The 144179-nt window shown below is 41.4% G+C and overlaps 1 protein-coding gene and 1 long non-coding RNA gene across 7 annotated transcripts; one reads left to right on the forward strand and one right to left on the reverse strand.

The window, feature by feature from the left end:
- Positions 1-21286: 21286 nt before the first annotated feature.
- Positions 21287-86509, reverse strand: LOC132019618 (uncharacterized). Of its 5 annotated transcripts, XR_009404822.1 has the most exons (6): positions 84690-84989; positions 79211-79293; positions 40431-40505; positions 37858-38005; positions 36672-36743; positions 21287-23857 (listed from the first exon to the last, which is right to left on the reverse strand). It is a non-coding gene; the product is annotated as an uncharacterized LOC132019618 (long non-coding RNA). The 5 variants fall into 5 exon arrangements; XR_009404819.1 differs by lacking the exons at positions 21287-23857; positions 36672-36743; positions 37858-38005; positions 40431-40505 and adding exons at positions 75315-75479; positions 86058-86509 and having other exon boundaries at positions 84690-84969; XR_009404821.1 differs by lacking the exons at positions 21287-23857; positions 36672-36743; positions 37858-38005; positions 40431-40505 and adding exons at positions 75315-75479; positions 85456-85532 and having other exon boundaries at positions 84690-84969.
- PCED1B (PC-esterase domain containing 1B) lies at positions 54811-94259 on the forward strand. Of its 2 annotated transcripts, XM_059402970.1 has the most exons (4): positions 54811-54878; positions 55789-55859; positions 81373-81574; positions 92653-94259. In XM_059402970.1, exon 4 carries the CDS (start codon positions 92686-92688, stop codon positions 93982-93984), a length of 1299 nt encoding a protein of 432 aa, XP_059258953.1. In that variant the 5' UTR covers positions 54811-54878; positions 55789-55859; positions 81373-81574; positions 92653-92685; the 3' UTR covers positions 93985-94259. The 2 variants fall into 2 exon arrangements, with proteins under 2 accessions (XP_059258953.1, XP_059258952.1); XM_059402969.1 differs by lacking the exons at positions 54811-54878; positions 55789-55859; positions 81373-81574 and adding an exon at positions 85672-85808.
- The last annotated feature ends 49920 nt before the right edge of the window (positions 94260-144179 follow it).

The following is a 144179-nucleotide window of genomic DNA, read 5'->3' on the forward strand; positions in this document are numbered from 1 at the left end:
TTTCTCCAGTGAAGCTAGGGAAATTATCATATGGCTTCACTTATTTGTGGAGCATAACAAATATCATGGAGGACAAGGGATGTTAGAGAGGAGAAGGGAGTTGGGGTAAATTGGAAGGGGAGGTGAATCACGAGAGACTATGGACTCTGAAAAACAATCTGAGGGGTTTGAAGTGGTGAGGGGGGTGGGAGGTTGGGGTACCAGGTGGTGGGTATTATAGAGGGCACGGATTGCATGGAGCACTGGGTGTGGTGAAAAAATAATGAATACTGTTTTTCTGAAAATAAATAAATTGAAAAAAAAAAAAAAAGATAGGGAAATGGCCAATAGGCATATGAAGAGATGCTCAACATTTTAAGTCAGTCATGAGGGAAGTGCAAATCAAAACCACAATGAGATACTACTTCACATCACTAGCATGGCTAGAGTAAATATGTCAGATAAAAAAATGTTAGCAAGGACTTGGAGAAATAAAAGCCCTCTCATACTTTTAATGGCAATTTGTAACAATACAACCACTTTTGAAAACGGTCTGGCAATTCCTCAAGCATTTACACATAGAGTTACCATATGGCCCAGTAATTTTACCCCTGGGTGGGTACCCAAGAAGAATAAAAACATATGTCCACATAAAAACTTGCACAATGTTTTGTTTCTAGCAGCATTATTCCTAATAGCCCAAAGGTGGAAACAATCCAAGTGTTTATCAGCTGATGAGTAGACCAACAAAAGGTGGTGTATATGAATGGAGCCCTGGTACATGCTACAACATGGATGAATCTTGCAAACATTATGCTACATGAAAAACAACATGTTTTATGATTCCATTTATATGAAATATTCATATTGGGCAAACCTACAAAGACAGAAAATAGATGAATAGTCCCTTAGGGCTGGGGAAAATGGGAACACGGTTTCTTTTTGAAGCTAAAGAATTCAAGGTTTCTTTTTGAGGTAATGAAATGTTCTGAGACAGTGGTGATGTAAAATACTGAATCCATTGAACTATATATTTTAAATGGATAAGTTGTATGTTTTGTACCTCATAGCTCAAAATAGCTAAGCGAAAAGTCAATGAAAAGCTTATTCTTTATACACTGGGAAAGAATCCACTGTGCTGGTGCATTGTGGGGGATGGTTTATAGATGAGGCTTTGGCCAAAGGCAGAGGCCTCTACGTGCTTTACATGGGTTTCCCCAGTTTTCTTTCATAGCTACAAATTTATGTCACTAATGAGAAGGGGTGCTCATTGCCCTATAAGAAAAAACCTGCTCTATCTAAAACCACTGACTCTTTAGGAACAAAACCACTTCCAAATTTTATAAAATTTAAAGTAAATTGAACCCATAGTAAACAGAGTTTTTTAATTACTAAAAAACATTGGAAGTGGTTTTGTTTTGTTTTGTTTTTTAAGGAAAACGTCCTTTGTAATTTTTCCGCAGTATGTATGCAAGAATAAGAATGCCTGTTTGAGATGTGATAATACGCTTTCTAATAAAACAATAATTTAACCTAATTAAATAGCCAAAGAGAATATTTGGATGGGTAGGCTAACCTGTTCAAGGAAGGGCTGGGGGCAGTAGAGAAGTGGTTCAAAGCACCATGGACTTCGGCTCCTGTCCTGGCTCTATCAAAGCAACCTGTAAAAAGGTGTTGTCAATTTCCGTTTTTTGACCTCTAAAATGGGTATATAATTACGGTTTGGTCTTCACAAAACTGTAAACACATTAAGCAGTATAATAAAATGAATATGGTTTATATATAGTATTCTCACTATAGGCTTTTTGTCATTATTATTTTCAATTAGGCCTTCAGCCCTTGGCCAGAAAGTATTCTATTGGAGGAATATATAGAATCCATTATTCATTCTGGCCCTCTTTTTTTTGTAAGCATCATGGCGGATTTGCCACTGACTTCAGTATTTATAACCACAGAAAATGTGCTTCACTTGTAATTGGAGTCAACATGATGTTTCCCTGAAGATGGGCAGGACGCCAATCACACACACTCAGATCCAGAACTTGGAATTCCACTTTGTCAGGGTGTGAGTTACGTCGTAATCGCTCAAACCGTATTTTGTTAAGTCCTCAGTAATAGGAAGTCATTATACATCTTGAAGCTGCTTGATCTTTTTGTCAAGATCTAGAGTATGGACAACTAGACTGATGGTGTCTCTCTCCTTCCAACCTCTGCTCTCAATATCTACCATCCTTCTTTAGAAAATGAACATTTGGGGGCACCTGGGTGGCTCAGTGGGTTAAGCCGCTGCCTTCGGCTCAGGTCATGGTCTCAGGGTCCTGGGATCGAGTCCCACATCGGGCTCTCTGCTCAGCGGGGAGCCTGCTTCCCCCTCTCTCTCTGCCTGCCTCTCTGCCTGCTTGTGATCTCTACCTGTCAAATAAATAAAATTAAAAAAAAAAAAATGAACATTTTCCTCAAGGCATTGAGCAGCTTCACTGTAGGCTGTAGTTAAGTTCCTCAATTCCGGAAGATGAGGGATTAGAGATGGGGACACACTCCGTGGTACTTGGATGATAAGTGATTTATAAGTTGATCTTGCTTTTACTTGTAGAGCTTGGCTGCACGGTGCAAATCTTGTCAAAAACCTGTTCGATGATTAAAGATTTATTAAGGGCAACACAATGTCCTGTGCATTTTTGAGAAGTCACAAAAGAATTACTGACCTTGTGGAGATTATAACTCCCTAAATCAAGACCAAATATCACATGTCCATTTTCTCATTAAAGTGGGGAACACCTGAGCTTCATGGTAAGCATACCATAATATGTGAAGCAGAATGCAGAAAAGAAGCTTATAAGATTGATTGAATAAATGAAGAATTTAACATCTGCTGATTGGGAAATCCTACTTCCTAGGATAATTGCACAGTTATACCATAGCCTAGCTTGTTTGACCAAATATGCGGCTTCTTGGTTTTTCACAAAATCAGGTGTTCCCTTTGATAGCAGTCCCATTAAAGAAATCCATATTCAGTGACAATTAGTGGTCAAAAGAAAACCTTTGCCCACAACTTCTACTAGGTAAAAAAGATGTTTCACGTTTCTGAACACTAAAAATTTTTGTGTAAGGTATAACAGCATTCCTTGAGTTCTGGAATGGCCCCTTCTAAACAGTGTATAAACACAGCTTCATATATATCCAGGTCTGCCCAAGCAGAGAGAGGTGATTAATTTTTCATGACATCAGTTATCTGTGGAGAAGAGAAATTGCAAAAACATAGCCTTTTAAAGATCCTATTTGATCTATGCTGAAGATACATGCTTTCATTAAAATCAACAAAGCGATGTACCAAAATTCTATTATGTTTACCAGGATATAAAAAAAGTTTTAGTAGCAGTTTCTTTTCTCCTTCCTTAATATATTTTATATTCAAGTCAGAGATGCATGGATCTAAGATCCAAACCAAAGTTGAATATAGATGTTAAGATGCCTGTTCTTGTGAAGCAGCCAGGTCAACGCAGATGTGCAAGTGACATTTTTCTTCCTGCTTTGTTTCTCTTTTCTTTTAATTTATAAAATCAGACCATTCTAATCTAGAATTTTGAATTTTCTCTATTCTTAATGTTTGTATTGTGATGTGAACTTTTCTCCATGTTGTTAAACATCCTCTGACCATATTTTAGGGGCTGCATGATAATTATATTTTATGTAGGCCTCATTATTTAATTAACCATTTCCCTACAATTGGACATTTTGTGGTCTCCATTTTGCATTACTGTAAATAATAACTCAATGAACATCTTTATGCATAGATATTTTAACAATATTATGGATGTATAATTGATGTGCAGTAAACTGTATGAAAGTATAGACCCTAGTAGGTTTTCACATGTGTATAGACTCATAAACTATCACTACAATTGAAAAGCTTTCTCATGTTCTTTAATCTCTCTTTAACTGCTCTTTACCCCCTACCCTCAGAAAATCATTCATCTGCTCTCTGCCACTATATATTAGTTGGTATTTTCTAGAATTCTGTAGAAGGGAATGATAAAGTATGTACTTCTTTTGTCTCGCTTTTTTCACTCGACCTAATTATTTTGAGATTGATGTGTGTTGTTTTATGTTTTGAGAGTTCATTCTTTTTATTGCTTTGTAATGTTCCATTGTATGGATATATCTCAATGTGTTTATCCACTTACCTGTTGATGAATATATGGGTTTTTTCCATATATTTTTCCATTTATGTACATATCCTTGTGTAGACATATGCTTTTATTTCTGTTGAGTAGAAAACTGGAAATGGAATGGCTGGGTCTTGGGGTAGGTGTCCATTTACCTTTTTCAGAATTCCAACAATTGGGTGTGATGACAATTCCAGTTATTTCAATGTTTACTGATTCTTAATATAGCAAGTCTTTCATTTCAGATATTCTGAATAGGGTGGGATACTAGATATTCTAGATAGATATTTTAATAGGGAATGGTGACATTCCACTGTAATTTTAATTTGCATTTTGCTAATGGTTAAGGATGTTAAGCCACTTTTTAAAAAAGATTTTATTTATTTATTTGACAGAGAGAGATCACAAGTAGGCAGAAAGGCAGGCAGGGCGGGGGGTGGGGGGAGAAGCAGGCTCCCTGCTGAGCAGAGAGCCCGATGTGGGGCTCGATTCCAGGACCCTGAGATCACAACCTGAGCCGAAGGCAGCAGTTGAACCCACTGAGCCACCCAGGCGCCCCATTAAGCCACTTTTTACATCCTAATTTGCTATCTGTGTAACATCTTTGGTGATATGTCTGTCCAAATCTTTTTGCCATTTTTTATTGCATTATTTGTTTTCTAATTATTAAGTTTTGACTGTTCTTTATATATTCAGTCCTTTATCAGATGGACCATTTGCAAACATTTTTCTCCCAGTCTACGGTTTGACTTCTCAATCAAACAAAACAAAGCAGTGTCTTTCAAATAGCAGGTATTCTTGGTTTTGGTAAAGACTCACTAAGGTTTTATTGTATGGATCTCATTTCTGGTGTTATACTTGAGAACACTTTGCCTAACTCAAAGTCACAAAAAAATTTCTTCTATGTATCCAAGTTTTATAATTTAGATCTTAAACTTAGATCAATGATCCATTTTGTTATTTTTTTATACACTGTGCAAAGTATGGAATGAAGAAGAGTTTTTTGTTCTTTTTCTTTGATTCTGGATTATAAATTTTTTTGTTTCCATTTTTTGAAAAGACTATCCTTCCTCTAGTAAATTGACCTTTGTACTTTTGCCAGAAGTCAATTGTCAATATGTGTGTAGGTCTGGACTTTCTGGACTAGTTATTCTGTTCCATTGATTTATATATCTATTATGATGACAACATCATGCTGTTTTAATTACTGTAGCTTTCTAATATGTCTTAATATCAGGTAGTATTAGCCCTCCACTTTTATTCCTTTTCCAAGTTGTGTCAGCTCTTCTAGGTCCTTTTCATTTTCTTGTGAAGTCTAGAGTCAACTTGTCAATTTTGGCCCCAAAAATCCTGCTTGGATTCAGATTGGGATTATGTTGACTCTATAGATGAATTTGAGGTTGATTTACCTCTTACTAATACTGAGTCTTCTGATCCATGAATATAATATATCTCTTCATTTATTTAGGTCTTTAATTTTTCTCAGCAGTGTTTTTCCTTTTATTTTTCCATATTGCATTAGTTGAATCTCCAGTTCAATGATGAATGAAAGTGGACATCCTTGCCTTGTTTTCAATAATATAAGGAAAACATTCAGTCAGTTTCTCATCATTAGGTATGATGTTAGCTGTAAACTTTTTTTGTAAAAATTGTTTTTTATGTTGAGAATTTTCCTTTCTATTCCTAGTTTACTATGAGTTCTTAAGAGAAATACATGTTGGGTTTGGCAAAAGGGCAAATACAAGTGGACTTTGCCAAATGTATCTACTGAGATGATCAGTTTTTCACTTTAATCTCTTAATAGGGATAGATTATATTACTGCTTTCCTAATGTTAAAGCAACCTTGTTTTCCTGGGACAAATCCTATTCACCATGATGTATTATCCTATTTATGTAATGTTGGATTAAATTCACTGGGTAGCTCAGTCAGTTAAGCTCTCACTCTTGGTTTTGGCTTGGGTCCTGATCTCAGGATGCTGAGAACCAGCCCTGCGTCAGGCTCTGTTGCTAAGTATGGAGTCTGCTTGAGATTCTCTCCTTCTCCCTCTGCCCCTACCCACCCCCCCCCCAAAAAAAAAAAATAAACCCCAAAAAAAAAAAAAAACTTTTGCACTGTTTGATGAAGGACATTTGTGTATAGATTTTTAATCTTATAATGTCTTTTGTTATTGGGACAGTGCTCACGTGCTTGACTGAATTGGGAAGTATTTGTTTTTCTGTAATTCTCTTGAAGAATTTTTGTAAAGTTGGCATTATTTCTTCCTTAAATATCTGGTAAGAATCACCAGAGAAGTCTTCTGAGTCTGAAGTTTCTTTGGGGGAGAGCTTTAATTTCAAATTCAATTTCTTTAATAGATATTGAATTATTAAGGTTATTTATTTTTTGTAAAATGGGCTTTCATAGTTTATGCCTTTCAGAGAATTTCATGTAAGTTGTCAAATTTATTGGCATAAATTTTTTAAAAGTAATATTCTTTTATTATCCTTTTTATTATCTGTTGAGTTTGTCATGTTATTACCTCTCTCATTCCTGATGTTTATTGTTTTATGTGTTTATTTTTCTCCTGCTCTCTTTCTCTCCCTTTTTTGCCTGAGCAGTCTGGCTGGAGTTTTGAGGGTTTTTTGTTTTTTAATTAATTGTATTGATTTTCCCAAAGAACTGTTTTTTTGTTTTGTTCATTTTGTGTTGCTCTTCTGCTTTCTCTTTCACTGGTTCTCACTCTGATCCTAATTATTTCATTTCTTCTGTTTACTTTGGATTCTATTTGCTCTTTATTTCCTAATATTTAAAGTGGAAGCTGAAGTCAATGATTTCAGAAACTTCTTTTTGAATATAGGCATCTTTGTGTTAGAAACTACCCTTTAATAACTGTCAGCTGAATCCCACTGTATCCCACATATTTTGATATGTTTTTATTGCATTTGCATTCAGCACAAAGTATTTTCTCATTTCCTTTAATTTACTTTATTACTGAGGGGTTATTTAGAAATGCGTTACTTAGTTTCCAGATATTTGATGACTTTCTAGTTATCTTTCTGTTATTGATTTCTAATTTAATTCTGCTGTGGCAAGAGAACATACTTTGCATGACTTAAATCCTTTTAAACTTATTTAATCATATTTTATGGCTCAGAATATTGTCCGTCTTGGTAAATGTTTCATTTGCACCTGAAAAGAAATATATATTCTGCTGCTTGGTGAAGTGTTCTGTACATTAACCATTAGATCAAATGGGCTGATGATGATGTCCAAGTCACTGATGTATGAGAGAGTATTTCATTAATTAAAAAAAAAAATCTGAAAGCAGCACTTAGAAATGTTGTTCTGCCAATTTAGATCTGGAAATGAGAAGTTTAAATAGTTGGCTGATTATGCCACTAGATGGTTTCAGTCAGATAAGTCTATGAAATGTTATGGTGTCACAAACATGGGTGCCTGATATAATAATTCAGTGATTTGGGGGGAAAGGGTGTTTAGTTGCAGAGACCTTTCCACAAACAAAATTTTACCAAGAATTTCAATATATATATATCAGCTATTCAACTTTTATGTGGACTTTGATTACTCAGCCTCACTCTGAGCCTTACTCTCCTTCCCCCAGAGGCAACTCCTGAGGTATCCCAGCTGAAGCTTTCAGATACTATAGGATGTATTGCAAACCATAGATCCACCTGAATACTCTACTAAATAAGAAAAGAAAAATAGTTCCATGTAAAACATCTACTGAAGTAAGGTAAATAGGCTTCAACTCTTGCATCAATAATATTGATTGATAAACTGCATAGTGGACTCCTTGAAAAAGTTTTGGAGGGGCGCCTGCGTGGCTCAGTGGGTTAGAGCTCTGCCTTCGGCTCAGGTCATGATCTTAGGGTCCTGGGATCGAGCCTTACATTGGGTCTGCTCAATGGGGAGCCTGCTTCCCCTCTCTCTCTGCCTGCCTCTCTGCCTACTTGTGATCTCTCTCTGTGTGTCAAATAAATAAATAAAATCTTTTTTTTTTTTAAGTTTCTGAAATTGATTCCTGTCCCAACAGTAAAATAAAGGGTCATGTTCAATCACTGATGCCTGCCAGGGGGTCCAGGTGTGGAACTAGAAGAGCACATGCCTTGCATTTGATGTTCTGGGTCCTGAGATATAGACACATCTGGTGTCTAAACCATGTTGCACATGTGATCTCCTCAGTTGAATTATAGGTTTGTTAAAGTAGGAAGACTACCCAATGGCGTTAGTCAGGCTTTGTCTAATTGAAATCCACAGGGTGTGCTTAGGTAAGCTTGTATGACAGATATTTCTATAAGGATCCCCAGAAAAGTAAGGAATTGTGGGAAGCCATCCCAGAATTTTCTTCGTGGCAGGCCAGTGGTCCCAACCATCTGGTAAGGGAACTGAAGAAGGAATGGCCGCTTCCTTACCCAGGGCTCTGCCTCATTATGACCTACCCGCCATCTTCTTTTGTTCCACTTGTCCTGCCATAACTAACTCCATTTCATGTTGTCTCAAGTCTTCTACTTTCTGTCTTCTTTCTGTATATCTCCCTACTACATTCCTCCCTGTACCCAAGTTCAAATTTCCCATAGATAGTGACAAGTTAATGAGGGACCCTCCAGAATGCAGTGCTCCTTTGGGCAGAATTCTCATACCAGGTTACCTAAGTGTCACTAGGAATCTTATACATAACTGTCCCAACATCAGGTGCCCATCCCTAGTCCAGTCACCTGTGGCTGAGGTCAGAGAAACACAAGGTACAAAGGATGGAGAAGGGACCTTGTATCTAGCAGGAACTCTGAAGAATCCCAGCAGAGGGCAGCATACCTGGGAGGCACAGAACAGGACCTATCCCTAACAGCCCACTCAGCAGGTTAGTGTACACAGACTGACTTGTCTGGTACTGGATGAAGAACACATTTCCTTATTATGGGCTGCGGCAGTGGTTTTCAGACTATACGAGGCTGGAAGTCTTGAGTTCTGCCCACAGTTCCATAAGCTGCTCAGTAGATAGGATCCTGAGCTCCCTCTGCCCATTTTCAACCAGAGTGTTTTCATATGATTCACTATTACATATTCAATTTTCAAATTAAACTTCATTTGAAGATAAGATTCTACTACTCACAAATAATGGATGGAGAGCCATCAAGCTATAGAAGCAGAAAGACTTTTGTTTGGATAATTTTTTGTTTAAAGTAGTGAAACTTTCATTTTTAAAGAACAGCATTAATTAGATATACACTGAAATACAAGATATCACTTAAAGTATGTTCTCAGTTTGCTGTAAAATGCTTTTGGGAAGGGAAAACAGAAAAACAGAGTAAGGTTACTTAACGTTATATTTCTTATCCCAATTGTTTTTATGTTTTGGGTGTTATGGGAATTGCTTAGTCATAAGTGTAAGTATATACTAGAGTGGGATAAAAATGTTGATGGCAATAAGCAGACTGCACGTTCAAAGAGTTAAAATAACATATTTACAAGTGCTTTGTTTGATTGGGTTTACAGATATGGAACTGCCACATTAGGGTAAAAGCTTATGTTAATTGTTAGTTACATTGGAAGTTAACTATAATGAACTTGGATATAACACAGCAACCATACATATTACTTATATGTCAGATCAAGGCATATATTATATTTTATTATAGCAATCATATTTGTTATGTTCAGTCTTTAGAATACAATGATCATCTGCTAAGAGCATTTTTTAAAACCTGAAGACATCCTCGTGGTATTTATAAATATGAATTACTTTTCTAATTGAGGAACCATGTTCTCATTCTAAGACTGGGGACATCCCAGCACTTGTCACATACTTAAAAGATGACTCAGCCAGTAAAACTCTCAAGCCACTGTGACTTATTGACAAGGCACATAGAAGTATCTGAAACTCTCGTCCAAGCATTCCACTTCTTAGGTTGAGCCAAACTATCCCCGATAGACACTTCTCTCCAGAAAGCTCCCCCAGAGCCTTCTCCAAAAAGCACAAGGGAACAGCCTTCCTCTGCCTCCTCTCAGACTCCTAGTGTCTGATTTAAGCAGAAAAGTATTCAACTAGTCATCTTTGCTCGAACACTTGTTCGAGTAAACATGTAAAACGTTGCAGCTCCTCATCTGGGAGAACGCTCAGAGGTGCGCCCTGCTGTTCTATGCCGCCCCCTGTCCTGGCAGGAATCCTACAGCAGATTCTTGCTCTTGGTACAACTGAGAGCAGAGGCAAAGGGAAGGGCGTTTGGGGACGGGGGGGTTATTTCCAGTTGGGGGGCTTTTTTTTTTTTTTAAAGATTTTATTTATTTATTTTACAGAGAGAAATCACAAGTAGATGGAGAGGCAGGCAGAGAGAGAGAGAGGGAAGCAGGCTCCCTGCTGAGCAGAGAGCCCGATGCGGGGCTCGATCCCAGGACCCTGAGATCATGACCTGAGCCGAAGGCAGCGGCTTAACCCACTGAGCCACCCAGGCGTCCCTTGGGGGGCTTTTTTTTGAGATTTATGTATTTATTTGACAAAAAGAGAGAAAGCACAAGCAGGGGAAGTGGCAGGGAGAGGGAGAAGCAGGCTCCCACTGAGCAAAGATCCCAACATGGGGCTTGATCTCAAGACTCCAGGATTAGTACCTGAGCCCTTAAGGCTCAACCAACTGAGCCACCCAGGTGCCCCTCGTTTCCAGTTTTATTCAACATCTGTGCTGACTCTGTTGTTGGGTTTTGCTTCATGTTTCCATAAAAAATTAGGAAGTCAGGGTGAAAGCAGGTGTCTTGGACTTTGCATGAAAAGTCATTTGCATCAAGGACAGCGAACAACAGTGAAAAGATTGCAATTTTTCCAATGCCTTTGGTTTTTTAAAAAAGCAATAACCAGCTGCCAGTACTCATAATAATAAATAGTAAATCGCCCCTTCCCGTTTCGTGAACTCTCTTCTTTGCCAGTGACCTTCTTCTAAATAAGTCAGTTAAGACAGAGCCTTGATGTATTTAAGTGGCTATGCATAAACACAGTATTGGGGCAAAAAATAACCATGCCATAAACACACTGCACTGATTAATTTTTATTCTTGTGTGCACTTAATCCTGTAGTGTGGACCTTTGATACAGTTCATTCAGAATAAAAATAAGGCCCTAATATAATCTTTTTAAAAATTTATTTATTTATCTGAATTTTTTTCATTAACATATAATGTATAATTTGTTTCACGGGTACAGGTCTGTGATTCATCAGGCCCTAATATAATCTTAGTAAGACATTTTCCTCTGAAATAAATGTCCCTGTATAAAATGTCCTAAAGCTATGGAGGAATTAAATGGCTTACAGTTGGATTTAGAGTCCAAACTTGAATGTCTTCTTTCTATTATCAAGGAAACAATACATCCCACCCAGCAAGGCCTATGAAATCGTGAGGCAAAGGGGTGGGCTTCTGAGATCAAGCAAGCCATTGTACTCTACTGAGTCAATTTTCAGATGGCCCTAACTACACCCTTAACCCTACCCAAGACCTAAGAAATGGTGCTGTCAGTTAGAAGGGAGACTGAAGGGGACATGACACACAACTCAACCCAGATGCATTACTGTTCCTGGAATAAACCCCAAACCATGACCTTCTGAGGCTGGCAAGTACCACCTTCTTCGTGCTGAAGAGTAGGCATCCCTACCAAAGGAGAACCACGCCCAGCTGGGACACAAGCAACATCTTCAGAATTGAGAAGTTAGCCCTTTTTGAGAGAGAAAGGCAAACCCCAGGAGACTGTTACCGATAGAACACAAACTGAAGGTTAATGGGGGGAGGTGAGTGGGGGATGGGCTGCATGGGGGACAAGGATGAGGAGGCAGTTGTGATGAGCACTAGGTGTGATATGGAAATGATAAATCAGTGACTTCTACTCCTGAAACCAATATTCCACTATACGTCAACCAAGCAGAATGCGAAGAAAAACTTAAAATAATAAAAATAAATAAATAAATAAATAGCGGAGATTAAGGAGGGCACTCGTTGTTACAGGCACTGGGTGATGTATGGAAGTGTTGAATCACTATATTGTATACCTGAAACTAACACTGTATGTCAACTAAACAGAATTTCAATACACACACACACACACAAAGTTAGCTCTTTTTCATAAAGATTATCATTAGAAATAGAGTATATACAGGGGGAAATAATAAAAGAAATAGGACATGATGGTCATCCATAATACTGATGGGTAGAGTCTGGTGTGATATACTCTTCTACTTTTATAGATGTTTAAAAGGTTTCCTATTTGTAGCTTAAAAATACAGGTTGAGAAGTAACTTCACCCTCTTTCCAATAAAGGAGACTCTAGAGAATATTGTCTTTACATGTAGTCCCATAATATAATACTAAAGTTAATTTAAATCACTTTATTTGCTGGCTGTTTTTGCATGTTTATATATCTGCACAAGTTTTAGAATTTAACCCTTGAAAAACCAAATCAAATAAGGCAGCATGACATCTGCACATTTTGTGATTTCAGTAGCAGAGGTGTACTGAGAGAAGAAAGAAGACTCTATCCTGGGGTGCCTGGGTGGCTCAGTTGCTTAAGAGTCTGCCTTCAGCTTGGGTCGTGATTTCAGTGTCCCTGCTCAGCGGGGAGTCTGCTTCTCCCTCCCCTTCTGCTCCTCAACCCTGTTCGGTGTGTGCTCTCTCTTGCTCTGTCTCTCTCTCTCAAATAAACAAATCATTAAAAAAAAGAAAAGAAAAGAAAAAGACTCTATCGTGGTCCTAAAAAGATTTGCTCTGTTGGATGCCCTGATGTGACACCCCTCCTATGGGGCCCTAAGAGAAGAGAAATGAAGTGGGTAGATAATTGGACCAAAAGCAGTTATGTGATTTCCAATTTGATAATAATGGCCTCGGTTGAATTATGGATGTGGACTGGTTGGGGTGGGGTACCTCATGCGGGTGAGATCTGGAAGATTGTTGTGGAGTTTCTGGGGTCCAGACCCAATCACCTGATAGCCACTGAGACTGGTTGTTAAAGATAAGCAAAGCCAGGCAGGAGTTAAAGCTGGGAGGGCAGATTTTATGCATTCGCAGACTATTACAGCAGGAAAGAGAGTCCAGCCTGAACTGGACTCCACACAGCCAAGAAGCAGAAGTCTTTGTAAAGGCCAGAGTGTATTAAGGAAAAGTCCCTGAGGGTGTTAAGGGGCTTTGGTCCATGTGACTAGATCATCTGGATTTGCTGATTAGTGCTTAGCTGGAAGAGAAGCAAATGTCTCACATCTTTATGACCCACAGGAGGCGGCCGTGCAGGTTACAGCAAGATGGCCCCCAACTTAGTCCCTGGCCCTCCCCAGAGGTCTACAGCAGTCATCTCCCTGAGTGTCCGCATTCCAGAGACTCTTGGGTCCCTGAGGAAACAGTTTGGTGGTAGAATTTTATCTCAAAGGGCAGAGGAAAAAATTGCAATTGCAAGCTTTCTAAAGAATCTGCTTGAAGATGGAGTTCAGGGGCTGATCTGCTGTTACCAGGTTGTGGCCTGGAGCAAATAGTAAATTCTCTGGGAAGCATTGAGCTTTTTCAGGCAGGTCCTTTAAGAGAGGCTGGAGTAAACCTAGGAGAGCAGCCTTGAGCTGTTAGAAACTGTGCTAGAGTTGATTCAAGCAGATGGGAATGGACGAAATCATTTGTGCTGAGATTCTGCACTTTCTAGAGGCTGAAGTTGAGATCAAGCTGAGAAGAGGGTTCAGAGGAGCCTGACTCCAGCTTAGCCAAGGAGAGAGGCTTTGTCATGGCCCAGACTTGGCACTAATATGATCCTGTTGCATATTAAATACATCCCCACTCCTTGAAGGTCAATATCATGATACAAGCATAAGATGACTCACAGCAGGCATATTACATGTCGAGGGCAAGTGAAAGAAAGGAAGTCCTAGTGGTGACTTTTAAGATATAATTTGCAGGGGGCACCTGGGTGGCTCAGTTGGTTAAGCCTCTGCCTTCAAGATTAGGTCACGATCCCAGGGTCTTGGGATCAAGCCCCATGTCAGGCTTCCTGCTCAGTGGGGAGTCTGCTTCTCCCCCAACCCTGCCCCTGCTCCTGTACTCCCCCTTCTTCTCTTGCATGCACTCTAATAAAAATAAATAAAATCTTTTTTTAAAAAAGATACAATTTCCAGTGACCAGGATCCCTGATTGCTTCCTGATGTGAATTGTCAATCAAGATGTCAGGGCATCTGCAGATGCTCAAGGATGTAATCCAGGACAAGAGGGGTCTATATTATGCCACAGGGGAGAATCAGGAGGGGATTTAGAAAATGAAAGGCCTTTATTTGATTAGGATAGGAGATAACTGTGAATTTGCTTTGTGGATCGGACTGTTGATGTGTTTATTTTCCTTATCAACACAAAACCCCTTTCTTTGTCCTTTTCTTCCTTTTTATTCCACACTACCCCCCTTCAATGAAATGGAGAGAAGACATTCCTTATTAACACTTAAACAGAAAATGATACATGTATCTAGTTAGAAAATAGAAAATTCAAACAAGGCAAACACACAAAATGAAATCACAAGCCACGTCCCCTCTCCCGAGTTGACTCCTTCTTGTCCAGAATTTCACATAAGAGGTAATTGCTACCCAGTAGTGTTTTGTGATTCACTCACAACACAGAGGGACTTGTACAAGCATCTGTGCTTGTTCATGCGTTCATGTGTATTTTTCTATTTATTTTTCTTCTTTTTTAATCTGTGGAATAGGGTATCATACTATACATCTCTTTACTTTTTTTAAAAATCTTATTACCAAATACTGAAAAACATGCCACATACAGATCTATGTTATCTTTTATGTACCAGCATTTGTACCTATGGACTTATCTTTCTTTTATTTTGCCAGTTTCCTACTGATAGGAATTGATTACTTATAGTTTTTTTTTCCCATTACAGATAGTCATGTAATTAATGAAATTTGATGTCCATAGAATCTAGGTGAACTTCCATCAATACATCTATATAGTAAGATCCATGCAGTGGGGTTATTCCTTCAAAGGATACATGCAGTTAAAATTTTATAGATCATAACAAATTGCCCTCCAGAAGGGGATTCAAATTTACACTTCCATCAACAGGATACAAGAGATTTCATTCCCCCAAACCTTCACGGGGAGTAAGTACCATCCAACTTCCCCCCATACCTCTGCCCCATTTAATAGGCATTTCATTGATTTGCTATTCATTCCTTTTATTATAAGCATTTCTCATATATTTATTGGCCATTTGTATTTCTGTACTATAAGGTTCATGATATTTTATACCCATTTTTCTGTTGGCTTGCCCACCTTTTAATTTATTTGAATGAGTTCTTTGTAAACCAAGAAAACTTGCCTGTCCATCTGTCAAAAGCTTCTAATGGTAAAAATAAATTGTCTTCCTTCAACTTAGCAGATGGAATTATTAAGCCTTCTTATAAAAAGAATTTCAGCTTGATCTGATTTAAAAATGAGATATTGGAGACGACAAAAGCCAAACTATCACTTACTTTAAAGGATAAGTGAACAGTACGAAGGCAGCCTGATGTACTCAAGGGAAATATGACCAGGAAGAGTCAGGAAAGCAACCAAATATTCATGTCTTTAGAATCTGCAGAAAACTTGCACACCAGGACTTCAAAAAGCTGATTCTTCCCTGTAGTTCTTCACTATCTTTCAGAATCCTGAATCTTTCCATTTTAAGTGTTGCCTCTGACAAATGTTAAGTTCTTTTCTGAACAGCTCAGCCTCACTGCAAAATAATGGTAAGCAAATCGTTAAACTAAAATGATATTAACTTGGGGCACCTGGGTGGCTCAGTTGTTAAGCCTCTGCCTTCGGCTTGGGTCATGATCCCAGGGTTCTGGGATCAAGCCCTGCATCGGGCTCCCTGTTTGGTGGAGGGTCTGCTTCTCCCACTCCCTCTGCTGATCCCCTGATTGTGTTCCCTCCCTCACTGTCTCTCTCTATATATCTATCAAATAAATAAATAAAATCTTTAAAAATACATAAACAGATAAACAAATAAATAAAATGATACCAACTTATATTAGAAGACAAGACATGGTACAGCAAGAGAACTATGTTGTCAAGAGGCCATTATGAGTAGGGTCTGGGGAATTTTCTGTCACTTTCTTGTCTTGTAACCTTAGGTATGTCCCTCTGGTTCTCTGTGTCTTAATTTTCTCATCTATAACATTATAATAAAATAATTTTTCTACCTATCAGATAGTTGTTTTGCAAATTAAAAGATCTCATGGCAAAACATTTTTTGCAAGCCACATAGCACTCTCAATTACTTTAATTGTTGGAAAGGAAGGAATATATCTATAAATCACATTCGGCAATGTCTCATTGGCTTCTTGATTGTTCTCTAGCTTGTGGAAGATTGTGGTACTGATCACAAAACCTAATATAAAACTTTCCCACAATGTATAAGCAGAGCCTTGGTTTTATTTTATATCCTTCATATTTAAACAATGGTATATTTTGATTAAATATGCACATTATAACTTCTCATTTGATCATTTTTGATGTCTTCAAATACAGGAATGATTAGAATCAGAATCAGCAACAAATCCAAAGTAGTCCCTGGCAAAGATGATTAATCTATTACAGGAAATAAAATATTTAAGGTATATAAAGTAAAACTCAGAAGAACATTATTAGAAAGATTTCTATGTAAGAAGTATTTCTAAAATGTTTCTATTCTAATTTCTAAACATTTTGGGAAAGCATTTATTGTCTTTCAAAAAAGAGATCTTTTTTTAATTAATTAATTTATTTTCAGCATAACAGTATTCATTATTTTTTCACCACACCCATTGCTCCATGCAACCCGTCCCCTCTATAATACCCACCACCTGGTACCCCGACCGACCTCCCACCCCCTGCCCCTTTAAAACCCTCAGATTGTTTTTCAGAGCCCATAGTCTCTCATGATTCACCTCAGCTTCCAATTTCCCTCAACTCTCTTCTCCTCTCTATCTCCCCATGTCCTCCATGCTATTTGTTATGCTCCACAAATAAGTGAAACCATATAATAATTGACTCTCTCTGCTTGACTTATTTCACTTAGCATAATCTCTTCGAGTCCAGTCCATGTTGCTACAAAAGTTGGGTATTCATCCTTTCTGATGGAGGCATAATACTCCATAGTGTATATGGACCACATCTTCCTTATCAATTCGTTCATTGAAGGGCATCTTGGTTCTTTCCATAATTTGGCGACCGTGGCCAATGCTGCTATAAACATTGGGGTACAGATGGCCCTTCTTTTCATGACATCTGTATCTTTGGGGTAAATACCCAGGAGTGCAATTGCAGGGTCATAAGGAAGTTCTATTTTTAATTTCTTGAGGAATCTCCACACTGTTCTCCAAAGAGGCTGCACCAACTTGCATTCCCACCAGCAGTGTAAGAGGATTCCCCTTTCTCCACATCCCCTCCAACACATGTTGTTTTCTGTCTTGTTAATTTTGGCCATTCTAACTGGTGTAAGGTGATATCTCAGTGTGGATGTGAATCTCCCTGAGGGCTAGTGATGATGAACATTTTTTCATGTGTCTGATAGCCATTTGTATGTCTTCATTGGAGAAGTCTCTGTTCATATCTTCTGCCCATTTTTTGATATGATTGCCTGTTTTGTGTGTGTTGAGTTTGAGGAGTCCATTATAGATCCTGGATATCAACCTTTTGTCTGTACTGTCATTTGCAAATATCTTCTCCGATTCCATGGGTTGCCCCTTTTTTTTTTTTTTTTGGACTGTTTCCTTTGCTGTACAGAAGCTTTTGATTTTGATGAAGTCCCAAAAGTTTATTTTCGCTTTTGTTTCCTTTGCCTTTGGAGACATATGTTGAAAGAAGTTGCTGTGGCTGATATCTAAGAGATTACTGCCTATGTTCTCCTCTAGGATTGTGATGGATTCCTGTCTCACGTTGAGGTCTTTTATCCATTTTGAGTTTATATTTACTATAGCACCAAGAACCATAAGATATCTGGGAATAAACCTAACCAAAGAGGTAAAGGATCTGTACTTGAGGATCTACAGAACACTCATGAAGGAAATTGAAGAAGACACAAAAAGATGGAAGACCATTCCATGCTCTTGGATCAGAAGAAAAACATTGTTAAAATGTCTATTCTGCCTAGAGCAATCTATACTTTTAATGCCATTCCGATCAAAATTCCACCAGTATTCTTCAAAGAGCCGGAGCAAATAATCCAAAAATTTGTATGGAATCAGAAGAGACCCCGAATCGCTAAGGAAATGTTGAAAAACAAAAATAAAACTGGGGGCATCACGTTACCTGATTTCAAGCTTTATTACAAAGCTGTGATCACCAAGACAGCATGGTACTGGAATAAAAACAGACACATAGACCAGTGGAACAGAGTAGAGAGCCCAGATATGGACCCTCAACTCTATGGTCAATTAATCTTCGACAAAACTGGAAAAAATATACAGTGGAAAAAAGACAGTCTCTTCAATAAATGGTGCTGGAAAAACTGGACAGCTATATGTAGAAGAATGAAACTCGACCATTCTCTTACACCATACACAAAGATAAACTCAAAAACAAGAGATCTTTTTAATGCTTAAAATTATGAGGATTGTGTAGTCCTAAAGTCTACATTATACCCAGAGATGCTAATATTGAAGCTGAGGGGTTTGAGCCACTTTAGATACTTGAAACTTTATTCAGAAACACTCAACCTTGTCATTGAAGAGGGCCTTATTATTTAAGTGGAAATGGCCTATTTTGTGGAAATTGCCAATGAACAGTTGTGATAATCTGAGAAGCAGCCCTCATTCTGGAAGTTTGAGCAGAAAAGCCCAGGCTACATTCACAAGAGAATTCTTTGCTTAAAATATGATAAGTTGAGTTAATTGTACCAGACAAGGCAGACAGGACATTTTATTAACATGTAGGGACTCCTCCCCAAGTATGCCTGCTCTCTCACCACACAAACACACACACACACACACACACACACACACACACGCATGTGCCCGCACACTCAGATGTTCCCATCTGAAGGAGGAAGGTGCCCCCTTCCTAGACAGAACCTCAAGCATGGGGAGACAAAAGGAGTCTCTGAGCTACAGGCAGGTCATTCTCTTAGGTACCATTGCTTCTTGATCTCTTTGTTCAGATATTTGTTTGTTTTGTTAAGAACAAAGATCTCTCTTTGTTCTTAGCCTTTGTATTACTGGGTCTCATCTCATGATGGCACCAGTAGACCATTATGGGTCCAAAATGGGTCTAGACTGGGCCATTCCTAATGAGAAGTCCGATTTTGCTGTTGCTCTGTGCGTGACCACGTTTGAGATCTGAATCCTCAGCTTTCGGGAGCCTGGCTCCCACTTTCTGATGGTTGATTATTTTCTTAGAAGATTCCGTGTGTTCCCCGGTTTCAAGCAGTCTAGTCACTATTGGTAACCGACACTAATCGGTTACCAATGTAAACTCTGTGATGGTTCATTATGCACAGTGTTTTGAATGGATTCTGTCCAGATTTCACCATTATCTTAGCTGCAATTATTGCTACAGTGAAAGTCCTTATGCCATCTAAGGGTGTTTTACACTTGCCAAGGTTAGAGGCAGAAATTATGCCTCCTTTTAAAGTTCAAAGGAACCCCTTGCCAAACCTTCAGCACTCAAGTTAGCCTGCCACCTGGCTACCTCTTCAATGAACAGATGTTTTAACATCTGGAGAACTTCCAACGGACTCTATCTCCATGTGCCTTTGGGATGTTTCTCAACTATTCCTGGCTATTTCTTACTTCTGGTCTCCGCCCCCCCCCCCCACTTTTTGTTTTGCTTAGTTTTATTTTTTAAGCATGAATCACTCCTTAACATTGACTATACATTTACTTGCTTATTACCTGTCTCCCTGAATAGAATGTAAGTTTTCTTGCCTTTTATGTACCCCTCCAACATCTCCTACTGAGCCCCCATCTGGCACATAGGAGCTACTAAACATTTGCTGAATGAATGAATGAATGATCTGTGTAACCTTGGACAACTTATTTCTCTCAAGTTTTCACATTGTTTTCTGCAAAATGAGACCATCAGACTAGATTAGATGATTTCTAAGAACCACTTGCAACTTGCAGTTGGGACTGCAAATAAAAGACCTAAAACACATTTGAAAAGTAATGGGAAGGGACAGACACACAGACAGTGAGGGATCTGTGTGCCTCCCTGGGGTAGAGGGGTCAGGGAAGGAAGCCAAGTCATGTGCAGATCCAAGATAGAGGGGACTGCAGATGCAAAGACTGGAGTGTGTTTGGAATGTTCGAGAGTCAGGTCAGAGGTGGCAATATCTGAAGTATAGTAAATGATGGAGAGAAGGCTGGAATTTAGGTGAGAAGGTAGTTAGTGGCCAGATCATGTTGGGGTGAGTGGGGAAGGGGCTATATTGTGCTTGGTGTGAGAGGGCACGTGCACGGGGTATAGTGTGCAAGGTGTGTGGGGGAAATCTTGTGTGATGTGTGTGTGTGGTATGCATGTATGTGTCATGTGGTGTGATGTCTGTACACGTATGTGTGTTTGATGTAAGAAGTGTGTGTGTGTGCGTGCACACACGTGAGACAGTGTGTGGCATACAGTGATGCGCGTGTGCAGTGGATTGATTTGTGCTTGGCAGACAGGAAATGTGTGTGTGTGATATAGTACGTGGGGTGAGTGTGTGATACATTATGTGTGGCATGTGTGTGTACGCAGTGTAGTGCCTGTAGGGTGTGATGTACATACTGTGTATAGCGTGCAGGTGTGTTTGGTATGAGAGGGGAGCTGTGGGGTGGCGGGTGTGTATGTGTGTATTGAAATTACTATCAGAGTTACAACAAAATCTTGTCAAAACTCGTGCTGCCGGCGTGTTTTAAAACCTTAGCTGGAAAAAAAGACAACTATCTCATTTCTGAGTGTTGCCTTCTGCATAAACTCACAGGGTTAGAGACCACCTTGCGTATGTTACTGCATACTAATAAGGAATCTTGCTTAACAGATAATCCAGATTTTCAATAATACACTGATGCTTTCTGAGAAAGAACAGAGTTTTGCTTCTGCTATGTCATGATCATTGAAATCTAATACCAGTGTAAATATACACTGCAGCAAAGCACATATTCCAAAACAAATCCATAACACATCTCAAGAAAGTACAGAGTCTTAAGATTCATTTGTTTGTAATTCTGTTTGAAATGTGAGTTTCAGAGCCCAAGGATCCTTGACCTATATTATCCAGTCTCTTATACCCCTGGCATCTTGGGCTGCCAAGAAATGTGTATTGAAGTGTCAGGGACAGCAAAATATGTTGTCACTTTCAACTCTGTTTTATGTATGAATTTCTGTACCCAAAACCTCTTTCCTCTTTTAATCAGTGAAATGAAATAATATACTGTTTCCATCTTGACCCACATAGAAAACACAACCAAGACTGAGGTACTAAAGATGTGTTTCACAACCAAGCTTTCAGTTATCCCAGAAGACAGTGGAAAATGCTTCACACACTTGACAGGTGACTTAACAGACTTCTCCCCTCATCATGAGACATAACAAACTTCTCCTCTCATCATGACTGTGGCAGCTGTAGGTCAACAGGAAAATCTATCCAAAATACAACTGGGTAAACAGAGAAAGGGAGCAAGAGCAGTCAAGCCCCCCTCCTCTTGTTAGCTGGGTCAACTGATTCCCTGGAAAGAGCCCCTGGAAAGAGCTGTTAACTAACTAACCTCCAGTTAGTTGTTGGATGGTGTGTCTGTAAGTGTCCCAAGATGGGTTTACTTGTTGAGTATCCTGACCCAGAAGGAAGGAAAATTGTCTTAGGTAAGACAAGTGTATTTTCTCTAGTAACCTCGGTCTAGGGATCATTTCTAGGTTGTTACTGGTATTTTACATCTCTAAGGTGTTTTACATTTAAGAGACTGAATTCACTGGAGGCACTTGAAAGAACAGAACTGCATTGTAAAATGGGTGATTGCTTGGGCTCTTCAACCAGAGGCCTATGGTTTGAGTTCTAGTTTTGCTCTTTACTAGTTATAGAACTGTGGAAAGTTTATTTTATTTCCTCCTCATGAAGCTTCTATTGAAGATATAACGTGAGGTTGATTCCAGAGTGGGGATTAAATGAGCCTGTATGTGTTAAAGTTCCTGGCACAAATTCAGCACTCAGTGTTAGCCACTAAATATTCCACCTCTGTGTCAAGTGTTTAAAGTATATGCAACATCTAATCATTAAAAATCCATACATTTTTCAAAACGTTGTCACGTGCATTATCTGATGTGCTCCCCACAATGACCCATTATAGGAGACAGAGCAGATATTGCCCTACTTGGCCAAAGAGGACAGATTAGAGATCTGTGACTTCCCCAAGGCCCCGTCAATGCCATGTCATGGAACCAGAAGAGGATTCCAAGTCTTGGGTGTCCCCGGGCTCTTTCCAGAGGATCAGTTGACCCAGTAAAATACTGAGTTGATATGTGACTCTAGGAAGAATATAAGAGATTCCAACAGAAGTTTTAGGTTTCTGTGTAGTGGAGTGTCAGGGATCCCCAAAACCACCCTCAGGCTCAATGATTCTCTAGAAGGACTCACAGAACTCAGAAAATCTGGTAAATGTATGTTCTTTGCAGCAAAGAATACAGATTGAAATCAGTAAAGGCGAAGATGCACAGAGCAGGAGAAACCAGGCATAAGCTTCCTTCCATTGGTCTACCCCCAGAGGAACTGTACAGGCTGTGCTTAATGCTTCCAACAACATGTGATGGTCACATACAAAGTCTTATTGCCAGCCAGGGCACCCACCTGAGCCTGCGTGTCCAGAGTTCTTACTGGGGGTCACTCACATAGGCAAGGAGCACCTGAGTGACTGACTAACCTTAACTACTCAGTCTCCAGGTCTCCAAGAGTCAAAGAGATATAGTGTGGCCCAACGCCCCAGGCAGATGAAACAGATGTTCCCCATAAATCACATCATTAGCATAGATGATCTGGGTTGGATCAAAGAATCAATTATATGAAGATACTCTCATTAGGAAGGATATTCCCAGGGCCTAGAGGGTATCTGCTAGAATTAGTTAAGGCCAGGCCTTTCCTTAGAATGTGCAAGTTTTGAGCATTTTGAGTCTCCTGAGCTAATCCTATAAAGGATTACACAGCAGACAGATAGTATCTAGGCGTCCTGAAAACACCAGAGCACAGCAGGTTACTCAGAGCCAGATCCAGACCAAAGGTGAGCCTAAGAACCAATTTCTAAGTTGGGTCCATGCATCAATCCTCCAAGCCAATGGGCATTTTTGGCTACTGCAGTGGGCTACCAAAACCTAGAAAAGCTGCCTTTGAATCTAGCTATGATGGGAGCCCGTGTCTCTCTTTGGGGCCCACTGGCATTCTAGGAGTATCCCACTCTGCACTCTGCGAGACCTCTCACACAGTGACAGGGAGAGAGGCCTTACTCTTATTCCATAACCGGCCCCTAAGTAAGGGTTTTGTTGCAGGCACATTCAAAGTTTCATAAGAAGAGTAAGAAAATGAAACAGGAGCAGCTCGGGAAACAGCTCAACTCAAGACAGCTGAAACAGCAAAGGGATTTCTTAGCTCACACAACAAGGAGTCCTGAGGTAGTACGTCTTTGGGATTATTCCACTCAGCACCATGACAACGTCATCAAAAGCCCAAGTTCTATCTTCTGCTCTTCCATTCCCATCATGTTGGTTAGCTTCCTTGTGGCTAAAAAAAAAAAAAAAAAAAAAAAAAAAGCTGTAGTGGTCCAGGTATCACATCTTAGCAGTCCATTATCCAAACTCAAAAAATGGGACTTCTCCTTGTGTCTCTTTTAAGGAGCTACAAAATGCTTCACAGAAGCCCCAACCACCAGCTTCCCCGACGTCCCCCTGGACAAAATGGCCTCTTCCTAAGCCAGTCACTGTCAGGGAAAGAAATTTTCTCCATTGGTTTAGTGTAATCAATCATCCACACCTGGGACTGGGAATGGAACCAGCATTCTCTAAAGCCCATGGTTCCCTGGCAAAGGGTGGGATACTAGAAGAAAAAACTCAGGGTCTGTTGGAAGAGAGCGAGTTGGGGATTGCTATTGGACAGGCAACCAAAGTTGTCTCCTGATGCAAACTGCTGGGTAGATCAGCATGGCAGAGTCGATTCTGAAATTGGTCATCCTCATGGGGGAATCCCAGGGATTGTTTGTGTTGCCTCAGTTTCCTAGAGTTAAAGGGTAATTGTTGAGCTGGTTCTTAGGAAACTTGACAAAGGGAGACAGAAGTGAGAAGAAAAAGGAATTGAGCTCTAATAGAGGGTCAGGGTGTTGCTGTCTTCTCCTGCATTTAAACACAATAAGGCGGGTGGGAGGATAGCTCTGGAGGGGGAAGCACTTAAGATAAGTGAACTGTATTATCAGCTCTAGGATACAGTGTTTGGAAGCCAGAAAATTCTGAAGGCCTAAAGAGCCATGTTTGATGCTCACATAAGCTTTATCTTCCCACTTTTTGTCCAGGTGTTCTCTGTGAAGGAGAGCTCTTGACTTTAGGAAGGAAACATACCCTTCATCTCACCAATGTCTTCATCATTAACTCAGATTCGTTCACCCTTCTGGCCCTGATGCTGTTCCTCCTTACTAGAGTCCATTAAATCTCAGACAGCTATCCATCACCAGAGGGACAACAGAGGTCTTCAACATTTGTCAACCTTCAGAGTCTTTCCCTTATCCCATGAGATTTTATAAAATTAAGACTTCCTGTCCTCTCTCTCTTTTCCCCTTGTGCATTTCATTTACCATCACCCCCATACCCTCAGGTCTGGTAACATCCCATCAGGAAACAGGATGGCTGAGAACCTTCCCCAGTGAAACTTGGTGTGGGATTCCATTAATCTAGCAATCCCTTTGGCTAGTCCCAGGCTTTTCAATGTACAGAAATAAATCTGCGCTCTCAACTGGTGGAAACAACTTTCCAGCTATTATTTCTCAGTTGAAAAACCATTCAATTGCTTTCATAATTTGATGTTTTGTATCTGGCTTCCAAACACTGTATCCTAGAGCTGATAATACAGTTCACTTATCTTAAGTGCTTCCCCCTCCTGAGCTATCCTCCCACCCGCCTTATTGTGTTTAAATGCAGGAGAAGACAGCAACACCCTGACCCTCTATTAGAGCTCAATTCCTTTTTCTTCTCACTTCTGTCTCCCTTTGTCAAGTTCCCTAAGAACCAGCTCAACAATTACCTTGCACTTTTGGTGATCTCTTATTGTTTCCTTTTCCTGCCTCTTCCATTAAATGATTTGGGAGAACTGTCTTGTTATAGGCTGCTTTACTCAATTGTAGATGGCCTGTCCGTTGGTGAAAATATGCTCCACAGTCCTTTTTCTCAGAGAGCTGGCTTAAAAGTTGATTCTGGAGCCTGTCAAAAGGAAAGATTCCCCAGGAGGATGAGGAGCGAGGGAGGGTATCCCAATAATCACCAATAATCCTTTGATGGGAGCTCACACTTGAACAGATAAGCTTGTAGGCATAGCTATTGCTGCTGCTTCTGATTATAAAAGTAATATGCATTCACTGTTGGGAATTTAGGAGAAAAAAAACATTTCCTTTCTACGGACAGACAGCTATCAGAAGAGATGAGGATGAGTGAATATACTCGTCATGCAAACGCTCTAATGAATAAGACTGGAATCACATACTGTACTTGCACAGTTACTGTAATGTGCATTTAAGACAGAAATACAGATTGTTGGTCCTTACGCTGGCAGTTTATTAGCAAATTAACACTCATCACTGACATCTAAAACATCTAAGACATTTTCTTAAAGAAATACGAAGCAGGTTAATTCAGCAACATTCAACAACAAATATATTTCAGTTCCTACAAGTTCCAGGTACTGTCCTAGATTGGGGAGCGTGGCAGCGAGCAGAACAAAACATTCATGGAACTTACATTTTTATAAGTAAGACAGATAAAGAAATAAATATATGAAGTTCTTCTTCCACAGAAGCCTGAAGGAAGTGAGGGCCTCACCTAAGTTGAGCCAAAAGTAATTACGGAAGCATGTGTGGGATGCTGTGGGAACAACAAGGAGGCCAGGGTGTCTGGACAGGGGTGAGCAAGGGGCTATGTGGTGGGAAGATGAGCTCAGAAAGGCATAGGAGGCTGGATCATGGGGCACTTAAAACAGAAAAGTACTTTCGTGTGTGTCTTATATTAGTCACCATACAGTACTTCATTATTTTTTGTTGTAGCATTCCATGATTCATTGTTTGTGTATAACACCCAGTGCTCATTGCAATACATGCTCTCCTCAATACCCATCACCAGGCCCACCCATTCCCTCACGCTCTTCCCTTCTAAAACCCTCAGTTTGTTTCCCGGAGTCCATAGTCTCTCGTTCTTTGTCTCCCACTCTGATTTTTCTCCTTTGGTTTTTTCCTTCTCCAAATGTACTCCATACCATTCCTTATGTTCTACAATTAAGTGAAACCATATGATAATTGACTTTCCCTTTTTTACTTATTTCACTTAGCAAAATCTCCTCCAGTCCCATCCATGCTGATGTAAAAGTTGGGTATTCATCCTTTCTGATGGCTGAGTAATATTCCCTTATTTATATGGACCACATCTTCTTTATCCATTCGTCTGCTGAAGGGCATCTTGGCTCTTTCCACAGTTTGGCTATTGTGGACATTGCTGCTATGAAAATTGGGGTGCATATGACCCTTCTTTACCCCAAAGATACACTTGTATCTTTGGGATAAATACCCAGTAGTGCAATTGCAGGGTCATAGGGTAGCTCTATTTTTAATTTTTTAAGGAACTTCCACACTGTTTTCCAAAGTGGCTGCACTATTTTGCATTCCCACCAACAGGTAAGAAGGTTCCTCTTTCTCCACAACTTCTCCAACATTTGTTGTTTCTTGTCTTGTCAATTTTTACCATTCTAACTGGTGTAAGCTGGTATCTCAATGTGGTTTTGATTTGATTTTCCCTGATGCCTAATGATGAATACTTTCTCATGTGTATATTAGCCATTTGTATGTTTTCTTTGGAGAAGTGTCTGGTCATGACTTCTGCCCATTTTTTTACTTGATTATGTTTTTGTGTGTTGAGTCTGAGAAGTTCTTTATAGATCTTGGATATCAACCCTTTGTCTGTAGTGTCATTTGCAAATATCTTCTCCCATTCTGTGGGTTGCCTCTTTGTTTTGTTGACTGTTTCCTTTGCTGTACAGAACTTTTTATCTTGATGAAGTCCCAAAAGTTCATTTTCACTTTTGTTTCCCTTGCCTTTGGAGATGTGTCTTAAAAGAAATTGCTGTGACCAATGTCAAAGAGATTACTGCTTATGTTCTCCTCTAGTATTTTGACTGATTCCTGTCTCACATTGAGGTCTTTCATCCATTTAGAGTTGATCTTTGTGTATGGTGCAAGAGAATAGTCCAGTTTCATTCTTCTGTATATAGCTGTCCAATTTTCCCATCATTGTTTATTGAAAAAACTGTCTTTCTTCCATTGGATATTTTTTCCTGCTTTGCCAAAGTTGACCATAGCATTGAGAGTCACAGAAATACTTCTAATTTGACTTAGACTAAGATGGGAAGTCCTAGAAGGTTTTGTGCAGATATGACCTGACTTAATTTTTTAAAGGAATATAAATGGTACCAACTTACAAATGAACATGACTATGGCAAAGAGAATACCAAATAAAAGCCTTAACCTAAGTAATTTTAGAAAATAATATTTTGATTATATATTGTGTATTAGTAGTCCATGTTCTCCAGAGAAACAGAAGCAGGAGGAGATGGATACAGATATAGATATAAATATAGGTATAGATAGATAGGTGATAAATAGGTAGATGATAGATAAATACCATGTGGTCTATATCATATCTCATTATGATTTATTTTAAAGAAATAGGCTCACACACAGTTCTGAGAGAGCCCTAGGATCTGCAGTTCACAAGTTGGAGACTCCAGAGAGCCAATGATTCAAATCTGAATATGAAGGTGGGCCTAAGGATTAGGAGAGCTAGTGGTGTAAGTTCTAGTTTGAGTCTAACTCCAATGCCCCTGCTGGAAGATAAGCAGAGAGAAAACAATTATTTCTTGCCACCTTTTTATTCTGAATATTCAGCCCTTCAAGAGACTGCATCTGACCTCCACCTGCAGAAGACCATCCACTTTACTCAGTTTACTGATTCACATATTAATCTAATTCAGAAACACCCTCATGACACATCTAGAAATAATGGTCATTGGAATATCTGGGCACCCCATGACCCAGTCAAGTTAAAACATAAAATTAATCACTACATACTGCAATGTAATGTCATGTAAGGCTAAAAACAAAATGAACTTACAGAAATATTTGGTTATTGAATCAGTAAATTTGTTTTTCACAGAGGTATGGGTTAGCAACTCTGAAACTACTTTATGTGCATTATAGGCTTGTGCAAATAAGTAAACAAATTGTGAATAAGAACCAAGTATCTTAATAGAAGAGAAAGAAATTATAAATAAGGACAAAAGGGAGACTACAAGCAACCTTGCGGTGTTGGATTGGAATCGGAGATATGAATGGGAGTCATGGTTTTAAATAGAGAGACAGAGATGTGTATGTATGTATGTGTGTGTGCATACAGATGTTTCCTAGCTCTTTCATTGAAAGGGACTGACAATGACACCCCAGTAATGATGAGCACACCGGTACTCATCACATCTTGGTTTCTAAACATCTTTCTTCAGTCAGAGGAACCAGGGCTTCCTGGAGAAATGGCTGATCCCAGGACTAGAAAGTGAAAGTCCAAGGAAAAGCCTGGACTCAGTAGAATTCCAATTAATGAATGCTGAAGGAATGACAGAAAAATGATTCTTTCGTAAACATCACAGTAGAATTGTCACAGGATAGCAAGATTGCTAAAATTCATGGACAAACTATGATGAAAAATGGGATATTTGCATAATCTCAAAGTATCTCTCCACAAGATACTTATTAGTTACAATGAGAAAAAAACATAAATTTACAGTGAAAAGTCCTCGTAGACACCACCATGACCAAATGATCAAAATCAGCATCACTAATAAGGAGACCTACTGACTTCGAGTACCCCCTGATAGGCTGCCGTGAGAAGGGTTCAATATCACTTCTTTAATCTCCTTGCCAAAAATGCATAAGCTCTGCATAATCATGAGAAAATGTCACACCAATTCAAAGAGTAAGGCATGGAAAATAAGGAACTGTTTCAGATTGCAGAGATTTTAAAAACTTGAAAATTACATGCAGTGGGGGACCTGACTGAATTTTGGACCAGAAAGAACAACTGACAAAAATTGAATAAGGTACAAGTTAGCTACCTTTTAGTATATATAGGCAAAATAGCATGAGGCTACCAGTTATCAAAGTTATTAAGAAAATGACTATTCCACAGAACACAATAATCACATGTATTCATTTTGGAAAAAGGGGAAAAAATGCTTAGAATTTAGAAATCAGAGTTACAGCTGAATTACTCATGTTAAGGTTATGTGAAATGTTCCAATCAGTTTGATACAGAAATTCAAAATGATTCAAGTTCCATTCATCTCAAATCTGGCAACTTTCTCTCCCAATTCAAGTCCTTTGAGTACGAGGACAAGGCACCGTTAGATCCAACCCAAAGAAAAGAAAAGCCATCTATGCTGAAAGAGGAACAAAATTAGCACTCTATAATGGAATTTTGAACCCTTGGATTGCCTTTAGGCTAAAATTTTTCCAACTACTTTTAAGCACCCAATTTTACCCTTTCCTCTGAATGATGAAATGCATGATATAATCATCTCTGAATAAGAAGGAAAAAAACTATTGTTTCCTTTGTCCTGTTTCCTTCTCTATGAATTGACCTTTTTATTCAAGTTCATTCCCAGGAGAATATGAACTCTTCTTTGCTCTAGGCAAGAGCTGGACCATATGAACTTCCTACACAGTCTAATAATCTGCTCTTGACATTGATATTCTTTTGGTATATGTTTCAATATACTGTTCAATAAGTTTGTTTAGTGGGGTGGGCATACTATACTGTATTCCACTAGGTCCCATTAAGAGGCTGTTGCTGGGAAACAATTCTCCAAGGTTTCTGGCATTTCCACACCTCTTGTAGGAAAGGTGGTAACTGTCTTGCCTCCAGACTATCTGACCCAGAAACGTGTCCCCTCCTAGTACCCAAACAAACAGTGGCAGACTGTAAGCATGCTTACAAGCACACCCTTGTAAGCATGCAAGGGAGCAAAATCTCACATCCTTGACAGTTTTTGACGGTCGTTTGAACTTGCTAACCACCAGTACTAGTTTCAGGCATGAGCGTTTAGGATCGGTGGTCAGTCTGGGAACCACACTAGATGACTTGCCAACAAGCACCCCAAACATAAGTTGAGCACCTGGAGGGAGTTGTGTTTCCTTTGTTAATTTGTGTTGTTTTTAACTATTTCTCCTAGAAGTCAGTGTCTCATTGAGCGGAAACAGTACCCACCTGTGTTTCTTTCAGCCCGTCACCAGGCAGAGAAAGCTGCTTTCGAAAACCGGAGCTAGCTGGTATCATGGTTCTAGTTCATGCCAATGACATTTTAGCCCCCTGATAGGTTGGACCCCCAAACAAGTGCCTCCCAACTTGCTCCATAATCTGGTTCTGTTTCCTGAAAGAGTCAGTGCTCTCGTGTGTGCGTGCACGTGTGTGTGTGTGTGTATTTGCGTGAACATCTTCCTACTTTCCTCCCCAGCAGTAAGCCTTGCCGCTGGGATCAACGCGTTCCTACAAGCCCAGAAAATTACGTTCATTACATTTCCGGTTCCATTTTAGAAAGGGCACTGAAAATCTCGAAGTCTCTTCTGTTTTGTTTCCACTTACAGCAGCGCGTGCAGTGGGGAGGACCATGGAGGAGACAGGGAAAGGGGGCAGCAGATGGTATGGACCACATAGGAGACTGAATACACGGATGACTCCGATGTGTCTTTTCTAAGGAACAGATGTGTTGCCAGGCTGCGACCAGCTCAGGAAGATGAGATGAGGACTTGTCATGAATCTTATCTTTGCTGTCAGAGATTTACCGAATAGGCGTAGGGTTTGGCTCTTTCTTTTATCTGTTGGCCGGTAACCAAACAAAAATGCTCCATATGCTGGAAGGGACTAGCCCATTTCGTTTAATGTTAAGATTTCGCCCACTGTGAGATGCTCCATTATTTTCTGATCCGGTAGGAAAGAAAAACCACTGCCAATTAACTCTGACACATTTTCTATTATAAGACACATCCCAATTTCGGAGATGTTACAACAGGAAAACCTGCGTGTGGCTCAGGATGAGTGGCCCAGGGTACCAGGGCTGCGTACTGTTTGCCTAGGCCACTGCAGGGTCTCCTGGTCTGGCTCAGCCTGAGAGCTCGTGGCCCTGAATCAAGAATATCAGCTAAGAATCTTTAAACACCAACCGCGTGCCTGTCCCAGTTACATTCACTCTCTAGACTGGAGGGGCATGAGTCCCATTTTACAAAGCAGGGAAACTGAGCTCCTGGAGGTTAGGTGAGGTGTGAAGGGGAAGCCGCTGGGAAAAGGCGGGGGATCCAAATTCCAACCCAGCCCAGGCTCCTCTCCCCACGAGAAGCGTCCCGTTCCTCTGAAGAACTGTCACTTTGAAGAAGCTGAGTGACTGGGGAGCAGCTTTGAGAAGGGTACGGAATCTAAATATTTGTGGGTTTGTTTTAGAAACAAGTCCCACCCGCCATGCAGCTGTCACGGCAATAATTGTGAGACTGCGCTCCTCTCTTTAAGCTCGAGTTAAGAGTGAAAGGAGGGGCGAGGGGGTGGCGTTCGCCCCACAGCAACCATTACTGGCGACATAATGGGGCTGATGCTTCTGGAAGCTACAGAGTGCAGTGTCATTGTTTACCTCCTGTCAAGTCTTTATTCCAACCGAGAAAGCCCTTTCAGAACTCTGCCTCCATCCGGCTTCTGACCTTTTCAAGGGGCTGATAGGTTAAAGCCTCTGAATTCTTAAAGCATATGCATAAAGTATTTCTAGTACATTATTTAAAATATCCCTCCCTCCCCCTCTCTCTTTCTCTCTCTCAGCTATGATTTGAAGAAGTCTTCACCACACAGAATTTTAACTGATGGCAAAAATATAAAGCCTTGAGGTAATGTTTTATCACTGTTTATTATTGTATCCAAAGAAGAGGCCTTGACAAGTGTTGGCTGCTGCTGGGTTGCCATGGCACTCATCAGTCAAGCAGGGATGGGATTTTTAAAGCCTGCTTAACCCTTTTTCTTACCCATGTGCACAACCCTGAAAGACTCATTCTGTGCAGTATTCTTGGGTGAAGCCTCAGGCTTGCTGCCTGGGTCATCATGCCTCCTGGCCCCCTGGCCCCACCCATACACACTGCCCCCTCCTCACAGGCCACCATCCCTTGGGCCTCTCCGCGCAGACACCCATGGCCTCCCCTGCCTGGAACAGGCTTCTGCACCTGTCCCAGCCCCAGCTCCCATTCAGGTTCTATTCTGTGAAGGTAGCGCCTCCTCCAGGGAGCCTTCCCCATCCTTTTCACCCCTCACTCTGGATTAAAAACACATTCTAGGTGCTCCAAGAACACTCTGCATTTACCTCCCTTTTGGCACACATCACCTTGAGTATAATTGTTTGAGACAGTTTTGGTGAAAGGCGTCTAGAGCTGGTGTGGCTGTGCTCGAAGTTCCCCTCTGCTACATACAAGTTTGTGATCTTGGCCAAGTCACTTGACCTCTCTAAGCCTCAGCCTCCCTCTATGTGAAGGAAGAATAATATGAATATTTGCTTCACAGAATAATTGTAGGGGTTCAATGAGGTCCTCTAAACAAAACACCTAGCACAAGGGAAAATTCAATAAGCAGTAGAGTAAAAACTTGTCTCCTCCATGTAAGCTCCATGAAGATAGCGACTGTGTCTTTTATTTTTGATTATGCAGGACCTAACATAGTGGGTGTTTCCTAAAAGTCTAACACAGGATGGGTTTATCAGGGCATGGGTTTCTCCACATAAACGAATTTTTGAGATAGCTACAGCTTACCCCTGAATGCACACAAAGAAAATCCTTTCTTATTTCTGCTTATTAAATTAATTCACATATAGAGGTGAAAATTGTGAAAATACAGCACGTCAAGAAACAAAATGAAAACCATCTGTGATCCTTCCATCCACTGTTAATATGTTAGTTACATCCTTTCATACACACATGCATTCTTTTTAATGTACATGTATACATTTATATTACACTGAAACATTCTAATTTAATTTTCAAACCATTTGTTGACTATTTCTTTACTGGTGAACAGTGTTTCATAGTGTTAATACTGGAGTGAACATCCTTGTGTCTTATGTCTTCACAAACCCATGGCTTTGTTCTTAAAATGTTTTTCTTGAACTCTTTGTGCTTTCCAGAAGTTCATAAGCATATCCATATCCCTGTGCCCTTACTGGCACGGGCCAATTTGATAGATGAAAAATAGTATCTCATTTTCCCCTTCCTTCTATAAATTTATCACACAGCTCCTCATTTAAACCTTCTAATGACTCAGCATGATCATTTTGAGTATCAAATACTCATCCCTCTGAATATCCTTGCAATTCCCAGGGGCTAATGAGGTGTGTGAAGCTCTTTGTCCATACATTGAATGACCCCAGATGGCTGGGCTTTTCTTCTTTGATTTTAGCTTCTTCCTACACTGTAACCACCATATGTGACTTCTTGCCACTTCCAACAGAACATTGACTCTTCTAATTCTCTATTATTGATCCATTGTGTTGAACAAGCATTCATTGGATGACTACAGGCTATGAGGTTTTTGGAAAGATTCTGAAGGAGAAAGGAATACAAATAGTAACAGAGTACATGAAGGACCTACCCTGAAAGAAGAAACAGAGTCGTAAACAATTACACAATGGAGTCAACAGAACACAGACAGAGTCCTAAAATTAGGACTGAGGACAAAAGGCAACAAGATTCCAAATGGGGTCCGGTATTTCTTAAAGCATGCTTTCAAATTCTACCCCTAGGAAACTAGCACTGAGTAAAACTCCTCTAACCTTTGGCATAGAAACTAGGTTAAAGTATTTAAATTCTGTGCTAAATGAGATCATGTAAACCTGATTTGGGGCTCTGGGTGTTTGTTCAGCCATAGGGGAACATGCCAGCTCTGGCTACAGGAATTTCAGCTGGCTCTAGAGAGAACATTTTTGCTTCTTTCTTTGGTCTCAGCTGTTTTGTTGGGGAGGGAGGGGAGATTTGGTGCCAGGATATTCCAATTAAATGCTTCTGGATAATAGTGAGAAATAGTGAGAAAGGATGATATTAATAATGTGGCTTCTCTGTAACTGAACAATTTGAGATTCTTTCCTTTTATTCTCTCTTTGTAAAAGATGCTTATACAGGAGTGATTCAACTGCTTGAAATGTAAATATTACTCAATATCTAAGATATTTTATTTACATGTGGCCAAAATACACATTTTGAAAACTTCACCTACTATGTATTTCCTGATGTCTACTGTGTGCCAGGCACTAAATTTTGGACTATTGGTTTGTAAATTCCTAACTAGAATTGTTTTGTTCAATTTTCACCCAGATCTATTGGCATCACCTAAGCCTAAATGTGATCTATAATAAGATGACTTTTTCTTTTTTTTCCTGTAGGACCTTCAGCATACATATAGAACCGACCTTACCAGGGGAATATTTGATTTAGTGAAACATTTACTCCATTTCCCTATAGCATATTATCCTATATAATTCTTCTTGTGATTGCAAAGATAAAACAATTTTACAATCCATAATGAATGAACGATGGGCAATTTTTTCTAGAATTACTTTTTATCTTTGTCAGCTTTATGAAAGCTGTCACATTTTCACATATATATTTCCAAATAGTGTATATGTATTGGGAAAATGCTCTGATAACTAATCTGACACAGCTTCTTTTAACAACTCCAGAGAGAACATAGATCATTTATTGCTAGTTGTTTCAATAATTTTTCCACAATAAAAGGATTCATGAGGTTAAAAAGTTCCATCCTGTATGTACTTGTTCAAGTGCCTATTTATAAGCTTTTATGACTAACTCCTTGATTTTCTAGCATCACTTAAAGTTGGTGGGCAAAAGCTGACTTATCTGAGTTATGCCCCCATAAAAACTTCTTTTAAAAAAAAAGAAAGGAAGGAAGGAAGAAAGAAAATAAAAAGGAAAAGTTGTTCCAGATAGCTGACTCGGGGTTATCCTTTGGAGTTGGTTATATACATGTTATGCTGCTACTTTGCAATGTCTTCAGAGGCTACTGAGGCATAGTATTTGATGCGGCCTCTACTCAATTAAAAAGCGCAATGTGTAGTATTTATTTGACCTATTATGAGTAAACAAAATTATAAATTCAGTGACAAAGAGAAATCCTATGGTAACAGCTGTATGTATTAAGATCACTGTTGTAGCCCAATTTATTTAGGTTACACCTGAAAACTGTCCTTTATTCTCGTTGCAAACGATTTCTCCCAGCCTTCCCCCCACCACACACACACACATGGACACACACAGCTCTTAAGCAAACACTAACAAGGCTTCTAATAGGTCAAAGCCACATCTGTGAGACAACCCAGCCCCATTAATTTCCTTCCTGGGAAAACTCAAGGTTGACAGTATAATTTACTGCTTCTTCCAGCTAACGCCTGAAGATAGGACCCCTATTCCCCAGTCTCCGTGGGCCAACAGAAACCCTGCTTCCTAACAGCCAGTTAACAAACCCCGATGGCCTAATCACATTGACCTACCCCCTCACCTGCTTTTTATAATTTTCCACTTCTCTGACTCCTGCTCCGCCTCCACACATCTATGCAGGTGAGCTCTCCACACCTCAGCATTCAGCTCAGTTCTACATTCAAGCTTTTTCTCTACTGCAGTTGTTAACTCAAGAAAGTCTGTGTTTACTGGCTTTCACTAGTGTCCAACTTTTTTTTTAAACACATCCCACTGAAAACTCAAACTAAACCAATTAAAATATGGATACATAGAAACTTTCAGGTCATTTCCAAAACATGTCAATAGCGTTGGTGGTATAGTGGTGAGCATAGCTGCCTTCCAAAACATGTCAATAGCAGTAGTCTACGAATTAACCACAGGCCAGAGTTATGACAACAGGTGATTTACAATCCATTCTAGGAAAAGGATCTAAAATAACGTTATTCTATCCTCTCCCATCTTCTCCTCTCAATTTTTCCTCCCATAAGATGAAAGAATCCAAGGGGGAAGTCTTTTGACAAACAAGTAACAAGTCAGCATAGACTATAGTCAAACTTCAGAACATCACCCTCATCCAAAGGGTTAATTTTTCTGTTGGTGACGAGTGTTACTTCTGGTGGGCATTTCTGGGGTGTTCATGCTGGATCTCCTCACTGACCAACTGGGGACATGAGGTGGAATTCAGTGGACATTGTCCCTGGTTTCTAACAGTCACTCCTCAGATGATTCGTCAAAGCCAACCACGCCACTCACCTGTGATTGGGCTGAGATGTCAGGTGAGGTTTGCTGGAGTCGTCTGGGGAAAGAGCCAGTTGTCTTTCCATCCTGCGCATGGACAAGGATGAAGTTAGTGAGATAAATAGAGGGCAGAAATAGAAGGGAGCTGGATTGCAGATAATATTGTTGAGCCCCTGAATCAACCACCTCTACAGCCTGCATCGACTTAGAGTTATATAAGAGAAGGCACTTATTGTTTATGACATTTGGGGTTCGTATTCTCTTACTGGAAGACAGAGACATCTTCACTGAGACAAGAATCTGCAAGGTGTTTTATAAGGTTTTCTCTCCACCAGCAGTAACAGAGCCCACAGGAGGGAGGCAGTGCTCTCCAAGGAAGACAGAGGGGCCTTCCAGCTCAAGGGAGACCCCCAGGGGTAAAACAGTCTGTTTGATCTGAGCAGGGGAAGTTGGGTCTTCTAAAACTCAGCCTGACCAGCCGCCAGGGGATGCAGAATTTCTGATGAGGGAAGGGGGCTAGAGAGGGGGCAAGGAGAAATAATTTTGAAGTCAGCAATTCTGTGAAGGCAGCTAAATGTGTATGTGTGTTGGGGTTGGGGGAATGAGGCAGCTTTGGGTGATCTAGAGGGGAAGATGAACATTAAAGAGAGGAAAGATAATGAAGACAATAATGTGAGGACACTAAAGGTTTCTTTTTCTCTCTCTTTTTTTTTTTTTCTGGAAAAGTATGTTACATTTGGATCACCTTGTTTATTTGTTTATTTTTAAAGATTAGCTAGAACTTAGTTCTGAATCCATCTGGTTCTGGTGACTTTTTCAAATAATAAGTCTTTTAAACAGAGTACCAAAAGGAAGCTATTTCTATCCTGATGGTGTCCTTGGCTGGAAATGCCACTGGCCTTTCAGCCCGGGGATGGAACAGACTCAACTCATGTATTCAGCTCTCCTGAAAAACCAAGGAGACCAGCAGACGTCCCAGGAACACCTACCTGTGCTAGTGCCATGTCCCTCCCTTCAAAGGTCCTCCGAATCAGTTGATACTAGTCCCTGGGCTCTTCGCAGCACTCTCCAAGCTCTGATTCAGTTTAGAGACAGAAGTCCTATGCCAGCTGCCAGATTTCTCCATCCAGTGCAGCTCAGACCAAGGCCATGCTCCTATCTTCCAGGTTCAACTTGCCTACAAGCTGTAGAACCCACTCACCTCCAGAGGAAAAGCAGGTGGATGCTTTTCAAAAGACAAAGAACATCAACTTCCAAACTCATCAAATGTTTAGGAGGAGAAAAACTGGAGCTGGAGGAATCAGAAGAATCCTTTGGAAGATAAACATAGCCTTGAAGAATGTGCAAACCTAGGACGGGAGAAGGGAAATGTATTCTAGGCCAAAACATACATCCTACCTTAAGGAAGGCCATATGGTAGTTAGCTTGGATGAAATTTGGGGCTAATATAAAACTGGTTGGATAAAATTGGATCCTGATCAAGAAAATCTATGCGTGCTAGACTGAGTTTGATCCTAGATGTGGTAGACAGCAAGATGACATAGTGGAACAGAGTGAACTTTGTGGTCAGGAAGACTCAGGTATCAATCTCTGTTCTTCATTTTCTGGCTTCGTGAACTTGGGAAAATTGCTTAAATTCTCTGGCCCTCATGGAGATAACAATACCTTCTTCCAGAGCTCTTGCTAGAAGATCATGTCTCTAAAAGATGAGGACTGACATATCATAAATTCTCTTTCCTCTTCTGGTGGTATTGAGGAAGGAAGATGTGGTCTCCAGAGACCCCAGAGGAAACTGAAATGTTGCTGGAGGGAATGAGGTTGAGGAGGTAGAAAGAGGAAATCAGTCTGAAACAGAAGAAGCTGGGAAGGTCCCCAACTGTACTTGTGTGTTTGTGTTTGTTGGGGCAGTTTTTTGGGAGATGAACTGTTGAAAGAGCTAGTGGGGAAGACAAAACAATAGATGAAGAAGAAGAACTAAGAAAGTGAAGTAAAAGGACTTTAAAATTTTGTGTGTGTGTGTGTGACTCCAGGTCAGCCACATAGAAGACAGCAAATGACAGAGATTGACAAATCAAGCATTAAATTGGATGATTTAAATTACAGCAAATCATAGAAGAAAGAAAGGAGCCATCTGAAGAGTTGTAAACAAAGTTCCCCCAAAGCTAATATATAACTTACAGTACCCTTTGGAAAGTTCGGAATTATATATTATTTTTTTAGCTTTTTACACAAACACATTTTTTTTTCCTCTTGAACATGGGATGGGGGAGGGGAGGACATAATGTCTGTGATTGAGCCATCCTGCCAAAGAAGATTCTCTAATTTTACTAATTTTAGGATGCATGTGATTCATCTCTGAGATATTAGAAGAAAAATATAATTCCCAAATAAGAGATGCTATTTATTATCAGCTGTTTAAATGTTATTCATCTAAAAGGAAAGAATCCAGATCTTAGAAAAATGATCATAAGAACCTTACAAATACTTCCCAGGTTTTTCATATGTTTTGAAACACTGAGGAAACCATCTGCAGGAAATGTGGCAGATGCATTAAAGGATATTCTTATTGAAACAAATTAAAATAAATATATGTGCGAAAGTGTCTAGCATGATGTCCAGCAAACAAGACAAACTCAGTTAATGTTAGGGGAATCCAATTAAGTTCTTTAATCCAAATTTAATCCAAAATACTATCAGACAGCCCTTTGCATTAGAACAGATTTGGGTACAAAAATGTGGCTGGAGTAAATCTCAAGGCTAACAACTGCTAATTCAAAGCTCCCAGAGACAGGCTGAGGATTAGTTGAAATTCACTCCATTTTTCAATATTTAATTTAGTGGGTTACAAAGAGAATATATCTTTTTTTTTTAAGATTTTATTTATTTATTTGACAGAGATCACAAGTAGGCAGAAAGACAGGCAGAGAGAGAGGAGGAAGCAGGATCCCTGCTGAACAAAGAGACCGTCATGGGGCTCCATCCAGGATCCTGGGATCATGACCTGGGCCAAAGGCAGAGGCTTTAACCCACTGAGACACCCATGTGCCACTAGGGAGAATATTTCTATTGCACCTTTAAAACACCCGTGATTACCGCAAGGCATGGTTGATCAGAAGGCCGTTGGAATTGAAATGGTATTTCTGGTCATAGAAGAGTGCAGTGATCCACAAAAGCCAGGGTTTCCCACACTTCTTTTCCCTGAAGTCTTGGCTGGCTATAAGATGTGTTAACTAGAGATCATTTTGTGTGTGTGTGGACACATTCCCATCATTGAGATCTCATTATATCCCACATACTTGCAGACATTTTCTCATTTGATTCTCATAACCACCTCCTGAAATAGGTATTATTATCATCTTCATTTTGTGTTTGGGAGAACACAGTCTGGGGGTAAAACCAGCGCTGGGTGGATAGGTCAGTGGAATTTGGAATTAGATGGACCTCAATTTAAATCTCAGCCCATGACTTTGGCATTTCCTACCCATTATGGGCCTCCATTTGCAAATTCTAGCTTTGGTAGAATAATTCTTAGAAGACTAGAATTAGAAGTTGAGGTTATAATTACCCAACAAGTATTTTTTAATAACTGCTAACAGCAAAATGTGGATATCAAATGCCCAACATGCAATGTTTGGGAATAACTGGCTGAAATTGTTTTATTCGTCAGGTTGTTTAGCATTAGGAAGACCCAGTTTGAATTTACTCTGCACCATGGCATCACGCCAGAACTAAATTTTCAGGACCTAGGAATCCCTAATTGATTTGGTGACTTACTCTGTTTCTTAACAGATCCTCTCTCACCACCACCCGCTCCATAATGTAGGTGTTCTGTATTCGACCCGCCTCCACCTGAAGATATATGAAGGGAAAACTGAATAAACACACACAATTATATTATATTTACCATCTCCAATGGAAATGCATTTTCATTCCATTTCCAATGGTTTCCTTCCTGAATATCCGGATTCCCATCTGGTAGCATTTCTTAGTGCAGGTCTTCTGGCAATGAATTCCCTTAATTTCCATTTATCTGAAAATGCTGGGGTTTTTTTCTTCACCTTCATTTTTCAAGTGCTTTTTTAAAAAAAAAAAATTTTAAGGTTTCATTTATTTATTTGACACAGAGAGAGATCACTAGCAGGCAGAGAGGCAGGCAGAGAAAGAGGGGGAAGCAGGCTCCCCGCTGAGCAGAGAGCCTGATGCAGGGCTTGATCCCAGGACCCTGAGATCATGACCTGAGCCTAAGGCAGAGACTTAACCTACTGAGCTGAACCAGGCTCCCCTCAAGTGCTTTAATGGAGAAACAGTTCACCTTCTGTTAAATGCCCAAATTTCAATGTTCAGCTTGATGAATTTTTATGTAGTTATATACCCATGTAACAACCATTCCAATAAAGATATAAACATTTCTGCCACCCCAAAACTTCCTCTGTGTCTCCTTGTAGTCAATTTCCTCCCTCTACCCCAGACTTTCTAATCATTAATCTGTTGTCAGTCACTGTAGCTATGCCTTTTCCAAAATATCGTATAAATAGCCTCATATAATACATACCCTTTTCAGTATGGCTTTTTTCACTTGGCACAATGCATTTGAGATTCATCCAAGTCATTGGATGAAATTTCTTTCCATTGCTGAGTAGTATTCCATCATATGGATGGACCACAGTTTGTTTATCCATCCATCTCTAAGGACACCTGGGTTGTTTTCAGTTTCTGGCAATTTTGGATAGAGCTGCCATAACATTAGGAAACACATTTTTGTGTGACTATGATTTTCAATGACCTGAATTAAATGGATAGAGGAATGCTGAGTCAAAAGGGTATGTTTAATGTTATAAGAAACTGTCAAACTGTTTTTCAAAGTACTGTACCATTTTATATTTCTACTCAAAGTGTATGAATTTTGGTTTCTTGGGGCATGGTATTACCAGTTTCATTATGTTTTACTCATTCTCATTATGGTTTTAATTTGCATTTCCTTAATCACTCACAATGCTGAGCATCTTTTCATGTGATCACTTACTATCTATACATCACCTTCAGCAAAGGGTCTTCAAATCTTTTTTTTCCTGGATTGTTTGTTTCCTTACTGCTGAACTTTCAAAGTTTTTTTGTACTTTAACTACCAGTCTTTGATTAGACATGTGTTCTACAAACATTTTCTCTCAGTCTGCAGTTAGTATTTATTTTCTTAACAGTGGCTTTCAAAGAGAAGCTTCCAGATGTGATAAAGTCTAATTTATTACTGTCTGTTTTATGGTTTGTGCTTTTGTGCCATATCTAGGAAATCTTTGACTAACCCAAGGTGACAAAGAATTTTTCCTATGTTTTATTCTAGAACTTTTACAGCTTTACATTATACATTTAGTTCTCTGTGACATCTTGAGTTCCTTCTTATAAACAGTTCAGGGTACCATCGGTGTTCTCTCTCTCTTTTTCTTTTTTGCATATAAATGTCCAACTGTTCCAACATCATTTTTTCACTTCTTGAGTCCATTGGCTCCATTGATTCTCTGTTACCAGTTATTGAGTCTGTATTCTGTCTTTCAAGAGTCTTATCTCACACTCACTTTGGCTAAGAACTGAGTTTTGAGCTTTTGTAATAAAACATTTGAAGGATTTAGGAAGGAAGAATGAGAGGGAGGGAAAGAAAGAAAGAAAGAAAGAGCAAGACAAACAGACTGTCCATTGACAATCTTTGGGCTGCCTGCCCTGGCGTGCCTCGCTGAGAGAGCACGAACCTTTAGCACAGCCCAGGCTCAGGGAGAGGTCTGAGTCAGGGGTCCTGCCCGGAGAAGGCATTCACAGGCGCCTGCCTCAGGAACAGGGCCCGTGACAACCCCCGCTGCATAAGGCTCTCCTAGGACAAAGGGCATCAAGAGAGAAGAGAAGGCTCTGAATGGGAGCTAGACGCTATGAAAGAATCTTTTCAGTTCTACCCAGTTATACCTGGGTTTGAATCATTGTTTTCAGTGTCAAATACCAAGAACCCCCACACCTGAGTAGGTAATCTCTTGTTCTTGCTAAGACTCTGATTAGTAAATGTGAACCAGGCACACGAAGGTCAATCTGGCAACCTAGTAAAAACCATAGATAGGCAGGAAGGTTTTCTCCTCCTCCTCTCTCCCCTTCTCCCTCTAGGGGGAAGGCAACAGAAAGGAATAACTAGTCAGCCATCCAAATAATTATTTAATGGCAGAGTTACCAAAAACTCTGCCATTGGACATGGTGGCTGGCTACAAAATGCAGAGATGTGGTACATCTGAACTATTATTGAGATGGTCAAATGCTTAGTGGACACTTGGCCATTATTACGCTCATCCTTGCAGAGGGAGATCCCTTTTATCCCCAATGTTTCCTACTTAACTTTGCATTCTAGAAGATCAGCACATGAGGTGATTTCATCTTATGCATAAGTGCATAAGATGCACTTTCTCTCACATTGCTGTCATCTTAAAGTCACAGAAAGTGATGGTAGATTGAGATATTTGTATATTTCTAATGTCTGGGTCCTGGCCATCAATGTTCTTAATGAAGTTGAATTCACACATTCTGCTGCAATTTGCCCTTGTGGTACAAAGTCCTGAGTCAATCAGTTGGTCTAGTTGCTCAAGGCAGACCTAGCTTCAGGCTGAACTTATGCCTCGCCAACCACTTGGAAATTTGGAAACAAAGATGTAGTGAACATTTCATATATAAGAAACCGAAATGACTGCTAAAGCAATTCAGTGAATTGCTGAAATTTCTATGCTTTCATAAGACTTGACTCTTACAGTAACCCACTTGTCCATATTCATGCCCGTTTCCCCCATGCGCCACCAGCCCCTTGCAGACCACATCTAGTTTATCATAAATACCTCTCAATCATCCTTGCATCTAAAAGAGTGACTGATTCAATATGTGTTCGATAAATATTTGTTGGGGTACCTGTGTAGCACAGTGGGTTAAGCCTCTGCCTTCAGCTCATGTCATGATCTCAGGGTCCTGGGATCAAGCCCTGCATGGGGCTCTCTGCTCGGTGGGGAGCCTGTTTCCCCCTCCCCGTCTGTCTGCCTCTCTGCCTACTTGTGATCTTTCTCTCTGTCAAATAAATAATCTTTTAAAAAAAAAAAAAACAGGCCAGCTGACTTAGCCAGCATTTTTAAATAAGTACATACATACATACATACATATTTGTTGACTTTGGTCGAAAATTGTTGGATTTACTGAAGACACACAAAGCAGTTTACCTTATCCGCGGGTATCGCGGAGCATGAAGAGTTTGGCACCGCAGGTGCCAATGACATAATCAGCTGGCTGGAATTCAACCTTATCTCAGCAATTTGGAATGTTAAGCCGCTGAAACCACAAAGAAATTAATAGGAATACAGGCAAAGACCCACGTAAAATGTGTTTGTAACTGGGTTTTCATAAGTCTAGGACGGATATCTGGTTTGATAGCTGCTAAGTGAAAAAGATCTAGCAGTTTTCAATGCCTCACACTCAGAACAGGTGGGATGTGGCAGTTTGCAATAGTAAGGCAATTTAAATGACAAGTACCCTGAGCTTGAGGTGCTGTTCAGGGAAGGAGCACGCTCACTGTACACTGCTGGCCAAGCCTCAGGTGGGATGACACGAGTCTCCCGCACTACATTCTAAGGGGAGAATTGGCAATTAGAGCGTGTTCTGCAAGGCAGGAACGGATGAGGCTTAACGCATGGTATGCATGGCTCAGGATAATGTGTGACTCACTGAGTTCAGAAAGCGAGAGGGGCCCTGTAATTTACAATGTAGCTAGGAAAATGTTTTCTTTCTGGGCTCAGATGGAACTGTCTCTGCGAGCTGATGTTTGCCCTTGGGAGACAAGAGGGCATAATCTAGTGGAGCTCTGTAGAGAGCAGGAATATCTGGGAGTCCAGGAAGAAACGCGCTACTCCGGGTACTTCATCTACCTGGTGTTTCCCATAGCAGGCTTCAGTCTTGCCTACAGAGGCTGTGGCTCATCTTCATGCTTCGGGCTGAGACCCTCTGTTCCCACTCTGATGCCAGCAGCCTAGACTGATTCTGCTGGGATCGGCTACTGACGTGGGGACCCTTAGAAAATGTGGGTGCAGGGCCAGGAGCAGCCACCAGCAGGCTTCCCTGGCCCAAGCTTCTGCTTTGGATGCTTCTTGTGTCCTCTCATCTCCTGAAACCCCCACCCTCCCCAGATCTTGTATGTGACCTGGAGCAGCATCTTTCTCCCCGCTTCTCCCTCTTGCACTGATTCCTATGTCCCTCAGACTTCCGCTTCCTCTGTGTTCTGATAAGTTGCTCATCGGGATCCTCCGCCCACTCGTCTTGCCGTCCATCAGACCCCATTACTCTCAACTCCTCCTCTTTTCCTGCATTTGCTTTATCAGAGCCTTCACTAATTTGTATGAACGTAATAATTTTGTAAGGAGATAGAAAAATAATGTATAGGGGCACCTGAGTGGCTCCCTCGGTTAAGCGTCTGCTGTCAGCTCAGATCATGATCCCAGGGTCCTAGGATTGAGCCCCATGTCGGGCTCCTTGCTCAGCAGGGAGCCTGCTTCTCCCTCTCCCTTTTCTCCTCTCTCCCTACTCCTGTTCTGTCTCACTTGCTCTGCTCTCTCTCTCTCAAATAAAGTAATCTTTAAAAAAAAAGAAAAAGAATTTATATATTTTGCACACCTGAGATTTAATGCCCCCCCACCTTTTTCAAGTGGCTTCCTGTCCTGCCTGTCTCATAGCATATCTCATAGCATATAGTAAGCTATATGCATAATCTCTGGGGTCAGACATGTGCAGGTTCAAATCCTGGGCCTGCCACTAACTTGCACATTGTTAAGTTGGGCAAGTTATTCAGTATTGCTGAGCATTAATTTCCTCATTTGTAAAATGGGAATTACAACTACCTAATGCATAAATCAAATGAGATACTGTAAGTAAGTTCTGGAAGAGTAATCTGGTAGCTAGTAAGCTTAAAGACACATTACTTATAACACTTCTAATTATATACATTTTTATACCTTATTTATAAAACTGTATAATTTTATATAACTGGATACTATAACACAATTATTTTAAAATATCCCTTTAACATCCCTGCTCAAATTTCTCCTATTCTGTATTTTCATGTTTAGTAGAGGGTATTGAGTCACAAATTATGGAAAAATTGAATTGCTAGTTGAGTAGAATATTTACAGTTACCATATGGTACTGGCTTTACTTCAGAAAACTGATCTTAGAAATTTAATTTTCCTTTTCTTTCTTTCTTTTTTCTTTTTAAAAATTTTTTTTAACATTACATTATCCTCAAGGCAAATTGGCCAAGTGCCTGTAATACCTGGGCAACAAAACCAAGTTCAATGTAAAAGTATTTATTCATTCTGAGGCCCTCATATTATTTGAGTTGGTAAATCAATATGAACTTGCACGGTATCCTCATATCCATGAATTAAATTAGTTCACGGCTTTTTTCCAAAGGAGCCAAACCTCATAATTAATTTTATTTGGTCATTATCCAGACTATTGTAATAATTTCTAAATGTCAGGTCAGACATTTCTAATGTATAGAAACCCCATTTGGGGATTCAGAAACTTATCTGTCTGCTCCTTTTAATACTGGTGTGTCCTGGCTGATGGTTCTTTAAACAATATTATTGCTCAGTACTTTTTCTTCTTAAAAAGTACCTGAGTTTTAAACTAGCTAAAATCAGGAAAACTTAAGGAAAAGAAGTCATAACTTCTCTTGCTATTTGGAGAGCCAGAAGATATAGTTAATGCCGAGTAGAGAAGGAAATGGTGGAGAGAAGAGAAATAAGACACCAACCCCTGCGCACAGGCTTAGCGGTCCCATATGGAACATCAGGGATGAACTCAGAGAGGCCTCCGAGCAGGAGGGAGAGGCTTACACCGCATGTTCTTCATGGCACTGGAGAAGAGGAAAAGGCCTGCTGTTGGTTCCAAGATACCTAACAAAAACAAATACTCATCTGGAAGCCTGTGAGGAGACTCTGTGTCCCTAAGAAAAATTTCCACAGAGGTCCTTTATATTCAACAAAGGGATGACTAAGCCCTAGACAGAGGCAGTGCCCACCCGAATGATGCTCTGAAGGAAATTACATGGTGTGCAAGAATTTGTTTCATCACCGCAGAAACAGGAGGAAAAATCTCCTTCTGTAGGTAGCCCACTGACTGCTCGTGGGCACACTCACCTGGTCTCCTCCAGAATTCCCATCATGGTCCCTCAGAATTCCCACAGAATTCCCTCACGTTCAATTCTCCTATGAATGTGGAGCTTCTGCTTGTGTCTGAGTCTGGTTGGAGCCGGAGTGCCAAAGGTGAGGGCAGAAATGAGGACTAAGGCATCTTTGCCCCCAAATGATGCCTTAGCCCAGCCTCAGGGGGGTGTGGAGGTGGCAACTGGGAGCTTAGGGAATGTTTCCAAGAGAATGTTTGAGACTCTGGCTGAGGAATGAGTCCCAGAATCTGAAAGATTTATTTCTGTGAGAGGATTGGTAAGATTCTGAGTGAGGGTAAAGAAAAGAAGCAGAAGGAATATGAAGAGGACCCTGAATGCAGTCAGGTCTGCTTAAGGACCCACGTAAGCCAGCATAGCAGGGAATTGGAGAAAGGGCCTTTCTCCCTTCCTCTGCACTAAAGTCAGCACCACATATGACACCTCTGGAATGAACAACCTTACCTCAGACAGTGGTGGTTGGCCGTGGTAGGTTTAGTCAAATGTGAGCCAGCAGAAGAACATGGTGGATGCCATGTAGTAACTCTCTGACAGACAGGTCTGTGAGCAAATGTAAATCACCTCTTTGGGTAAGCCCCAAAATAAATAGGAATGACTTGGTGGAGGGGTGGGCAGAAATACTGTTACCATTTGAGAAAATGGAGTGTTGCTACAGGAAACTTCCTAGGCTGGTGAGGCCTGATAATGCTGGGTTTACACATGCAAATATTGGAAAGGCAACAGTCAAATATCCCAGTATAGCTTCTGCTATCACCTCAAAAAATAAAGAGAGGAAAAACACATTAAAAAGAGAGAAGTTGGGGTGCGTGGGTGGCTCAGTGGGTTAGGGCCTCTGCCTTCCGCTCAGGTCATGATCCTGGGCTCCTAAGATCATGCCCCGCGTCCGGCTCTCTGTTCGGCAGGGAGCCTGCTTCCCTGTCTCTCTCTGCCTGCCTCTCTGCCTACTTGTGATCTCTGTCTGTCAAATAAGTAAATAAACTCTTTAAGAAAAAAAAAAAAGAGAGAGAGAGAGAAGTTACCTCAGATCTACCAGTGCCATAAATTTGGCATAAGATTAAATCTTTTCATGCTAAATGACACAAAAATGCATTACCTTTTTCACAAAATGTTTACAAAAGCCTGCAAAGCAATTGCCTATCATTTTTAATTTTGAAAAGTAAAGAAGGATTAATGAGCCAAATTTATAACTAGATGATACAAATCGCAAATGGCAGCACTGCTGTAATTTGCTTATGAAGTGCCCACAAGCACAGTTTAGACCTTAATAACGAATCTCCATCTTCCCCTCTCTGATTCTGATCTTCTTCATCTCCGAAAGCCTCACACAGGACCTTCTGTGCCAATGTTACTTAGTCTCAGTTAAGAGGAAGAAAATTAATATGGAGTTTAAATTGGGGTGACCTCTTCTCAGAGATGAAATAAGGGACCATCAAAGTTCACCAGAACATTTGGCAACACTAGCTGAGGGAGAAAGTCCCATAAGGCTTTATTATCAAAGGCAAGGTTTGTACTGATTGCAATAATTCATAACCTCGGAGTCAGCACTTCTATTCTTAAAGCCTCAGTTCATTGAAATTGGTGGACCATTCCAATGAAAGAATATTTCTGGTTCATCAATCTTTTTTTTTTTTTTAAGTCAGTACTTTGTCAGCATCTTCCTAAATACTTGAAAAGTCAACTGTTCTGCTTTAAGAGGTCCAATTCCTTTCCATATAACTGATATTGTGCTGAGGATTACAAACCTTATAATGCCTCTGCTCCATAATTCTGAACTCTCACTTCTCATTTTTCTAGTACCATTCATTCATTCACCAGTTCATTTGCCAAGTATTTACTGAATGCCTGCTATGTGACAAGTACTCTTCTAGAGGCTGAGGACATACCAGAGAACAAAACAGACAAAAATCACTTTCATGAAGAATAACTTCTAGTACAATGTTCTATGGATAAGGAATAAGAGGCTGGGCTGACTTAAGCTATACCAAGACATATCCTTGTACTTGATTTTTGATTAATCACGGATGTCTATTAGCCTGATGTTATATATATGATGCTTTCTCCTGAAATATATATTTCTAATCTATTTAAATGTAGTTTCAGGGATCTGGGTCCTGGTTAGTGAAAGTATTCTCCATCGTTTTTCTCTTAATTATGGACTATGAGAAAGAAAAAGGCATGTATAGTAGAAAGAACGCTGAATCTCTGAATCCTTTTAAATCTAGACCTATTTTTACCCCCTCAGCCTAAGCTATCTCCTCTACTGGGGGGAAAATTGTTTTAAGTAAAACAACTCCATTTTTCTCAGTGCTGAACCGAGGACAGAACATCATTACCAGCCATCACAACCCTTCTGCAATCTTAGTCCTGTCAAGGAACATCCTGTAATTTCCCCCACTTCAAAATCAGAACCAAGTCCAAGATCAGTGCAGAACTGGGGGCTAATAATAGTCCACTCCCACTGATAACAGAAAGGCTGAGGTCTTCACAAACCTTTTCAAAGAACAGTTTGATGTAACTTTAAAGTCACAAATGGTTCTATGTCTCTAAGCCAACATTTTGCAGAGGGCTGAGCTCAGTTAGAAATCCAAAAACTGAAGAGAGCCAGTGAAGCTGGAAGCTGGTTCATAAAAGAGCAGAGCAGCTGAAATGGCTGGCCGAAAGCTTGGGAGGCGCTCCTGATGAGGAGAAGCTAGAACCAAATATATTGGTCTGAGTTGCCCAGGTATCAGAGAGCACCTGGAGGAATTCAAGGGGACTTGGCAGAGAGGCACTGCAAGCAATAGACCTAAATGTTGAGAGAGCTAAACTGAAAATGATACTATGTCGAGTGCTTGACATTATCCTTCTGAAGCCATCCAATAACTCAAGGGACAGAGATCATTGATACCATTCCCATTGCATGGTTGAGGAAAACCAAGACTTTCCTAACTTGCACAAGGCCACACAGCTAATCATGGAAGAACTAGGATGGGAAACCAAGTTGCTCCAAAGCCTCCAGATCCTAGTTGCTACACCATACAGATTTAAGAGCAGAAACAGCAAACTGTCCACAAGATAAAAATAAATGAGGACATATAAACAAACAAGAATTCAATTCTCATCACCCCCAAGATTGTAAATGGAATAGAATGTCTTCTTGAGATGGATGGGGTTCAGGTCTGGCTGAAAGCTAAAAGCTATATTTAAACTTTGTTGGGGGGTTTCTCCTTTTTCCTGGTAATGATTGAAAGATAGTTTTTACTCATGATACCATTTGGAAAACACAAGCAACATAAGGAAAATTAACATTTTGATTAAATAACATATATGATATGTTAAATACCCAATGTTAAATACCCAATTAGAGAGTGAACTTTTGTCAATTAGGGAAAGCCAAAGTATCTACAATTCAGGTACTCTAACATTATGACATCAGGTCAGTGTTCATGTCTTGGTGATGCTATATGACTAAAGAGATGGGCAGAATCCACATAGAAAATTTCTGAACTATCTCAGCTCTGTCTGAGGTGGGAATTCCTAAATGTATTTTGCCTTAATGCCTTAGAGAAAAGAACCTTAAAGAAATTGGCATAAATCTTTCAAGGAATCTAAGACAACAATGTGCTTGTGTTTCCTGTGATAACAGTTAACTTTTATGTTGGGGGCCCACACAATGGAGGCCACCATAGTGGCCCAGCTCACATCACAGATCTAAATCTGTCAGCCTGCACTTACAAGAAACACCTGTCAAGGGAACTGAACACACATCAATTACACTCCTCCAATCTAGGTTTTGATAGCTTACTTACCCTAGAAAATAGGACCTGCTAGCTTTCCAGAGAAATCCCCAACCTCTGCCTAGAAACATAACCATCTGCTCCCACAAGCCACTACCCAGAGGATCTAGCACGTCATTGCTTCTAGGGCTTCAAGGCAAGTTCAGCCAACATTCTTCTCGTCATAGACGTTAGGATTTCACAAGTAAAAATAAAAATTTTTGAGGAAGAATAACCTAAAATCTCTTCCTCTTCTTCTCTCTCTCTCCCTCCCTCCATCTTTCTCTCCTTTGTCGAGGGCTAGGAAAAAAAAAATGACTATCTATAATCACCGTGATTTCATAGAAGAAAGGCTATTTCAATAACAAAAAAGTGAAAACAACATAATTTTAGAATAAAGAATAGCCCTTTAAATTTAATGAATCTAGATCGGTGAAAATGTTATTTCCTTATTTTTCTTACTTTGCTATTATTAACTAGTGGAATTTTGGTCTATCCATTAGGATCTTTTTGGCTACAAATCACACACACACACACACACACACACACACAACCAACAACAACAACAAAGAAAAAATCTGCAGTAGCTCAAATAGCTTGGGTCATTTTCTTACATCTCAAGAGGTCTAATGGTTAGTGGTTGCCAGTAGCAGTTCAGCTGGACTGTGCTATCAGAAACCTCCCCTTACCCCAGTTCTTCTTTCCACCGTCTTCCTTTTCTCGTGCTTGTAACTTCATAGTCATTCGATGGCCTCTGTACTTTCAGGAAGACAAAAGGAAAAGTGCAAAAGGCCTTGATGGAGGTTGAATTTTGTCCCCCAGAAAGGGATGATGAAGTCCTAACCCCAGGTACCTATAAATGTGACTATATTTGGAAATCATCTTTGCAAATGCAGGAGGTCAGACCAACTTCTGGGTGGGCTCTAATCCAATAACTGGTATACTTCTAAGAAGAGAAAAACAGACAAATACAGAGAATAGACCACCAGGAGAAGACACAGATAGACACGGGGGTAAGATGGCCAGTGAAGACAGAGGCAGAAACTGGAGCAATATATCAGACAAGGCAAGGAACATCAAGGACTGCTGGTAACCATCAGAGCCAAAGAAAAGGCAAAGGATTTTTCATTAGAGCCTTTGAAGAAAGCAACACCTTGATGTCAGACATATAACCTCCAGAACCATGAGGGAATCATGTATCTTGTTTTAGGGCCCCCAGTTTGTGGCATTCTGTTATGTCAATCCTAGGAAACTAGCGTATCACCCATCAGAAAACTTTCTCTTGAGAAGTCCCCAGACTTCCCTTTGTAGCCCACTGGGGAGAACTAAGTCAGATAACCTAAACTTGAAGGATCGATGGCCAAGGGGAAGAGATTTCCATGACGTATTCTGATTCATCCTTGAGCCTGGGTAGGATCTATTCTCCCTGGGATCAAGGAGTCTCTCTCCACCATCTGAACACATTGGAAGAAGGGGAAATGGCTTTGAGGAAGCAATGGGCAGTGACTGTCATATATGAAGATGGACTGCTTCACTGCTTTGTGGGTGACACATTAGAAATGCTGCCCTAGGGGTGTCTGGGTGGCTCAGTGGTTAAAGCCTCTGCCTTCAGCTCAGGTCATGATCCTAGAGTCCTGGGATTGAGCACCACATCGGGCTCTCTGCTCCGCGGGGAGCCTGCTTCCTCCTCTCTCTCTGCCTGCCTCTCTGCCTACTTGTGATCTGTGTCTGTCAAATAAATAAATAAAATCTTAAAAAAAAAAAAAAAAAGAAAGAAAGAAAGAAATGCTGCCCTGTTGAACAGTGCTTGAGGTTTGCCCCCAAACAGATCTTCATATTCTCTAGAAGCACTCTGAGAGGTCATGTTCATGGGGAGAAACCATGTGATCCCATCTAAAACCGAGAGAGAAATTATGGAAGCTGCCAGTGCCCATTGATAGATGAGTGGATAAAGAAGATGTGATATGTATGTACAATGGAATATTACTCAGCTATCAAAAAGGAAGGAATCTTGCCATTTGCAACAACATGGGTGGAGCTAGAGAGAATTGTGCTAAGTGCAATAAGTCAGTCAGAGAAAGACAAATACCATATGATCTCACTTGTATGTGGAATTTAAGAAACAAAACAAATGATCTTATGGGGGAAAAATGAGAGACAAACCAAGAAACAGACTCTGAAGTATAGAGAACAAATTGCTCGTCACCAGAGGGGAGGTGGGTGGGGGCTGGGAAATAGGTGATGGGGATGAAGGAGGGCACTTGCCATGAGCACTGGGTGAAGTATAAAATTGTTGAACCACTATATTGTATACCTGAAATGAATATAACACTGTCTGTTAACTCTCCTGGAATTTAAATGAAAAACTTAATTTAAAAAAGTTTTACTGAGCTAATAATAGCTAAAGTATCTTTTCAAATTAAGTACCAACCCTTTGAAAGAATACTAAAATGGAGGTGGGGGGATATCAAACTATACATTCAGTGTGATCTGACATTCCTTAGCTAAAAATACTGGGAAGGAAATAGCAAAATTTGAATAATGATTAGCCCCAGGTAGTGGGATGTCTTTTAGATCATTATAGTTTTCTCTTTTATTCTTGTGTCTTTTTCAGATTTTCTACAATAAGCATGGACAATAATGATGCTATTTAACAGTTATAAAATAAACATGTGCTAAGAAATTTACCTGGATTTTTTTTTTCATTTAGCTTTCACAATGCTCTGCAGTAGGCACTATTGTTATCCCGTTTGCACAGATGAGAAGGCTGAGGTACAGAGACATCACTAAAGAAAACAAAAGCTAGTGAGAGAGAACACCGAGAGAGATGATAATGTAATTTAGAGGAAATGTGGTGTCAAGAAACTAGAAATCACAGGCTGGTGAAATGATCTGGTGCTCATGAAAATTCCCCATCCTTACTCCAAGGGAATTTTCACTCCAGTTTAACTGTAGGCAGCAACATAGAGTAAGACATGCATTTTTAATCTTCACTCCATAACAGGCTTAAACAGTTAAACCCAGCACCAAACAGTAAATGCATCAGTGCTGTTAAAACCATTTTTCTCATAGTGAAGACAGAGATTAAACGTGCTCATGAATTTAGCTCCATGGACCAGCGGTGATAGGGGAGTAGTTGCCCAAGCATCTCATCTGTGAGGCAGCTCCCAGCTTCAAGCATTCTGGAATTTCCCTCAAACATTAAATTCGTTGAATGCATATCTGGGAACTATAGACATTGTCTGGAGGTCAAGTCTTATAAAGACTCTTAAACTTCCATTGGTATCTTCTTAGATGCGCCAGCCAAGCCCGGTTCTGCCACATACTCTACTTGGACCTGTCCTTCATCCCACCTGCTCCAAGTATAGCACTTTAACTAGCCACGTGATCTGCCCTCTTCTTCCTGACTGCACGGGTTCTTTGACCATGGCTGCTTTATTCCCACAGTTTCCTCTGCCTGGGACACCCCCTCCTCCTCCTTGGTGTCCCCTCTGCTTCCCAGACATACATCTGTCACAGCACCGAGACCTACTGTGGCATTTATTACGCGTCTGTCTCACCTTACTAAGGACTTCAGAGGTGGTAGTGATCTTGGTATTCCCAGCATCTAACACAGTTGAGGGGCTATTTAATATTAGATGAATAAATAATTGAAGGCCAATCCCAAGGGAAGCAGGTCATGTAATACATTCCTCACCCAGAGCTCACAGGGCTCCGTGATGTGCCACACGCAAGCCTGACAGGGACAAGAGTCCAGGAAGGGGGACTGGCCCCATGTCTTCCTATCTGTGGAGAAGCCTGAGCTACACCTGAGCCCTGGGGCAAACATCCTTTGAAGTAGTCTGATGGATTTCTGCAAAATTCAGTGCTAGGTGTTGTGATCTGTTTTTAATGTGCAAATTCTGCTTTCTTGAGAAATTGAAAGGAACTTGAGCAGTTTCATAGGTAGTTTACAGTGCAAAGGACTTTTCCGGGTAAAGGACTTTCTTTTTTGAACGTGCACGTGAACAGGTAGCAGTCAGAAGGGGGCGCCTTGCAGCTGTGAGCAGTGGTGTGGAAACTCCTCCTCCACGTGGAGATCTGGACCGTGAGCAGGGGCCACGTGACTCCCCGGCAGTGGCGGGCTGGGCGGAGCACCACTGGGGTCTGGGTGAAAGTGAGGTCCAGAGACTGTTGGAAACATATTTATTTTACATGTTCTGCCTACAAATGGGCTTGTTGCTGGTAAGTGAACTTCTTCCAGCGCGAGTTAGGCAATTGCAGGATTTAGATGCCAGACTCTTGTTGCTTCTTCCTGCGAAATGCACCCTCCGCCCCACGTCGCATTTTGCCCTGTTTCCCTTTCTACCATTGATGGGCTCACTGTGAACTTTCTCTCTGCCTTTCCGCACGCCACAAGTGTACAGGGGGACGCCGCCCCCCGGGCTTCAGACCTCCTACAGCTCCTCATGATTCACCTCACAGGGCTTTTTCACTTCTTATACCTTATATTTTGATCATGTTTATCTTCTGTTTCCTTCCGCCTTATCGCCCCATCATTTGTTTCCTACCTGCATCTGGAAGTGGCTTTAAGAAGCCATCTAAGCAGAAGAGAGGTGTTGTGTTTTCAGACCTTGAGAGGACCGCCACGGCTCGGTGGGGTGCCTTTTGTGAACTGGAAAAAGGCATTCCTCCTGGGCAGACGCAGCCCCACGCCAGGGCACAGGGTTAGTGAACAGAGAGCAGAGTGACTTCAAGACCAATTCCAGTGTGCACTCCTGTGCCATGAACAACCTGCCCATCCGGAAGGTAGTGTCAGGTTCGGAAAAGAAAAAAAAAAAGAGCCCATAATCTTGCTTAAATAAATGGTTATCATTTTTCTCATAATAAAAATACTCTTCTTTAAAGTCCATTTAATAGATGCATAGCCTTGAATACACATTTATTACTTCGATCTTCAGTAATTTACAGGTCCTTAAACACCATTCAGGGCTAACCAGTGGCTTTCTCCGGCCATAACATTAAATGCCAACACAGCGCAGCATCTGCTCAGCCGTCTGTTCTGAGTGCTATAGCGCCATCTCATAGATTGTCTTCATTTCAGCAAACTACTGAGGAGCAGTACTTTTAAATCCTATCTTTTGTTTCCCTCCAGCTTGGCATTTTCACTTCAACTAGCCTGATGGGTGTCCTTGAAATTTCCAGACAGAACTCCTGAAGTGTTTGGTAAGCTCTCAGCATAAGTCTCTGCTCCTCTGGGTCTGGGAGCCACAGAACAGAGCTCTGGGGTTGGCCTCTCCAGTCCCCTGTGCCACTTGTCTTGGTCCCTCCCCACCATCCTCCCAACGCACGTACCCGCTTCAAGATCAAGGCAGTATGCTTGGAAACCTGCTTGAAGTGCACAGACTAGTTCAGTATCATTTGAGGGACTCTCTAGTTATAAACTCCCCATGGAAAAACTGATAAGACTGTATCCACACGCTCCTTTGTTATTTAGAAAATATTTTCCTATGCGTTAGGTTCATGTAATCTTGAGTTGGAATTATCATCCAAAAAGCAGCAATGGAATTATCTTTCAAGCTGTCCATCCAAGCCCGCCCTTTTCTGTGGTTCAGGTTGGTTCATAGGTGACAGCTCCGTGCCATTTGGCCCCATTTTCTGGGTCTCAGTTTCTGAAATGGGTGCAGATCTCATCCCAGTTCTGTTTCTTCTCACCCACTTTTTCTGGCCCTGAACGCTGAGCCTCTGGCCTCCACACCTTCACTCTGACTCCCTTTCTTCCTTCCAGCTCCCTGCAGGCAGGCTAAGGGTGAAAATTCTTTCTCTCAACTCCCTTTGGACTAAAAGAAACCTTTTAAGTCTATACCAATTTCCAAGGGAAACCTTCCTTCCCTGCAACCACATAAATCCTGAGTCTGGGACACATGACTCATTGGTACAGAACCTTTATCTTTTTGAAACGACAGTAGTATTAACTAATGCTTGTTCCTGTCTGTGCGATAGGCATGGTGCTCTGTGCTTTATGCCTTTTCTCCCATTTTATCCTCACAGCAAACAGGGACAGGGGCTACTAAGAATATGCCCATTTACAAAGGAGGAAGCTGAGGCTGAATTTAAGCCACTTTCATCCAAAGGACCTAGCTGGCCTCACAGCCCTTTGCTGTCTGTTTTCAGATTTGTTTCCCCTCTTAATCTCCTGACAGCTTCATGATTCCACATATTTCATTAAACCCACCTTCAGAGACACTGAGTTTTTGCTTAAAATCCCCAGGTTCCTCCCAGATTCCACACCCCAGCATTACCATTCAGCAATCTACCAGATCTCAGAGGGTCACTTGCCCCAAATCCTCAGGTCGAGCTTCCTCCCACAAACTAGCACTGCTCACAGCCCAAGGCATTCAGTGAATGATAATTCCAAGTAAATTGAATACTTTACTCTTATCCCAGGCAAAGTGGAGGAAGCCACATTTTCATTACAACCCAGAAGAAGAAATATTCATCCCCAGGCCTGCAGCTCTCCACACAAGACTTAGAAATCTGCATCATCTAATCTTTGCCCTAAGGCCATGGTATTCAGCCCTGGGTGCATGTTAGAATCACAGGAGCTCTCCCAAAGCGGAATGCCTGGGCTCCCAGCCTCAGGGCAACCCCTCCCAGCCTCAGGGCAACCTCAGGATTTCTCGGGGGTGCAAGTGGTTTTCTACTTTGTTTGTTCCTAGTTCCAGGTGATTCTAATGAGAACCCCTACCTGCCCTTCTGTTTGCCAGGCCATATCAATTGTCATTTTCCACAGCTGACTCAGAACCTTCCAGATGCTATTTGGAGCACCTGGCACTTGCTGAAGGGATGATTGTTCCTTCTCCATACTTCCTCATTAGCTCCTGACTGACAGAACATCAATTTACGTTGTCTCCTCTGTGTAACTACTTCCACTCTACCCCCAAATCACTGCGGAGCATCTATACCTTGTTCTAGAAATACTGTTTTCTCCTTGCCTATCGATTTGCTTTACTTAAACCAACTGGTTAACTATCTTCAAGATGCAGGCTATGCTTTATCATCTTTCCTCTTTCCATTGTGCCGCAAATAGCTTCTAAACTGCCATGGATGTCGACTATAAGAAGACCTATTCTTCCTGCTTTCGTAATGGTAAATGGATGTTGACTATAAGAAGACCTATTCTTCCTGCTTTCGTTTCCCTTTGGTATGAAAGGCCATATGAAATAGGTTGCAGAGAGCAGGGTGTTTGGAGGCTGAAATAAGAGAAATATGCAGCCTGGAATAAAACCTGAAGATGTCCAGTAAGCAAAAGGGAATCTATAAATACTGCAGACCAATTACCTGTCAAAGTGGGTAATGCTTTTAGCTACGAACTCATTGAAATATTAAATGTTCACATCAAGACTTCCCCTCGGGAAAAGTTACTGGAGTCCCCACCTTATACCAAAGGCTCCAATACTCTCTTTAGAATCTTCTGTAGAGGGGCACCTGGGTGGCTCAGTGGGTTAAAGCCTCTATTTTCAGCTCAGGTCATGATCCCAGGGTTCTGGGATCGAGCCCTGCATCAGCCTCTCTGCTCAGCGGGGAGCCTGCTTCCCCTTCTCTCTCTGCCTGTCTCTCTGCCTACTTGTGATCTCTGTCTGTCAAATAAATAAATAAAATCTTTATTAAAAAAAAAAAGAATCTTCTGTAGAAGAATTAGAATTAGATGAGTCCAGAGCTCTACTTTTATGGATCCTAGTCTAGGTTCTACTACTAACTAGCTCTGACCTTGATAGGACATTGAGGCCACACAGACTCCCAGGGTCTCTATAGTAATGTTAATACAAATAGTTAACATTGACAGAGTACTTGCTGTGACCAGGTCCTGTGCTGAGCATTTTTCATGCATTATTTTACTCAGTCCTCACAACCACTCCCAGAGATGGGTACTATCATTATCCTGAACTGGAGAAACTGAGGCTCACAGAGATTGTGTCCAAGGGGAAATGTGCATCTTTCTGCATATGTTGCATAATTCTGATGTGTTCCATGGGGAAATGCATTTTGGTGAAACCATATTCACTCAACCCTAGTTCAAATGCCCATCCCTCTTTCCCCACATCTCCAAGAGAGTGCATGATTCTGGGCTCCTTGGACACTTCCCATGCCATGATATTTCAGTGCTTCTCCCCCTTCCGTGTGTGTTCGTTGTTTTTGTAGGTCTCCCCCAGACCCTGAGAGTACTTCAAGTTCTGGGCTTGGCAATTAGACACACTCAATACAGGTGGCCAGGTCAGTGGTACAGACTCTTTCTGAGTCCTGACAACATCTCTGTAAGTAGAAATCTCGCTTTTACAGATAAAGACTCAGAGATGCTAAGTAATTGACTCAAGCTGGCACAGGAAGTAAAAAGTGGAGTCAGGTGTTGTATCCAAGCAACAGAATATCCCCATGCTGTACTGGCATCACTGTCCATTCAGTTGTCCAAGCCAATCCAGAAACCCCTGTGAAATTAGCCAAAGTAGGAGGCCATTAAGTTGAAATAGCTCTAACGCCATGGCAACCTCTGTGAGCAAACCAAAATCTAAGCCCGGATTACAAAATGGAAACCTAAGGATAGCCAATTGCAAGCAGTCCAGTAGGCTTTAAGCAAGCGCCAATCAATGACATCCTTGCTTTGCCTCTACTTTTTCTCTATAAGGTAAGTCTCTCTGGGAACTCCGGTTGGTGGGGATCCCCTGTTTATGCTTTGGCATGGCCCCCTAGGGCAGATTTTTTGCTCAAATAAACTCTTAAAATTTTGAATATACCTCAGTTTATCTTTTAACACCAGGGAACCATTCTCTGCAATACTTCCCTGGAGGTGATTCTTTTTTTTTTCCCCCCAATATGAAACACTTCATGAATTTTCGTGATTTTTTTTTTTAAGATTTTATTTATTTATTTGACAGAGACACATAGCGAGAAAGGGAATACAAGCAGGGGGAGTGGGTGGAGGAAGAAGAAGCAGGCTCCCCCCCACCAAGCAGGGAGACAGAAGCAGGGCTCCCTCCCAGGACCCCCAGGGACCACAACCTGAGCAGAAGGCAGACGCTTAAAGACTAAGCCACCCAGCTGTCCCTTGCGTGTCATTCTTCCATCCTCCTCCACTCCACTCACCATTTGGTTGGTTACTTTGTCCCCTCCCCTTGATTGCCTCCATAATTCAAATTACTGCCTTCACACACCCAGATTCCCATGATAGCTAGAAGGCAAGATCTGGAACACTGGCCCAACTCCAACACAAAAAGGTTAAAAATTGTGAATGACTTGTATAAACTACAAGCATTTCCTCTCGTCTCTTTTAGAGACAAAGACACTTCCGCACACTTAGTCCTGACTCGCCTACATCATATTTCTCTGGGAAGTTAGCATTGTATTTTCACCCCGACATCAATTTTGGTCTGAGGATCAGCACACTGCTCTAGTCCTGTAAATCGTAGGAGGCAACCAGATAGTCTCCAAGATTCTAATCTTGTTTGCTGATCGCATTTCACTGGTTTTTTCATTGTCTCCCATTGAGGACCTAATTGTGATAACTGCACTTGTTTTCCAGACTTGTTGCTTTTAACCCATTTCATTCCTCAGTTTCTCTGGGTCTGGGGCCTTGTGTTGCTCTTGAACTTACTAACCATCAGAATTCCAATGTCCTGCCTACCTGTCATTGAATGGGCATCACGCGCTGGGATACTGAGTTGCTTTTGCTGTGTTTGGTGGGGCGGCGGAGTGGACGTCTGGCCATGCTGCCTTAAGACCTCCCTGCAGTACTGACTGCTTGCTCTTGGCGGCCAGCAGCCTTCATAGCCTTTCTCCTATGCCCTTGAAACAAATCTGTTTCCCACCGCCTGCCTCATCTCCGAGTTGGGTCTCCTTACAAGCATGAGAACAAGCTCAGACCCATAAATGTCCCTTTGTTATCTGTTGATGGTGAACACAAGAGAAACTTCTTCAGAGCAAAAAGAGTCGGTCATTTTTGGCAGACTGCTCAGACTGTTTCGACAATGAAGGTTCTCTGAATCTTACGTTCTCCTGCTCTTCTGGGAACCATGGAACAAAGTACTTTAGTTAATATTCTCAGATGACCTGCCAAGAAGGAAGGGCACACTGGTAGGAGTTCCATATGGTATTTAAAGAACAGACATTCCTTCGAAGGGAAATCAGCAATATATGGCCGGGGTTTAATGAGGCAGGGAGAGGTGCGATGTGGCAAAAGGAGATGGTGAATGAAATTGTTCTCTTCAGAAATAACACTGGCCATTTATTCTGTTTTGCCCTTCCATTTAAACTTCCTGTTTTCATTTTGAGTACTGTGAATTATTTATTAGCATTATATATTTAACTCGTTAAATGAAGAAATGTGTTCTTGTATGAGAGAAAAAGAAACCTGCTTGAGTCTTGTGGAGGTTAGCCTTTAGGAATATTTTTAAAAGTTGGAGCTGTCTCCAGGGAGAAAAGGAGGGTCATGAGAAACATAATATTCATTATGTTTACATTTCAATTCTGTCTAATGATTGATGGCTGTAAGCTGTTCCCTTTCGCTCTACCGTCCTTTCTTCCTCTCTGATCAGAATCCTCGGATTCCTCCCTGATTGCCTGTCTAAATTCGTTGAGAGGTAGCAAATCCCAAAAAACTACCTGATGGTAGATAGAGAAGGGGTGGGCATTATACTCTAGAAGGTGTAGTTCTTGTTAAGGAATGTGCTGCAGTGAGAGTCGGACACAATATTGTTCAGAGCAGCCCAGTCCTGTTTAGTATCAGACACGGGGCAAGTCAGGAAGATCTAAGAAAATCCTACCTGAGTCCACCAGAGTCATCTGCGCCATGTCTTCTACTCTTCACTTCCTCACCTTCCATTCGATTTTATGTGTGTGTATTTAAATATTTATTTTTCACTTTATTACACCCATGCAAATAGCATTCATAACTTAATATTGAGTGCACAATGATTATTATTAAATTTTCTTGCCATTTGCTTTTGTCCTATAGGTAATAATTGCCTTAAAAAAAATTGCTTAGCTTCCTTCCTCTCCTTAACAATTCTTCCCATACCTTCCAATATTCTAATACACCGGTTTTCCACAAGATCCGTCAAACTAGGAAATGTATCAATTCTGATTCCAAATAAATAAATTCTTTCAAGGGCACTGGGATGGTTCAGTCGGTTAAGTGTCAGACTCCTGGTTTCGGTTCGGAGCTGTGATCTCAGGGTTGTGAGATGGAGCTGCATGGCAGACCCCATGCTTGAGGTTCTCTCCCTCTGCTCTTCTCCCGATATTTCCACACACACTCTCTCTCTCTCTCTCTCAAATAAATAAATAAGTATTTTTAAAAATAAAATAAATTCTTTCAAATTTGTGAGGGCTATGACATACAGCTCTATTATGAAATTTGAAAACCTTGCCACTTTTGAAATAGAGTATTTTTAAGTGTCCTTTTTAAAAAATATGCAAACCATAAAAAAATATAGGTAAACCATACCATCTTTAAGTGGGAGCACTTTACTGGGACTCAGTAGAGGGCAGGGACTAAGTTTCTGTCATTAGAGTACCTGTCTTCAAACCCTGACTCTGCTCACCTGAAACAAGATGCTCACCTCTTTGTGCCTCAGTTTTCTCATTCATAAAATGGTGATAATTGTACTTACCACAAGGACTATTTGAAGTTGAACTTAAATAAGACATGTAAATCACTTTATAAAATGCCTGACACATAGTACATTATCAGCAAATGTGAGGTATTGTTTAGCAGAATAACAAAGGAAGAAATAGTCAAAAAAATAAAAGACTTTATGTAAAGCTTATGTATGAAAAAATATGAACACAAAATTAAATGGGAAATAACAAACTGGGGGTTGCCTGGGTGGCTCAATCGGTTAAGCACCTGACTGAGCCCTGCATCAGGGTTCCTCCTCACTGGGGAGTCTGCTTCTCCCTCTGCCCCTCACCGTGCTTGTGCTCTTTTCTCTCTCTCAAATAAATTAATTAATTAAATCTTTTTTAAAAAGGAAAACAATAAACTAGGATAAAAACATTTACAGCATGTATGACAGAATAAAAGGTTAACATTTAATATATCATAAGTCTGAGATAAAATAGAAGAACAAGCAAAGTACATGAATTGATAGTTTACTAAATGGATAAAACTGGCCATAGGGAAGCATATCTGCCCTCACCTGTAATAGAATATGTGGTTACATATTAAAATATGCAAATATACAAAAAAATTGAGAGAAGACACCAATGACTAATATCAGAAATGAAGGAAGTTGGGCCATCGCTACAGATCCCACGGATTTTAAAAGAATAGTAAAGGAAAATTAGGAATAAGTGTGTGCACAAATATAATAATTCAGGTGAAAGAGACCATTTCTTTGAAAACCACAATGTATGAAAACTCATACCAAGAAGAAATAGACAATCTGAGTAACTTATATCTATTAAAGAAATTGAATCAGTAACTAATAATTTTTCAAAACAGAAAGTACCAGGCCTGCATGGGTTCACTGGTGAATTTTATTAGACATTTAAGAAAGAAATGATATCAGTTCTCTACAACCTCTTCCAAAAATAGAAGCTGAGGAAATACCTCCTAACTCATTCTAGGAGTTCATTGTTATTCTAATAGCAAAACCAGACAAAAATATTCAAGGAAGGAAAACTACAGACCTATGTCCCTCATTAACATAGACGTAAAATGCCTCAACAGAATATTAACAAATCAAATTTAACAACATGTAGAATGAATTACGCACCATACAAAATGGGTTTTATTCCAGGTATGTGAGGCAGGTTCAACGTTTGAAAGCCAATTAATGTAATTCATCACATCAACAGCCAATAAAAAGAAATCATATAATCCTATCAATAAATGTAGAAAAACATTTGAAAATAATCCAACACCAATTCATGGTATAAAACAAACAAACTTAACAAACTAGGAATAGAGGTAAATAGTGAACTTCCTCAACTTGATAAAGAATATATACAAAACATACAAAAAGATGCTCAACATCACCACTCATCACGGAAATGCAAATCACAACTACAATGATATATCACCTCACACTTGTCAGAATCAAAACGAATCAAAACCACAAGAAACAAGTGTTGGTAAGGATGTGGAGAAAAAGGAATCTTCCCACACAGAGGTGGGAACACAAACTGGTGCGGCCACTCTGGAAAACAGTATGGAGGTTCCTCAAAAAGTTAAAAATGGAACTGCCACACGATTCAGTAATTCCACTACTGGATATTTACCCAAAGAATACAAATGCACTAATTTGAAAAGATACATGCACCCTATGTTTATTGCAACATTATTTATGATAGCCAGATTATAGATGCAGACTAAATGTCCCTTGATAGATGAATGGATAAAGAAGATGTGATAAATATTATTTATATATACATATATATGTGTGTGTGTGTGTGTGTGTGTGTGTGTATATAAATAATGGAATATTGGCCATTAAAAAGAATGAAATTTGCCATTTGCAACAACATGGATGGATCTAGAGGGTACTTTGTGAAATGAAATAATTCAGTCAGAGAAAGACAAATACCATACAATTTCACTCACATGTGCTATTTAAGAAACAAAACAAATGAACAAAGAAAAAAGAGACAAATCAAAAAACAGACTCTTAACTATAAAAGACAAACAGATGGTCACCTTACCCGAGGTGGGGCTGGAAGGGAGGATGGGGAATAGGTGAAGGGGAGTACGAGTACCCTGACCATGATGAGCACTGAGTGATGGATAGAATTGTTGAATCACTACATTGTACATCTGAAACTAATATAATACTGTGTGTGGATTATACTGGAATTTAAGTAAAGAAATAAGTAAGTAAATAACTACAAAATATCTGCACCTAACATCCTACTTACTGGAAATTTGATGCTTTCTCCCTAAGATCAGAAATAAGGCAAGGATGTCCCATCTCACCACTCCTTTCAATAATGTACCGGAAGTCCTAAGTAATACAGTAAGATTTTTTTTATAAAGGAAATGAAAGGTATACAGACTGGGAAGGAAGAAATAACCTGTCTTTGCTTACAAATAACATGACTCTTTCTGTGGGAAATCCCAAAGTATCACAACAAGAGCAAAAAAAAAAAAAAATCCTGTGGTTATAGCAAGTGATGATAGTAAGTTGCAAGATACAAGTGAATACACTAAAGTAATTGCTTTCTATATCCAAGCAATGGACAGGTGGAGTTTGAAATTTAAAACACAATGCCATTTAAAAAAAAAATGCCATTTATATTAGCAACGAAAAGAAAAACCCAATTATAAATTTTAAAAACAGATGTACAGGATCTATATGATGAAAACTATAAAACTCTGATGAAAAAATCAAAGACCTAAATAAACGGAGCGGTATTCCATGCATAAGAAGTCTCAATATTGTCAAAATACTTCTTTCCAATTTGATCAGCTGATTCAACTCTATACTAATAAAATTCTCCACCAGCTATTTTTTTTTTTATATTGACAAATTGATTCTAAGGTTTATATGGAGAGGAAAAACACCCAAAGTAGCCCAGTTAATATTTTTTAAAAAGAACAAATTCAGAGATCTAACGCTATCTGACTTTAAATCTTTCTATAAAGCTGTAGTGGTGTGGTATTGGTGGAAAAAAATAGAAAAATAGATGGATGGCATAAAATAAAGAGCCCATAATTAGACCTACATAAATATAAAATATTATATTTATATTAATTATATTAATTATTAATATTAAATATAATCAACTCATCTTTGACAGAGGAGCAAAGGCAATTTAGTAAAGTAAGGATAGTATTTTTAATAAATGTTGCTAGAAAATGGTATATCTACATGCAAAAAAAGAAAAAAAATCAACACAGAACTTACTCCTTTCACAAAAATTAACTCAAAATGGATCATAGACCTAAATGCAAAGTATGAAACTATAAAACTCTTAGAAGATAAAATAGGAGAAAATCTATGTGATCTTGTGTTTGGCAACGAGTTTTTAGACTCAACATCAAAAGCAAATCCATGAAGGAAAAAAATCAATAAATGGGACTTCATTAAAATTAAAAGCTTTTGCTCTACAAGAGACACTGATAAGAGAAGGAAAAAACAAGCCACAGACAAGGAGAAAAAATATTTTTAAAAGATTTTACTGATTGACTGATTGATTTGAGAGAGAGAGCTTGTGCATGTGGGGAGGAGCAGAAGGGGGAGGGAGATGCATAGGGATAGAGATCTTAAACAGACTCCCTTTAGAGCCTAGAGCCTGCCCTGGGGCTGGATCTCATGACCCTGAGATCATGACCTCAACCCAAACCAACAGTTAGTGGTCCTTAGGAGAAAATATTTATGAAACACAGGAGTGATTAAGAATTTATGTACAAAAGGTACAAAGAACTCTCAAAACTCAATAATAAGAAAACAACCTAATTTTTAAAGTGGGCAAAAGATCTGAACCTTGCCAAAGAAGATATAGATGGGCAAATAAGCACACAAAAAGATTCTCAACATCCTGTATCATTAGGGAATTGCAAACTAAAACAAAAATGACACATGGATTAGATGGCCCAAATCCAAAACAATGAGGGCACCATTATACTGGTGAGGATTTGGATCAACAGGAATTCTTCAGAACTGGTGGGAATGCAAAATAGTACAGACACTTCAGAGGACAGTTTGGCAGCTAAGATTTCTACCAATCTCTATTTTGTCTTTTGTTTTTGAACTTTAAATACATATTGCTAAGTGAAAGAAGCCAGTAAGAAAAGGCTACATATTGTATGACTCCAACTATATGACATCCTGGAAAAAAACTATAGAAACCATAGAAAAATCAGTGGTCACCAAGGTGTTTCCAGGGGAAGGCAGGATGAGTAGGTGAAGGACACAGGGTTTTTAGGGCAGCAAAACGGTTCTGTATTTTGCTCTCATGGTGGATACATGATACAGGGATACATGATGATATATGAAACCAGGAAACATGCCGGATACAAATATACATTTGTCCAAGCCCATAAAATGTACAGCAGAGTGTACCGTAATGTAAACTAAAATGATATATCAACATTGGTTCATCATTTGGAATAAATGTATCACACTAATGCAAAATTTAATAGGGGATACTTTGGAGGTTGGGGGAGGGGAAGTATATATGGGAATTTTTACTTTCTACTCAATTTTTCTATAAACCTACAACTTCACTAAAAATAGTCTATTATAACATGTATTTTATATATCACTGTATATAATGATACAACATATTTTGGGACATTTCAAAATTATTTTTATATTGCAATATCCACTGTCAGAATGAACTCTACTCTCCACTCAAATATATTATACATTTATACTTATACATTTACATATAAATTTGTGTTATGTCTCTATTTTCTTAAAGATTTTATTTATTTATTTTGAGAGCATGAGTGCACAAGTCAGGGGGAGGGGCAGAGCAAGAGGGAGAGAGAAACTTAAGCAGACTCCACGCTGAGTGTGGAACTTAACACCGGGCTCAATATCACAACCCATGAGATCATGACCTGAGCCAAAACCAAAAGTCATATGCTTGAGTGACTGAGTCACCCAGGCACTCCTGTGTGTATCTACTTTAAAACCTCTATTTGCTTCTCAGTGCTCTTTACAAAAAAAAGCCATATTCACTCTTAGGCTTGTAGAACCTACTGCAGTGCCTAGTCCATAGCAGATACCCAATAAATATTTGCTAAGTCAATGTTTGTTGACAGATATGTCAAATATTGAATGTAGATGACTAACTATGAATGCACCAAAATGTGCTCTCACGTAACAGACATAATTCTCCATCTTATTTATAAGGTTCTAATGACAGGCATTTCTAAACACCTTGCTGATATCAGGACACAAGGTGCCTTTAGCATTCTCCTGATATGTCAGACCAAGCACTCTGATCTCAGTTCAGCTTGTTAGAGTAGGTAGAAAATAATAAAGACAGTTAAACAGTAAGGGATACACCAGATGCAGATTAAAAGGCACAGTTGCTTATTTAAATTCTATTTCCCCAGGTTCTTGATAACAAAATAGAGAATTGCTGGAAGCTATTTAGAAGGCTTTTTAAAATTCTCAGTAGTGTGGTTATTAATACTGCCCTAACAGTATTATTATTATTATTCCTTAAAAAGAAAACACGTATTTTTCAGTTCATCTTTGAGTAAACCTGAGCTTCTATTTGAAAACAGACCATTGAGCTCTGCCCGACTGTTAAGAGATATTAAAAGCCATTTGGATCAACTACAATATCGATATATTGGGGTTGCAAATATCCAATTATCTATATTCATTGTAAGCACCACAAATAAAACAAAAACAATACCTAAAAGATGGCTACGAGGGATTTGGGCTTTAAGAAGCTGATTTCAACGAACTGCAAAGACAGAGAAATAGAATTCGTTAAAAACTCTGTACTTAATAGAGGGTTAAAATTTACCAGGACAGGGACATGCCACTCAAGAGTATCATCTCAGCTTCCTTTCTTGGGTTTGTAAGACTCCAAAATTGTGTCCAAATTTGCCTATCAGGAAATGTCACTGCATTGCTGAAACATGTGGATTTCCAGCCAGGGCCAGACTGAATGTTGCCTAGGAAACCATGACTGGTTTCTGCTACAGCTAAAAGGGAAAATGTCTGTTCCTGAGGCAAGAAAGGCGTCAGAATTCTGTCTCTGGCCCTTCATTGGTTTCTGCAATCCTCCCTGCTTACCTGCCTTCTATCCACAGCTCCCATTTTACCCAATTCTGTGCGGCTCCTGATTCCCAGATGTTCAAATTTGACTCCTTCACTTCCTATACAGAAAGGAAAAAAACCCCTAATGACTGCAAAGTTGTTTGGTTTTATCTACATAATATTTTTATTTACTTATTTTCACCCATGTTTAAAAATCAGAATCTGTCTCATTAAAACCTTTACAACTTTCCTTTGTGAAAAATTGGAATATCTGTCAATGATTAAAACCATCGTCCTTCCTGGAGCAAGCTTCTGGGACAGAATGTCTCATGCCTACTTAAATGATACATGTTCTCTAGTTTGCCACAATCCCCACTATTCCCTATTAATCCAACAGTGAGGCTGAGTATTGGGTTTTCATTTAGCACTCTACTCTCACTTTTGTTTTTCTTCGTGGTGCAGAGGTATTTTTCTCTTCCTATGTATTTATAAGAAGTAGCAAAATGAGATAGGAGAGGTTTAAGAATTTCTGGGGAAAAAAATACATTCTTTGGAGGAAACAAAGACTATTTCTTTATGTTTATTATGGAAAATGAATATACATACAAAGAACAGACGCAGCCCATCTACTCTCTTATATCTCATGTCTAATAGCTATAGCCACTGGAGTTTGTGGCTACTGCCTTAGTTCTCAGATATCTGGGTTTTCTTGGAGGGGATACTGTGCTCTGGATTTGTCACCAGTCCTAGCTTGCTATCCCATTTCCTTAATCTGTCCCCACCTACAGACCAAGGCAATCATACATCTAATAGTAAAGGTTCTGGAGGGCTCTAAGTAGCTCCTCCTCATTATCTACAAATAAGCTGATTTCCACAGATGGGCCATAACAATTCCTTCTAATTTAGCAATAAATGCTAGATAGTCCCTGATTCTTAGTATAAAAGAATCCAGATATCCTAGCTCACTTACCTCCCTAATCATTTAATTTTCTTTGTAATTGTGGTTGTATGTAGATTATGCCATAAACATCAACTAATTTAGCCAACAGTTTGGTTTTGTTGGTTTGCTTATGAAAGGGAAGGACAGGAGGGAGATGATAGGGAAAGGAACACAAATACCACTTGGCGAACTGTAAATTATCATTAGTTGGCCTCCGTCCTGGTGGGTAGGGCTCTACTTCCTCTACCCCTGGGTAATAGGCTCCTGGAGACAAGGCAAAAGTTCACTTCCATTTTCTGCACTCTGTTTAATGAATTAATCCTTCAAAAAAATCCTAGTTTTTTTTTAAGGAGCTCGTATTTTAGAAAGGAAAGCCAGGCAACAGTCCTGTATGCAGTCCTGCGACGTTAGCCAAGGCTCAGATGTACCAAAATCTCATTAGGAGAAGGTGCAGACCAAGGTTACCCTGATGGTCTCAGACCAAGGGCCTTCAGAGAAAAGTTTTCCAGGTCCTAGGTGGCCTCCTATGGCTAAAGCATCAAGTGAGTAAAGGGCCTTGGCCTAAAGGGGACAGACTGAAGGCTAAATGGGTTTAAGTCTTTGCCCCCCAAATGTAAAAGGATTAGGATAGCCGGCTGCATTGGGTTTGAATAAGCATGCTGGATGGGTGGAGATGAGGCAGGGAGCGAGCAGCTGCGCTCCTCTGATAGCACAGAGAAGAGTCAAAACTAGAGGTAAAGGGTGTGGTCCAAGATGAAGCCCTGAGCCACTTCCCCAGGGTGGTGTGAAGACACTGGGGCCATGCCCTCCAGCTGGCTGCCGCTGCTATCTCCACCCAAGCCTGCTAACTGGAGGGCTGTTTCTCTCCAGATAGATGACGATGACCCCACACAGCAGCAAGTGGCCAAGGGGAGCTCCCAGCTCCCTTTTTTTCACAGGTGACAGTGTGGCATCCCCCTGACTGCTCTTCCTTCCTCCTCTGGACCAAGCAATGAAAGGATAGGACAATAAGAAATTCCTCCTTGCATTAGCTGGGAAGAGTGCCTCCTTCATCAGACACACCCACAACCTAAAGAATCTGTCTCAGCCCTGCGAGCTGGGTCCTAGTCCCTGGCCATTAACCCTGTCACCTATTCTTAAGTCATCCACTGAGAACTCACCCAGACAACACATTTTAGCATCTCCCCCACACCCTTTGGGACTTTCCCATTTGAAGAAATAATAAGCTCGCTCTCCAGTTTTCTTTAACAAACTAAGCATGTGACAGACAAGGTCTCAGATGTTTTCTTTGCCTATTTCCTCCTAAAATTGAAGTCTGTGGTTAAGTAAGCTCTTCGAGACCGTTTCTGCTTCAGACCGTGGGCTCACATAGCTCTCTGTATAACACCCTACATTTTGTTGTTTGTTTTTCCTGCGGAGCGTAAAAAATCAGAATAAAATTGTATATAAATGAGGTGTAAGAAATCTTCCCGGGGTCCTGCACCTGCACCTGCACCCAAGGTCAAGGGCTTCTGAACCTGCTGTTACCAAATGTACTCCTGAAACCAAAGCAGTGACATGTTAGGTGGTAAATTTGGTGCTGTGTGCTCTGCGACAGCCTCTGTTCCTGTACAGGACATAATTACACAGTCTGCTCACCTTGGCCACAATATTCTAATTCTCCTGTATGTCACTATTCCCTCCATGGCCCCCTGTAGCCATGGAAGCAGCCCCCACCGGGAGGTGTGAAGTGCCCAACTTGGGGGGAGGGCAGAGGTTAGGGGTAGGCTGAGGAGGGCTGGAACTACAAATTGACACATCGTAGCTAACCAGCCTGGGCGGACACCCTGCAGGGCTGTTTAAAAAGTAACAACTAATGGACATGCATGTGTGGAATGTAAAGGAGACGCCCAGTAGTTGACCTGAGTAATTATGGTTGCTGATTCCATAAAATGAGTTAATACAAATTATTAACATTCTGAGTACTCAGTTGATGATCTACTCGGTATGTGTTAAGAATGATACACTCAGGGGGGTACCTGGGTGGCTCAGTGGGTTAAGCTGCTGCCTTCAGCTCGGGTTATGATCTCAGGGTCCTAGGATCGAGTCCCACATCGGGCTCTCTGCTCAGCAGGGAGCCTGCTTCCCTCTCTCTCTCTGCCTGCCTCTCCATCTACTTGTGATTTCTCTCTGTCAAATAAATAAATAAAATCTTAAAAAAAAAAAAAAAAAAGAATGATACACTCAGGATGTATCTGTGGTTTCTCTTTGTGATCTAAGGGAACCCAGATGCCTTGTCAGTTGGGATCTTCAGACCTCACTGAGGGAATGCTCTGTAGGTCTTTGACGAATACACCTGATTAGGAAAGACAGGAGTCTAAGTATTTTCAGAAAAAGCCTGACATGATGTAGTAGGTTGAATTCAGCTTCTGAAAGGGAAATGAAATGGTAAGATATGCATCTTAGAAAGAGCAAAGACTGCAGGTTAGAGAATGGGACAGAGGAAGAAAAGAACACATGTGGGAAGATAAATTAGGAAGCCACAGCCAGATTTCAGATTTGAACTAAGGCAGCGGCTGTAGGGGGAGAAGTGGACTGGTGACAGAGTGGTCTAGAGAGGAGAATCTCCTTTACTCCTGATGGATGAAGGCAAGGAAGGAATCCCAGATGATCTTGCAATTTCTATTATGGAGCAATTAGGTAAATACTGACTTCACTTACTAAGAGGAGGCACAAGCTTGAGGAGTAATATAATCAGTTTAGAATTTACTTTAAATTGGATCTTTACATCGTCACCGAGTTTATTCATCCGCGAACAAAGAGGCATTTCTTTCTTCTTAGCTATTTTTGTCATGCATTTTAAAACTGCCCCATGATTTAACTACCATGCATCACCAAGAGTAAATGCATATATAAAAAATAAAGTCTTTTGTTCTCATACAAATATATAAGGTGACTGAGTCTACAGTTAAGCAACACCCAGAAATCATGACTAAGAAAATAGGATATTGACATAGGGCTCGAAGATTTACAGTCAGGAGTCAGTGAAACTGGTAAACATCAGATTCGGAGAAGTGAGTGATTGATAGTTCTCCATTTTTTAAAGATTGATTTATTTATTTTAGAGAGCATGTGAGAGAGAGCATGAGCAGTAGGAGGGGCAGAGGGAAAGGAATAAGGAAGATCCTTGAGCAGGTTCCATGCTGAGCAGGAGCTGGATGTGGGGCTTGATGCCCCGGACCCTGAGATCATGACCTGAGCCAAAATCAACAGTCAGACACTTAACAGACTGAGCCACCCAGGTACCCCTTTATTCTCCATTTTTATTTGTTTGAATATATTTCAGAGATCCAACTATAAAATATTAAGAAAGGGCACCTGGGTGGCTCAGTGGGCTAAGCCTATGCCTTCAGCTCAGGTCATGATCTCGGGGTCCTGGAATCGAGTCCCACATTGTGCTCTCTGCTCAGCTGAGAGCCTGCTTCCCCCTCTCTCTCTGCTTGCCTCTCTGCCTACTTGTGATTTTTCTGTGTGTCAAATAAATAAAAATCTTTAAAAAAAAAAGAATGTCCTAAAGGAGAAAGAGAGGAGGGTAACAAGACATCAGTGGTGACATTGGCTTTGTAAATGGTAACTTGGAAAACTATTTAAAAGGTCTGCTCTTTTATTGGTAGAATGGAATAGTGATATACAACTGATATAAAACAATTTGGAATAATCATTGTAATTCTAAAGCAAAAATACTCGTTTGTAAAGAGTTTGATCAGAAGTCCTTTTCCCAGTGCTATTTTCAGTCATTTTAATATTTTCAGTAAAATTTTTATTTATTTATTTATTTTTAAAGATTTTATTTATTTATTTGACAAAGATCGCAAATAGGCAGAGAGGCAGGCGGGGGTGGGGGGGAGGGCGGGAAGTAGGGTCCCTGCTGAGCAGAGAGCCCAATGCAGTACAGGACCCTGAGATCACGACCTGAGCAGAAGGCAGAAGCTTTAACCTACTAAGCCACCCAGGAGCCCCCAAATTTTTATTTTTTTTTTAAAGATTTTATTTATTTATTTGAGAAAGTGAAAGAGAGAACACAAGAGAGGGGAGGGAGAGGGAGAAGCGGCTCCCCACTGAGCAAGGAGCCCAACAGGGTGCTGGATCCAGGATCATGACTTGAGCTGAAGGCAGACAGACACTTAACCAACTGAGCCACCCAGGCATCCCTTTAGTGACATTTTTAAAAACCCTTTTCAGTAACAGAAGTGATACCCTCACATAAGGCCATAATTGCATTTCCAGCAATGAATTATAATCATCAGCTTCCGTTTTTTCCTCACTTAACTGTGACCTCCTGAACACAGAGACCATGTCTTGCTTGACCAAGCACTGTGCCTGGCCCCGCTCTTCCTTCCTCCTCTGGACCAAGCAATGAAACTCTGAAATGAAACTCTGGCCCTCAGCCAGAGTTTATCCAGTGAGGGAAGAAAGGAAAATTAGCATGCATCAAAAACATGAAGCAATGTCTGCCTTCCTGGATAAAGAAACCTCATGTTCAGCAATCTAGCAGTTAATATCTCTGAAAATATCGGAACTTTTTCTTTATTAATGTAGCATGCCCAAATTTCAGATAGCTTTGAAAATAAAGAAAATTACTGCATCCACAATCCCACCATGCAGATACAGAAGCATTTTGAATACAAGTTAGCATTTTGATTCAGGGAAGAGTAGTATAAGCACTGTTAGAATTAATTTATAATGTACTTAAAAGCATGCATTTTCTGAAATACCCAGATTTTTTTTTAATTGACAGTATTGTGGATAGCCCCCTCCATTATGACAACTTGAAGGAAAAGACATTTTAAAGATAACGTGTTTTTTTTTTTTTTTTTTTTTTTGACAGAGAGGCAGAGAGGCAGGTAGAAGGAGAGGGAGAGAGAGGGGGAAGCAGGCTCCCTGCTGAGCAGAGAGCCCAATTCGGGGTTCGATCCCAGGACCCTGAGATCATGACCTGAGCTGAAGGCAGAAGTTTAACCCACTGTGTCACCCAGGCACCTCTTAAAGATAACTTTTTAAAAATTCTCCTAGGATATTAAATCATTCTACCTTTTTTTGTACCTTCCTTGTCCCCCACCGAAATTTATGAACTGTGGCTCTGGGATGAGGAGCCTGAGACTCAGGAGGCCTGATCCTTAGTCCAAGCTCAGTGGCTAGCCTAGCTGGGATCCGGGCAGTTGCTAGACCTCCTGGAACCTCTCTTGGCCCAAGACCCTGTCATCTGACCCACTTGCCAAGTCTGTTCTGGCAGGGACAGGGCCACATTGGTCCACAGAGCTGCGCCAGCAAATGGGATCCTTGTCAGGTTTACATTTTATTCAGTAAAGCCTATTTTTATGTAACTGAAGCATGGACATATGTATACTAATTTCTAGAATAAACTGAACATTTACTAAGTGCCAACCACTCTGCTTAGCACTTTACATATTCAGAATCTGCCCTGCAGGATTTGGGCCAGAGAAGTTAAGTAACTTTCCCAAAACCACACAGCTTGCACATTTCAGACTTGAACTCACATTTTCTGCCTGCAAAGGCCATGCTCTGAACCACTAAGCTATAGTGTTTATAGAGCAGAAGAGAGAAACTGCATAAAACACACGAATTCTAAGAAAGTCTATAGAAAATTTTAAAAAGTCCTGACATAATGGGCTCTTCTATAAATTCACCTCTCATTCCATCCATCCCCGTGAAACCACTAATTTGGCTCTTCTCAACCTCCAGCTTTCCAAACTCTTTAAGTCCAGCCTCACTCCTCAACAACACCGAAGTGTGCATGTACGGATTCTGTGCAGAACTGAATTCAGCCACTAAATTGAACTCACGACAGGTTTTAATCCAGTCTCAAGATTCTTAGTTTACTATCAGAGAAGACTTCGTACCTCAATAGAAACAAATTATTCATGTGTGTTTGAAAAGGCTAAAAGCAAGTGCTTTGAAGGGAAATTATCAAGAATGTGCAGACTGTTTCAAGTAATACAAAGGAAACACACACTGTTTTGTGATTTGCCAAGTTTGATGCTTTTTTAAGGTAGCCACTCATAGATTTGAACATAAACACATAGCAGTTTGCTGAAATGAGTATATTCTAAGTACATTTTTCGTAGGTTGATTTCTGGCCTGCTTGAAGCACTCCATTCCAAGGAGATAAGAAAAATAACAATGTTCCTGGAAATAGAAAATACGAATTAAGTGATAGCAGCTCATATAAAGATCAGCCTAAACTAATCTGTGGCTGGAACTACTAAAAGAGCTGTTACTATTAAAGGAATATCATTTTTATCCTGATACTTGTAGTATTTTTTAATGTCTAAAATATTTGTCTTTTATGGGTTTGCTTTTAAATAATCATAGTTTAAAATACATTATAAATTTGTAAGGGCATATTAACATACATTAATGGGCAACAAAAGGCAAAAGCGTAGGCCTGACTAAATGCAATTTTGCCTACTCTGCTATGGGCATCCCATGGGGTTAAAACAGATCAGAGAAAACCAGTCCATGTCGAACACTCCCAGTCCGAACAGGGGCTCCCAGCCTGCAGTGGGCCTCCATGGTGCTCTGTTGTTACAGCCTCCTTCATCTCCCAGATGATGATTTCATACCTTTTTCTCGATCATCAAACCTCTAGTTACCTCTAGGAACACCTGCCTCAGGTTCACTTTCAGCTGGTGACCTTGACTTTGCACCTATTTCATTGGGAACATAGCAGTCTGGAAAAACTCTGCAAGCTCACACCTACTCAGACAGCAGCCTCAGGCCCCGGTACCCAGCCTTTTCCCCCCTGTGTGCTCCTAGCCAAGGCCAACCCCTCCTCTTGGGCACTAGATCCCAACCCTTTCACCAGCATTGCTTCTGCATCACCTGGTTTTCCCAATTACTTACTTACTTCCCCAATTACTTACTTATTCCTTTAAGCCTACCAACATACTATTCTTGTTCCCATCTTAAAAGAAAATAAAATTCTATTAACCTCCCTTCCCCCTTGTGGAGGAAGAAAAAGTGTCCTCTGTCCTTCAAGAGTCTTCTGGGTGATATGAGAATTAAATTAACATGAAACAGATTAACAGGGCAAAAAAAAAAAAAAATTCATATGCACAGAGGTCTCCTAGATATGGGACCTAAGAAGTACCAAGGTGGGCAGCTTTTATACTGTCTAGACAAAGGAACATAAGTTTAGGAGGAACTGGGAGGACAAAGAAAACTTAGGTTGGGACCATCAATTAGCAAGGAATCTAAACAGAATTTGGGCTGGGGTGGTAAATTAGCAAAAGTAACAAGGTTTGTTTATGGAGGCTTCTTCGGCCCTGAATTCCCTGCCTCTGATGATAAGGTCGTCTCCCTCCCTCCCGGTGTCGGGAGGGTACCTTTCACATGGGAGATTTATAACCTCCTTTCTAGAGACCTTGGGCGGTCAGACTGTTTTTGTTATACAGGCTGTTTCTTACACAACGTTCATTAAAAATAATCCTTATACCATTGTGGCATATTTTGGGGCATCCTGCCCTGGGCTCCCACACTTTCTGGCTAACTTCTTATTTTCTACTTCCCTTTATTTACAATGAAACCCCTTCTCTGATTCCCCTCTCAGTCTTTCTTAAGCGCTCAAAGCAGCCTTTGTCCCTACCACTCAGCCAAGGTCACCAGTGTTCTTCACAACCAATCATTGAATATCTTATTTGACTTAGCAACTATCTCAGACACAATGTGTCTTGAGTCCTCCCTTGAAACTCTCTTCCCCCTCGGCTTCCAGAACCTCCCACTCTCCTCCTTTTCTTCCTGCTTCACTGACTCTTCCTTCTCAGGCTCCTGTATGAGTTCTTCCTCTACTGTAGGTTTCAGTTTTCAAACCCCTTTTCCTCCCTAGCTTCACCTTCTCCACCGGTGACAGTATCCAAGCCAAACGGATACCTCCAGCCTGGCCCACTCCCTCCAACTCCAGACCCGTATATCGAAATCCCCATTCAACATCTCAGTGTAGATGTATACAAGGAATCTCAAATGTAACAAGCCCCAAATCAAACTCTTGTCTTCCACCTCCCAAACCTGTTTCTCCTAAATGTTCTCCATCTGAGTAAATGGCAACTTCATCCTTCCTGTTGTTCAGGCCCAAAACTACAGAGCTAGACTTGCCTTCCCTCCTTTTTCTCATACCCCCTCTTCTCTCCACAGAGAAATTCTACCACCTCTATTTTCAAAATGGGCCCAGAAAACTGACAGCTTCTCATTTCTCAGCTGCGTCACTCTGGTTCAAGCCTCAACCCTTGTACTATACACTAACCTCCGAAATAGTCTCTTGGCTTTCACTCCTGCTCCACACAGTCTGTAGTAGATGGTGGGAATTTTCTGCCCAAACCCCTCACAATGACTCCCAGAGTAAAAGCCCAAGTCTTTTCAATGTCCCCGACCTACTTCCCTTTCTTCTCTGACTCCATCTCCTGTGTCTGCCTCTCTTGTTCACTCTACGCTAGTCATACTCATCTCTTCATTGTTCTCTCTGTTCAGAGCTTCCTTCCCCCAGATTCCTATATGGTACTTCCACCTCCTCCCTCTGGATTTTGCTCAAATGGCAAAGGGACTTTTATCCCTTCGAGGTTCTCAGCTGGGTCTCTGTAACAAAAGACAGATTGACTACAGAAAAGCATACATATTAGCCAGAAGAGGGATGCCTGGGTGGCTTAGTCGGTTAAGCATCTGACTCTTAATTTCAGCTCAGGTCATGATCTCAGGGTCATGAGATCAAGCCCCACACCAGGCTTGATCTGTGGGGCTCTGTGGGGAAGTTGCTTCTCTCTCCCTCTCTCCCCTGTGTCTCGTTTTCTTGCTCTCTCTCTCTCTCTCAAATAAATAAATAAATCTTAGGAAGGAAGGAAACAGAAATGAAGACACAAAGCAAGGTTAAGCCTGAGTGTTTTTCACTCTGGGTTTGATGAAGACCGGTAAGACAGATGGTACCAGCTAAGGGTTATAAACTGGGGGAACTTAACAAAGCCTGTTTGTTTGGATTCCTCTCTGAGTCCTGGTGTCTTTGGAGATAAGGACACCGCCACTTTCTTCAGGGTTAGAGGAGGGCCTTGTGACCTGCCTCAGGAGAGGCCCCAGGGTCATTCTAGCACCTGCCATTTCAGAAGCCCCTTTGGCTTAAAATATTGGGCATGCTGTGGTGCTGTATTCTGGGGTAGTGGGTCTCAAACCCCGTCACTACCCCATTTAAAATTCCAACCCACAGCCCCTGCATCCTCCCCATCCAACAATCATGTTCCTCTTCTACCTAACATTTTCTTTTACTTATTTATTTATTTATTTTTCAGTTGTCTGACTTCCCCAACCAAATGTCAACTCCTTAGGGCTAAGGCTTTTTGTTTTGTTTTATTTTGTTTTAAATATGTTATTCACAGCTGTATCTCTAGCACCTAGAACAGCGTCTACCACAAATACTTACTTACTGAATGAAAGAACTAGTGGATGGGCCAGATAGTGATCTGGACATATATTATCATACATTACTATATACCTGGCACTCTGGGTCTATCTTCTCATTTAACCCTTGCATCTAGGTAGTGATTGTTCCCGTCATTATTTTGCCGACGAGAAAAATCAAGCCACAAAACTGGTGACTACCAACATCATGCAGCCATTAACCACAAAATTCGTTACCAAACCCAAGTCTGTGTGGCCCCAAAGCTCCTGTATTCACAGCTTCATAGCTCTGGCTTCAATTCACACCATCAACAGATAAGCAGTCACCGTATCTCAAATCCATATCAAGGTTTAAGCAATCCCCAGACAGTTCTGAGGGCCATGCCCCTAGGCATGAACTTCACCTAACCCCTTTGCACAGCCTGTCATGAGCCACGTGTTTTCTGTAACGTTTCAAACATCTGGATATTTGGACCAACCTGGACGACCCGTTTACCCAAGACTTTCTGCAGGTTAACATCTGTTCCAAGCGGCGTTCGTATTCTTCTTTCCAGACATCTGCCTGCAATAAAAAGGGAAGTTGACTCCTTAAGAAGAAAGGAAGAACAAAATACTCCCGAGAGCTACAGGTGATCGATAGAACAGACGAGAAGCCCATGACCGCATCACCTCTGGAAGGACAAATGAGGGTGGGAACAAATAAAGAGAAAGGACCTGTCACTCATACGACCTGTACCTTTTGAAGTTCTGTGCCATAAGGATTAAGGACCTTCTGAAAATAAGCAAAATAACAATGGCAGTGTGCCCCAGAGGGCAGTGAAGCGGACACACCCGACGGTCCTACCCCACTGTCCCACCCCACAGCCCTAAGTGTACCCAGGCCCTGAGCACTCAGTCAAGGCAAAGTCATTTGGGTTTGCTCCGGGCCTCAGTTCCACCATCTGCAATGGGAAAGATTAATGATTAGGGCTTGCCTGACTTGATAAGCGGGGTCTCTTGTGAGATTCTAAGTGTAAAACCTTCTACAAACATTTGTATTCCTTATCATTTAGGGGACGACCTTAGGTGGCAAAGGAAGCAAGCCAGCTCACGGAGCGACGGAACACGAAATGGGACCCGAAGAGTAGCAGAGTGTACTGTCTCCACATACCGTAATAAGTTCCTAGAAGTAAGAAAATCGGTGGAAAATCTGCTGTTTGGTCTCAGACAATTTTATTTTAAATGCAAAGAGGATAAGCAAGATTATCATCTGCATCATTCCAGATCCTCTGTTCTTTGGTCTTAGAATTACACCAATTCTGATTATCTTCCCCTAAGACCTCACAAGGCCCTTCACTCTCACGATGCGCAGACGAGCTGGAACCTGGAGAACTGCAGAGATTTGAAACTTCATTTCTAGAATCAAATAATGGCCAATTTTCAGTTTTGTAATACACGGCTCTGAATTTTAAAATGCTGAAGTCACCTAATGAAGTCATTAGGTTCTAGATGCAGCCTTGCCTTGAGACACGTAACGAGTGTATGAAAAACCATGGGAAAAAAATGCAAAATAACCTGATTTATGGTTATTGGTGAGAGAATAAAAACAATGTGTGATGGGTGGAATTCGTGAGCCACACACTAAGTATTCAACAAAATAATGTGAAACGACATTTCTCAAGAAGGGGCAGCTGGGCTGCTTTTATAGGCCGGTTGACCCAAACAGCACAGTATTAAAAAACAAACAAATAAACAAACAAAAACTAAGTGCAGAGGGCGTGAATTTCTGAACTGTTTTGGAGCTTATTACTTGGTGAGGAAATGCTCAGTCCTAAAGTGTTGAAAACACCATAGACGGTTCACAGTTTGGGGAAAAACTTTTTTTAGAGCTTCATTTCTTCCTTTTTCCTTTCTTCTGATTCTTTCCCTCCTTCGCTTTCATCGTGGTATTTGTAGGAAGGGGGTATTTTTTGGCCTCCAAATCATGTCCTTTCAGACCCCAGAAAACAAAGCCAGGCGCTTATCTTAACCCAGGGGAAGACCCCGCCCCCGCCCCCCCCAGGCCTCTCCAGTTCCCTGGGGGTTTCCCCAAACCCCTGTGGAAGGGGGGGGGGGGGGATCAGCAGGTCCTTGTGTGTCTGCCAGGTTATGAGCTCACTGGGTCCTGTCATCCTCTGTGGTCGTTGCCTGGGCTGCTCCTCCACATGGCCTTGGAGGGTCAAGGGAAAGGATTTGAAAGCGCCCATGTAAACCAATGCAGCACACAAAAGTGCAGGATTATTACTATGAAAAATTAATTAGAAAAGGGGGCGATCTTCTCATCATTTCCCTTTTCTCATTTCCTCTTTCTCTGCCCTCCCCGCCCATCTTTCTCTCCTTCCCCACTCTGCTTTCTCAAGGGGGAACACACACAAGGTAGGAAGAGCCCAGGGTCTTGAATTGTTAAGACAGAACGAAGTTTAAGAGTCCATATAAACTACGCCCAAATTACTGAGAAATGTGAAATGAAAACCAGCTCAGCCCCAGATTCCAGGAAAATGCTACATTTGGGGTTTACTTGACACTTTGTGTTTTCACATGGGTCATATCTTCAAGCTTTGGTCATTAGTCTTCCGCTTCCTAATGCAAAGAAGTAAATGCTGACTCGTGTCATTTGCCTCAGATACCACCGGAAATGGCATCTTCTCCCCAGCCGCTGGCTTGCGAAACTAGCAGCACGCAGAGGTGAACCTATCTGCCTAGCAGCCGGGGCTCTGGGCTCTCCAAACCTGGCCCTCGGATCGACAGCGGACAAAGGAATCTGTCCAGGGAAGAGATCTAGAGTCAACGGAGAGGTACACTTTTATCACCAGTTACTTTAATGAGTAAGTACTTTGCAGTTTTCCCATTTGATTTTAAGCATTAATTTCATATTTCTGAGCAGCCTTTCTTAGGCTCCTCCCTTTTTGGGCACTTATTCTAGAGCGGAATCTCCAACCTAACCCCTTCACCCTACCCCCACTTAACTGGACAGCCGGAACAAGACTAGTGTTGTTTTGTAAGGAGAAGGATTCGTGATTGATAAACTACTCTATCTCTGAAAACGTACAGTAAAGAGAGACAGACAGTTGTGAACAAGAGAAAGGACAAGAAGCATCTGTTGTCTGTGCAATCTTGTAGGTTGTGGTTGACCACAGAGGCTTGGCGTCAGTCTTGACTTCCAGCTCTGCTTTTTATAAAACAGATGACCTTGGGCGGATGATTCAATCTTCCAAACAATTTTTTGGGTGTGTAAAAAGGAGAAAAAGATAATACCGATGTCACAGGGTTCTTAGGAGGAGTGAAGAGATCATTGAAACATGGAGCACACAGGGTGATGTGGATACTAAACATTACAGAATAACAGGTGAAATTAGCGTTTCTAAATAATAAACTAAGGCCTCCATTCAACCGGAAAGCTCTCTTAACTAGTGAAACCCATCCCTCCGACATGCTAAGGTGGCTCAGAATAACAATGATTAACATTTATAAAGTTTACAGAGCATCTCATCTGATTTCCACAATGAACCCTAAGGTAGGCAGTTCCAGGCTGCTGACCTGATTTTGTTAGAAGGGACAGGGGAGAAGTTGAGAGCACGGCTGAATGTGACAGTAGGAAAAGCAGCTCAGGGGTCCAAACTTCTGCTGAAGGGAAGAAAACATGACTGGGGAAAAGCCAGTGTCAGACTGAGTGCAGACATTCCTTTCTCCAACTGAATTTCTCACCCCTTGGACCTTGCCCCTCTTCTGGTTCCAAGCCATAGCGTTCGGAACGGGCAAAATCCTCAGTCCTGCTGCCAGCACCCAGAGCAGTGGGAACTCAGTCAGGCCTTCCAAGAACTTTCTACAACATAGTATGACGAGGGAGAAGGCAGACAGAGACTGACTCTTAGAATTCCCTTTTCAAATTCAAACCCTTTTTTTCTCATAGAAGCACTATTGCATTCAGATACTACATTGTTAACAAGAATAACAGCAATAATAAAAGAATCTCCATTTTAAGAGCTTTTGCTCTTAAAGCATTGGATAAGCACTGGAGGCCATTTCTCCCGTTTAAAAGCTGAAGTGAGCATCTCTCACAGAGATAAAGCGAGCTCTGGACATAGCGAACCCCCAGCCTGCCGACTCGGCCTCACGTTCACATCCCCCCTTCAGTTGGCTTTTGTGGCCATTCCTGGAGACAGAATTTTCAGAATCCAACCTGTCCATCAGTTGAAAGCAACTTCGTCATCACTGGCTCCCCCTCCCCCTTCCTTTCAAACCGTGGGAACTTTCTGTTCAACCACCGGTTAGGATCTGGAGTAGTCTGCCTAAGTCTAAAAAACCTGAGGCACAAAGAGAGCTTTAGCGCAGCACTGACTTTTCCTTGGACTCACAAGGAGGAACAGTTAACCATCAGTGATCCGAGCGCACCTAAAGTTAACTTCATCCCCGCTCTGTCTCCTCAAAGGAAAAACTTAAAGCTGTGTACAAAAACATGGCTTTGTTTTTCAACAGAGAATGAAAAGGAAAACGAGATGCAAATATTTTTTTTCTAGATAAGACTATTTTTTCCTCTCCATCTCCACTAATATTTACGGCTGGGGTTAAAAGCCCAGGCTATTTCCTCCTAAAGAAACAAAACAATATCTGAAGCTGATCTCATCCATCAGAAGATTCGTTGGCAACGACAGACCAGTTCTGTCATTCGCTGGCTGGACAGCCCTGGGTGATGTACATAACCTCTCCAAGCCTCAGTTTCCTTCTCCATACAATGGAGAATATAAGACTTTCTACCTCACCAGGTTGTGGGCAGAGAGAAGACTTGAACATAGTAACTGCTCAGTGAATACTAACCAGTATGCGGAAGGCATTGGGCCGCAAGGGATAGCAGGATGGGTGAGACCCACCTCTGCCATCCAGGACTAGGCTATACCGGGTTCGGAGGACACATGGATGGTTAATCATAGTACAAACTAGAACCAAGTGCTCTCTAAAGTGGGTCACCATTAGAACCAGATTTCTCTAGGGGAAAAAGACTTTCAGACAGACCTGCATTCAAGCTGGATCTTAAGGCAGAAACAGAATTTCAGTAGAGGAAGGGGCTAGGGGACACGGACGCTAAGCCACAGAGCAAAGACGAAGAGATGAGAAAAAGCTCTCTGGGGGTGCACGGGCTCCAAAGCTCATCCACAGGGGTCGGGGAGCTGCAAAGGACGAAGGGTCATCTACTAGTTTAAAAAACAAAGTTTCTCATTACAAAATGCTGGGAGTTAGGCTAGCATACCAAATGAAAGTGAAGGCAGTAAAGTCAAAACCCTAGATGATCACCTTTTAGGTAAGCAAACACAACCTAACAGACCATTTTAGAAGTCTTTAAAAGTGAAGACACACTTCTTTAAGAATTAAGAGGAATTAATGGAAAGTTTAAAAAAAAAAAAGTTCATCATAAAATCTAAGAAAACAGAGGTGAAATTGGTCACTGGGCTCAGCTTCCCAAAATAGATTGCAACATCCTCCTCCCTAAAGCTTATCCTCAAGAATTACATCTCATTTTTTTAATGCCAGGAAATAGCTGAACTGTTCTCCATCCAGGCTCTCATTCAAGGATTTTGAGATTTTTCAGGAATAGTGGAAGCAGCCGCGGTCATGAACCATAAAAAATCCCTTGATACAAGCATTTCAGAAACAGAGGTTATTTCCACCTGGTTCTCCCCAACCACTGTTGCCCCATAAATGATAACAGCAGCTCTCGGAAAACGGGAAGCAAGAATACGCCGCCGCCATTCCCACAGATGATCGGTTCTTACCTTTAGGAAGATTGTCCAAAGGTCACAAGAGAATTATCTCAGGAATTCACCCACAGTTTGATGGTAGGATAAATGGGCGTCTAGAGAATTTGAAAGTGATAAGAGGCCCACACAGACGGTTCCTTCTTGCCCCCTCTCCCTCCCCGCCCCCTGGGAACTTTATTCTACTCACCTGAATAGGTCTGGAACTCAGGAGAAAAGTTTGGGCTGGCTAAATGCGTTGAGCACTTAAAAATGCGGCAGACCTCACGCTAATGGCTTTGTTCAAGTAACCCTCAATTCATAATATTGTTCTCGTTTTGTTGATGAGGGCTCTGAAGTGCAAAAAAATTTTACTTAAGCTGCCTGGGGTCGCAGAGGCGAGCAAGCAGTGCAACCGGATGTAAATCCAGGGGGCTGACTCCGGAGGCCCCCCTCCGAGCCGCTGGGCTTTGCCACAATTCAGGAGTCATCTGCATACAAATGGTGATTGATAAGGAGACCGAATAATTTGTTTCCATCCGAAGTGGGACTTTTTTTGGTCGGGGGAGGGGTGCCCTTAAGAACTGTGCAGGGTGAACGGGGCAGGGGGCTGGTAAGCCAGAACCGTGTAGGGCAAATTGAGAAGTGAGAAGTGTGATCACCGTGTTGACGGATGCCGTGAGACTGGACGGACTTACTGAGGGAAAGAAGGTTGAAGAAAAGAAGAAAGGAGACGATTAGTGGGTCCCGAGAGAGACCAACAGTTGGGGAATTGTCCGAGAAAGAGAAACTGACAAGAGGATCCTGGGGGAGGTGAGCCGGAAGACAAGGGTGTCAGTCTCGGGCAGTTATCCAAAGGGAGTCACCCTGGGGGACCCTGGCCCCCTGAGGAGCTGGGAATGGGGGGGGGGGGGATAGGGAGGGGGGGGGGGGGGCATTGACAGGGGCGGTGGGGAAGTCACTGGTCATTTACTGACCACCATTTCTGCGGGTTGGTGGAGTTAAAAAGCAGCATTAAAGTAAGAGGAGGAGTGAGTGGGAGGTGAGGACCCAGCCACAGGCAGTGCAAACAACTCTTTTTGAAAGTGGCCTTGAAGGGGAAGTAAAAGATAGGACTGTCTGGAGGTGGAGTCAAAGAAGTTTCCTTTCTTTTCTAAAGCAAGAAACCAGAATGTGTTTAGTGCTTAAGGGAAGGGATCAGCCGAAGGAGAGGGGAGAAAAAGTAGAATGCGTAATTATCCACTCTCCAGGGGACATTCTGGAGCAGAGTTCCTGAGAAGGTGGAAGGGCGAGCCACCTGAGCTGAGGAACTACCTTTACACCTGAGGAGGTAAAGCTCTGCCCCTGTGGGAGGGAGGAGATGGGGAGTGTGGGCTGGAAGGGTTCCACGGAGGGAACAGGGAGCGAGGTGCTGTCTGCAGGCTTGGGGTTTTTTCCGGGGTCCCTGAGGGGAGAGGTGGTTGTGCCCAAGGTTTAAAGGTGCCTAAGGCAAGGCAGGCACCGTACTAGGCCCTTCAAAGACATTGATGTGATCTCTTTTCCCTCTTCACTGTTCAGTGCGGTAGGCGATCTTACTTACCCTTGTTTGACACCAGAGGAAACGGTGGCTCAGCACTGTGGGCAGTCAGCCCAAGAGCTCACAGCTGTTTGGGGCCAGAGTCCACGTCTATCTTCATTGTCTGCTGGAAGGGAAAGCCCACTCCCTGCCTTTCCGTTATCTTGCAGTCTCGGGGAGTAATGGGAAGGGAGTTAGCGGATGTCGTTTAAATAATGGTTTGAGACCAGAATGTGGAAGTTCGTCAAAGACTGTACAGGATAGAAATCCTATTTTTGTTTATAAGAACTGCTTTGGTTTTTTAAAATTTTTTCAAGATTTTATTTATTATTTATTTGACAGGCAGAGATCACAAGTAGGCAGAAGCAGGCAGAGAGAGAGGAAGGGAAGCAGGCTCGCTGCCGAGCAGAGAACCGGATGTGGGGTTCGATCCCAGGACCCTGGGATCATGACCTGAGCCGAAGGCAGAGGTTTTAACCCACTGAGCCACCCAGTTTAAAATATTTTTTAACTCTAAATATTTAAAATATTAAAAATTTAAAATACTTTCAAACTTTAGGAGATCCTTTCGTAAAACAAGAGCTGTTACTGGTGTTGCTTTTTAGAATATGTGCTACCGAAGCGAGCACTTCGTGTTGCTTTTTAATGGGTCTCTTTGAATAAAGGCTCCATAAGTTTATCTTTCTTTTTTTTTTTGGAGAGGTTACCTGCTATGCACCCCCACTTCATTCATAAAGGATGTTACCTATGTTTCTTTTTAAAGTCCATGGGAACATTTTCTGTTAACCTATCACTATGGGAAAAAAATATGCTCCCTTATGGGTTTTTAAAAATTTTTTCAAAGATCTTATTTATTTATTTGTCAGAGAGAAAGAGCAAGTGAGCACAAGCAGGGAGAGCAGCAGGCAGAGGGAGAAGCAGACTCCCTGCTGAGTTGGGAGCCCGCTGTGGGACTGGATCCTAGGACCCTGAGATCATAACTTGAGTCCAAGGCAGACGCTTAACTTAGCCACCCAGGCATCACCCTCCCCCCCTTACAGATTTTTAAACTTGGTAACTTTCAGACTCTTAAAGCATGTGAAATTCTTCTGTGGGTATTTTGTTGCGAAAGAATCACAGATTTTAGGTGGTGGCTCTGGAGGGATGGTGATGATACTGGAATAGGCCTGCAGGGATTCTTGCCTTCACAAGGAAAACTTGTAGTTATGTGGAACCCACTTTGAAGTTTCAGATTTCCATTTACATCACGTGTGTTTGAGAGGTTAGACGTGGTGAGGACTCCCTGAATAGGCAAGGTAGAAATATGGGCCATATGGTAGGGTTGGGTGATACCGGGATGGGGTAGAGGAAACCTGACAGTAGTTAGTGGGGGAGGGAGATGAGTCAAATTTGCAGAATGACAGCTGTCAGGGCCCCATATAGACCCAGGTGTACTCTAAATTTTTGCTGAAATAATTAATTGGACTGCCCAGCTGAGAGCCCTCTTTTAGGGAAGAGGTTATTTGGAGTGGGGGGATTAGAATTGGACTTGCTCCTGGCTGTTAAGTTGCAAATGATTTGCCATTATTTACCATAGCACCTCACAATACTTTGTGCTTTTTATTTTATGTGTTTTTTTTTTTTAATTTACTCCTAAAACCACTTTTTAAAAATAGTAGGCCTGCATTATTTCCCCCTTTTTTGCATTCTATAGAAGAGTATGTGTTAGCTGACTTGGCCCAGAGCAAAAGATGAATTTCTTGAGCAATCAGCAAACCTCAGGCCATTCGTTAAGCTTTCCCAAAGAGAAGTTTGAATTGTTTTTCTTCTTTGAAAACTTTATATGGCATGCAATTTAATTTTTGACAAGTTGAAAGCCTACTTAGAAAAAACTAAACAGATGCCAACACATTAAGGCGAATTCCTGAAAAATTACTGTATTTGTACCATCTATTCCATTAAAATGTAAGGGAATCTTGGAAAGTTCAGAACATTGATTTGATTACCAAAAATGCAGTTAGAAGGAAGTGAACTATTTATAGTCCCAGGATAATGTTGCCTTAAGATGGTTAGTCTTCTGCAAGAAACTTTTTAAACTAGTTACAGGTACTTCCTACAACTAATCAAGACAACATCCTAATCGTTAGGGATTACCTCTGATTTAAGACTTCATTGCAGGGTCTCTAGGGCCACTGACCTATTTCTGTGTCTGTTTTCCTGTAACTAAAGATCAGTAAGAAAAGAAAAAAAAATTAACCTAATTTCTGCAACAATTGATTAATGAGAAGCAAATGTTACATGTTTGGTATGTGATAGTTATACAGCAATAGTCAGTGATTTATAAGTCGTGGCTTATGACGCTATTAAAAAATTAATTACCCCCAAAGAAATCTAAGAAACATGCTTGAAAGTCATTTATTATAGTAGTAGCCATTATTAATGTATGTTTCTGTCAGAGCTTTAGTCAAAGTCCAAATAGAACCCATGGAACCAGCTTAAAAATATGATTTCAGGAATCACCACGAAACTCTTTAAAAAAAACAAAAAGGTGTTAATTTGAGGTTGGAATCGCAGATTGCAAGGCTCACGGGCCCATCCCCCCCCCTTTGACTCCTCCAGCAGGCTTCCCCTCTTCATTTGCATTCATCCTTTGTAGCTGCTAGCACCTTCCATATTTGCCTCTTATGTATCCCTTCCCTTGCTTCTGCTCTTAAAAGAAGAGACTGGCTTTTCACACATAGTCCTTCTACCTGGTACAGTATCGGGTTCACAATGATCTTTATTGAATGAATGAGTGAGCGAGTCACTCTTATTTATAAAATCGCGACCCAAACTAATAAGTGAGTTCAGCAAATTTGAAGCGAAGAAGCAAGCCTAGGCTTGAAAGACCAGTAATCTGTTTTCAAATCCCTCTTTTGTTTCAGTTTTTTGGAAATAAAAAGAGCTCTGAAAATGAAACTTACCAACCTTTGTTTTTAGAGTTAGCTCTGATTTATTCTTCATTCACCAACCCCGACCCCCAAGCACTTTGGTTTTGTTGGTTTTTTGTTGTTGTTGTTGTTAATGCTATTTTTTTTTTAAGATTTTATTTATTTATTTGTCAGAGAGAGAGAGAACGCGCATGTGAGCCAGCAGAGGCAGAGAGAGAAGCAGGCTCCCTGCCGAGCACGGAGCTTGATGTGGGACCCTGGGATCACGACCTGAGTGGAAGGCAGCCGCTTAACCAACTGTGCCACCCAGGCCTCCCTTGTCGGGTTTTGTTATGTAGTGCTTGGTATCTTTTAGTTAATCCTGTTACAGTCAGTGGTGCTCTTGATCAAGAATTTCATGAATTTCCTTTTCAGTGTAACTTCTAACTAGAGTGCTCTTTCCAGTCATTTCCTCCTCCCTTCTTTTCCACAGTCTGTTCTGCTTGCCTGTGCCACCGCAGAAGAACAATGAGAAATTCCTAGGGAGACCTTTTTGCCCAGTTTTGACTCCGAGCTCTTAGCACATTATCTGGGTGGGTTAAGTTCCCTGGTGGGGACACAGGGCAGCCAGGTTTCCTCACACACTCAGAAGGCCTAGGAGTCTGCAGAATTGTGTTTTGGTTATTCTAAAATCCAGGTCACTTATTTTGACATGTCTCTTGGTAGAGATTAAGGTAGGGGATGAAATATGTATACTCTTACTCATAGTCCTCTCCCCCCACCTCCCCTGTGCACATAAACCACCTCTCCTGGGCAGGCAGAGGAAATGGTTGCCTGCCTGTGCCTTGAAGACACACCAAAGCACTCTTCTGTCTTGTCTTCAAACACCTCCGTAACAGGAGCCAAGCTTTTCCATTCAGACCAGCCTACTAGGCATTCTGCTATAAAGGAGCGCTCCCAACAGAGACCGACTTTGGTGTCGGTGGTTTTAAATTTTAGCTCCATCACATCGATGTCCTTCCCTATAGATTGGAAATGATAAAAATTATCTCGTAAATAGAATTACATTTGTAAAGCAGCTGGCCTCCGGTAGCCATTCAACAAACCTTCATTTTACTTTATTTTGAAATCTTTCCCTTGGATTATCTCATTGGCTCAGCACAGAACCCTGCTAGACAAACAGGACAAACCCTGTAAATCCGCCCCCCACCCTTAATAGTTGATTAACTCGGTATTTTGAAACTTGCTCCATAATTATAACTAACTAACCCTTATCCATGCTTACTACTGGTCAGGGATTGTTCTAACCATTTTATATTGGGTCCTCCCGTGAAATCTGAAGCGGACACTCCAAAAGTCCTATTTTGCAGATGAGGAAAATTGAGGCAGAGAAAGACTAAGTAAGTGCCCAAGGATGAAATAGTAAATGGTAAATAGTTGGGATTCACACCCAAGTTGCTCCCAAAGCAGTGCTCTTCACCAGTATACTTCAGTTTCTCTGTTTCCCACAGCATCTGAGTGGTGGATTGGACTCCCGCCTATGAGTCCCAGTCTAGAGGGCCACCAGGTTATCAGAGCTGCCCACTCACCGCAGGGAGAGTACTCCAATGGAAAGGGATGGTGTTCAGTATCTTAGGGGATGAGGCCCAGGTTGGGAGCAGAGTGCCAGCCCAGAGAGAACACACGAGTGGCACCATGAGAACCCCAGGGAAATTCTGGGAGGAGGTTTCCCCCTTCCCGTTGCACCTTGGAGACTGGAGTCTGGGGCAGGAGAGTACTTTTGTTCACAAAGCCCCTGAAAGTCCTCAGCACCTGTTTTCTGTGTTCATGGCCCTTAGCACTTTGTGTCATAGTTACCACTGACTGTTTCTGATATGCTCCTGAAGGGAGCAGGTTGTACTCATTTTTATACCCCCTCTGGGGAGCGCCAAGTAGACCCCTAACAAGTATGAGAAATCATTCCAAAGGAACATGCCTGAGCCCCAGAGGGATCTGGAGTTCGCTTAAGGTGTTATTTTGTTGTACTGCAATGAGCTCTATCCTCTTTTTAAGCTTTTTTTTTTTTTCTTTTTTCTGATAACAAAAACATTGGAATGAAGATTCTTTGGGGGAAAAATAAGCCAGTATTTTCAACTGTTCTCTTAGGGCAACTCTTAGAGACCACCCATGTTCATGTTTTTATTTTTGTACTTGTACCCATTTAAAACCACAAATAATATAGCTTTGATAAACTGTAATTTAATAATAGCTATCCATCCACCCCTCTTAAAATGCCTACTGATATCTAAAAGCCTACGAATATCAAACCACAGTGGATTTTATTGGCTTCTGTGTAAGTGTGAGTGGATGCCGTATTCTTCCCCATGTGAGATCTGTTGGTGATACTGAAGTGTGTTTTTACCTTTTATTCATTAATGGATATGGTTATAAATGACAACTTTAAAATAAAGTTTTGAAGATGAGTTTCACAACTCTTAATGTTTTATGCAAAGTGCTCAGGAGGAAAAACTCTTCTTCTACCCTGTTAGGTTCTGTGTCTGGAGCCCTGTCAACTAAAGACAAGTTAAAAGGAGAAATAGCACACGATTTTTACCAATATTTATGTGCACAGGACTTCACACAGTAGAAATACAAAGAAGCCGATTCAGGGGCTTACATATCATTTTAACAAAGGGAAAACCGGTTTGGGTTTCTTGGGATGATGAATTGTGAAAACTCAGAAATATATAGCGGAACTAATAGATAATCGGGGTTATTTTAGTAAAGTCAGCTTATGCAAACTCATCTTGGTGTCGACAGCTCCCTGTCTTCCTTGACTCTTCTCCTCCTGGTGGGGAAGGAGCACCTGCCTCAAAGGGAAATTTATACACTGCATTAAGGCGGAGAACTTTTCATGTGTCTGCTGATTCTTAGTTGCTTTCAGCTCAAAATAATCCTTATTTTAAAACGTCATTATTTGGGGATGGCATATTCTGATCGTCTTCCTATGGAAAGCAAAGAATATTACAGCTGTAACGTGTGAATTATTTCCAGTGTTAATGCCCTTTTTTACAAGTCAGACTCTCTGCCGAGCAGGGAGCTCAACATGGGGCTTGATCCCAGGACCCGGGATCATGACCCAAATTGAAGGCGGACATTCAACCAACTGAGCCACCCAGGCGCCCCATACTTTTCCTTTCTGCTGTTTGTTGCATTTCATTGAATTCTTTTGAAGTTATTAAAAGAAACATACAATTATATAAAGTATATTTACAGAAAAGGAGGGAAGGCAAGTCACCCGTTATCCTACTTTTCTCTTAAAAGCTCTGTTTTTGCATATTTTCTCTCAATGATACGTTTCCTATAGTTCCAGCAACACAGACCTCACATGTGACATGTGGCATGTAACCTCTTCAGTTTAACGTATCACAGCGTTCCCACATCCTTTCTCACTCACCATCTTCATTGTGAAGTAGCTGCAAAGTCTACCTCCCCATTCTCCAGGGGTCAGACGCGGGAGCTGCCTTCCCAGAGGCAGTTTCCCCTCTAGCCAGGGGAGGGCCTGGGGTTTGGCCGCTTCAGACCTGGTGGAACTCCGGCCTCCCAAGAGCCACAGGGCAGGGGTTCACAGGTCAAGGTGAGGTGTGGCCAAGCAGGGCTCCCTTCTTGCTGTCTTCCCACTCCCAGGCCAACCCTCCATCCCCTTCCTCGAGAACCCTCCCCGCCCAGCCACTCTCTTCCTTCTGTCCTAGCGATCTGAAGACCTGCTGCATGCCCTGGGCGCCATGGTCCACCTGTATGCCTCCGAAGTGCAGCAGCTGCTCCACAACAAGTTCGTGGTCATCCTGGGAGACTCAGTCCAAAGGGCGGTGTACAAAGACCTGGTGCTCCTGCTGCAGAAGGACTGCCTGCTCACTACCACCCAGCTCAAGGCCAAGGGAGAGGAGACCTTTGAAAAGGACAAGCTGGTGGACGGAGGCCAGATGGGCCCCATGCACAATGGCATCCAGTACCGGGAGGTCCGCCAGTTCTGTGACAACCACCACCTGGTGCGCTTCTACTTCCTCACGCGCGTCTACTCCAGCTACCTGGAGGACGTCCTGCAGGAGCTGCAGTCCAGCGAGCACGGCCACCCGGATGTGATCATCATGAACTCGTGCCTCTGGGACCTATCCAGGTATGGCCCGGACTCCTGGCAGAGCTACCTGAAGAACCTGGAGAGCCTGTTCGGGCTCCTGGGCCAGGTGCTGCCCAAGTCGTGCCTGCTGGTGTGGAACACGGCCATGCCCGTGGGCGAGCAGATCACGGCGGGCTTCCTGCCGCCCGAGCACCAGCCTGGGGATGACTCCCTGAGGGTCCAAGTCATTGAAGCCAACTTCTACAGCTCTACCGAGGCGAAGAAGCACGGCTTCGACGTGCTGGACTTGCACTTCCACTTCCGCCACGCCGAGCAGCACCTGCAGCGCGACGGTGTGCACTGGAACGAGCGCGCACACCGCCACCTCTCCCAGCTGCTGCTGGCGCACGTGGCCGACGCCTGGGGCGTGGAGCTGCCGCAGCGCGACAGTGTGAGTGCGTGGATCCCGTTGGACCCGGCGATGGGGGGACGCGGCCGGGGCGTTCAGAGGAGGAGGCAGGCTGGCAGGGCTCCACGGGCCTTCCCGCCCTCAAGGTGCGGCCCCCTACTCCCGAGTCCCCTTCTGCCTCTGCCCCAGCCTCCCCGCCTGCCCTTGCCCCCACAGCCTCATCCCTTTACTTTCCACCCGGTGATGCCGCGGTTCCTCTTTTGTCCCCAAGATACGAATTTTGCCTCAGACGAGCCTTTCCAGGCGGATCAGAACTCAAACTATTTCCATTCAGATGCCCTCTCACCGACCCAGACAGGATTATCCTCTGAAGATGACTTCATGATCTATCCTCAGCCCCCGGTGCCCCCTGGCCCCGTACCCTATCTGCAGCGATTTCCTGTGGTTCATAGGGGCTTCCCCCGCTTTGTGTCTCGTGGCCCCTATACGCCCTGGGGTCGGCGGCCGAGATCTTCCAGGAGACGGGCCCATTCCCGCCCACAGCCAAGGCCTCAGTAAACCCTCCTCATGTTGGTGGACTGGACAGATCATCTGACTCTCCCCGAGACGGACCTTGTTAACTTAAGCCTTTGGTCCGTGCTCGGACTTTAGTTCAGTCATTGCTTTCACCGGTAATGGCAGGGAAGGGCAGTCTTCTCCATTTTTGTTGACTATGGCCTCTTCCTCTATTCTCTGGGGGTGACCAAGCATTATTCCCACCTCCCCCACTCCCTATTCTGTTTCTCTTTTTTGTAAACAGAAAATGGAAATAAAAAAGTTGTTTCATGAAAGTAGTGGGTTTCGGGTGTGTCTATATTTAAATAGTGCCTCTCCCTTCCATTAAGAATTAGCTTCGTAAAAAGCAAGGACAGTATCTGCTGACTGTTTATGGCATCTACTTTACGATAAACTACTCAAAGTGGAATTTGTCTAAAATCGTTCGGAAGGTTTCCGTAAGTTGGACCTGATTCCTTACCAATCAACAAAAGAACTTGAACTTTTTATGGTATTTTCCAGAGTTTCTCAAAGAGTGATTGAATTGTAAAACCGGGAAAGCTAAATAAATGATATTTAACTGACACAAACAAGGAAACAAGCTAAGAGAGGTGAGTGACTTGTCCTAGGTCACAAAAAAATCCCTCTTCCACAAGTCTTTTCTAGTCTATACGAATTTCTGACTGACATGAACTTTCAGACCATGGGGACTGATTGCTACCGCAGTAATGTCACACTAAGAGGGACAGTTAACCAAACATTGTCTTTCTATGAAAATGATGGTGAAAACCCCTATGCTTCCATAGTTCCAGAAGCTTACTGATTAGTTATGCAATGTGTGTAGAATGCATGGCATGCTCAGGACGGTGATTTCTTTGAAGAGTCTCATGCTTGGGACTTGAGAAAATTAGAAAAAAGTTAAGTTGCACTCGATGACAACATCTATCACTGTTACAGAATAAAACTACTGGTTGGAAGGGGCCACCAGTGCACAACTCTGACAGGCGGCCGTGGCCATCTCTTTACTGTTTTGTGGAAATGTTAACATCATGAAGACTTAATATGCTAGGGCCTTTATCATCCTAGACTCGTGAAATGTTAATACTTGTATGAGATAGTCAAAACAGGACATGACTAACATTGTCTGAGTCATAGATTATTTCATTGAATTGATTCCACTGGTTTGTAAGTCCTCAATTGGACCATTCCTGAAGTTGACAGTGTCAGGAAATGTTACCCTGGAAAAATTGAAATTTGAAATCACAAAAAATAGACGAGATCAGTTCTCTATAGGAGAAATACACAGCAACTGTTAATCTAAAAAAAACCCATAAAATTTGTGAAGGATAAGACTTTCATCTCACTCACCTTTGTCTCAAATCCTGGTACAAGTATAGCATATAGTACTGAATAATGTTTCTTGAGTGAATCCATGAGGGAATGAGGAGGTGGCATACAGGTGTTCTTGGTGACACCGTGACCCAGGTCCCTGAGGAGGTGCTGTCCGTGGAATCATTGTAGCACATCGAAGGAATATTCCTGAAATGGCTGGATAACAACCATCAAGGACTCAAGAAAGGTGGTACCAGCAAATCAGAATTTGCCAGAACATCCCAGCAAAGTCCAGAGAGAGAGCGCCTATCTAGCCAATGTCAATGTTCTAATCCCAGGGAGGAGGTGAATGCACAAGGCTGTGAGATTTGCTAACATCAGCCCTCAAGATAAACACGTCGGCTCATTCTTACTTTACGTTTCCCAGGCAAGACAGAGCAGGGCTTAGGGGCTGATCTGAGTAAATTCTATTTTCGTGAATAAATCAATAAATCAGTGGTGTGATTTATATCTCTTATGAGTTAGGCTAGTGTGTATTCCTTCTTAATCTGATCATGCCAGATGAGACAAGAAGACTGAGTTCTTAGGGACACAGTACTGAGGACTAGACATTGAATCAATGAGGAATCCACTATCTTATCTTACGGATTAAATTGCACCAATCACTGAACAGTCCTGTTTCTCTCCGATGGGGAGGGGTGCAGGTAGACTCTGGGACAATCTTTTCCTGCCCAGGTGTATTAATGTCCTAGGGCTGCTATAATGATTACCACAAACTTGGTGACCTAAAACAACACACATTTCTTCTCCCAGCAGTTCTGGAGCTCAAAAGTCCAAAATCCGCTACCCCCAAACAAAATCTATACGGGGTCTCCTGCTGTCCTACATGATCAGGCCTCTGCAATGTTGTCTTCTGGAACTCTCTTTATTGACCTTTATGCTCTCAGCCACACTGGGCTTCTTTCTGTTCGTATACAACCTGCGAAGCCCTTTCATAACTTGGGTCGTTGTGCTTGCTGTTCTCTTTACCTGGAATATTCCGTATCCCCTACTTCCTGTTTGTTTGGATATCCAACTCTTCATCCTGCCATCCCCACTTTTTAAGTCCCCTCCTAAAATGCCTTTCAGGACCATTTCAGCTACAAGTACCATTAGGATCAATCATGGCACCCATTCTTTCCTTGTATTGCTTACCCCCTTCATTCGAGGCTTCAGTAGTTGCTCATTAGCCCCTTCCTCCAGGAAGTAAGCTCTGTAAGTCTTGTTCACTGCTGAACTCCCAATGTCTCACAGCATAGCGCTCGGCAAGGAAGGTGTCCAAGTATATTTACTTCAGATAAACGTTCAAGAACATAATTCATGTTGTGTACTCACAAAAACAATTTATATTAGAATTGAGCTGTATTTGATCATTTTAGAAAAAATGTCTCTAGAATTCTCTGATAACTTGATCTAAGTCATCCTGGGTAGCTATCACACCCTGAACCTCTTCATCCTCATAGGATTAGCCTGAGAACCTCCTCAGTGCTAATTTCATACCTCTCCTGGCCTTTCTGTTCCAGCCCTGAGCTTTCTTTGCCCATGTTTACTATTGCTACCTTGCTCCTTAAATCAAGAAATCTAGCAATGCAGTCAACCTCTTGTTCTGGTAAAAAAAAAAAAAAAAAAAAGAGCCTAACTTATTCAACAGTTATGAGAGAAATTATTGCTTTATTGTTCAGACTTACAATGCAAGGTTCATTCGGCTTCTCTGGCCTCAAGAACTGACAGCGCTCAAAGTTTTTTTCGCTTGACTCTTGTATTCTGGAAAAAGAAGATAAAGTAAAATTAATGATTAAATTAGCATTATCTAAGCAGCATATGATTCTCACCTTATTCTAGAATAAGGTATACTGTGAGGTCGAAGGCCAAAACTTCAAGCTATAACTGTTTTTTCCTAAGCACAAACAAAGCAAGTCCCAGCCTTTGAAAACAGATGGAATCATCTATCCTACCATAGGGTGGGGAGCAGCCCCCTCCCCGCTGGCTAGCCGCAAAGCTCTTGTTTGCTGGGCCCCTGCCTTGCATGATACTTGGACCCATCATAACATTGATGTTATTTCCTGGAGTTGTTCGCAGAGACAGATTTATGTTCATGAATTCTGCAAAGGTAAGTTATTTTGAAAGCTTGGAACTTCAAGGCTCCTGTCAAAAGGATTTGCCATGATTTTAAACAATTGTATGCTTGCTCTTAAAACTCTAGAAAACATCTCCTTCCTATCATGTCAAAAAAGTCCTCTTATCACTGCTTCCTTAATTCGTAGAAATAGTTTTTCCACAAGATTTTACCCATTAAACTTTAAGGAAAGATTTCCTAAACCATGTCTCTCTGAACCGTCATCTATTCATGCATTCGACAGGCAAGGATGCCTGGATTTGTTCTCTAACTGCCCCATGTGAAAACTCACAATGGCTCTTAATGGATCAGAGGCTCTGAGTTCTGCATGAAATGAACTTATTTAAACACGTGTAGCCTAGTATTTTTCAGATTTCTTGAGCCACAGACCATTTTCATATGCATTTTCTCTTGAAAACATGTTTGGGGCGAGGGGTGCCTAGGTGGCTCAGTGTGTTAGTCCTCTGCCTTTGTCTCAGGACATGATCGCAGGGTCCCTGAGTCGGGCTCTCTGCTCAGCGGGGAGCCTGCTTCCTCCTCTCTGCTTGCCTCTCTGCCTACTTGTGGTCTCTCTCTCTCTGTCAAATAAATAAATAAAATCTTAAAAACAAAAAAAAACATGTTTGGAGAAAGATCGTTCTAGAGAATGCCACATAAAATAGTTGGTGTAAGTGAAAAGAAGGCTTGTTAGTGACTTTTTAAATAAGAAGCCCTTTTTCAGTGGAGCATTATAATCTGTGCCCAAGTGTGAGCTAATATTTATTAGGTAAGCCTGTGACAGGTCTGAGATTGGTTAATTAGCTGAAGTAGGATGAAAAGGACCAGGAATGATGGCCCTCTTCCTGCTCTCAGGTAGGTGGCTGGGCCAGGAAGAGAATGGGACTGTGTGGCCAGTCCAGCCAGCAGAGTAAGGCGTGCAGGGGAGGTGAGAGTCATTCAACACAGAACCTTCTGTCAGCACTTAACGACACTCTTAGGAGCCGGTCCCAAATCTCTAAGCAGGGGCCTGTCCTGGAAGAATGATAGCACCCACAATGGAAGCTGCTGTGGTAGACCCAGAACCCCCGATGAGGAAGAGACACCACCAGGCCATGTGGTCTATGATGTCTAGTCTGGCCTTGGAGCAGGTCCCCTCCATCAAGCTGCAGTGATGGCTCTCAGACCTGGGGGGTACCTGGCTTCTTATCTTCACTTCCAACTTCCCTGTCCACATCACATGGACTCATTTTTGATATGATACTTCATCTCAGTAATTCCACCACACTGCCCAACGGATCCTTTTCCTAGCATCCATTACTTCCCACCCCACCATGCCCCAAGGCACTGAGGTTCTCAAACTTTATTTGGAGTCTGTCAGAATATCCTGGAAGGCCTGTGAAATTATCACTGCTGCTATCTCCCTGGCCAACTTTCTGACTCAGTAGGTCCAGAGTGTGGACCTAGAATCTGCCTTTCTAGAAGCTTCCACACAAAAATGTAGAAAGAAGCATATAGTCCCACTTATGTAGCCATAAATCAAATGTATAACCATTGTCAAGATTTTGCCAAAGTTTCTTTATCCTTGTTCTGAAGTGTTTTAAAGGAAATCACTTCATGATATTTCATCCCTAAATATTTTGTATGTGGGAAAGAAGGACATGTTCCTATATAACCATAAGTGTTATATCTAACGAAACTGACGATAACTTGCTGATATCCTGTGATACTGTTATGGACTGAATGTGTCCCCCTCCCCCCAAATTCATATGTTGAACCCTATCCCCCAGGGTGATGGTATTAGAAGGTGGCGCCTTTGGGAGATAATTAGGATGAGATGAGGTCATGAGGTTGGAATCTTCATGAATGGGATTAAGGCCATCATAAGGATCACAAAGGAGCTTGCTTCCTTTCTGCTCTTGGCCACATGTGAATACAATGAAAGGTTTTTAAAAAAAAAAAAAAAAAGAGGGTTCTCACCAGAATCCAACCATGTGGGCACCTTGATCTCGAACATCTAGAGAAATTTGTTTATCAATTTCTAAATTTCTATCTATAAACGTATACATTTCCATTGTTCATAAATTTCATAATTTATTTTATTGTTGTAATAAATTTATATTGTTTATAAGCCCCTGGTTTATATACCAAAGTCCCTGTGGTTCTTCGTTATACCAGCCTGAACTAAGACAGATGCCCATTCCCAAAAATGTTTTCTATAGCTATTCAAACTGGGATCCACTAAAGAATCACACATTTCGTGGGTTGTTATATCTCTTGAATCTCTCTTAGTCTGGAAGAGAACCCAAACCCATGCTTTTCTTTTTTTTTCATGACATTGACTCATTGAAAAGACATGTCCTGTAGAATGTTCCACTTGGAGTTTGTCTGATTTCTGCATGGTGTCATTTAATCTTTACTTTATCCTCTGTACTTCCTATAAAGTGAATGTTAGCTTTAAAGATTTGATTCGATGCAAGTCAAACATTTTTGTAAGAATACTTAATAGGCAAGACAATGTATTTCACATTGTACCACAGCAAGAAGCACGTAAGCTGGTTTCCTAGTAGTCAACATAGATTGATCACCAAATAAAAGGTGACAGCTTAAGCCTTCATTTTCAAAGTTATATTTTTCTACTTGCAGTCAGCAAGTGTCCTGTGGGTACCATGTCAGTACTCCTGTTCCTCATCAATCTTTCACTTAATGGTGCTAGCAACTGTTGATGATTTTTGCTTGAAATGGCAATTTCATTAGGGATGAAAAAGTGGTCATTTTCCAGTTTCATCATTCCTTGTACAATTCTTGGCAAACATTCTTTTATAAAAGAGAAATTTTTTCATTAGAAACTATGGATTGTTTTGTTGGTTTAACTCCCCAGATTACTATACTGTGCCACTAGAGTTAGGAATTACTGGACTAGATGATTGCTACATTTTCTTCTGGCCAATAATCTTGACACTGACATTGGGAAATAAGCTCAGACCTAGACAGGCAACAAGGAGCTAGACTAGCTGGGGATGACTGCAGATAGAACACAAGTGGTCTTGGTTTTGTACATGGGGAGGAGGCAAAGTCTCTTAGAAAATCCTATAAAAAGACTCCAGAAAACCATCCCAACAGGCTAGTTAATAAATGAATGTTAAAAGTGGAAAAATTTCCTTTGCATGTGAATCATCTTCAATTGGGGATTGTATCTTTCCTAATTGACCAATAAATGAATTATTGCATATCAGAGTGAGGATATATATGTATCTATGTCAATTGACAAATGAAAGACTAGTCTCTTATTAGTTTATTGGCAAATACATATTTGTTCACAAAAAATGTTTATTTTGTATTAGGTAATACATTCAATTTGCATGTTTAGAGCTAAAATTTAAATAAGAAAGCCATATTATATAATATTCTTCAAGAAAATTGCTACTTGGGTGGATTAACTTAAGAATGCTTTCCTGAATAGTTCCTTAATACCAAATTCTCAAATTTTTCCATTGAAATACCTCTAATGATGGAGGGGATTGAACCTCTACTCAGAGGAAGTTTGCATGTAGCAGCTGACCCCAAAATCAAATTTATTTTACACCTTCTATTAAAATATTAACTGAGGGGCACCTGGGTGGCTCAGTTGGTTAAGCATCTGACTTCAGTTCAGGTCATGATCGCAGGGTCTTGGGACTGAATCCTGGTCTGGCTCTGCACTTAGCGGGGAGTCTGCTTGTCCCTGTTCCTCGCCCTTTGCCCCTCCCCCAGCTCGTCTGCTCTCTCTCTCAAATAAATAAAATCTTTTAAAAAATATTAACTGAAATTCTGGGCATAACTCCGTACAGTATCGTTATTTGTTATATTAAAAAATAGTAATACTGCCCTTCAAAACATTGAGTAGAAGCAACACTACAGAAATAATGAGGGATTCAGGGTCCTAATCCATAAAACTGGAGGAGGAGGACAAGTATCTCATGGGTTTATTACAGATATCAACTGAGATAGTATTTATAAAGTCCTTCCCAGTTTTTTTTTTTTAAGATTTTATTTATTTATTTGACAGACAGAGATCACAAGTAGGCAGAGAGGCAGGCAGAGAGAGAGGGAGGAAGCAGACTCCCTGCTGAGCAGAGAGCCCAATGTGGGGCTCGATCCCAGGACCCTGAGATCATGACCTGAGCTGAAGGCAGAGGCTTTAACCCACTGAGCCACCCAGGCGCCCCAAGTCCTTTCCACTTTGATTGGCACATAGTTGGCACTATAAAAGTATCTGTTAAAAAAAAACTGAAGATTTTTTCCCAAGCTCATCTTACTGTTTTACCTACCAACATAACTCCCAGAGTCTTAGTAACCCAGTTTGAGTGTGATTTTAATATTTAAGGCTGTAATTATGGTCGGAGTAAGAGAAGAAGCAAAATGTGATTGTTCATTTGGGCTGAGTTAGAAAAGGAATCAAAGAACGCAGGGAAAAGGACACAAAGCTGGGGCAGTGGCTGAGAGTGGTGGCGTCCAGCCAGGCTGGCGGTGTGGTTTTGAGGAAATGTTTCAGAGTCCTGGCCCCATGGTGCATGCCAGGCACCGAGGACGATGGGAAACTACCAACAGCTGTTGAGATGCTCTGATTGCAGTGTTTCTCAGACCACTTTCATCAGAATTACCTAAGGTGTTCATTAAAAGTAAAATGTATGTGGCCCCAGCCTGGATGTCCACAATCTGAATCAATGTGGGGGAGGGGGTACACTTGGGACATCAGGAGTTTTAAACACCAATTCCTTATGTAACTAGAATGTGAAAACCTTTGTTGTCAGGGATATCGCTCAAGGATACTGCCCTTTTCTCCTTACAAATATTAACTTTATAAAGAACTTTAAAAAATACAATTTGTGCACCTTATCTGAATAGTCAGAATTGTTGGCTGGAAGAAAATGTAGCAATCATCTAGTCCAGTAATTCCTAACTCTAGCGGCACAGTATAGTAACCTAGGGAGTTAAACCAGCAAAACAATCCACAGGCCCCATCCCCAAACAAGTAATTATCAGAAATTCTGGAGCAAAAACCTGGACATAAGTGAACTTAAAAGCCCTCTAAATATTTGCAATGTGCAGCCAGGATTAAGACTCAGTAATCTGGTCCGACCTCATCTTGCACATGTGGACACAGGACTCCGAAAGTACAAGACTTGCCCAAGATGGCAGATCTTTCTTCAAAAGGTAATTGTGTAAGACTAGCTATGTTCTAGTGCAGTGTTTTTTCAAAATAAAGGTAATGACCCATCAGGGAATTGTGAAAACAACCTAGTGCATCCTGACAAGAATTTTCAAAAAAATTTAATAGAATAGACTAAAAGACATCAGAATACATAGCAAGAAGTGATGGTATTATTTCATGGTGTGTGTTCAGTGATACGATGTTAAACGTGATCCTCATTTTAGGTTGTTGTCCAAGAAGTTGGAAAGTCCAGCTCTGGCATTTCCTTATAATTCTAGTATCTAAGGACTGAAGCTGATATCTGTGTACAAGAGGGTTACCAGCAAGTAGCCCATGGGGAGGGCCTGCATGTCACTGAGGTCAAGAACACAGGCTTGGGCAATGCAAATACCTCCAGGAAAGTTGAGTCTGTGCCCCTTATTGGTGACAATAGCCTGTGAAAGAAATTAAACACGCTACATCTTGACTACCCACACGGTAAAGTGAAACTTACCCCAAGGAAATTGTTGGTTTTATTTTTTTTAAAGATTTTATTTATTTATTTGACAGACAGAGATCACAAGTAGGCAGAGAGACAGGCAGAGAGAGAGGCGGGGGGGGGGGGGGATAGATTCTCTACTGAGCATAGAGTCTGATGTGGGGCTCCATCCCAGATCCCTGGGATCATGACCTGAGCCGAAGGCAGAGGCTTTAACCTACTGAGCCACCCAGGCATCCCTGTTGGTTTTAAATAGCACAATTTCTATAAAGCACTTAGCATAGTGTGTGGCATATGGTAAACAGTCAATAAACCCAAATAAGTAAAAAGGCCTTCATGAGTTCTCATTTCCCAACTCTCAGAAGACATGAACAAAAAATGTACCGGGACGGGGACAGTCTTCAGAGGGACGCGTGCTCTTGGGTCTGATGTTTCTTTCAGAAGAGCAGAAGTTTAAAAAATAGCTAAAGTCATTGCCCCAAAAGGCAAAATATTAACAAGAGCAATTTTCTGTTTTCAACAAAACTGGAAGTTATGATATCACAAAGATACCTGCTTATCCTGGAGACAAAACATTCCAATTTTTTTTTTTTTAATTTTTATTTATTTATTTATTTTTTTAAGAATGCCCTATCCTACAGATGTACAAGCCAAGTGTGTCACCAGGCACCTGACATCATAACTTGTTTCGTTTCGTTCCTAGTTTCTTTCTTTCTAGGAAGATATTATTCAATGTTGTCAGGAAAAAAAAAAAAATGTTTTGCATTCTTTTCTGGTAGCTGAATCCCGAATAAAAGGAAAATTAAGCTATTGGCCCCAAACCTCCCTACAGCTGCTTAAGGAGCTCCCATTCCTCTTTTGCTCAGATACTTTGCATGAGCAAAGACATGTCTCAGGTATAGCTCTCCACTTTTTAATATGCATCTCCTCAATCGAAAAATAAACTCCCCCCACACTCACTCCTGCCTCAGCCTCCAAATTATAAAGATACAAGAGCTCATCTGGTCCTAAAATATAGACATGCCTGGGATATTAACATTTGTATGGGTGCTAGTAAAAAACCCAAGTGTTCTTTTTCCACTGATTCCTCTGAAGGCATATGAATGTTCTATAATGTCACTTGCATATATATATGTGTGTGTATATATGTATATATATATATATATGCATGTATGTACATTTTTTAAAAGATTTTATTTATTTATTTGACAGATCACAAGTAGGTAGAGAGGCAGGCAGAGAGAGAGGAGGAAGCAGGCTCCTCGCTGAGCAGAGAGCCTGATGCAGTGCTCGATCCCAGAACCTGGGATCATGACTGAGCCAAAGGCAGAGGCTTTAACCCACTGAGTCACCTAGGCGCCCCTCATGTATGTACATTTATACACATAAATAGGACAGCAATTGTATAATTCGGTAGGCCATAAATGTAGTGGGCTAGGCATTGTAGAGGATTTAGAATTGTGTAAAAACCAGCCCTGTCATCAAGGAGCTTAAAATCCAGTAGAGAAGATAGAACATGTGCACAAATAAGTCTAGTCCAGGAGAAAAATGTAGTGAGCCCCTGAAGAGAGCTCCAGCGCTGTGGGAGCTCAAGGGAAGAGATTCCGTGCGTCTGGCAGGTGCAGGGGCCTAGAGCAGAGGAGGCCTCCGGGGTACGTATCCGGAAAGATGGACAGGACTGGCCTCTGCCATGTGAGGTGGTATGTCATCCTAATGAGGGAAACCATAAAGGAGGATCCAAAAGTAGGCAGGAAGGGATGCCCGGGGAGGGACTGAGGAAGTCACTTTGGTCAGAGCACAGGGCACATAAGAGAAACAGAGGTCACGAGTTTGGGGAAAGAGGTTATGTGGTAGTTTTCCCTGCCACAAACTGGTGGACTGAGGTAACAAATATATTATCTCACAATTCGGGAGGAAAGAGGTCCAAAATGGGTCTCACTGGGCTTAAAAGAAAGCGTCTGCAGGACTGTATCCCTTTCTGGAGGCTCTAAAGAAGGATCCATTCTGTTGTCTTTTCCAGTGGAAAGCGGCCCCCATTCCTTGGCTCCTGGCTCTGCCCAGCTTCAAAACCGGCGATGGCTGGTTGAGCTTTCTTGCATCACTTTCTGTCACATTATTCTGACACTGCCTCTTCCCGCCCCCTGCTTCCACATTTAAGGATCCTTTTTTTTTTTTTTTAACTAATTTTTTAAAAAGATTTTATTTATTTATTTGTCAGAGAGAGAGCACAAGCAGGGTTATCGGCGGGCAGAGGGAGAAGCAGACTCCCCGCTGATCAAGGAGCCTGATGTGGGGCTCGATCGCAGGACCTGAGCCAAAGGCAGATGCTTCACCGATCAAGTTTCCCAGGCGTCCCACATTTAAGAATCCTTGTGATGACACCAGGCCTATCCAGATGATCCAAGACAACCTCGCCATCTCCAAATCAGCAATTAGCAACCTTCATTCCCCTTTGCCATGAAACCTAATCTGTTCCTAGGTTCTGGGAAAATAGAACATGGACATCTTTGCGGGGCCCTTATTCTGCCTGCCATAAACTGGGACCACAGATTAAAGGGTACTGAATGTCAAGATTGTCATCCCCATTTCTCATGCTGGGGTAGAAAACACAATGTCTGTTTTCAGGTAAAAGATGGTTTCTTTAAAGCGAGTATTTTCTTGCTTTTAGCTGGAATTACAGCAAGTCAGTCTAGTAACCCAGGCTGTCTCGTTCTGATTGAATGTTCCAGGTGGCAGTTATAGATGGCTTTGATGAATAAAATATGGGGAAATAAATTAAATATTGATAAATGCAGGTTGGTATGTTCAGTTTTTCCAAACACACAGCCCACAGGGAGAGGAAATCATAAAGGAGGATCTCAGTCCTCGGTCCTGGAAATATTAGGAACTACTGCCTTAACAAAATGGCTTCCGATTTTTCCAGTCGGTCCTACCTGTAGTATATAGCATTCTTCCTCTGCTATTGGCATATCTCTAGAATCACAGGATGAAAAGTTTGGGAAAGATTTTTAAAAATAGATTTCGCAAATGCATTTCATCTTCTAACTTGTTTCTGGTGATCAATAATTCATCCCTCAGCATCTGTCTCTTAAAGACGATATTGTCTGTTGTTTTTATGGATGACAAATTAGGGTATTAAAAAACCAAATACCTTGTTTTTAAAGCACAGAGCATCTCAAATGAAATGCCCCAAATATACAGTGTGTAGATAACAAAAACAAATGACTTAAAGCCATACAACAGGAAGACGGAAGAACTATCTGATATAGCAGGAAGCACAAAGGTAACAGAAAATTCATCTGGGTTTGGATGCGGAGCTGTTCAAATGGACTTTATTTATTTGCTTAGCCAATCTGAAGTTTCTCCCTTTTAAAATATCATTGCGGTTAAAATGCCCTAACCATGCACGGAGGGTAAGATTACATAGCCGGCCATTGCACTGAGACCTGATTCCTTTCTATTCTAGCTGTTGGTATAGAATATATTTTCCCCAAATTCCTAGAGCTTGCCTTTTTCGTCTGAATACAGACATGGTGAAAAGGCAGCACCAACTAGTTCTGTGGAAAGACACAGCGAGGCAGGGAGAGAGGGATGTCAGTTGGGCACATGGACCGTGGTGCAGTTTTTGGACAAATCACGGGGAACCCTATGGAGCACTTACTATGCACCAGGCGTCATGGAATTATCGATCCTTATAGCCTCTCTGTGTACCCTGCACTAGTACTAATCTTATTCCTATACTACTAGTAACCTTCTAAATTTGCTTGCCACTGCTAGTGACCGAGGGGGCAAGGAGGCAATCCCTGGGCTTTTTTTTTTTTTAATTTGACAGACAGAGCTCACAAGTAGGCAGAGAGGCAGGCAGAGAGAGAGAGGAGGAATCAGGCTCCCCACTGAGCAGGGAGCCCGATGCTGGGCTCAATCCCAGGACCCTGAGATCATGACCCGGTCCTAAGGCAGAGGCCTCAACCCACTGAACCACCCAAGCGCCCCTCTGGGCTACCTTTTTTTAAACCACAAATGCAGTTATTTCAGTCCCCTGCTTTGTAAACATTACCTCTTTAAAATTCACAATCCTGTGGTTCTCCATGTTGGCTCAGCATTAGAATACCTTGGGGACCACTGACCAAATACCACTGCCTGGATTCCACTCTGGACCACTTAAACACATGTAACACCCAGGATGGCAAATATTTATATTGGGCTCACAACGTGCCAAACATTTTCCTGAGGGCTACGAATATTTTCATTTAATCCTCCAAACAAGTCTGCAATGAAGACATCATTAAGTACCCCCAATTTATACGTGAGGAAGGTGAGGCTCCAAAGGATTAACTGCTTAGCTCAAAGTCATGTGAGAAGGGGGTTCTGATCCCAGGCAGTCTGGTCTCAGCGTCTATACTCAGAAAACAAAAATAAAGCAAATGAAGAAACCACAATGGAAATCCTCACTGGTAACCTTTGGGAGATGCTAGAGAACCAATCCGCTATTTTTTTTAAATGGCAAATACACACATAGAAGCGGGCATTTATTCTGCCTTTGTGTGTATAAACTGTACCTTAGGAAAGCTAGTGACCTCTCTTTTTAAAAGAAGTTTGACTAACAAGTGAATGAGTAATAAAATTAGAATATTATCATTTTGCAGTCCTCAACAAAGTAATGAATCCAAGCCATGATCATCAATGGATGCCAACTTCTCAAGAAGAGATGTCCAGATTCTTCTTTATAAGTACACATCACCTCTTATAATGTGATCTTACTAGAAAAATCGTCTCTCCAAGCTTCTATTACCAAATACCATTTTGGACTAAAACAACAGTCCAAAGGAACACGTTACGTGCATGACCTTGTGGGGCACCATCAGCAAAATCTAGACTGTGGGGAACTCAACAGACAAAACACTGGATTTCCTCCACGTAGATGTTGGGAGAGAGAAAGAGAGTGGGAGATGGCAGCTATGGATTAAAAGATTCATATAAACTAATTGCAACATACAAATGTATCATGTTTGGATCCCAGTTTGATCAAACGCCTGTAAAAAATAAAATCTGGGAACATTTGAACATTGACTAGATATTTGATGCTCTTAAAATAATTACTCATTTCTTCTTAGTGTGAGAATTGTATTGTAGTTATGTTTTTAGAGAGAGACCATACCATTCATAGACACTGAAATATTTATGAGTACGATGGGAAATGGAGAGCAATACTTATTATTTAAATAGATACTTAAAGATGAGTATTTCGAGCAGAACTGATTTAACTCCTGGCTCTTTGCAGCACTTTTATTAACTTTCTCGATGACTTAATTAAAATCATAATTCCCATCGTCATCATTTCTTAAAATACCCTGTGTGTGGCAGGTTTTCAGTTAGTGTTCTTTTTAAATCAATGATAGCAATAATAGATTATGTGGGATTAGAGCACAACACAAAATCCTTCTCCAGAGCCCCCTGACCGAGAGAGTGCTACTCAGATAACCGTCACGTTCAGACAAACTTCTGGAGAGTTGTCCTCACGGCTCAACCATTCTTGAATTGTCCTCTCATTGGCTTCTCTATTGACAGTCTATTCTCAGTGACTATGCCGTCTTCCTTGCATTTTTTTTTTTAAGATTTTATTTGTTTATTTGTCAGAGAGAGAGAGAATGAGAACACAAGCAGGCAGAGCAGCAGGCAGAGGGAAAGGCAGGCTCCAGGGGGAGCCCGATGTGGGACTTGATCCCAAGATCCTGGGATCATGATCTGAGCCAAGGGCAGACGCTTAACAGACTGAGCCACCCAGGCACCCCCAGTCTTCCCTACTTTTTATAATCTTTCACATCTCTCAAGACATAATTTTGATTTGTAAATATTCCTTATTTTCTCCCCTGTACCCTTTAAAAATCTCTGGACTATTTTATGTTTTCATTCATTTACTCATTCATCCATTCTTTTAAAAATGTTTAGTGAGCTCCTATTTTGTGTGGAGAACAGGTGTGAGGATACAGCGGTGGACAGGGGCACGGTTCCTTCCCCGTGGATAGGCAGACACCATTTGAACATCTCTTGCTATGCTTACCATCCTTCCCTCCTCTCTTCCTTTCGAAGACCAGTGGCTCCCCTCTTCCCTAGAAGCTCGGAAAATCTAGCCAGGTAGAAGATAAAAACATGAAAACAAAAAACCCCAAAGGCTTAAGAGTTGAAACAGATCTGGGCTCAAATCACGATTCTACCACTTAGTAGTGATACGACTTTGAGCAAAGACCCTCTCTCAGCTTCTGTCCTGACCTGCGGAATAAGAATAAGAATACCTAAGTCATGGTGCTGTGGGAAGATGAGGGAAATCTGGCCCAAAGCTGAGTAAAACCTGTGACGCGTGGCAGACACTTGCCGAGAGCATTGCCACCATCACCGTCACACCATCAATCTTCCCCACCCTGACATATGCCTTGAATTTTCCTTTCTCAGTGGCTTTTTCTCCTCTCTCTGCAGAAGGATGAGGCCACAACACAAGACACTGCCAAGATCATGGGGGCCCCATGGGGACTTTTCTTCCCAGCTCCCAGGTAATCCCCACTTCCATTAGAGAAAAGGTGTTGCCTTCCTGATCCCATCATCAGAACTGCACCTTTTCCCATCTCTGTTTCTCTCATGGAAATGTTTTTCCTCACCTCTCATTCAAAAGAGGAGATGTTGATGACAAAGGCCTATTCAGGGAACTCTGAGAAAGACGCTTTCCTTTAACTGGTTCTCACTGGTCTCGGTTGTGCACACCTGGCCCTTTTTGGTTACATGGGAAGCAATGATCAGCACATAAACTACAGGGCCTTTTTTCCTTCTTAACACTTCTCGATAAAGCATTTTCTTTTCTTTTTTTTTAGATTTTCTTTATTAATTTGAGAGAGGGCGCTGGAGGTGGGGTGGGGGGGAAGGGAGAGGAAGAGAGATCTCAAGCAGATTCCATGCTGAGCGTGGAGCCCAGTGTGGAATTTGATCTCAAGACCCTGAGATCGTGACCTGAGCTGAAACCGAGAGTCCAGCACTGAACTGATTGAGCCACCCAGGGGCTCCTCAACAAAGTGTTTTCAATTGTCCTTTCATCTTCCACTCACATTCCACCAGGAGATTCACAGAACTGCTCTTACTAATCTCACTTAGGGCTGAGAACTTGAGGACCCTGTTGGCTAAGCAACTTGCACAACGACAGCGGGATGGTGGAGGTGGAAAGGGTTACGCCACTCTTTCTGGAGTCTGTTCGCCAGGAGGCAATTCCCTCTTCTCCAGTCATATCACCTAACAAGGAGTTTGGTGCCATAGAAAAGAGTCTAAAGGGAGAATGAAGTAAACTAAGAGGACAGAGATTAAAGCAGGTGGAAGAAAAATCAGGGTTTGAGAAGCAAAAGGAAAAGGCTAAATCAGCATTGTTTAAAAAAAGATTTAATTTATTAATTTGACAGAGAAACACACAGCGAGAGAGGGAGCACAAGCAGGAGGAGGGAGAAAGGGAGAAGAAGCAGGCTTCCCACCAAGCAGGGAGCCTGATGTAGGGTTCGATCCCAGGACCCGGGGATCATGACCTTAGCCGAAGGCAGATGCTTAACGACAGAACCACCCAGCTGCCCCCTAAATCAGCATTTTGAGCAGCTTCCCTGGGGTTACTCTGGAAGGCTGGGCTGTCCTCTCTACCAGAGTGTTCTGATTTGTCTGCAGATCCTATATAACATCACTCATGCATTCATCTTGGATTGCTCAGCTACCGAATGCCCCCTACGCTGGAGCTGGGCTAACAGGCACCCAAGAAAGCCAGAGTCCTCTCTCCAAATCATTCTCTGTGACTGCAGTCTTGTGATAAATACCAGAAGTTTCAGAAGCCCGCAGGGCTTCTCCATGCTGGGATCACCGATGACCTCACCCATCCCGCTGGGGCCAAGGGCCATCCTCTGCCTGTGGAGTTCTAATCTGTGTCTCAGGCAAGCTACCTCCTATCCTGGAATCCTGACCTTCTCGTGGGATTCAGATAGAATTGCGAAGAAATACGCTCTTTTGTAAGATATTTTTATCTGACTTCACCCCAAGAGCTCCAGTGGTCTCCACCACATTCACGTGACTTGACCAGAGACGATGGAGGTTGGAAAGGTAGCCCAGGTGTTCTCTAGAAGGCAAGACTCTTTCACCTTGGGCTTGGCTTTTAAAATAGGCACTGGCACAAGGTCATATTGGCAGAGGCTCAGATGCTTCTGGAGAAAGTTTGGTACGTATATTGAAGCCTTGACTTACATGGTTGCTGAGGAGCCTCCTAGGAAAAAGACTTGAGTCACATGTATCCGAGGGGATGAGACACACACATGCATGCCTCTGTGTGTGTGTGTGTTTGTGTGTGTGTTCAAGCATGCCAATGGTTCCAAAGTAGCAGGATTACAAGCAGAATGATGGGGACCCCTGAGGGAAAACACTCCATGAGGAAGGAAGTTCCCTGCCTTGGGAGTTCAGGGCACTGGTGATTCTAGGAATCATGAGGAGCCTTATGCTTCTTAGAAGTCAGTGTTACTGAAACCCAAGTACAGCAAGACTTTGTTTTTAACAGCAAAAACATGTGATGGGATTCCAAACTCAGAGGCAGACATTAATGTTGGTCATGTCAACTGGCATTAGGAACAACATTCTAGTTCTGCGGCATCACTGTACCTAGCAGGTGAGAGACTGAGAAATTAGGAAGTCAGCCATGAGCAGGGCTGATCCACGGACACGTGTGAGCCCAGCTGGAGAGTTCCAGAAATTGCTGAGAATAATAATACTGTCTGATCAGCTAAACACAGATGCCCCTGCCTTTAGCCTTTCTCAGCTATTTTAGCAGCCAAAGATAAAACAAAACAAACAAACAAAAACCATAAATCCAGTTCTCAAAAGAATGGGGAACATTATTAAGATTTTGAAGGGGCCTCCATAAACCCCACCTGGGTTCTGAGCAAGTTGAGGAAATGGAACATAGGTAGAGCAAATGCGGGTCCACTTTGTTGTTGCTAAAGACCAGGCTGGAAGAGTAGGCTTTAGGACTGGTGGTCACGTGGGCTGAAATTAGGCAGACTTTCCCAAAGGCTGACAATTACTGTACCCGGCAGGCCCAGGCAAGACAGACGGTACAGAGAGATATTGTACTCTCCTGGAAGGTTCACTCCAAAAAAGAAGAAGCAGAGCTAAACCAAGAGGCCCAGCAATTCTTCCAAAATTTTGATCAGATTACTCACTCCAGTGCCCCCAGGGGTGGAAGGAGTAAATGGGTCAAGAGAGACAAGACCTGTGTTGAGGGCAATCCTCATTATAGAATCTGGGAGAGGAGAAGGTGCAAATCCATGCCAGGGTTATTACATAGAGGGTTATGAAACACAGGCAATTGGTTAAAAGGTGTCAGAGTTGCTGAAAAAATATACTGGGTTAGAGGAAGCATCCCAAAGGCCAATGACTGGGGTGCTGCTACCCGTCTTTAGGGCCAGAGGGACAAATGAAGAAACTGGTATTTCCTGAGCCCAGGAGCTGGGGCCACTTGGAAGACCCTGAGCATCATAAAGGGGCCTAGTTGGGCATGAGCTGGAGACACACCAGAGTTGTGGCTGCTGCTGGGCAGGCCTCAGGAAGCACAGGAAAAGGGCGAGAAACACCTATGGCTCCTCCTTTCCTCCCAAACTCCAATCTCCAGCAGTGCCTCTCATTGGCAAACCTTGTCTCGAGCCGGCGGTCAAGGTCAAGGGAACCCAAGAAGCAGAGCTTGGGACAGAAGGACAGAGCCCAGGCAGGGGATGGATCTGAGAGCAAAGAGGCAACCAGCCAGCACAACCTTTACCAAGGAAGAGTTTCATGAACATTTTTATCGGTAGATTAAAGAGGAATTCCCATACCTATCACACAACGAAACCATTCCAGATTCTCTTTATTTCTTCAGATGTCTCGTCCACAGCAGCTGCCATATCTCTCCCCATCTCTCCTCTCTGCTGAGCTCTCTCTCTCTATCCCCGTGGCTGTCTTCGGCTCCCCCATCCCTCTCTCGGAATCCTTTCTACAAGATCCTGTCCAAAAGTCACTGAGACTTCAGCTGACCCCTACCTCACCATGCTTATCAAAGACGGCTCTCCTTGGGGCTCTCTCGGTGGGCGCTCAGGGGGCTTTGAGATTGGGCACAGGGTATGTCCCAGTGTAGCCCAGGCAAGCAAATTACCCAGCAGAGGAGGGAGTACTCATCTGCTCAAAAGAAGGTCATCAGCAGGAGCCCTGCTGTTTCCCTTTCCTCTTTCTGTTTAGAGCAGTTGACAACTTGGTTACCAGGGTTAATGCCCAAGTCAAAATTCAGCCCATGTAGCCCCACCTGGCCTTACAGGGGTGTCTGCTTTGGATTGAGCAGAACGGAGAGGACCTCTTTCTGTTTCATTTTCTTGGAACCACAGAATTTAGGTATCTTTGGTTTAGCTCACAGGCTCACAGTTGGAGAGTGGTAATCACTGCGATTTCAAGGTGGATGAAAGAGTAGTGCCAGGGACATAATAGGAATTTGAAAACTGTGTGTTGATAACACACAGCAAGATTCTATGATTGCATTCACTTTGCGAGGGCTGCCATAACCGAGTACCACATCCTGGGTGGCTTAAACAACAGGAATTTACTTTCTCACGATTCTGGAGGCTAGAAGTCTGAGATCAAAACTTTTTTTTGGGCGGGGGGGGGGGGGGGGTGCCAGCGTTAGTTTCTTCTGGAGCCTTTGTTCTGAGGCCTTTGTCATGTGGATGGCTATCTTCTCCAGATGTCTTCACAGTTTCTCCCCTCTGTAAATCTATGTCCTGCTGTCCTATAGGGGCATGACTCAGATTGGATTACGGCTCATCCTGATATCTCCTATGTCCAAATAAGGTCACATTCTGGGGTGTAGGAGTTAAGATGTCAACATCTGAAGTTTGTGGGAGGGACATAATTCAACCCATTACAATGATTTACTCAAAGCCATACCACATTTCATGCAATAGATTGTTATCATTATTATTTTGTTATCTGAACTACAGAGGACAACACAGATACTTACATGGTTAACTTTATTGTTGGTAGTGGCAGGATCAGGATTAGACTATGGATTTCCTGGCACCCTAATCTGTCCCCGCTGGCTCTGTTAGGCTGTCTTTTCATTATGCTGGGATTACAGCATAGTTGTTAGACAATCAGGCTCTGTAGATCTACCCAGGGATCTAAATCCCAGCTCTGTCACCTATTAGCTGCTTGGTCTTGGACCAGCTCCTTAACATCTCTTGACGGAGTATCATGTAATGGGATAACAGCAGTCCCTTCCCCACTAAGAGGGATGAGGATTCAGTGAGATGATGTATGTTGTCAGGGAGGAAAACCTTTTCCTCTCTGCTCTTCTGTTTTGTCTTTGGGGACCAGTGAATTAAACTAACAGAAGACAGATTAACAAGAGAAAAGGCACATCACTTTTATTACTATTTACATGCATAGGAGTCCTCAGAAAGGAGTGAAGTTCAAAGAAAGCAGTTAGTCTCAAGGGCTGACATCCCTTTTTAACTAAGGAAAGGAGGTTTGGGCCTCAAGCAGTGATAAACCATGGGAAAGTAGCTAGGAAATATATGGGAGAACTAAAGGAAGATGATTGTTCTCTTGGCAAGGTCTGTTTATGTAGACTCATCTCGGTGTCGACTCTCCATTTCCAGAGATTCGAGTCATTCCTGCCTCCCTGGTCTAGGGGCAGAAAAGGATGAAAAATTCATAAGGGAAAACTTCTACCCCACTTTTAGACAAACAAGCAGAGGATAGAAAGCTCTTCCTGTATCTGTAGATTCTCTCCTACAAACAAGATTTTCCACATTTAAAACATATCTGATCTGCCCTGAAAGCTCACGCAGGTCTGCCCTCACCTCTGCACCCCTTTGCCACAGTCCTGGTTCAGGTTCCTGGAGCGGAGACCGTCCTCTCCCTAGCTTCCTTCCATCCAGGAAGGTGGATGACACCAGGAAGACACCAGGAAAAGCGCAGAATCCTTCCTGGGCTCCCCATGCCCTTACGAATTCAGCGTCAACTTCAAGAGCAAAGCCCAGCCCGATCCACTCTGCACATAACTTTTCAGTCCGAATTCCCTTTCCGGTCAGCTCAGCACCGACCCAGTATCTGCGGCAGACTCAGGGGCGCATTCTCCTTCCTGCCTCTGGGCTTTTGTGGGGGGGCTTCACACAGCGCTCTCTCCCTGACTCAAATGTTGCCCACTCTCTGTAGTATTTCTCAGCTGCCCTGCTGCCAAGCCCCTTCCCATTTTGGCTGATTTGGGTGTCCCTCTGTGTCCTCTCTGCTCTACAGAGCTGTAATTGTGCATTTTCCTCTTTGGCTCTACCTTTAATTCATAAGATATTTGAGCAAGGGACCACATTTCACTCATCTCAGAATCTCCGTGCCCAGCACAGGCCCAGCATAACAGAGTGGGCATTCCTTATGTGCTTATTGAATATATGATGCCATTTAGTCTGTGGCACAAAAACCAACAATAATTTAATAGCTTCATCTCTTGTCTAAAGTTCATGGCTTCTGTAAAGAATACGGGAGGTGACTAGCAGGTGACAGGTAGCAATCCTACAAAAATAGATGGATGAAGGAATGGTTGTAATGTAATGAAATCCCCTTCCTAAGTTTCCTCAAGGAAGATATATGTTAATTTCCCAAATGTATGAGCATCTGTGTATTTTCATGGAGGATATAGCGTCTTTTCTAACACTGAGATGCTTGAAATGGGATTATTTCCCTTCCAAATGAAAACCAATTAAATAAATTATATTTTCTCCCCTTGGTGCTTACAAAGTGTGGGAGTTGTCACCAAACATTACTAAATGTTCTAATTTAGTCATAAATGGGCTGAAAGAATGTAGCATAATTACTAAGTCCAAAGTAAGTTGTTCTAAATATTTTATCTTGTTCAGCATATGCTGTTAAAAAAAAAAAAACGCTCAAACTATAATTGTCAACATTCAATTCACAAAAAGTAAACAACAGCTGAGTATAATGGGATGATAAAGAACCTCTCCATAATTCCCAACATATGGGAAAGAGTATGTCCATTTTGAAGTGAAAGATGATCACGTTTATCAACTGAGCTATTTTCTTTTTTTGAAGATTTTATTTATTTATTTATTTGACAGACAGTGATCACAAGTAGGCAGAGAGGCAGGCAGAGAGAGAGAGAGGGAAACAGGCTTCCTGCTGAGCAGAGATCCCGATACGGGGCTTGATCCCAGGACCCTGAGATCATGACCTGTGCTAAAGGCAAAGGCTCAACCCATTGAGCCACCCAGGCGCTACCACTGAGCTATTTTCTGTCTTTATATTCTTCCTGTTGGAAAAACATCCCCAGGAAAACTAGAAGCATTTTCCCAAGTGGACAGGGAGATATAAAAACATGTTTGATCTTGGGCAGGAGGACTGTAGGCTCACTGCAGTGATGGGTGGGGAGAAGCAAAAAACACGTCATGTTTCTGTAAGAGCAGTCCTTCTAGAGTTACGAGGCATGACATGAACAAGCGTATGTGGAAAATGTCTGGGTAAATTCCTATTGATCAGTTTCACTTTCCCTGAACACACTCTGATGGGTGGAGCCCAAGATAGGTCTTGTCATGATTTGGATTCATTTTAACCTGGAAGACCATGTTTCAGGGGAAAGCTCCTGGAAAGCTCCCTGAAGTATCTTTTTCTTTATCAGATGTTTTGTGCATGTGGATTTGGAGCTCAAAGGAGATATTTAGAAACCATGTATCTTCAGAGGGAAGCGATAAAGGGGCCAGGTCCTTTACAGTTACTTTAGAAGAGAAGGATGGGACGGGTCTCAGGTCTTCAAAGAGTGGGGCTTGCTTCTTGGCTCAGAGAGACAAGGAGAAGAAGCCCAGCTAGGGGACAAAGAACTTCGTGAAGAAATGCTGAGGAACAAGACTGTCCCTTTGTGTTTCCCCATGAATGACATCCATCTAACTTAAATCCTTTCTGGAATGAGTAGCAAGGTTTGGGAGCAGGTATTGAATGAATAAATTTACAAGTCATTGAACTCATTAGTTATTAATAAGCACATCTAGGCAGAGAGAAATAAACAAGAGGGATGGCTCGCTGAGAACCCTCTAAGGAGGAAAGGACATTCCCTACGGTCCACTGTGGGGTAAAATATAGCGGTTTGGTGGTGAAAAACTGCTTCCTGAACCTCAGTTTTCTGGAGATGATAATCAGGAGTATCATGACTATGCTTTGCCTCTCTAAAACCCCAGAATTTTTACTTATCTCATTCTGCCTGTATCCTTGACATGATGTTCTTACAAATGATAGTGAGAAGCTTAGGGAATAAAATTATGACCATTATACACCTAACCACTATTTCTGCTTCTGTACCTTCGCTTGCTAACCCATGAGGAGATGGAAAAATACCAGCAGACTTTCTATAGATACTCTCTAACCACACATCCCCCGCCCAGAATTGAACCTGACAGAATGGCCGCTCCCGGCCCCCCCCCCCCCGCCCCCCCGGCTCTGGGCCAAGAGATAACAGCCACCTGGCGCCAGAGAAACCCCCACCCAGAAGTGACTGTTCCCGACCCCCCCCCCCCCCGCCCCGGGGGCAAGAGATAATAGCGATCTGGCGCCCCGCGGCTTGACAGGGAGACCCCAGCCAATCCTGAGGTGACACATACCCTAGCGGCGGCAACTAAGTAGTTTGAAGAATGACAGCCCTTTGACCTAACCAATAATCTGTTCCCAGCCTTTTTCTGCTCTGTAGTGTGCCAGTCATATTATAGAGTTGCTTTTTTATTTTCCCGCGCTACGTGGCAATTTGTTACAAGATACTATGATGTATGCTAAGTCCCTGCCTCCCCAAAAAAAGTGTATAAAAGATGTTGTGGTCCTGAGCACGGGACCTCTTAACGTCACCGGTAACGAGTGCGTGGAGGTCCGGGTTCAAACTCGTAATAAACGACCCCTTGCTGTTTGGCTTTGACTCTGGACTCTGGTGGTCGTCTTTAGGGGGTCTCAGAATTTGGGCAATTCAATAGCATTATAATTAATCAGATTAATCTCACTGAATATGAATAAAGGGTGCCTTTCACAGAGCTCTTCGTTGTGCAGGCAGTGTATCTGTCCACACAGAGTGATTCTTCTTATATAGAGACTGTCTCTTGGACTTCAAGGAGAAAGGATGCAGGAGCCATAGAGAGAGCATAATCAACAGGCACACACACACACATACACACACACACAGAGCTCAGCTATTTAAGGCTTCTCCAAGGAACCTACAACAGAAAAATTCTAAGAAGACAAAGGCACTTTAGGGGAAAACTCAGGATGACTGGCTTGAAAAATCTGTAAAGGTCATTATATGACTTCTTGATGGGTAAGATGGCATTCCCATTCCTGAGACACAGAAAAGGAAAAGTGAAGATTCTGGGAGGAACACATCCCTAATAAAGACAGAAGACCTGTGTATCTGAGGTGTTTGATAGATTTCTCTTCTATCAGTATCTTTCAAAAACCCATGCTCTACTCTGACCTGGGAGAGTTGAGCAGGTGGCAGGTGTAAGACCCAGAATTGCCTTAGGTGGGGAGGAGTCACACGAAGCCTGCCACATCCAAGATGTATAGATGGACTGCCAGAGGGATTCCCAGAAAGGGTCTTTTCGTAGGAAAAAAAAAAAAAAAAAAAGGACGATGGGAGCTGAAGTAGCAGGGAAGAGCCTTACTATGCTGGCTGGTAGATATTCTGGCCCCTCTACTTAAGAGGCACACAGTAACTTCTTAAATATTTGATGATGATGATGATAGAAAAAAAGTCTTAAAAATAAAATTAAGTGAAGTAGGACGAAATGGTGTGTCTTAGACCCCATTCCACATCTCTTAATCATGAGATAAACTGGATCTCACTGAACGCAGCATTGTAATGACACTGGATTCATGGTATGGATCTCAAAGCAGTATCCTAGCCACTTCTTTTTTGAACAATTTTGGTCATTTGGATCCTTCCCTTTAAGATGTTCTTTTCCATCCATTCTCTTGCCCGATGGTACTTACCTGACGACTAAGTGTCGAGTTGGGAGATGGTAATTAGATGTCACATCCTATTCTCCTGGTTTAATTTGACCTTTTCTTGATGAAGTGTTTTCTCCCCTCGGGTACTGGCATTTGAGGCCACCTAAGCAAGCTATTCTGGGATGTTCGCTGTAGCAGAACTTCTCATATAAAGGGCTTCAGTGTGAAAAGTCAGTCATTTCATTTTTTTAAGTTAACATTTCTGCTGATTAAACAGATTCTGCCCAACCTTTAGACAAAGGCATAGAGCGTAAGTGTATATTACATGACAAATGATAAGTGCTTCCAGAGAAGGTAAATATAATTTAGGTTCTAGATCACTCCCTTGTCTAACTTTTCATTACTTCACTGACAACGGTAGTGATCTTCTTGCTGATGAGATTTTTGCTCTTTCCTCAAGCGGAGATTTATACAGACTTGAGATATATATTTTGGAGGAACATTTGTTTTGTGGTAGGAAAAGTGAATTATCTCTCAAGTTTTCTCGTTGCATTTTTCATTGAAGATTCGTCCTCATTTCATTGTCCTCGGAGAATTGTGGATGCTGTGGTTTGTATTTTTTTCAAAGCGGATTTTGAAGTTGGCAGAACAATTATGTTTGCATTTGTCTTTTATGCCTAAGAAATAATTGACTATGCTTGTGGGATATCCGTATTTTACACTGACTAATTTGATTATTGAGGATGCTCGGTTTTTTGGCTTATGGGTTTTTTTGTTGTTGCTGTCGTCTTGCTTTTGTTTTGTTTTGAGAGAAGGAGGTCAGCAGGGCACGAAAAGCCACTTCTCTGAGATTATTAGAATTTAGAGCAGGGGCATCTGTGTGGCTCAGTCGGTTAAGCATCTGCCTTTGGCTCAGGTCATGATCCCAGGGTGTTGGGATCGATCCCCACATCAGGCTCCCTGCTCAGAGGGAGGCCTGCTTCTCTTTCTCCCACTCCCCCTGCTTGTGTTCTCTCTCTCTCTGTCTCTCTCTCTCTCCCAAATAAATAAATAAAGTCTTAAAAGAAAAAGAAAAGAATTTAGAGTAAACAGTTTCTTTCAGAAAGATCTGTACATATCCCTTTCTAGAAATTACAATCTGTAGGCTTGCAGGAGAAAGAGGTCCAAGCAGGAAAAAGAGGCAGATTAATTTCTGAGGAAGAATATGTGTTTGGATGCCTCACAAATTTATGATTTAGGGTAATTTGGTACCACCATAATCAAAATGTTACCATGTATTTTTCTACACAGTAATATCCATTTTAGCTCAGCCAGATTTCCAGATGTTTGCTGATTCTGCAGCATCTAGAGTCACTCATTCTAAATACTTAGTGAGACCTGGGGAGGAGCAAGACACTTGGGCTCTGGGCAAGGGACACTTCTGTATTAAATCTTTGTTGGTCCTAGTTCAGATCTTGTAAGGAGAGTTAGGCACAGCTCACAGGGCGTTCATTACATCATTCAAATATCCAGCATACATTTGCGATTCCTGAATAAGTGAACTCAAAATAAACTTACTGTGATGCAACCTCTCTGTACAGCAATTACATCCCTTTCACGGTTGTGGTACCTTCTATCTTGATAGTACCTTTGTACATAAGAGGAGCTCAATAAATATTTGTTGATGGCAGACTGGGTGTAGATAGACACTGGCCTGAACTTGACTGTCCCATCATGGGGCTCCTTATCATTTTCTTCTTATGAACTCTCAGTAGATACCAAAGAAATGGGTCCAAACTCCCCCCCAAATCTATGTTTACAGCTTTGGCCAGACTGACTCTTACTCTTTAAGTGTGTAAGCACAAAACAGTTAAACAGTAGAATCTGGGGAGACAGGAAGCGGATGATGTTAACCGTAGCTGCCGCTACAGAAGGGGGATGGGCGTGTTGGCCTTTACTGTGCAAGATAGGAAACAGCCAGAGAGAATAAGGAAGGGTATGGACTTGGATCAAGTGTGAACTCTTGTTCACCAGCTGCTTGCATGAACCAGACTGGGGTCTCATAGCGGTCCTGCGCCATCGACATTTCAAGGTAGGAAAAATGGGTCCCAGAAGTAGTTCAGTAACTTGCCCAAAGTCTCACAACTCACCTTTGGTTGATTCTGGACTATGGCTCAGACCAGTGTGCTTGGAAGCCCAGGCCTTTCCCATTCTGCTCAGCTTTGTCCCTCCCACCCTCTGGAGAGGGGACACCTGCGTGGCAAGCTGCTCATTTGAGGAAGACTCTCTCCATTTTAAGTCTAAGACACAGGTCATTGAGGTAATGAAGCATGTGCTGGCTTTTTTTTTTTTTTTCTTTTTTAAGAAATGAGGAAACAGTGATTTCAGAATCCAGGCAAAGCAGAGGAATCGGGTTTCAGGAAACTTAGGAAGAATATCAGAATTAGGCTCAAGGAGACTGGGAGGAGAAAGTCCTGCAGAGGCCAAGACCATCTTGGGAGCTCAGGCAGTAGAATTCCAGGGTCTTCTGGAAGGCTCCCACCATGAACGTGACCCATACAATTCTCTGCAGGTTTTCTTCCTTGAGCTTCTCTGCTTCTCTTTCATTGTCAACTGGTTCCCCCACCCCCCACCTTGTACTCACCATCCTTTTTTACAGTAGCTGCGGGCCCGCTGATTCTGCCTCCTCTCAACCGCAGTGTGCTCCTGGCTCCTCATGGCCCCATTTCTACTTCAAGTCTCCTTCTGCTGCACATTCTGTACAACCTCTCACTGCAAACCTCCACGGTTCTCAATTCTAACTCCCAAGAGATATTAGATCTACTGCTGGACCCAGTGCCACCCTGTTTGGAAAGACCGTTCCTGTCAGAATATCTCGTGGGTTGTTACCAACCTATCGATTTTGACTGTCCCTGTGTTAGGGATCCCGCTGGGTAGAGTCACCTCAGGAGAGCTCAAGAACACCTTGCTCCTTCAGAAGTGCCGACGGACCTATGGGCTGGGGACTGAAATTTGGCAGTGACAGAGAAGAGTCAAAACTGATCTCCCATCAATAACAGGTCAGCCGTGGAAGGGGGAGACCCTGAAAATGCAGTGACATAAGATGGTAGCCGAGCAGGACTACCTGGGGGGCTGGAGGAGGCACTAGAAGAGAAGAAAAGACATCCAGTTGGGAGCTGAAAGTTCCTGGAAAATGAGCTGCAGACCAGGAGTCATCAATAAGACATCCACAGGGAACAGCCGGCTTCTCACAAAGGAACCACCAGGGACCTCCAGGAACACTTCTCTTCCTTCTGCTTGCGAATTTCAGGAAAATGTGTACAATCTCACTGACAGCAGAGATCCTCTTTAGTTGCTTGATATGGAATCTGAGAATATGACATTCCTTGTGTATTTGCCTCTCTTAAACTTATTTTTTGAAATTGTTATTTTTTCAAATAATTGACATACAACATTGTGTTCATTTCAGGTATCAACCATGATTAGGTATTTATATATATTACAAAATGATCTCTACAATAAGTCTAGTTCAAAATCCATTGCCATACATAGTTACAATTTTTTTTCTCTTGTGCTGAGGATTTTTTTTTATTAAATATGCAATACAGTATTATTAACTATAGTCACCAAACTACATTATCTCTCCATGACTTATTGATCTTATAACTGGAAGTTGGTGTGCCTCTTGATCCTTTTAACCCGGTTTGCCCAACACCCACCCCTCACCACTGGCAACCTCTAATCTGTACTCTGTTCCTATGAGCTGGGTTTATTGTTGTTGTTTTTAGATTCCGTGTATAAGTGAGATCATACGGTGTCTGTATTTTTCTGTCTGACTTATTTCACTTGCATAATGCCCTCAAGGTCCATTCATGTTGTCACAAATGGCAAGATTTCTTTTTTTGTTTATAGCTGACTAGTATTCCACTGTATGTCCGTACCACAACTTGTTTATCCATTCATCCCTCTACGGACACTTAGGCCATCTCCATATCCTGCCTATTGTAAATGATATTACAGTGAGCATGGGTATGCATGTACCTTTTCAAGTTAGAGTTTTTGTTTTCCTGGGATATATACCCAGATGTGGAATTGCTGAATTATGTAGTAATTATGTTTTTCATTATTTGAGGAAACACCATACTGTTTTCCATAGTGGCTGCGCCAGTCTGCCTTCCTACCAACAGTGCACAGGGTTCCCTTTTCTCCACATGCTCACCAACACTTATTTCTTTTATTTTTGATACTGGCCATTCCAACGGGTATGAGGCAATATCCCATTCTGGTTTAGATTTGATGAGTGACGTTGAGTATCTTTTCATGTGTCTGTTGGCCATCTGTTTTGTCTTCTTTAGAAAAACATCTATTCAGATTCTGTGTCTATTTTCAGCTGGATTGTTTGGTTCGGTTTTGGTTTTGGTTTCTGCAGCTGGTTGTGTGAGTTCTTTATGTATTTGGAATATTAATTACTTACCAGATATATGATTTGTTAAGTTTTTCTCCCATTCAGTAGGTTGCCTTTTCATTTTGTTGATTGCTTCCTTTGCTGTGCAGAAGCTTTTTTTTTTTTTTTTTTTTTAAAGATTTTATTTATTTGTTTGACAGATAAAGAGATAGGAAGAGAGGGAACACAAGCAGGGGGAGTGGGAGAGGGAGAAGCAGGCTCCCCGTTGAGCCAGGAACCGGATGCGGGCTCAATCACAGGACCCTGGAGTCATGACCTGAGCTGAAAGCAGATGCTTAACAACTGAGCTACCCAGGCATCCCTGTGCAGAAGCTTTTTAGTTTGATTTTTCTCTTTTGTTGCCCTTGCTTTTGGAGTCAGATCCAAAAAATCATCAGCAACACTGAGGTCAAAGAGCTTTGTTTCTAGGTTTTCTTCTAGGAGTTTCATTGTTTTATGTCTTACATTCAAATCTTTAATACATTTTGAGTTAATTTTTTATGTGTGGTGTAAAAAACAGTCTAGTTTCGTTCTTTTGCATGTGGTTGTTCGGTTTTCCCAACACCGTTTATCTAATGGAGAGACTGTCCTTTTCCCACCATATATTCTTGGCTTCTTTGTCATAAATTAATTGACCATATATACATGGGTTTATTTCTGGGCACTGTTCTATTCATTGATCTATGTATCTGTTTTAAGGTCAATCTGATATTGTTTAGGTTATTATAGTTTTATAATATAGTTTGAAATCAGAAAATATGAAACCTCTAGTTTTGTTCTTCTTTCTCAAGATTGCTTTGGCTATTTGGGGTCTTCTCTAGTTCCATGCCAATTTTAGGAATATTTGTTCTATTTCTGTGAAAAGTGCCATTGGAATTTTGATAGGGATTATATGGAATCTGCAGATGGCTTTGGGTAATATAGACATTTTAACAATACTAATTCTTCCAATCCATGAGCATGGAATATCTTTCCATTTATTTGTGTCACCTCCAGTTTCTTTCATTAATGTCTTATGCTTTTCAGTTTATAAGTTTTTTTACTTTCTTCATAAGTTTTTTCCTAGTTATTTTATTCTTTTTGGTGCATTTGTAAACAGGATTTTTTTAAAAAAATTATTTCTCTGCTAGTTACTATTATGTATAAATACAACAGATTTTTGTGTATTGATTTTATATCCTGTAACTTACTGAATTCATTTATTAGTTCTAACAAGTTTTTGGTGGGGTCATTGGAAAGCTCTGTATCATTTGCAAAAGAGTTTATCTCTTCCTTTCCAATTTGGATGCTTTTAATTTCTTTTTCTTGCTTAATTATCTGGGAGAAATTATCTTATTATATGACTAACACAAATACACAAATGTATTCTCACTATGAAAAATTCAAACAGGGGTGCCTGGATGGCTCAGTCAGCTAAGCAATGGTCTTCAGCTTAGGTCATGATCTTAGGGTCCTGGGATCGAGCCCCACATGGGGCTTCGTGCTCATCAGGGAGCCTGCCTCTCCCTCTGCCTGCTGCTCCCCTTGCTTATGGACACACTCGGTCTCTTTCAAATAAATAAATAAAATCTTAAAAAAAGAAAAAGAAAAACAATTCAAACTGTACAGATAAAGCCAATGTCTGCCTTGGCTTAGTTTCCCAAATCCTGCTTCTTACCCAGAGGGCATTCTGGGTAGCCTTCCTGATCTGTTTTCATGCATACGAAGAGTTCCATTTGATTTTTGAAAGCCCTCTGCAGCACTTTGCAATCTAGAACCACCTAAACCAAAGCAAACCAAACCAAAGGAGATAGGTGAGATTTCTCACACCTCAGAAATACCTGCATCCAATTTCCACACACAGGTACTGAAGGCCATGGAAGGCTAAATAATTGAGCAGATAATTCAAAGTCAAAAATATTATTTGGCTAACGTATATAGAGGCGCCTGGCTGAAGTCGCCCCTTATTCTAGAAGCATTAGACAATCTATGGCTTGGCTCCTGCCTGGTCTGGTGCTGTGAACTGATAAACAGTAGCTGAACTGAGCCACTATAGTGGCCAAGGTTAACTGATGAAAATGAAAGTTCCTTCATCATAAACAACTACAAAAAGTCACACCAGACAATAACAGGAAAGTGAGGACCTAAACAAAGAAATGGAATTTTTATTTGACAGCCCCCCCCCCAGCCCCCAGTGATTATTGTTATTTCCTTTCTAGCCACATCATCTAAACTCTTCATGGGAAAGTTGAAGCCGGAATTTAATCCTGCATGGAATCCTCACTGATTTATAATTTAAAATTTTATGAATTTAGGAAAATTATCAAAGAAAATTCTGAATTTCAAAACTCCCTTTTCAAAAGTGGAGTTTAATTACAAAGTGTTTGTAGCCGCTGAAACAGTCCAATTAGGACCATTCAGCTTTTTAAATGATTGGCAATCAGGACATCAATTAGCAGTATTTAGAGATGAACATCTGCTAACACCTATTTGCTTAATCCAAAACCATTCAAGAACCGAGGCACTTGGCTTGTAAACCACAGGAAGGCAAGGATTTTATGTTTCTATTCCAACATCCTTCCCCTGCCTCCCCGACAGTATACACATACACATACGGGGCACTTACCATACCCCACACACGAGCTTGCAGTAAATGCATATTGACTGTCAAAAACATAACATTGACAAGGCCCTGGAGATACAGGAATGAACAAGGCAGACAAAATACTCGCTTTCCTAGTACTAATATTGGAGTGGCCCGCGGCGACAGAAAATAACCTTAAAATTAAAATCATTTCAGAGAGCGATCAAGGAATGAAGAGAAAAAACCAAGGCAAAGGGAGAGGATGATTTGAACCGGGTATAATATTTTAGTTGGGGTGGCCTGGGAGGTCCTCTTTTAGGGGCCCATTTAGGTTGAGATATGGATGATGGGAAAGAACCAGCCAGGCTAAGTAAGATCTATAGTACAATTGGAGAAAACAAACAAATCCACAAGAATCAATGAGCAAATCACAAAGAGCTACAATGTATGGGTGATGGCCTTGAGGGCTTTAACCAGCTGGGAGGTAAAAGCTCTATCTGGGTTAGTGGAGGGAAAACTTGTCCTCGATCCTCTTAGGGTCCCTGACTGGATCTGAAAATCAAACTGACAAAGACAGGTAAACAGAAGAAATGCACGTGAATTTTATTTAGTCTAAGTCTTCTACAACGCTGAAGCCTTCATAAGGACATGAAGACCTGAAGAAGCAGTTAGACCTGTGCGCTTTTATGCCAGGTTTGATGGAGAGTGGACAGTCATGGGGGAATATGACAGGACGAGGAGTATCTGGTAAGAGGAGTAAACTGGGGAAACCTAGCAAGTCCTGTTTGTTAGGATTCTTCTTGGTGTCCCTTTGTCTTTAGAGATAGCATGCTTCTTTCCCCCAGGGACTGGGTGTAACAAAGGCACGGGGTCTCACATGAGGACTTTATGACTTATTTTGGGGAAGAAGGCTGAGATGGGAAGGAGGTCACACTGACCTTCCTGCTTCTGCCATGTTCTCAAATTCCTTCAGCTTAAAATATCCAGTAGGCTAAGGTGCCATATTTTGAGGTAGGAGCTCTGAACGCCATCAGTGGTCTTGGTATGTCTGTATCTGATCTGGGTAGGATTTAGGGTGAAAAAAGAAGGAAAAGCAGAGGACTTCACAGACAAGGACAGAGGTGAGGCAATGCACGGGAGAGAGGCATGACACGTAAGGAATCACTCCATGTTGGGGTCATGCAAGGGCTTGGCCAGTATCTGAGAGTGGCCTCCTTAAACTGTGTGTACTTCTTGTCTTTCCTGCCTCCTCCTCAACAGCTAAGGAGACCCTCCTGGCTGAGAAGGAAAACTGCAGGCCTGGTGCCATCTCTGGTGTTGCTCTGAGAGGGCTTGGCACCACTAGCTAAGTCTTGGCGTTCTTCTGTATTGAAGGAAAACAATTTCAGGGAATCTCAGCATCAGACAAGGCCACTCTGTGATCATGATGGATCAAGATAAAAACAAGACCACTTCATAATCATGTCTGAACACAGACAAGACTTGAACCTTGTCCAAGTCATTATACCAAACATCTCTCCCAGCTAATATGGCAGATGGCTGCTTCTTTATCAATTACACCCCTAGTCTCCCTGCAATCTGCCCTCCCCCTACCTAACATTTATAATGATACCAACCAGAGAATGAGCCAGCCTCCTGAATAGCACCCGATCTAGAGCAAGCCCTACTCCCTTGAACAATCCCCCAAACCAGCAAGCACAAGCCTACATCCTGTAGGTCTTTTCTAACACTCCCACACTCAAACATCCACTGGTTATGCTGGGGTGTTCCTGGTGGTCTTTCCTGGAAGGCAGTGACATAAGGGAAAAGGTGTCCCACTGGGGTGTGAAGGGGAGCAATGTTAGGTGGTGGTAGGACCTGGTCAGTTCATGAGATTGAGGATGTAGGAGGGCTCAGTCTTAGAACCGAGAGGCCATGGGATGGGAAACTTACTGTTGGCCCTTTAGGAACTGAGACTGGTCCAAATGGAAATTGTGGTACTGGAAAGTTGATGTGGCCACGTACACAGTTCATATGGGTGTCAGGTGGGTGGCCTGGGCTAAGGGGCTATTTTTCACAGATAGGAAAACTGAGGTAGCAGCTAAATGACTTCTCAAAATTTGCATATGGACTGAAACAGGGCTTCTGAGTCTCTTGCTTTTAATGTCAGCACTAGCTCCACCTGGCCCCATCCCACTCCTACCCTTACCACATGTAATATTACTAAAAAAATGAAACTATTTCTTGGCTTTTCAAAAAGGTCATTTAATATGGAAATGCCTATGAGAAATTTAATAAATAAAACAGTTCACACTGTACCTGTGAACTTAATTGTATCATTCATTAAGCCCACAGAGAAGGGAGCATCTCAGCTAACTGCTTGGTGCTTGGCCTTGTCTTCCCAGAAACACAAACTTCTCTGTCTCTTGCAATTCTCCAGAGCTCATAGCCAAGATGTGGCTCCACTGACAAAGCTCCAGGGCTTCATTTGAACCCTCACGCTGCCTTTCAGTCAGTGCCCTCCTCCAGAGGCCATGTTGACACCCTGAGAGGTCTAAAAGAAGGTGAAGGCTAAGAAAACCTGACACCTGGTAGAAATGCATTCCAACGAATGCAATTGCTCCATAGTGGACTTTTCAGCTGGCGTTTCCACAAAGAGGCCTGATTTCAAAGTAAGACAGATGTTGCAGGATTAGGTAACAGAGAAAGTCTTCTCAGTCTTGGAAAGGACAAGACATGGGCCTATGTCTCAGGCTCTGAGGAAGAAACTTCTCACTTTCTTTCCCTGTAAGTTTGTGTGGTGCCATTTCTCCCACCTGCCTTGGGTTATTTTCATGGGCATCTCCTTGACCTTGTCAGATCCCAGAGGACAGGATGTGCCACTGATACGCCTCTGTGTTCTCCACAATGAGTCTGGTGCCTGTCCCCAAGAAGGTTCTCCATCGTTGAGTGACATTGTATTTGAAATGCTCTGAAGATCTCAAAAATAGTTGGCGCTCTCTGATGGGAGTTTTGCTAGTTGGAAAAGTGATGCAGGATAACTTCTCAGCAGGGTTTGAATTTTGAGTGCCAGGGAAAGAACAGCCTGATTGGAAGAGGGGCACATTTCACTAGGATACACTCTGTTATCTTTGTTTTACATTTAAATGAAACATTTAGGGCCACATAAAATTTGGATGACACATTAAGGGCAATTTCCTCAGCATGATTCAAGTTGCTGATTAGAGATCTGAGGCCTCCTGGAGTATGCTGTTTGTGCTGCTGATTGGTTAAGAGCTGTTTCCCAGTGTGGGGTGGGCTCATTTTCCCTTGGAGAACTGAAGAGCAGGGCCTTTCAGGCACAGCCAAAGAGAGCTCTCTCTTCAAAAAGTCTGGTCCCCTGAGCTGAAGCTCTTGAGCTCTCTTCCTAACTACACAGGAAGCAAAGAAATGTCAGCTGCACTGTGGGGTGAAGAATTAACCACTCTCTGAAGAGGTCTGACCTTTGTTCCTGGCTGCTAGTAGGTATTCTCTGGTATTATTCTATTGGGGAGCAGTGGAGGGTCTAACAATGTGATTTAGATGGGGGGAAGGGGTTGGCCACCCTGGAAAGACCAACATGACTTGGGGTCAAGGCTTTGGGTCTCCCAGTATCAGTGGCCCGGAGACTGAGGTCAACAACATGTTATCAGTCCATCTTGCCTGTGTAATGGAGCCCCAAGTAAAACTGAACACTGAGGATGAGGTGAGCTTCCCTGGTTGACAAGACCCTGTGTGAATTGTCACATGTTAATGTCATACAACACATCTCACCTCCCTGGGTGAAAGCCCACAGAAGCTCTGTATTTGGAACCCTCCTGGACTCTGCTCTGTGTGTCTTTTCCTTAGGCTGACTTTATCTCTGTCTTTCCTCTCTCTGTAATAAAGAGTACCTGTGGATAAACCAGCTTTCAGTGAGTCTGGTGAGTCTTTCTAGAAAATGCCAAACCAGACGGTGGTTTGGGGTGCCCTTGAACTTACAGTTGGTGTCAGAAGTGAGGACAATCTTGGGCACTGTGCCCTCTACCTTTACAACTGGCACTAAAGCTCTCTCATATACCTTCTCAGGAAAACTAGACCCCAGGCCCTGGGAATAAGGAATTAGTTTATTCTCAGGGAAGAATCTACCCTGGGATTGGGAGTAGCCCAGTTTAGAGTTGCTGGTGGTGGAGGATAAGGGACAATGTGCTCCATATCCCCCCGCAAACCTGACAAAAATCTATCAACAGTAGGTTTACCAGCTAACTAGAAACATTAAGGAAACCTGCTTAAATAGATTTTAAGGCACCTGTGCATATGGAAAGCACAGAGTAGAAGAAAGAGCAGTTAACTTGGAAACAGCAGACCAAGTCTCTAGCTCAGGTCTAAACTCAGCTGAGTAGGAGAAAAACATGCACATTTTATTTACTATTTTTAAGGGCCCATGGGAGTCTCAAGGAAAATGAAGATCCAAAGAAGCATTTAGAACTGAGAACTTACATACTTTTTAAGCAAAGAAAACAATGTATTTGTGGAGAAGTGACAAGACAGAGAGATATGGGCAGTTAACAATGGGAAAATGACTAGGGAATATATAGGGAAAATGAAGGAAGATGAGGGTCCCCTTAGAAAGTTTGCTCATACAGATCCATTTTGATGATGACTTCTAGTCTCCGGTGATGAGAATGTTCCTCTCTAATTCAAAGAGATACATACACCCCTGTCTTTATAGACATGTTATTTATAATAGCCAAACTATGGAAGTGGCCCAAGGGTCTATCAACAGAAGAATGAATAAGGAAGAAGTGGTATATCTATACAATGGAATATTACTGAGGCACAGAAAAGAATGAAATCTTGCCATTTGCAATAATGTGGATGGAACTAGAGTATGTTATGCTAAGCAGTCAGTCGGTTAGACAAATACTATATATGGAATTTAAGAAACAAAACAAATGAGGAAAGAAAAAGAGAGGGAGAGAGAAAGAAACAGAGAGAGAGATAAGCCAAGACACAGACTCTAAACTATAGAGAACAAACTGTTGGTTACCAGCGGGGAGGCTGGAGTTGGGAGGGGAGGGATGAAGGAGGCACGGGGATGAGCACCCGATGATGTGCGGAAGCGCTGAACCAGTGTGTCACACTTCTGAAACTAATAACACTGTGTTAACTCTACGGGGATTCATTGAACTTAAATAAAAATAAATAAATAAATAAGCAAGCAAACATCTCATTAGACGTGTCGGAAACTGAACTAATCTTTTCCATCCCTCCTCTATTCCTACTTTTCCTCATGTCAGTGGAGAACAGTTCCACTCTTCCACTGGGAATCCTGCCTCCCCCTGTTACACTGTGGTCCGACCACCGTCTCATCCCACCGGGATTATCGTTAATAGCCATTTCACAGGTCACTATGCCTCCACCTTTGCGTCCTACAGTCTATTTTCAAGCAAAGCAGCCGGAATAATCCTGTCAAAACCCAACTAGACCACGAACCTTCCTATGGGTCCTATCTTATTCAGAGTGGATGGCAGAGTCCTTCTAATGCTGCACAAGATCCCCCTTCCATCTCTGACTGCTGTCCCACTTGCTCCCTCTACTCTGGCCATCATGGACTCCTTGCTCTTCCTTCAACATTGCAGCAACCTCCTGGCCTTAGAGCCCCTGCACTCGCTGTTTCCTCCATCTGGAATGTTCTTCCTCCAAATACCTACATGGTTTACTCATTCCCTTCTGTTAAGCATCTTCTTCAAATGCCATCTCTTCAAATGAGTTCTACTCTGATTGCCTTGTTTATCATTGCCAGAAGTCCCAGCCTCCCAGCCCCTGCCCCAGCATGGCTGACCTTTATCACCTGTTCTAATTTGGCCCTTACATATCGTACATATTGTACAAAATACTTACTAATTTTTCTTATTGTCTCCTTCCTCCATAGTCAAGCTCCACAAGAGCAGGAAATGATGTCTGCTTTGTTTTCTGATATACACCTAGAAGAGTGTTTCACATATTAGATGCTCCATATTTATTCAGTAAATGAATGAGATTAATTGGGTGAATAAGAAATAGATGAAGAACATCTTTCATAGAAAAGATGAACAGGAATCACCAAGAAAGGATTTTTACTTTTTTACTACCTATGCATTTACAAGTTAATCATGTGTAACAAAACTCAAAGATAGTCTACTACACATATACTTTAGAAAACCCCCAGGCGTCTCCTGAAGTAAGAATTTTTTAAATTTTAGTGTAAACCAGTGCTCATAATAAAAATTCAAAATTTAAGTCTTAAGTCACTTTTTCCAATTCTGGGAAAAAAGACTTGAGGTTATTATATGCACTTTTGCTGAAGCCTATGTATATGGCTTTATGTTTTCTCCATAGTACTGATACAAGTATGGATTTCGTTATGGGACTTTTATTCATTTTTAATTTCTATCCATGCTTGTTTTTCAAAATTCCTACTATCCCTTTGTTCCAAATTTTTATTTTCAGCACTATTTTAAGCAGGTGAAGCCTAAAAAATTAGGAAAGACATTTTGAACCATCACTGGAACTCAAGTTTTTTTTTTTTTTTTTTTAAATGCACATGGAATTATCTTAATGATATTAAATGGCTTTGCTATAAATAATCCTCTAAGGATATTATATAAAAAGCTTTTAGATAATTAAGGCCAATTTTTAACATTGTTTTTTAATCTGAAGGGTTTGGATTGAAGCTGAGAACAGTATAAGAAGACTGCTGGCTAATGTTGCTCTGCTCTGCCCAGTGCGGGGGGTGGAGGAGAGGAAGGGGAGAGGGAGGCTGCCCACATCCCTAGGAGCTGTTGTACCTTCCCCTTCCCCATACTGTGCAGCCAAGAAAACCAAAAACTGTAACTAAGTTAAACAAGTTCCAGGCCAAGTGGTTAAAACCATGATTTTGGTGTGATTGCCATAAAAGCTCCAGAGGGCAATTGTTTATTTCAAATATTTATTAACTGTTAGTGTTCATATTAAAAGCATAGGGAGTTATGAGGAGTAAGGTACCAAACTATTCTTTTCTAAAGAAGCTAACATTTAAAATTTCTGAAAATATTCATTTCGTCTATAACATTTTACTGGGAAATATATGCAAATGTAGAAAGTACATAAAACAAATATACAACTCAACAAGTTGTTGTGATGTGAACACCATGAAACCACCATTAGATCAAGAAATAGACTGTTGCCAGGATACAGAAGACCCCTGTGAGTCCTGTCTCAGTTACACCTCAGTTACAGTCCTGTCTCTCTTCTTCCCTTCCACAGGTTACCACCAGCCTTGCTTGAAGAATAATTCTTTGCTTTGCTTTAGAGTTTCACACCAAAGTACACACCCATAAAAATTACATTTGTCTTATTAGTGATCTTAGAAAAACTTTCAGTCCTCCTCATTCAGTATGATGTTAGCCGTGGGTTTTTACAGACACCCGTTATCAGCTTGGGGCAGTTTCCTTCTAGTCCTATTTTGCTATAAAAAAAAAAATATATAAATATATATATATATATATATATATATATATATATATTTAATCATGAATAGATGTTGAGGTTTGTCAAATGCTGTGTCTATGTCAATTGATATGACCATGTGTTTTTCACCTAGATCATAAGTTATGTCCAGAGTCACAGGGGAGGTGGGAAGTAGGAGGAAAAATTATTTTTTCTTTTCTTTTTTTTTTTAAGATTATTTATTTATTTATTTATTTGACAGAGAGAGAGAGAGAGATCACAAGTAGGCAGAGAGGCAGGCAGAGTGAGAGGAGAGAAGCAGGCTTGCCGCTCAGCAGAGAGCCCGATGAGGGGCTCGATCCCAAGACCCTGGGATCATGACCTGACCCAAAGGCAGAGGCTTTAACCACTGAGCCACCCAGGCGCCCCGAAAAATGATTTTTTAAAACATTGACAACATGTTCGAAGTGTTAGTTCTTTGCCACCACAAACTATTCCTCTGCCATCAACCCAAAACCATCACAGAATCAATGAATGCAAAATGATCAGTCAATATCGTCCCAAGTTGCCTTCCCTTAAGGACCTCAAACAATTCCAAGTCCACAAAATGCCACAGTGCCTTCTCTGTACATCCCAAGACCAGGAAGTGAGATAACAACTAGATCCTCATTTTCTGATGCCACATCATTTGTTCTATTTAGTTCACCGTGAGGACATTAGCTTATTTACAATTTTCCATTTGACATGCTCTCTTTTGGGGGAGGAGTTGTTCTAAGGGGTTGTAAATATAACAAGCCTGAGATTTTTATGTTTAAATTGGGCACAATGATTTCCACCTTATATCCTAAATTTTCCTTCTTTTCTTCTGTTTGACATACACAGGCTATTTATACATGAACCCAGCTCCCATCCGAAACCCATGACTCAGACTTATGAATGGTGCTTGGGTATCTTGTGTGCTGTGTTTAAAACACAGTGACTGCCTGAAAAAAAAATATATATGCTGAACTGTGTTGATTGATTTTGAATATTGAACCAGCTTTGTATTCCTGAGATAAATCCCAATTAGCCATAGTATGTTTGTTATTCATTTAAAATAACGCTGGATTTAACTTGTTAACATTGTTTTGAGGATTTTCTATGTTTGTAAGGTATACTGGTCTGTTTTCTTTGGTAGCCTTATCATTGTCTGATTTTGGTTTCAGTGTGATACGGACCTCAAAAAATGAATTAAAAAGTATTTTCTCCTTTTTTACTGGCTAAAAAAGATTATGGAGAATGGTGTTACTTCTTCATTAAGTGTTTGGTCAGATTCTCCAGTGAAAACATCAAGGTCTGGAAACTTTTTTTTCCAGAGCTTCTGAAACTGTAAATTAAATTTCTTTAATAATTTTAAGATAATATATGTTTCTTCTTGACTGAGTTTTGGTAGTTTGTATTCTTCAAGAAATTAGTCTATTTTACTTCAGTGATTGAATATCTATAATAAAGTGTTCCCAGTATTCTCTTTTTGGACTTCTTGTGGAGAGAAAGATCACCTCTAACTCAATTCAACTAAGACACATTCACTATCTGCTATGTTGCTACCTTTAAAAAGCCACAGACACTTTACTAATGATAGGAGTAGTTCATAGCCATGGAAATGATACATGCTGGCCTATGATTATCAGTTCAGATTTTCATGTTGACAGGATTCTAAGACTTGGGAAGAAAGTCAGAATCCTCCCTCAGCCAGCTACATTCCATGTTAGTGAGTCTTACTACAGGAAAAGGCCTTTCTAAAAGTTGGGTTGGAGGAAGCTTGGAAATGAGAACTGGGAATGTTCTGGAAGCCACATCATCATCCTTGAATTCTGGATCAGAGAAGCTGAAAGTGTGACGGCCCTGAGGAACACAGAGCAGGGTCTCTGAGCAGCTCCCCTTTCCCATTTGTTTTTCAAAAAAGTTTATTTTTCTCCTCTTTTTGGCCAGAGAAAAAGGATGTTGGCAGGGTTCAGAACATACTCCAAAATATTGAATATTTTAAGCTGAAGAATTTGAGAAAAAACAGGTACAGGAAGGGCTCTCTGACGCACTCCCCTCTTCTCACCTGAAGCAGGTTATAGCAATAAGCAGAAACACTTGTAAGACGTCCCCTCCCTATACTTGGAGGAAAGGACCACCCTCCTCTCCAAAGATGGCAGGAATCCAAATGAACAGACTTTGCTATTTTCTCCCAGTTTACTGCCCTTCCCTCATGCTCCTTTATCCTATTACTTTTTTTCATTACTTTCTCCTCTTCACTAAACCTAGTATTAAAAAATGTCCAGGCTTAACCTTTTCTTCAGGTCTTCATTTCCTTATGAAACCTCTCGTGTCACGGAAAAGGTACATTAAACACATTTGCATAATTTTCTCCCATTTATCTGTCTCAGCCAGTTTAATCTTCCGGCATAACCAGGGACCCTAAGAGGGTCAAGGAAAAGTTTTCCTTCCTGAAAGTACTTAAAAGGAATTTCAATTGTAGTTTTTGAAAAATTCTTTGGTGCCAGGCCATTTGGACTGGTGAGTTTCTATCTTACAAGCTCTTTATTAGCTCCTGAGGGTAATTCCCGTTTCTGTATTGTGCAATAATTCAAGTCCAGGTTAATGAACCAAAGTCAATGAGAAAATACGAAGAAAAAAGAATATTGTCCAAATGGCCCACTACATAAAATATTATATGTAGGCCTATGCCTGTGTCATCATAAATAATAGATACAATAACATAAAAGTATTTTTCAAGTTTTTATTTTAGGGGTTTGGTTTAAGTAATTTGAGAATTTTACTTACATGGTATGTATTCTTCATTTACTCATGGCTCCATATAAATAAGATTTTGCTGTTTTTCTATTGGTAATATAAAAAGAAATGTTTGCTTTTAAAATATTATTATCATTTAAATTTTATGATGTGTGCCTTTCTTAAATGATAATTCACATTTTCCCTAATTTTAACATATTATGAAATTGAAAACCAAATGTATTCTGAAAAGCTCTATATTGAATAAACTCATTTTTTAGAAAGTTCACATAAACTAAGCATTAAAACAGATACATGTATGTTAGATGAACCCTAGGAAACTAACAATGATTCTTAAAGTTGACAATTTCCCCTTATTCTTAAAATGCTTTTTCCCTCTGATAAATCTTTCTCAGTAATTTTCTCTCAGTTATAATACAAATAGCCAGCATTTATTGATTACCTGCCACGTGCCCAATACTGCACCCTAGCTGACATATATTTTCTCGTATAATCCTCACCACAGACCTACGGATTGCGCTCTCTCGTTGTCTGGGCTTACCGAATGAGAAAACAGAAATTTAGAAATGTTCGGGAGCTTGCCTCGGGCCCCACAAGTCCCTGAAGCACAAGGATTCCAACCTAGGTCTAATGGAAGCCTAGAACGCTGGTAAACAACTGGGAGGAGGCGGAAACAGATAGAATGTCTTTCAAGATCTCCTGGGATAGATTCTGACTCCTATATTTACTCCTTCCATCTCCACCCTTCCTGCTTGATTTACATAAGGGAGTATTTCTTCAGGCAAAGGACGTTTTCTTCTGTGAAAGAGAAGAAGAATGGAAAGGCTACTCATGTTTTCCTTCAGGTTAGCTGATATTTTCCAATGACCTTTATCAGTAATTTCAACAAATGACGTCACAGTCGCCTGGTCTGCTATGTGGCTAACACTCCGATATGTCCATCTGATACGACCATTCAGAGAACAATGTCTTCCTTTCTACTCTCTGAAGTGATTCCTGTTTTGTGTGGATGCTGGTGTCATACACACACACACACACACACACACACACACACGATGGTTATCTTTGGCACTGTCATTTTATAGACATACTGTGTTTTCCAGATGCTAATGTTAGATGTGGAAATAATGATCTCGAGCTTTTTTGCCCCCTCCCCCTTACAGCTGATCCCCGTAATTTTGCTTGTCAGCTTTGGAAATGAAGGTTATCTTATACTGTTTAGCTTGGTTAAATGCTATCATCGTGGGTGGTTATTTTCCTCCTGTCATGCTGATGACAGGAGTGCTTGATAGCCTCACCAAGTCCTTCTGCGGAAGAGGAGACTATGGTGGGAAAGGCTCTGGAATCACCTGGACAGAGCTCAGCTCACCTAGTGTGGAGGAACGTGACAGAAACAGGTACTACACACCTCCAAAGTTCACGTGTTTGTCCCCCACCTCGGGACTTGCTGCTCCTCTCACCTAATCAGCTCTTGTATCCCCTTCCCTTCTTCTGCTTCGGCCACCTGGTTTCTTGCCATTCCTTGAACATACCAGCCGCATTCTGTCCTCAGAGTCTTTGTGCTTGTTGGAATCCCCAAAGAGTGGCGTGGTGCATTCTCTCTCTTTCCTCAGGTCTCTGCTCAAATGTCTCATCAGAGACATCGTCCTTGAAAGCCTGTATGTATAATAGCGGTCCTCATGACTCCCTATGTAGGGGAGAGGGGTGCAGAGTGTACCCTGGGCACAGACCAACAGTAAAACTGCCCTGCACTCACTCTCTATAATCTCAGCAAAAATGAACCCAGACCCTTCGTGTGGCAAAATACCTGACTATTTGATGTTCTTGTCCTTTCCATTACTGCAACAATAGGACCTCTTTTTTAGATCTACAGGCTCAATGATGAATGTTCTACTGCTCGTCCCTTCTTTTAAGAAGATGAAAGTGAGCTACCCTAGCATGACCCTGTGGGAGACTTGAATCTATATCTCATGTCAAGAAGACTCTGAAAGAGTTTCATGTATCTCTTTATAAAGATATGTTCCATTGGAGTGCTCTCCTATGGTGGCGAAGAGTGATGGAGGACCTGGCTTGAACCCTGTTGCTGGATTCGAATTCCAGTTCTGTCACTGACTAGCTGTGTGGTTTGGGGCACAACACCTAACATCTCTCTATCTGTTTCCTCATCTGTAAAATGAGGAGAGTAACAGTCCCCGCATGACAGAAGTGTTATGAGGACTAGAAGGTAGCTGGTACCCAGTAAATGGTATACTTAGTATCCAGTAAATGGTTAGTAATATTATCACAGTGTACCTTATATTATAATTATTTGACTGGGTTTTTTCTGTAGTTTACAAACTTTTTCAAAGCAGGCATGTGTCTTACTTATTTTTGTGCCCATCTTACCCATCAAAGTGGGTGACATATAGTAATTCAGTAAATCTTTAGTATGTGTTTAATGTTGGATTAAATAATCTACTTTATTTTACTGTCTATAAATTCTTTTTCTTTTTTTTTTTTTTAAATGGAAGCTCTACGTCGAATGTGGAGCTTAAACTCACAACCTTGAAATCAAGAGTCACATGCTCTACCAACTGAGCCAGCCAGACACCCTGATTGTCTAATGAATCTTGATTAGGTTAGAAGGATGGCTGTTGAAAAAAAAAAAAAAAACATTTTGGGACTGAGATCATATTTATCTACCTAGAGTAATAACATTTTACAAAAATCTATTGCATGTATATGAAAAGAAAGCCATCAAAATGTTAACAATAATAGAATTATCTGTTTTCCAGGTTTTCAGCACTTGACATGTATAAATCTTATTTTAAAGATTGATTGATGGATTGATTTTTAGAGACAGAGTAGGGAGAGGGGTAGAGGGAGAGAATCTTCAAGCAGACTCCCTGCTGAACGCAGAGCTGGACTCTGGGTTCAATATCACAACCAATGAGATCAAGATCTGAACTGAAACCAAGAGTTGGATGCTTAACCAAGGGACCCCAAGTTGTATAACTTTTATAGTTAGGAAAAGAGTTAATGTTTTTTAAAAAGCCTACTTGGAGAGAGAGCAAAGATTATAGTAGAAAAAAAAGAAAAGAGATATATATTAGTAAGTATGGTTTCCCAATAATTTTGTTGTTCATTATGCCTTCCAAGAAACATAGTGACCTAATAAAATTAAGTTCGAAAGTTCTCGATAAATTAATATATTCTGATAAATCTATAAGAAGGAATGGAGGCACAATCTTTGGTCTAAAAAGTACATATCCGATGATCATCTAAGCAAGAAACATCATCTTTCATAAAGTAAACAAATGCAGCTGTTTCTATCATGCTGACTATAAGAAGATTATCATACTTAGAATGGAAATTCCAGGAACCTGAATTCTAATTAACATGGAAATGAAATCCACAAAATAAATACGTATCCAAAGTTTATGCAGTCCCAGGGTACAATGAAGACAGATGCAGATTGATCTAATCTGGTTGCATTAGGAGCATGACTGTATGTTGGAGAACATCGCGTGGAAAGTTGACATTCAATCCAATTAGGAAGGGCAAAGTAAAAATGATGAAAGCAATTTCCTTTGTCCAATTAAATTAGGCATCCAAATAACAGGCTGCTCTTTGACCTTCCTGGGAAGGGTCAGGATGGCTTCTAACGGTCATTAAGTAAATAGCCAGCCTACTTGTACAGTTGCTTACAAGTGGAACTTAGGAAAATATATTTAGATTAAGAATCTGCAAGAATTTCTCTAATGTATTCTTATTGTTTCTCTTTATCAATTTTTAATTTGGAGAAACAGAAGGACTGGTAAGAGCATCAGACCAAACTGAATATGGGGTCTATTAAACAAAATTAAGAGGTCACTTTCTGCTTCTTGCTAATTTGTGTTGCAGATGCTAAAGAAAGGAAGTTAAGATATAGCTCGTTTCAATGCTTCTCCAAGGTCCCACTTGAAATAGCTGAGGAACATTGCTGGCATTTATAAAGATACATGATTTCTTAAATAAACTGGTGCCTTACAAAATTAAAGTTTAAAGACCTTCTTGATTCTGCCCTGGGTTATAATTCCCAACTACTATTACATACAACAATGGACATGCTGTTATTCCATCCAATAATAGCCCTCATTGCAAGTGCATGGAAATTGAATCAAATCTCTTTTCTTGCTCATTAAATTCCAAGTTTCCATGATAAAAGTAGATTATAAACACTGAATTAATAGGACAGATCTTAAGGCTACTTTCCCCTAATTTACATGTTATTTTTGCTCCCAACTTCTCATTCAGATTCAACAAACATTTGTTAAGCATTTATGTACTGAGTTCCATGTTGAAAAGTTCATGAAATCTGCCATTACTTGGCCTTATAGTTAAAAGAGGTCTGAAGATGTACCTTGAATTAAGTGTTTTGACTCATAATCATGAATCCCTCAAAATATCAGAAGATTATTATCCTGGTGTGTAATTTAAGTAATACATAAAATATCTGTAATCCAGTTTTACTATTATTATCATTATTATTATAAAATAATGTATAGACATACAGGACTTTAAAAATTTTAAAAAACCAGAATGGTAAAAATGAGAAATAAAATTTGCCCCTCCCTCTCCTTCCCTACTTTCCATTATGTTACATTATAAAAAATAACCATAATACTGCATAGTTCTTTCAAACAAGAGATAAGGTCCCCTTAAATATGGATATGGATATCCATATCCATATATATGGATAAATATGGAGATAAGGTCCCCTTAAATATTTCTTTCAGCTGATGAAAGAAATGTAAGAAAACACAAATAAATGAAAAGGTATCCCATGATCATGGATTGGAAGATTAGTATTGTTAAAATGTTGGCACTACCAAAAGCTGTCTATAGATTCAAGGCGATCCTGATGAAGATTCCAATGGCACTCTTTTTATAGAAATAGGAAAAATGCTCCTAAAATTTATATGGAATCACAGAAGACCTCAAATAGCTAAAGAATTCCTGATGAAGAAGAACAAAGCAGAAGACATTACACCTCTTGATTTCAAGCTATAATATAAAGCTGCAGTAATTAAAATAGTATGGTACTGGCATAAAAACAGACAAATAGACTGATGGGACAGAACTGAGAGCTCAAAAATAAACCCAGCATATACAGCTAATTAATATTTGACAAGAGAGCAAAAAATACCAAATGAAGAAAAGAGCGTCTCTTAATAAATGATGCAGGCGGGGGTGCCTGGGTGGCTCAGTGGGTTAAAGCCTCTGCCTTCAGCTCAGGTCATGATCTCAGGGTCCTGGGATCGAACCCCGCATCGGGCTCTCAGCTCAGCAGTAAGCCCGCTTCTCCCTCTCTCTCCCTGCCTGCCTCTCTGCCTACTTGTGATCTCTGTCTATCAAATAAATAAATAAAATCTTTTAAAAAATAAATAAATAAAGTAAATGGTACAGGGGAAACTAGAGATTCACATGTAACAGAATGAAACCAGACCCCTATTTACACTGCTCACAAACATCAATTAAAGACCTTGAAACTCCTAGAAGAAAACAGGGGGGGAGCTCCTTGACATGGGTCTTGGTAGTGATTTTTTGGAAGTCACACCTAAAGCAAAGCAACAAAATAAAAAATGAACAATTGAGACTGCATCAAACTAAAAATCTTCTAAATACTTCTGCAGAGCAGAAGAAACTATCAACAAAGTGAAAAATAACCTACCTAATGGGAAAAATATTTATAAACCACCTATCTGATAAGGGGTTGATACCAAAACACATAAAGAACTCCTATACCTTGATATGAAAAAATACAAATAATCCAACTAAAAAATGGTCAAAAGACCTGACTAGATATTTTTCCAAAGAAAAAGTACAAAAGGCCAACAGGTACTTGAAAAGATACTCAATATCACTAGTCATTAAGGAATGCCAATTAAAGTCACAGGGAGATATTACCTCATGCCTGATAGAATGGCCACATCAAAAAGACAGGAGATAACAAATGCTGGTATGGATGTGGAGAAAAGGGAAAACTTGGATACTGTTGGTGGAATTAGAAATTGGTGCAACTATGAAAAACAGTATGGAAGTTCCTCAAAAAATTAAAAATAGAACTATTGTATGATCCAGCAATTCCACTTCTGGGAATATATCCAAAGAAAATGGAAAACATTAACTTGAAAAGATATCTGCATCCACATGTTCATAGCAGCATTCTTTAGCATAACCAGGACATGGAAATTACCTAAGCGTCCATGTTGCTTGAATGGATAAAGAAGACACTGGGGTGCCTGGGTGGCTCAGTGGGTTAAAGCCTCTGCCTTCAACTCAGGTCAAGATCCCAGGGTCCTTGGATCGAGCCCCGCATCGGGCTCTCTGCTCCATGGGAAGCCTGTTTCCTCCTCTCTCATGTAAAATCCCATGGAACAGTGAAATGCTAATGCCTCTCTGCCTACTTGTGATCTGTCAAATAAATAAATAAAATATTTTTAAAAAAAAAGACGACGCAGTGTGGGTGTGAGTATGTGCGTGAATGTGTGCGTATACACAGTGGAATATTATTCAGCCCTAAAAAAACCAAGGAAACCTTATCATCTGATGGACCTTGAAGAAATTATGCTAAGTGGAATAAGTCAGACAGACAAAGGCAAATACTCTATGATCTCACTTACATGAAGACTCTAATTAAAAAAATTTTTAAACCAAAGTCATAGGAAAAGAAATCTGGAAAAAGACTGTGCTTACCTGAGGTGGAGAGGGCATGTGGAATTGGTTCAAACTTCCAGTAAGTAGATAAATAAGTCCTAGGGATAGAATGTACAATATGAGAGCTATAGCTCTACTGTTATATGATATATAGGAAGATTGTTAAAAGAGTAGATTCTAAGAACTCTCATCATAGGAATTTGTTTTTATTTTTATTGTGTCTATAAGAGAAGATGGATGTTAACTAAACCTATTGTGGTCATCATTTCATGATATATATAAATTAAACCATTACGCTATAGACCTTTAACTTATACAGTAGTGTATGCCAATTATTTCTCAAAAATTTCTCAAATATTTCTCAATAAAACTGGGGAGGAAAAACAGCCTTTGCAACTTTCTATATTTTGTCTTTGGAACAATGCAGTTACCAGGTGGTGGGGGTGAGGGGGAGGATTGCCTGCTGGGAGAGGAGAAGCCATGTAAAGTGGAGATGAGACATTTCAAATAAGGAGCCCCAACCAGCCAATCTCCAGGCAAACTGACCTGAACTACCTAGATGAACCCAGTCCAAATTGCCAAATGGCAGAGTTGTGAGCTAAAAATTGGTTACTATTTTAAGCCACTAAGTGGTAATTTGTTAAGTAGCAAACATGAAATGGTAGACGTGACCATTTGAACAGTTTCTGCTGTCTGCAGGCTGGAAGGGCACAGGAATATGTAAAATCCCATGGAACAGTGAAATGCTAATGGGAAGAAGTAGAAGTGGTTGCCTAAAAAGGACTGTGACTGTAGGGTAGGTAGTATTGTACTACCATCGTGAAGGAGATATGAGGGAAATTAGGGAGAGCAGAGTCAGAACAAAGGAAGGAAGGGGCTTTAATCTTGTACAAATATATAAATTCAAGCCTGTGTCCTTAAGTACTTACTTCTAGGGCACAGTGACTACCCACCCACGTGTTGGCTATTAGTGTAAGCAGATGCTTGCTGTTCTACCTTCCCTGCCTGGTGGTGATGCTCTATGGACAGATCTATGGCTTGGGAATAGACAGAGAGAAGTCTCATGAAGGCATGATGGTGTTTGTAGATTGACTCTGCTCCCAGCATTAAAAAAAAAAGGTGTTGTCAACATCTTGGGGGTGGTAAGAGAAGCCTGGGGCCAGTCTCCACAGG

Source organism: Mustela nigripes, chromosome 6, assembly GCF_022355385.1.
Source record: "Mustela nigripes isolate SB6536 chromosome 6, MUSNIG.SB6536, whole genome shotgun sequence".
Taxonomy (NCBI): Eukaryota; Metazoa; Chordata; class Mammalia; order Carnivora; family Mustelidae; genus Mustela; species Mustela nigripes.

Excerpts from the sequence above, each read along its gene's own strand:
- PCED1B (XM_059402970.1), top strand. The coding sequence starts at position 92,686 with ATGGTCCACCTGTATGCCTCCGAAGTGCAGCAGCTGCTCCACAACAAG.